The sequence below is a fragment of the Schistocerca americana genome, chromosome X (genome assembly GCF_021461395.2).
Source record: "Schistocerca americana isolate TAMUIC-IGC-003095 chromosome X, iqSchAmer2.1, whole genome shotgun sequence".
Classification (NCBI taxonomy): Eukaryota; Metazoa; Arthropoda; class Insecta; order Orthoptera; family Acrididae; genus Schistocerca; species Schistocerca americana.
In genome coordinates, this window is record NC_060130.1 from 543,456,530 (window position 1) to 543,600,708 (window position 144,179).

A 144,179-nucleotide genomic window follows, 5' to 3' on the forward strand; every position below is an offset into this window, starting at 1 on the left:
GGAAACCTACTGATATGTCTTCAGTTTATGATTAAGATGCTGGGAATACCAGTAATATTCATCGGTTATAAATGGACGCATAACCAAACTGCTTACTTCGTAACATTCACCATTGTTGATTGCGGAACGAGGAAATATGCCAGCGTTTCAGCTGACGGTCGTCAGATAGGTGAAAAGAGAAGCATACAAACCACTGAATTTGAAGAAAGCTTTATGGAACATTTAACTTCCAATCAAGGACGAGCACACGTTATCACATGGATGGTTGACGTATTGAACATGACAAGCACATACATGAAGCAAGATCAGGAAGTCGGCTTCTGAACCGAGGTAATAACTTCCGCAACTATTCCTTGATTAAAGCCGCATGGGGTAGCCGCGCGGTCTCGGGCGCCTCCCACGGTTTGCGCGGCTCCTCCCCGTCGGAGATTCGAGTCCTCCCTCGGGCATGGATGTGTGTGTCTTCCTTAGCGTAAGTTAGTTTAAGTTCGATTAAGTAATGTGTAAGCCTAGGGACCGATGATCTCAGCAGTTTGGTCCCATAAAAACTTACCACAAATTTCCAAAATTTCCTTCATTAAAGAGTGTTGTCCCTTATTTACCGAAAATCATGATGTTTACAAATGAGGCATGTTTCACGAAAGTGGGTGCTGATTAAAATGTTGCCCTTGGAAACTCTTGCAGTGTCCATGAGAGAGATTACTTGGTAAGTTTAAAGGGTCAAAGGATCGCAATTGGCGGAGACCACTTTACTAAACCACACACTTTACGGATCATTTTGACTAACTGTACTTAAACTTCATACTGAATGACATCTCGACGTCTGGAATCCATAGCATTGGAAGCGCTAGCATGTGCTACCAGCATTTCGATGGCTTGCACTGCACATATTCCATAGATATGAAGGAGATGATGTATTTGACCTCGAACGGCACCTGTGCAATGACCTCAGTACGGTGCAAGTGCAGTCGTAGTGAGAAAAGTGTTGTATGTAGTTATGAGTGCCTTCTGTCGGCGTGTGGTAGCGTTCTCGCTTCTCACGCCCGGGTTCCCGGGTTCGATTCCCGCCGGGGTCAGGATTTTCTCTGCCTCGTGATGACTGGGTGTTGTGTGATGTCCTAAGGTTAGTTAGGTTTAAGTATTTCTAAGTTCTAGGGGACTGATGACCGTAGATGTTAAGTCCCATAGTGCTCAGAGCCATTTGAACCATTTGAACCTTCTGTCGGAGCTAAGTGAATTGGAAAGTGGACAAATTGTTGGTCCTCGTAAGGTGGGTGATTCTGTAACCGAGGTAGCCGAAGTGTTTGGTGTTTCAAGTGGCACCGTGTCGAAGATTTATACTGTATACAGGTTTAAATAGTTCAAATGGCTCTGAGCAATAAGGGACTTAACATCTGAGGTCATCAGTCCCCTAGACTTAGAACTACTTAAACATAACTAACCTAAGGACATCACACACACCCATGCCCGACGCAGGATTCGAAACTGCGGCCGTAGCGGTCGCGCGGTTCCAGACTGAAGCGCCTAGAACTGCTCGGCCACACCGGCCGGCCTGTATACAGGGAAAGTAACTAAGCATAATCCGTTAAGTCAAAACGTGGACGAAGTGGATGTTGAGTGATTGTGACAAATAGTCATTGAAGAGGATTGTGACGAGAAATAAGATAATGACAGCTGCAAAAGTCACTGCTGAACTGAATGTCGCAATCGCTAAACATGTTAAGTCACTGCAGAACTGAATGTCGCAATCGCTAAACATGTCAGTACCAAAACAACACGAAGGGAGCTCCATGAACTGGGAACTGCGTGGTGAGTTGGAATACCAAAACCAGTAGTCAGTGATTCAGCTGACATTAACAAGAAAACGTGGTACTGAATCCATAAAATATGAACAATGGAATAATGGAATGAAATAGTTTGGTCAGTTGAGTCTCGTTTCACATTCTTTCATACTTCTGGCCGAGTTTATTTCTCAAATAGTGAAACATGGCGTGGGCTCGATGATGTTTTGGGCAGCCACATCGTGGTGTACAATATGCCCTAAGGTTACTCTGCAATGTCGCATTACTGCCAAAGATTATGTGAACATTTTGGCTGATCATGTCCATCCCACGGTACAATATTTGTTTCCCAATGGTGATGCTGTGTTCCAAGACGACAGAGCCATTGTCCAAACAACTTGCATCGTCCAGAACTTGTTTTGTGAGCACGTGGATAAGTTGTTGCAGCTCCCCTGGCCGCCCTAAACACCAGATCTCAATATTATTGAGACTTCGTGGTCTAGTTTGGAGAGAAGGCTGCGATATTGCTATCCACCTCCATCATCGTTAGCTTAACTTGCCGCTATTTTATACGGTGAATGGTATAAGATTACCTTGAAAATTAAACAGGATCTGTATGTAGCCATTTCGAGGCGACTGGAAGCTGTTTTGAATGCTAGCAGTTTTCCTAGACCGTATTAGCCATGGTAATGTGTTTTCCTTTTGTAGTTTCCATATTTTTGTCCACCTCCTGTGGTACACCATCAGTAGAAGCAGAAAGAGAAACCACTCTATGTCCTGTAGATATTTCATTTCTCATTTTCGGTCCAGGAACCCTTGGTGTAAAGTGTTCAAATTTAAGTCAAAGTTAGTCCTACTTTCGATCGTTAGAGTGTTGGGAACAATGCGGGAGTCCCGAATTACTGCTCAGGGTAATGCCTTACGCGAGATCGTGCCAATTACCATCCTCCGTCCTCTGTCAAGTGAGTATCTATTTCATGTGTGTAATGAGTGCAAAGCAAGGATAAGGGAATCCAGTCGAATTAAATAAGGCTATTCTGAAGGAATTAGATTAGGGAACGAGACACTTAAAATAGTTGATGAGTTTTGTTATTTGGGCAGCAGAATAACTGATGATGGCCGAATTAGAGAGGACATAAAATGTAGACTGGCAATGACAACAGAAGTGTTTCTAAAGAAGAGAAATTTGTCAACATCGAACAGAAATTTAGGTGTTAGAAAGTCTTTTCCTGAAAGTATTTGTGTGGACGATAAACAGTTTGCACAAGAAAAGAACAGAAGCTGTTGAGACGTGGTGCTGCAGAAGAATATTGAAGATTAGATGGGTAGATCACGTAACCAGCGAGGAGCTACTGAATAGAACTGGGGAAAAAAATTTGACGCGTGTAACAATTCGATTGGTAGGACACATTCTGAAACACCAAGGGATCACCAATTTAATATCGAGGGAAGTGCCAGGGACAAAAATCGTAGAGGGAGGTCAAGAGATGAATGCAGTAAGCTGATTCAGAAGGATGTAAGTTGCGTCAGTTATTCATAGATGAAGAGGTTTGCACAGGATAGAGTAACATGGAGAGCTCAACAACAACAAGAGTGCTTATGCACTGTAGTGTTTGTGTAGTTGTGGATGAGTATGTAATGAAAGAACGTATAGAGGTGAAATTCGATGTCAGCAAGTAGCTTACTTCACTCAAATAATGCTTGACGCAAGCTCCCCCTCCATGAGACAATACGCAATTGTTTATAATGTAACTCAGCAAGTCCAGTACTCACAAACATCAAACCACTATCACTCTTCCCGTAGTTAGACAAATATTGTCGATGAAATTTTCTAACACTTCCAGGCTGATTGCCACAGCACTAGAGTGCGTCGGCGACTTCGGAACTGCAGATGAATGACCAACAAACGTCGCTGTGGTTCAAATATTATTTAGAAAACACTTCAGTATTCACCTGTATGGCATCTACATCCATCCTCTGCAAATCGTTATGAACAGGATGGCAGTGGGAACTTTCCATTGTATGACATATTAAGCTTCGCTTGCCCCGAACCGAATGAAGGCGCAGACAAGAGAACAATTCATCAATTTCGCATACAATTCACTTGTATCTGTGGATAGCATCGGTGGAAAAGGAAGAGAATAAGAGAGAACGAGCTAATCGTGCCAACGCTAAGAATGCTGCTATTTTTTTCCGCTAACGTCTTCGGCACCCAGGTTACAGTTGAGACAGTGGTTATTATAGTAGCGATACAAAACTGTCCTGCTTAAATGGATTGTCTTGCAATGGCGAACTCGCTGTTTTGACAAAGCAAGCAAAATGGCACAGGAGAAAAATGTGAATGCCCGAATTTTTATGCAAGCTTGAAACGCATGAAGATGATGCTCATGGCACTAATGTGCAGCTCCAGACTTCCTTAATATTATTCCAAAATTCTACGTATGTCGACTGAAGCTTTTCGCTGGCTTCTCTTTGCAGTTGAGGGGAAGCGTGAAAACAGGATACTAATTACCGACGAGTAGTATAACCCTAGAGAAAGGTGGCATTTACATTCTGGTTCCTGGCAAGTGAAGAGTGTTACATTAGTAATTGTTCCGTATTTCAATAGCTACTCTATCTCAGATAGTTTTAATATGTGCTATGACAAATGCGAAACGTTAAAGTGTTTTATCAAATTACTGATAAGGAGTCCGCCCCCAGTAGCTGAGTGGTGCCGGCACGGTAGCTCAGCGTGTTCGGTCAGAGGGCTGTGTGCTCTCTGTAATAAAAAAAACTGCGTCAAGGCATCAACGATCAACTTGAATGGATGTCTTGTGACGTCCGCCCAGGCCAAACGCAACGAACTATACCGAAAAAATGAGTGGTTAGTGCGACAGAATGTTAATCTTAAGGGCCCGGGTTCGATTCTCGCCTGGGTCGGAGATTTTCTCCGCTCAGGGACTGGGTGTTGTGTTGTCCTAATCATCATCATTTCATCCCCATCGACGTGCAAGTCGCCAAATTGGCGTCAAATCGAAAGACTTGCACCCGGCGAACGGTCTACCCGACGGGAGGCCCTAGTCAAACGACATTTAAATTTATTTTTACGTATAAGGAACATAATTTCAATAAATTACAATTAATGTAATGTGAAATATGCATACGACATACCACGTAGCCTTCTTGATAAAAAGCATGTTTTTTTGTTAGAGCGGAGATAGCGTAAGCGAGGGAAAAACGAGTTTCATTTATACGGTTATTACATCGTAAGTTCCTAAAATAACAGAGATAAATTTGTGATCTAATTACAACTACCTTGAACGTAAGCCGCAATTATGACAAGATGTTTCGTACATTTTTCACTTAACATTTATCAGCATAAGAAATACATATTCGTATTCGTTTACTTTCAAGGAAATTTATTGCACTGTTCCTTTTGAACAGAAAGGAATAAAAAAGGTCGTGCCTGTTCCCTCCGGTTCCAATTCATGGAAGCAGGTCATGAATTTCTCACGTCGCAACAGGACTTTTCAGCTCTATGACAGTTTCCTACCAAGCATCTCTCCTTTTGTTCAGCATTTTGTACTGCGTATATCTTGGATCCCATAAGGACCTGTGATATCTATATTCCTCTATTAACAATATTACAGTCTCTGCTGACCACTACATCGCTCACGCAACTTACTTTCAATAATAAAAACAGTACGCATTAAAAACAGCAGACGAATGCTCAATGTGCTTTGGGCGCCGATGCTAAGAGCACGCGAACTCATATGATGATACGCGGAAATATCAACACCTAGCGCAACACGAGCGAGCACCTGCGAATGCTAACGGAATACGATTGAATGCTGTCTGCTCGCTCTCGCCTATCATTTACACTAAAAAGAATGCCGTTTCGCTGATGCGATTCACAGTGGCTTGCAGAATGTGGATGTAGATGTAAAGGTTATGCCAGTGAATAATGTGGTGCTTCCTAAATAACAGGGAAAGAAATGTTTCCCTTAGTTCGTGCTCTCGATATGAACTACAGCGAAGTTTGCCAGCCATTCAGTTCAGTACTATTATGCCATATTGTGCTTAGACCATTTAGATTTTGTAACAATAGTTCAGTCAGTATAGTAGTTGTCTTCTTAAATATGTGGAAATATTCCAGAAAACACTTAAAATACAGGAAACCTGAAAGAAGATGCTCGTATTGTGATTGTACTGATTATATGTGCGGGTAAAGAAAGCTACTTAGAATATATGGTATACTTATCTCTAATGCCGAAGATTCTTCCATATGGGAAATCTTAGCTTTGTTGTTGCGGTTCTGTGGGGCCTTTGATATTTCAGAAAAATGGTTCAAATGGCTCTGAGCACTATGGGACTCAACTGCTGAGGTCATTAGTCCCCTAGAACTTAGAACTAGTTAAACCTAACTAACCTAAGGACATCACAAACATCCATGCCCGAGGCAGGATTCGAACCTGCGACCGAAGCGGTCTCGCGGTTCCAGACTGCAGCGCCTTTAACCGCACGGCCACTTCGGCCGGCTGATATTTCAGAGCAATTTATTGTGATTTACGTTCTGTATTATGTGGAGTAAACAATAAATGGTATTTTGATTGATAAAGGATATCAGGATGTGTATTGTGATCGAGAAAAACAAATGAAACACGATTTGCATAAATAAATAGTAAATATTTGAATATTTTCACAACAGAATGACATATTACACAATGTTTTGACATGTGCAGTATAAAAGTGATAATCCCAAACGAGCGATAACAGTTCATATCCTTTAAGTCCAAATTTTTAGAAAGGCTTTCTAAAATTTATTTCGAATGAATTCCTGTTAATCGACGCAAATAATTATTTGAAACATATAAAAACTGTAGGGACTAAATGCGTTAATTATACACACATATTTGAGTTAAAATATTGATATGTGTACTCATGATGTTGACTTATCCAATTGAAAACGTTGTTTAACAAAAATACACATACACTCTGAGGTGTAAATCGCGCAGAGCAAACATCCCCTGTGCTCCTAGTTTCTAGTTGTTACGCTCAGATAATATATAGCCATGAGAGAAGAAGCTACACAACTGTTAAAAATACCTTCATTTTGAGGTAATTTTCGTAAATATACTTTCTACATGTTTTTAAAAATAACATCACAGTAGTTTAGTTACAGCTCATTTAAGCAACACAGATTTGCAGGAAAGATTTCCTTCCTTCTAGGGGTCTAGGAAGACACACACACAATGTGCTGTCGTAGCGGCTTTGTGGTGATCTGTTCAGTGACGAGTTGTGTGTCGCAGTCTAAACAGCAGCTGAATATCGAATTCCGTTACAGTGCTCTTAAGCGATTACAAACAATGAATAATGTCACTCATTAGCACAACATTCAACGTGTACACACAATTATTCCGAAGCAAGTTCAGGGCTGACTTCAAGGAATTACAAATATTTTGTACTTGGTATATTGATGGGATTAAACGGCTTTAAATTCTCGGCAAGTGTATGTTGACAGAAGGTAACTTTGTACTAGAAACACGAGGGGCTTTCCTTAAGAGTATATAAGTTGTTTTCATGAGGAAACCTATGGAAGAAATAGCTACGATTACGACATTACGATTTTTAAATCACTGGGATGGCGGTGATCGTCGCGTTGTAAAACAACTGTACGAACATTTCACCCGCGATGTCGATCTAACGAAATCCCTTTATATATTGTGGCAAGTATTCCGACCAGCGATAAGTCACAAAACGCGGCCTGCTGGCCGCATCTGTAGCAGTACTCGACAAGCAATGTCCATTTCCACTCCATCGAATCCAATTACACATTGTAATTATGTGTAACACTTCTGATCTATTCTGCCAGCACAGCCCAACAAACGGAGTTGCCCTACACGAGTGGTGAGGCTACATAGCGTTTCTGATTACTTCAGTTACCACTCTGTAGTTCAGTCTGAATGCCACACGCGCATCGGATGCACTGTGAAAGAGCGAGCGATAACGTTGCCTGCAGCTTCTCAACAAATAATTGTTGTCACTTGAACATGACAGAAAAAGTTGTGAGCGGCTACTTCGTCGCCAGTGTGAGAGTGAGAAGAACTGTCCTGCTGCGGAGTCACAGAGAAGCAGACGTCATTTGTTTGTGAGTTGTCCCACGTATACGGAGGCTCAATGTGAGCGCCTGTCTCTCAGAGCTGGGTAGTCTTCACACGCATCCACCGCGTTCAGACAGCCACACACGCGCAAACAAGTCCGCATTTCTTAGCCGACGGTGTGCAGCCTGAGGCGATGGGAGATTCGGTGGCGTAGGCGCGTTAGCTCTGGTCGATGAAGGCCCTGTTTCGAAGCTCGCTGGTCGTATAGCCCGCCTGCACCGCCGCCTTGGGCTGTTCGTAGAAGCTGTTGCTATTGTTGTTGCTGGAACTGTTGCTGGAACTGTTGCTGTTGCCGTTGCACACGGGTTTTGTATGGTTCGACTCCACCACCTGAAACAATACATACGAAATTTTTACATTATTTGAGAAAGTAATTCGGGTAAAATTAGAAAACACTCCAACGGTCCGTTTGGCTGTGCGACCGACCAGATGCTACAAACGGATGATTCCTCATAAGCGGAACCTACGAAGAAAAAGGCTTGATATCAAAATTGGAAACAGTGGAAATGTTACCTCGTTACACCGCAAGCAACGCATTGCTATCTTCATCAGAAATTCGATATCTACTAGTAGTTAAAGACCTCCTCTAGGCTTTTCATTACATTACAGCCTTCAGCAATACTCATCCATGTTGTTCCTGCTTGTTTTCCAATGTTATCTATCTACCATCAATTATGTAGTAGGCTCAGTCTTTTGTTATCTCTTGGAATCCAGCAACGAACTTACTTCATCCGTTAGACAGACTACAAGTCCCGCCTACGTTCATTTCATTTTCACTGCCTTCACAGTTACATCTAGTCTGTCCCCTGATCAATTTGTTTGTTTCCCGTCTCTCCTGTCTCCCAAGAAGCTACTTTGCACATTAAAAATCCATGTTTCACTGTCTTAAGTCAAAAATGGTAATAAGAGTGGAGTTCAATAAGTAATACTTTTTTCTCGGCCAATTTAGCTTGAAAAAAAAAATGCAAAATTTCTTGTGGGACGTCGTGAATATTCCCGCTTCAGGCCCTACTGTTTCATGAAGTTCGGGCAGGTGGCGTCGGTTTACGTAGCTTCCAAAATGGCATTTGTAACAGAGGTGTTTTCCAATCAGAGAGCTGTCATTTGTGTCTTCTGGCGGAGAACTAGAGCATCGCAGGTATTGATAGGAACTTGCAGAATGTCTACGGAGACCTGGCAGTGAACAAAAGCACTGTGTGTTGTTGTGCCATGGCGTGTGTCGTCATCGCAATGAGGTTGTGCATATCTGTCCAGTCTCCCACTTGCCGGCCGGCTGCGCACACCTGTGACTCCTGCAATGTTGGAACGTGCGGACACACTCATTCGAGATGATCTACAGATCACAGTCAGACACCTCGCTGTTTAACTGGACGTCTCTGTTGGTAGTGCTGACACACTCGTTCACCAGTTGGGATACTCAAACGACTGTGCCCACTGTGTTTGTCGCCGCCTACACACATTTCGACTTCCACCTGTATGGCCCAAAGAAAGATGCACTCCACGGGATGCTGTACGTGGATGATGGGGAGGTTATTGATGCAGCAAGACGTTAGCTCCGACGTCGATCAGTAGAGCGGTACCATGTTGGTAAACAGGTTCTCCCATTAAGGTGACGTAAGGACGTCACATTGAAAAATGGTTCAAATGGCTCTGAGCACTATGGGACTTAACATCTGTGGTCATCAGTCCCCTAGAACTTAGAACTACTTAAACCTAACTAACCTAAGGACATCACATACATCCATGCCCGAGGCAGGATTCGAACCTGCGACCGTAGCAGTCGCGCGGTTCCGGACTGAGCGCCTAGAACCGCGAGACCACCGCGGCCGGCGTCACATTGAACAAAGGTAATGTTGAAAAATGGGGTTTTGTGGCCCAAAGAGTGCGGAATAATATGGTGTGCTGGAATGCTACATAAGACCAACCTAGTTTCAGAACAAAAGTGTTGCATTAGTTATCGAACACCTCTCGTAAAAATAGATCACAAATTTTACTTCTACAGTAGGAGGGATTGCTACGTTAAGCAGGTTAAGCTGTAGTTTAAGACTGATTTGTGACATTTATTTCGTACACTAGATTATGTGGGGAAGTAGCTTCACACGTACTAGAATCTAGTAATATTATATGCTAATACTGTAGAAACCTATAATGAGTGACGGTATAATAATTGAATAAAGTTAAAAATAGTTTTCATTATCATCCTATTTACTTTTGTTTGTATCAGTATATTTTCAAAGACTGTGAAAGTCTTTTAGTTCTACTGGAGTTACAACAAACCGCATATGTTAGAAAGAACAGCGGAACAAAAGAATCTTGTCAGCCTCTCCCAAAAGGTAATATTATGAAGGAAGGGAAAGGATGTCTACTCTTGCCTTCGTTTCTTAGCGCTATCTTGTTACATCTCCGTAAGACACACAAGGGGAGGAAGGAATAGCGAGGTCACGTAGTTCATGATTTCTCACAAACCACAACTTGTGTTTCTGTGTTTACTTTCATGTTCGAGGCCCAAAGAGAGAGCTGTCTCGAGATAGTGTAGATTCAAATTACTGACAGCTAGACTTTATGATAGTGAAGATATGTGTAAAAAAGAACATCGAAACGTTTAAGCATAATTTTTTTATTGAGTCTTGTTTATTCAATCATATGATACTGCTTCGCTTTTATGGTAAAAGCACTCTCAGTATTTGCTAACGAAGATTTTATTTTGCCATGCAGCTTGATATATTTGTAAGCTTATAAGTAAATATGTAAACATTCCCAGTACGATAGAAGGAAGGCTAGAGTTTAACTTCCCGTCGACAGTGAGATCGTCAGAGACGGAGCACAAGCTCTTTTTAGGGAAAGATTGGGATAGAAATAGACCGTGCCCTTTCAAAGTAACCATCCGTAATTTACCTTAAGTGAGTTAAGAAAATCACGGGAAACCTAAATGTGGATGGTCGTACGAGGATTTGTACCGTCGTCCTAATACGTGTACAGTCTGATAACCACTCCTCTACCTCGCTCGGTATTCCACTACTGGGCAGCGGTGGGGGAGGGGGGGGCATGTGAATCAGTCGTGTAGAGACAATAAAGGACGAACATCCTATCGACCAAGAGGTCGTAGAAATGGAAAATGAGAACCCATTTCCTTAGCAAAGATTCAACTTCACACGTAGATGGCGGAGTGAGACAGACAGCCATAAAGCGGCCAAAAGGGAGGGAGGGAGGGAGAGAAGCTCATGTAGGGAAGACAGTGAAAGAACAGTGCTATTGTCATCTGTATTTTGGATTCAAGTAACTGCGTCATTTCGGTGGGAAGTACTCACAAATGAGATATTGTGGAATTAAAGTGTTATTAGTGTCACGTAAAAGTAATTTTTAAAAATATTTTCCTACTGCAAGTAGCGGGTACTTGCGTATACAAACAGGTGTTGCTAATACAGGTAAGGAATGGAACAAAATGGACAGCAGCTGTGCTTTCTACCACATTCTACAAGGAGCCTTGAAGAGCATCGATATTGCCGATAGACAGGAAATTCTGCTGGAGGAATTGCGTTCCGAGCCGTCCTTGTTCTCCAGAGCGCACAAACTCGTTTCGCAACGCGGGCGGCGGGCACGATCCGACCGGTTCCGCTTACCTACGAGCCAAAGCATCTCTAGTCCTGATACAGGTGACTTTTCCACGTGTCCGCGGGAACTTTCCGACGTCGATTTTCTGTTTACGTCGCAGTGCGGAGCGCAGGCTGCCTCTAACCGAACCGCGAGCAGAGTGACGGGTGAACGACACGTCAGCGGCAGGTGTTTACCATCAGCAGTTCACTCCGGTGTCCGCTCTCGCTGCACCCTGAGACGGACTGTAGACAGTATGCTAATCACGAACGAAGAATCCGATTTCATGTTGTTCAGTATGAAATGCAGAACGAGCTGGCGTGCTTCCAAATCATTCCAGATTTTCTTTTCCTTATTCACGATGGAGTAATCAGCATTTAACGTCTACACAGTCCCTACAACACAACAGTATTTGTTGAATAAATGTTATTGTTCCCATTGCAATGAAATTATGATATGTGAAAGTTTCCACTGAGCTAAAAAATCTCAGAATACGATGTCTTGTTCCAAATGCAACTGTCCTAAAAGTTTCTTCGTACAACCATATTCAAACGGTATGAAATGAATAAAAGAACTATTATTGAAAACCCAAGCATTATGCGCTTTTTCGTGATTCCACTATTGAATCGTGTAAGCACGTAAAGTCAGACAGTATGGGACTTAGGCTACACTCCACTTTGTCTCTATGGATTTTAAGGGCATCTAAGGTGCAAAGTTTAAAGTATTTTACACGTATCTTTTCACTACTGTTACTTATAGCTTCATTAGTAAGAAGGTAATTCTGCGAACGCGGCCGCCTCCCTCTATCATTGACAGAGCTGGCATACTCTGTCATTTTTATTTCTCGCATTTTTATCTGTAGCTACAGGAATGGCTGCTCAGTTAACACTCAACTTTGGTAAATATACGTAAATGCCGTCTTCCTGTCAAATAGAAGTTGGTGCATTATGTTGCAATTCATTGCGATATGACAATACGAGAGAAATCGTACCGCATCAGTTAACACCACAACGTATATTACTATCACTTTTAATACTGTCGAGACGAATTGGGTGTAGTTTAATTATGTTCTGTCTTAGATTGCCGTTTACTAAACTGATCGTCGCTGTTCTCGGAAGGTAAAGACAACAATATCATGCATCGTAGTGAGGCTTTTGCGCAGTAATCTTCCCGTAATGAAACAAAATATGGGCAACATTTCGTGAATGACTGGCTCTCGACGTCCTACGGGGCATGTTTGGCAACTCCGGCCAGCGTTGCGTCATTTCTCTGTGATAGCCCTAATTGCTTATGCAAGGATCTACCGGCAGCGACGCCAGAACAACAGAAAGTGGTATGTCGCAAGCACACCGTGACCTCGCCTGCAGAAACTCTCTTCGCCTATGCACCATTGATACTAAGCTCCCATTCGTATTGCGTAACTTATTGTCAACACCGCAAGCGCAGAAACATCAAACATAGTAGATTTATGAAAACTCGTCATACATACAGGTTTGCGGTGGTCATTCTCACAAGAACACGCCGAGTCACTTCTCGCGCTTCCTTTCCAGAGCTATGACGGCTTCACTTCATCTGTGCAGGCGGTAAGAAGACTGGCACATATGTGCACGCCTCGTCTCCTCCCAGCGGCCCACTACTTCAGAGTTCGAAGATAAGCAAACTGGCTTGCCTACTACGTCAAGTTCCTTGACGTTTAACGCAGAGTCAAGTAAAAATATTCAAAACTGTGGTTTTTATTTCCTTATTTATCTTTCCTCAGCTTGACAAATCGAAGGGAAAAGTGCGACAGTGATGCAATCGACAAAATGGATACGTGCTCTGACGTCACGCTCTTAGATGCCAGTTTCACATTCGCCCACATGCGATTTTACCACTCATTTGTTGTGTTACTGATATCACAAAATTTCACACTGGCCACTCCGTTTTCTTGTTCACATCGCGCGTGCCTTAGCCTCACATCAGTCCTTACTTGCTGACTAGTTGCTATGGCACTGTTTAACGGCGGCTTTTCATGCTGTTAACTGGCCGGGGTGTCACATTCATTCTTGTGTCATTTACGCCTTAACAAACAATGATAAAGAGAAATGAACTCCTCAAAAGCAGCAAAGTAGTAACAGAAACAAAAGATATTATACTAAATTAACATGCCAAAGTTATACAATTTTCTCCTTTTATACGACACCCGGAATAATTGGCTGACAGGTTTACCCCTCAGATCGAGACATGTTTTTTCGCCTCTGATGTCACTTCCTTCCCAGCGTATTATTCAAAATGAGATTTATTAATGTTCAGCTGTTCTGAGCGTTGTTACGTATTTCGAGGTCGTCGCTGTTATTTGTTCCTCCGCGGGGCAGCTGTTTTCACTGATGGTCAGTGTCTTGTCTTCACTTCAGGTTACTGGAAGGAGGGGCTAGAAGGAGAGTTATCGTTCATCGTTCCGTCAACGTCTGGCTCAGTTCAACGAAGGTATGGGAGTAATCAGCTGTACCCTTTTTTGAAGGAACCGACATGGTATTCGTCCCATAGGATTTGGGGAATCCACGAATAAACTAAATCTGGACTGTCATACGGATATTCGGGTTTCACTGCTCCAGAATACGATAAATTCTTAGGTAAGAACTTAGGTATATGACAAGTTTCATGACAGTGTAACATAGGAACAAAATTACATTTTACTACCGTTAATGCGTATTGACGTAGGGAAAGTTCTAGATCTTGGTTTCAAAAAGGATGCTAGAAATCCGTTACCCAATAACAGAACTGCACATCTCATTTCTCACTTCTAAAAATTTAAGTACAAAATAGCTGAAATACGACGAGAGACCAGGGATTTTGCTTGGACTCACGTGAAAAATACCTAAAAAATAATTTATTGTGAACAATAAAGTTCAAGGCACAAACTTATTCAGCCCAAACGTCCAGTCACAGATCGAAATCCCCAGCTCAGGCGATGAGGGATTGGTCTAAATAATGCAGCACAAATAGTACATTTAACATTATTCTGGTCAACTGTTTGATTACTGTGGAATAGTCGTCTAATCTTTTTCCCACCCCTCCTTGCACCTCCTCTTCCTCCCCCTCCATAGTCTGCTGAAACACGGAGAAAAGTTTCACCGTTTACTTTTCTTCTAAAATACTAGGAGCCACTAGAAGGCAGTGTTTACTCTGACAACACGACATTATACGACAGTTCAATTTCTCACCTTCTTCAGTGGTTTCCTCTTGTAGGCCTGCTTGTAGAAGTCGGAAAACAGGAAGTAGAACATCACTGCGTGCATTCCGATCCACCAGACGAAGGCGCGTGGATAGTCGCAATCGATGAAGAGCAGCTGGAAGGCATGTACCATGACCAACACGAACTGCACCTGTTAAATTGTCAGAGGCTGTGTTAATGCAAATTCCATCAAGCTGCAAGTTGTGTGTCAGTCTCTTTTATATATGCTAACAGCAACTGTGAAGGCATTTACCTAAGATATACTTCCTGGTGTCTGACTGGATGGAAAATTCCAAATGTTTTCCAGATTATTTTGATAACTGACGTAGTTGTTTTCGTTTGGTGCTATAGACGGTTGTCTTAAAAGAACTAGCTTCCTGGTTACAAATTAAGCAGTGAGCACGGCTAAGATTATTGTCGGCAGCACCTACCGGAAACGACTTCATCAGTTGCCTTGAATAATCTGCAAAAAAAAATGGAATCGCTACCTCGTCTGGACATCTGGAAACTTATCTTCTACCAATTACTCCAAGAAAACCTCTAAAAGCTTTTATATCTATCTTTTACACTGTGTCATTCTTGTTTCGTTGTTCAGCTAACAAATATAGGCCCATTTTAAATGATGTTTGGAGCTCGCTATAAACATTTTAATTTACTGCTTTGTATTATTTAGGAAAATCAACATGGCGATTTGGCGTTTTTAAAACAATAGATATCTAGTGATGTTGTTACAGTTTATTCTTAAAAGTAAATGGAAAATTGTGAAACCATTATTTTTGATCTGTCATTAACCAATTCACCATTATTCAAAGATAAAGAAGCTACTTCGATGCAAAAAGTTTTACTTACTAGTTATCAGATAAGCGACTCATCACCTTGCTAAAATCAGTACCCATACATATTTCAGGATAGGGGTTTCAGAGTGTTCTGTATCTTTTGTCTGTCTGATGACTTCAGCGTTTCTGCATTTAACATAGCAAGAATACTCACTGCATTTCCAATTTAAGGTTGTCAACATGAGGACAGAGAGGAAAGGACCAAACCTTAACGCACGTGCTATAAGAAATATACGTGCTGCGCCAATTGCCACGCGTCAGTGCTCTGTGTGTTCTACTGACGGAGGCCAACAGCTTTTAAGGAATGAAGCGGTGCGTCATTGCTTTTCATTTGTATCACACTGTTTAGGGATGCAACTATCGTAAACAGTTTTGGAAGGCGTTGAATAATGCTTAACTCTGTTACATTTTAAATACAAGCATCTACAACATGTTTAATTAAATACTCTTAAGGGTGTGAGCGTTTCATCATGAAAAATAGAATTCGACGTTTCGGCTGTTGCTTCTGACAGCTGTCATTAGGTTGACTCGCACTCATTAAGGCAGCTTCCAACAAGAGCGAAAATGTTCTTAAATTATTTCATATGGTGATGCGGTCACATGTGCATAAAATTTTGTTGTTAATTTGACATCGACCGCGAAAAGCTACGATTTTTGAGACCTGCTCTCTAATAGGAGGAGAAAGACTGTTAAGAAGGTAACGGTTTGAAACGAAAAAGATACTAAAACGAGTGTCTTGTCTGTGTGAGATACTGTGTTTTTCGATCTTTGCATGCTATGAAAGGAAAAAACTGTTAAAATTCATAGACTTATTTTCCTTTCTCTTACACCAAAGCACTGACTAATAAGTAGTGGAAATTTGCGTATTAATGCATATAAATGTCGCCTAACCCTCTGTTACTTTAGGGAAACAAATTACGTAACATTTTACTCTGATTATTCCATTTCTGCTGACTAAGGGATTAGCAACATTTACATCTGTTCGTTTATGCCACATTCATGTAACACTCTTTTATGAATGATGGACATGGGAAATGATTCGACAATAGTAACTCCTGCACAATATTTTGGACAAGCTTGTATTACAACTGCGTTGCGACACACAAATACGGCATCGTACCTAATGTCTTTCACTCTCTTCAGTGACTATTAAGGTTAGGCGTGCAACATAAATGTATGCCTGTCCTTTACGATTATTACTTACCATCTGTAGGACGGTGAGGTATTTCTTCCACCAGAGGTAACGCTGGAATCGCGGTCCTAAGGCAGCCAGCAGGTAGTACGTGTACATGACGATATGCACAAACGTGTTGAGGAGTCCGAAAAATGTGCTGTGGCCACCTGCAACACAACATAACTTGGTTATTAATATTCTGTCATGAAGCTCGCTTGTGTGTGTGTGTGTGTGTGTGTGTGTGTGTGTGTGTGTGTGTGTGGTGTGGTCCCATAGCTCAGCAACTTTTCAATCTTATTTATGCGCTTAGAGAGAGAGAGAGAGAGAGAGAGAGAGAGAGAGAGAGAGAGAGAGAGAGAGAGACAGGCAGACTTGTATCTTTGGTATCTGATTCGTCTCTAGCACACTAACATGAAATAAACGTAGGCAGAGCAGTACTGGGACCCTTGCCGTTCAAGTCGTATGTTAACGATCTGAGAGACGATGTTGTTGGTAGCCTCAGACTATTTGCAGATGTTGCAGATATATATGATGATGTACTATCTGATAAAAGCTTCATAAATATTCAATTAGATCTTGTTAAGATTTTGAAATTGTGGAAAGCTTTGTAACTTGCTTTAAATTTTCAGAAATTGAAAACTGTGCACTTCACAAAACACGAAACTTATTATCCTATGGGTATAGTATCAACGAGTTTCATTTGGAATCAGTCAACTCATACAAATACCTGGTAGTGGGGGTATGAAATGATATGATGACACTCGGTCAGTCTAGGTTGAGCAGATGACAAACTTCGGCCGGCCGTGGTGGTCGTGCGGTTCTAGGCGCTGCAGTCCGAAACCGCGGGAATGCTACGATCGCAGGTTCGAATCCTGCCTCTGGCATGGATGTGTGTGATGTCCTTAGGTTAGTTAGGTTTAAGTATTTCTAAGTTCTAGGGGACTGATGACCTAAGATGTTAAGTCCCATAGTGCTCAGAGCCATTTTGACAAACTTCGGGTCACTGGTTAGATACTGGGAAGATGCAAACTGTTTATAAGGTTTAAAGAACATTCCTGCTACCTGTCCTGTAGCACAGCTGTAATGTGTGGGATCAATGCCAGGTAGGATATTTAAGTCATACGAAGACGGGCAGTACGAATTTTCGCAGGTAGAGCGTCATGGAAAAGCCGAAAAATCTGAACTGGCACGCGCTAAAGATAGACAGTACCTATCCAGCCAAAGCCTACTTACTCAGCTTCACTGCGAAGACAAGGTTAGACTAAGCACAGAGCTCACAGAGGCATATATGAGAGCGATCATTCTTTCTCCACATCATACGTGATTGGAACGTCAGGAAACCCTAATATGTAGTACTATGAAAAGTACCAGCTGCCAAACATTTCACAGTGGTATGCAGAGTATAGACGTTGATCTTAGGTACTGATATTTTTAAGCGGTGGCACTGACCACAGTTTCGTGGATGGTTCGTTCCTGCAGCAATCTTGAATAATTTTGCTTTGTTGCACATTTAAGATATTTTTCCGCTTCCCCTGTCCGCCGTGGCGTCAGAGATACCGTTTAGAGATTCACCTGTATGATGCAAGGAAACCTTAGTTCCAATTGGCTGAACAGTGTGTACCCAAATGATAAAAAAAAAGATCGTATGGCATTGTTTGCCAGGAGGCCCCATTCGGGGGAGTTCGGCCACCGTATTGCAAATCCTTTTGTAGGTAACACCATATCGGCGACTTGCGAGTCAATGGTTTTATTGTGACAACATCGCTTGGCTGTTGTGTGTAAGAGAAAGAATGAGTAATGAAATTCATTTGTGTATCTTACGGACACTGAGTGTCTTATTTATAGGTTTAGTTTGCCCTCATTCATTTTATACTTTAGATGTGATGTTTCTATTACTAATTGTGCTCTTGTGACTAACCATTTTCACAGTGTATAGTGACGCATTTCGAGTAAACCGTTACAACACGTACATGCTATATAAAGTTCAGACGACTGGGAAAAGAAAACAAATGCGCTTGCAAGATTCCATTCCTCAGACCCATGCTCGCGTTACTTTCATCTCTGACAGTAAACTTTACATTGTTCATCACAGATTATTGGGAAATCTCAACGTCATTTTCTGTGCTAATATTTAAAGCGGCATGGTATGTTCCCTTTAATTGAAATCAAGACTTACGTTTAAGTGTAATAGGCATAAAATTTTTCCTTGAAAATTTTTTCATATTAATAACTTTAAAAAGAAAAATAAATTCTCACCAGGGGTGAATTTGACACCGAACCAGACACTCATGGGCATCACACCGTGATGTACCACGTGCAGCGTCGAAATCTGCTCGTTCTTCTTCCTCAGCACGAAGAAGATCTGAAATACATCATCTGAATGAGCATCTCTCTGAATGGAAAATTTATCTACGATAAACAGATGTGTACCATGAGCCCGTACGAAGAATCTGAAGTTTGTAAACAATAGGATACAATTACAAGTAAATATAGGTACAGTTGCAAGACACTAGTCTGAATAATCAAAGTGTACTCACAGTGTCAAAGAATTCTGTGAACTTGGAGAAGTAGTACCACCAACACCCACGAGCTACCTGCAATTAGAAATTGATCTTGAGGCGAGACGATAAAAGGAAACACACAATTTTCTTTTACAACTGCGTTAATTTGTTAAACGTGTGCATGAACTGTAATAACTGTAAATATCTTGGAGGGATATTTAGCAATACGTTTTTGCTGTCATTAAAGTAATATGAATCAACGATTATTTAACATGATTTTTCTATTGTTACTGCACCTGGAATTGAAGAAAATAAATTCTGCAAGTATTTTGCACAAGGATACTTCATCTCCCTTTTTATGCTGTGCTCGTTTATCTAAGTAAGGAACAGTCTGAGAACTCCAAATTTGTCCAAAGGCTTCATAGACTCAAAGCTCGGGGTCCTGATGTTTGTATAATGCTTTATCAACCACACAATATTTCTGTCTTTCTGCTTCTCGCATTTAAATATCGGGCTAAAATGAGGTCACTATCCGAGATCATAATTGACGCCTGGGAAACTTTTTTAACATTAAATTATGTGGACAAAAAACTTTGATGATGTTTCCTTGAATTTATTCTGGTCACAATATCATTTTATATGGAAAAATGTCAGGACATATAATGATTATTGACCGATACAAAACCCTGATTCGAACATTTTCTTTCCAGTATCACTGAAGTATAAACTATGGTGTCTAGTGCATGGTGTCGCTACTGGGCATTGAAAAACTTAGATTACCAGATATTTAGACTTGCTGTTGTTGTGATCTTCAGTCCAAAGACTGGATTGATGCAGCTCTCCATGCTACTCTGTCCTATGCAAGTCTCTTCATCTCCGAGTAACTACTGCATCCTACATCCTTCTGCATGTGTTTAGGTTTTCCATCTCTTGGTCTCCCTCTACGATTTTTACCCTCCAGGTTTCCCTCCAGTACTAAAGTGGTGATACCTTGATGCCTCAGAATGTGTCCCACCAACCGATCCATTCTTCTAGTCAAGTTGTGCCACAAATTCCTCTTCACTCCAATTATGTTCAGTATCATCTCATTAGCTACGTGATCTAACCATCTAATATTCAGCATTCTTCTGTAGCACCACATTTCAAAAGCTTCTATTCTCTTCGTGTTTAAACTATTTATCGTCCGCACAAATACTATCAGAAAAGACTTCTTGAAATTTAAATCTATACTCAATGTTAACAAGATTCTCTTCTACAGCAACGCTTTCCTTGCCATCGCCAGTCTACATATTATATCCTCTCTACTTCGACCATCCTTAGTTATTTTCCTGCCCAAAAAGCAAAATTCGTATACTACTTTAAGTGCCTCAGTTCCTAATCTAATTCCCTCAGCATCACCTGATTTAATTCGACTACATTCTATTATCCTCGTTTTGCTTTTATTGATGTTCATCTAATAGCCTCCTTTCAAGACACTGTCCATTCCTTTCATCTCGTTCTCCCAAGTCCTTTGCTGTCTCCGACAGAATTACGATGTCTTAGGCAAACCTCAAGGTATTTATTTCTTGTCTCTAGATTTTAATTCCTACTCCAGATTTTTATTTGGTTTCCTTTACTGCTCGTTCAATGTACAAATTGAACATCGGGGATAGACTACAACCCTGTCTCACTCCCTTCTCAACCACTGCAACCTTTTCATGCCCTCGACTCTTATAACTGCCTTCTGGTTTCTGTACAAATTATATATAGCCTTTCGTCCCCGGTATTTTACTCCTGCCACCTTAAAATTTGAAAGAGTTTTCCAGTCAACATTGTCAAAAGCTTTCTCTAAATCTATAAATGCTATCAACTTCTAAGATAAGTCGTAGGGTCAGTACTGCCTCGCTTGTTCCTACATTTCTGTGGAATCCAAACTGATCTTCCCCGAGGTCGGCTTCTGCCAGTTTTTCCAGTCGTCTGTAAAGAATGTGTGTTAGTATTTTGCAACCGTGACTTATTAAACTGATAGTTCTGTAATTTTCACACCTATCGGGCCCTGTTTTCTTCGGAATTGGAATTATTACATCCTTTTTGAATTCTGAGGGTATTTCACCTGTCTCATACATCTTGCCCACCAGATGGAAGAGTTTAATTATGGCTGGCTCTCCCAAGACTATCAGTGGTTCTAACGGAATGTCGTCTACTCCCCGAGCCTTGTTTCTACTTAGGTCTTTCAGTGCTCTGTCAAATTCTTCACGCAGTATCATATTTCACATCTCATCTTCATTTACGTCCTCTTCCATTTCCATAATATTTCCCTCAGGAACATCGCCTTTGCATGGACCCTCTATATACTCCTTCCACCTTTCGGCTTTTCCTTCGTTGCTTAGGACTGGTTTACCGTCTGAGTTCTTGATATTCATACAGATGGTTCTCTTTCCTCCAAAAGGTCCCTCTAATTTTTCTGTAGGTGGCAGTTCCTACATCCTTACATTTGTCGTCCAGCCATTCCCTCTTAGCCGTTTTGCGCTTCCTGTCGATCTCGTTCTTGTGACGTTTGCATTCCTTTTCGCCTGCTTCATTTACTGCATTTTTTATGTTTTATCCTTTCATCAGTTAAATTCAATATTTCTTATGTTACCCAAGGATTTTTACTAGCCCTCGTCTTTTTACCTACTTGATCCTCTACTGCCTTCACTATTCCATCTCTCAAAGCTACCCATTCTTCTTATAATGTATTCCTTTTCCCTGTTATTGTCAATCGTTCGCTAATGCTCTCTCTGAAACTCTCTGCAACCTCTGGTTCTTTCAGTTTATCCAGGTCCCAGTTCCTTAAATTCCTACCGTAGACTTAATTTCTCTTAATTACTAAATATGCTACAATGCAGCACTAAACGTTTTCAGACACCTACCGTTTAACAAGGAACACATGTGACATGGCAACTGTCCGACAATGCTGTTATATCTGGGTTTGAAAAGTCAGGAGATATAAACCTCCACATTCGATAGAATTTCTTCTTTTTGTGAAGTTCGCTGGGAACAGTGCTTGGTGTGAATACCATGCACAGCTATCTCTGCACGTATCGCGCTAGATAACAAGATTGCATCTGCCCTCGTGGGAAAAGTCAAGGCTACGGTCATGGGCCACCTAGAATTATGCGACTATACAACCGTTATGTTTACTATCCAGAGTTACTTGATTCTTTCAGTGATTTAATGACTACCGTGACACTTTAGAAAAGTTATTGTATTTATTCTCTCGTGTTGTAAAATCCTGAGATTCATTACCTTTTTACGATATGTAAAGATGTTATCGACAAATCGCAGTACGGAAATGAACAATAATTTCGGTGTATGATGATTGCACATAATTTTTTATCTCTCGAGATATTAAAGCAAGAATATCCTTTCAATGGAAATAGATTCGTTTGTAAGCCTATTAAATAAAACCTTGTGAATACACTGGCATTTGAAAGACTGGTAAAATATGCTTACCCTGAGGGCCTTCGGTGAGTTGGAGTAGTCGACTGGTTGGCATCTGAAGCTGTAATCTCTGAGCCACCCGCCTTCTAGTGCCTGAAATACAAATAACTCGTGTTGATAATGTGAACTTGATTTCGGCATACGACACTGCTAACGGACAGCTACATAGTTAGCCAAAACTGGATATGTATTAAAAATTATTTTCTCCTTGTTTTTACGGATTGTGCATCGTGATGTCAGTGATTACAGTAATCATTTCGTACAATTTTATAGATAGCGTGGATTGCAGATATGTCACTTATGTTTGGGAGTTACATCTTTCTGGCATTAAAGATTGAATGGAATCATGATAATTACTGCATCGTCTTATTTTTATATGAATGGAGTTCAGATAACATGCATCTAAATGCTATATCTGCTGTCAATGATATTGTTTATAATACCTTAAGGCAAGATTGAAACCATTATGTACATAAATTCAACCACCGTTTTTTGTGATGTTTGTTAAGTTACGTAGTACTCACCTCCTTAAAAAGCCAGGCGCTGAATATGACTTGGAATAGGTTATAGATTATGAGAACTCCTCTGAGCTCGAAAGGTTTTCGATTCTCCATGAGTCTCGGTCCTAGCCTCTTTACCAAATACGCATAAGCTAAACAAATGAAGAGCGTAGGAAAAGGGCTAGACATAAGAAACCAATCCTTGACACGAGGGTCTGCAAAAAGAAACAATGATATTTTTGTTATGTTCATGAAGTAGTTTGTTTTCTTAAAGCTACATAGTATTTATATTACTCAACATAAATTTTATTTTATTTTGATTTGGTGACATCCATATTGGATTTTAAGTTAAGATTGTGAGTGTTACAAGTCAATGACAAATTAAACACACAGCGTGTTGTCGTTAATACTGGTAGTAATATTTTTTTTATTTACGAAGCTGCCTTACATGAAGCTAAAGTTGAGGACTGCATTATGTATAACCCTTATTTATCTGATTCAAAGATTGAATTTACTCGAATAGATAAAATCCACAAAGCTTGTAAGGTACGTAAAATTATATTGGTGTTGCGTTAGCTTTCTTCTTCCATTTGTGAATCTAGTTATGAAAAAATTGACCGACATGCTTCACTGAGCACAGTAGACCATCTTGTTTTGTTCTTGTGGTCCTTATAGGGTATCTCATTTCAGGAGAAGATCTGCTTTACAATCTATCTCTCTCTCCCGAACAGTAGTTCTCTTACGTGCAACAGCACTCTGTGAGAAGGATCCCATCTTACATCTGAATATGACCACATTAAAGTTTCCGAGCATTGGAGTAACACTGCCATGGCGATTAATCGGACAGAGAATGATGCTTTGCAGCTAAAGCAATTTTATCCTTCGTGATGACTTTTTGTGAACATCAAACACTCTAATAGTGCTTAGCATAAGTAAGCAAAGGCCTTGTACATCGCGTGCTTTACAGATACAGCAAGGTTACCGAATCTTTTGGCAATAAAGAGAAGGCATCCAGTTGCCTTCGCTACATCTGATGTTATGTTATCGATTCATTTCGTGTCGCTTCGCAATGTTATTCAAATTTCGCGAGTGAATCTACGGATATAAATTACTTTTTGTCTGCCGTACTTACCGCTCTTGTTCTCCATTAGGTCATAGTACCCATCCACAACCACTCGCACCAGTTGCGCCATTTTTGCAAATCTGAAACAAAAACATTATTTTTAGATAATGAGACAATTTTCGCTATGGTGTTAGTGCAGGATATTAAATTTGTGAAGCTAGTCGCCGACATTAGACAGTGACTGACGTTAATATAGCGGGCTGACATTTCCTCGACTCTTGACGAAGAGGTACATGTTTGCAATTAGTTGTGTGGAGTTCAAGCGGATTTTCCCACTCGTCTAACTGAGCGCCTTGGTAAAATGCTTGCAAGTGTGGAAAGTTCATCATTTCTGTTCTCTGGCTTCTTGTAGTTGCTATTGTGTATACATTTCCTACATAGTTGAATGTTTGTGCGTTTCAGTCATGTGACAGTTTTATATGGATGCCTGTTGACTGAAGAGAAGGAAAAATGTGAATGTGTTGTCGTGTAGCCCTGACTGCTCGTGCAATGCCAATTAGTCCTCCACCTTATCATCTTAAAATGATTCGCGGCTCAAGAACATCGCATTCTATCACACTGCGACAAAGTCTGCGAAGTATCCCGTTTTCTTTCGTACTGTTCGGTAATAAAGAACTGTCCACTTATTCTTCCTTTCTTGGTCAAATTCTGGTGATGACATTTTCATCCATCAGTAATCGATCGCACTACCTGCAGATTGAGGACGACCTCTGTACTGAGAGTTAATGATCTCGGTACAATGAATTCTGTCTTTGATACATTTAGATTCATTAAAACAGATTATCGGTTTCGGCTTAACGGCTTATATCACATCTCGGCCACACAGCTGGGCGATTTCCGTAACATATTAAATATTTCGTCGGAAAGTGACGTAGCATATATGCGATTCCAGTCTTTCTCGGCGTATTCCACTGATGAATTCTTCTCGGGTTATCAACCGAGTGGTGGCGTCGTCTTGTCGCAACGTTTCGATGAGTTTCGTACCCATCATCATCTCCTTGTTGAATAAAGGAGATGTGTTTCACACTAGCGAAGATGAACAAGTGCTCATAGCTTATCTTCTGGCGAAGATGATGGGTACGAAACTCATCGAAACGTTGCGACAAGACGACGCCACCACTCGGCTGATAACCCGAGAATTCAACAAGTGACGTAGCTTTTGTAAATTCCTATGAAAGTACAATGTCAGTAGTTATTGAGACGAATGATTGCGCCGGCCGGAGTGGCCGTGCGGTTCTGGGCGATACAGTCTGGAGCCGAGCGACCGCTACGGTCGCAGGTTCGAATCCTGCCTCGGGCATGGATGTGTGTGACGTCCTTAGGTTAGTTAGGTTTAATTAGTTCTAAGGTCTAGGCGACTGATGACCTTAGAAGTTAAGTCGCATAGTGCTCAGAGCCACGAATGATTGCACAAAAAATTATGCATTGTATGGGAGACGTTTCACAATTCATGTTACATGTTCCTAGAGGTTGTAAGAGGGGACTCAGCAGATTAAGTTTTATGCAAGAACCCATGCCCGGAACCGTCATCCAACGACGCTACAGAGCGTCAAAATTATAGGCGCCAGCGCCTGTAAACGTATCTATACTCAGAGTGATTCCGTGCTGATATTATAAACTTGCAAGGATGATGGATACGGATAAATGTACCAATTTGACGTAAGGGCCCCTGTACCGGAAACGAACGAGTCGAAAGTTATAAGCGAAAACCTATCTGAGACCTCTGGCAATGGAGTACACGTACCGCTACTGTTATTGCTAAGCTTTTAGTGTAACCAGTTTTCAGAGGTGGTAGTATGAACCGAAACAAGAAGAAATGTCTAGTAAACATGAGCTCTAAAATGCATACCTAAGAGCTACGAGCCCTTGTTCAATAAAGGAGATGTGTTTCACACTAGTTAAGATGAACAAGTGTTCATAGCTTATCAGGTATGCATTTTAGAACCCATGTTTACTAGATATTTCTTCTTGTCTTAATCCATTTTACCACCTTTGAAAGTTGAAAATTCTACATTCTTAGCAACAACAGTATCGGTACATGTATTCCATTGTCACAGGTATCAGAATGAGTTTCGCTTGTAATTTTCGACTCGTTCGTTTCCAAAACAGGGACTCTTACCTCAAACTGATACATTTATCCGTCTCCATCGTCCTTGAAAGTTTGTAACGTCATCACGGAATCATCCTGTGTGTATATAGACATTTACAGACTCTGGTGCCTGTAACTTTGATGCTCTGTACGGGCGTTGGATGACGTTGCTGGACATGGGTTCCTGTGTAAAACATCATCTACTAAGTCCCCTCTACAACCTCTAGAAGTGTGCAACATGAATTGTGAAACACTCAGTATGTATAAACCAAGTAGTCGACACAGTATGACTTATCAAGGCCTGATGTTTATACATATTATCCGGAGATTCGCAGTAACTTCTCACTGAGTGCATGACAACGAGCAACAAGGACGAGTCTTGCTGGTACATAGTGTCAGTCTTGCTTTAAATTGCTGGTAGATAGTGTCAGTCTTGCTTTGAATTGATTTGACTTATTTGGGATAACTATATCAACATAGAACACTTATCTTGCAATGAATATTAACTGTCGTTTGCACTTCAGCAACACAAAAACCAAATGTAATCAAAACCGAAATTAAATTTACGGTTCCCACAAAACCTCAAAATCTAATGCAATTCAAGGTTTCTCATAATTTGCTTGATCACAGATTAACCCCAGGGAGCGAATCTACTGTCTCATTTTTACATTCTCTTTTTTGCTTCTTACAATTAAAAACAATAGTCTATAGTACAATATATGTAGTGTGAGAATTAAAAGACCGTTTTCCTACATAAGAGACACACTGAATAGCTTGGTTTGGTCATTATAAGGCGAAAGTATTTCCACGTGTTGGTGTAATTTTTAGATGGTTGGTTGGTTTGGGGAAGGAGACCAGACAGCGTGGTCATCGGTCTCATCGGGTTAGGGAAGGATGGGGAAGGAAGTCGGCCGTGCCCTTTCAGAGGAACCATCCCGGCATTTGCCTGGAGTGAATTAGGGAAATCACGGAAAACCTAAATCAGGATGGCCGGACGCGGGATTGAACCGTCGTCCTTCCGAATGCGAGTCCAGTGTCTAACCACTGCGCCACCTCGCTCGGTGTGTAATTTTTAGAGTCTTCTTCAAAGAAGTCAAAGGAAAGAGAACTTTATTACTAATTCTGTAAACGAAAATCGCTCTTTTTGGTAAGTAATGCGTTTCGCTAGATGCCCGCGTGAACATGATCTAAGTGAGTCAAGCAGTCTAGTCGCACGATTTCAAATTCTAGATTCTCTCTAGAAAACTAGAGGTCGCCCGGAATCGTCTGTAGAAAGCTGGTTGGGAAATTGGTTGGAGCAAGAAGCTTTGTTTCGAACTTTCTCGGTCGCAGCGTAGCGGATCTGTACGCTGTCGACAAACATCAAGAATGAACAATACACAATGAAAGTACCAGTAGAAATGAGTAGTCGCCAATCAGACTTCGGCGTGGAAACATTTCATTTAACGTACACTGTGTTTTTTCTAGGAAATTACTTTCAACTGAAGATTCACTATTTACGCATTTAGAATTTTGTATCTTTCTCTTCAGTGCCCACTCTAAACCCAAAAACAGTTTTTCGATCAAAACAAAACAGACAGCTGATCTACACCGAAAATCTGAGTCTACCACGCGTTCTTTGTGTAGCTGGCGTACGGGACAGAGAGAGAAAAGCCGAGCCCTCGCTGACTGGAACCTGTTGCGGAACACGTGTTGACGAGCGCTGCGTAGGCGCGACGGCGCAGAAGCAGGTGGGAACGAGTATGGGCTGCCTGCCTGTGACACAAACTGCATTTGTCGGGCGCTAGCACCGACGCATTGCGCAGCCCGGGGCCATTACCACGACACACTTTCGCGTCGCGCGCTCGCGCCACATCTCACTGGCCTTCACGCAGCGCAAATCGACCGTTTCCCAAAAGCCACAGCACTCCTATATTTTTCTGCTACCGAAATATTTGGACTTGTTCTCGGCGTACTGCGTGTTATGCAATGCACGCAACTTTCTTTTATGGTCCTTAAACAGGAATGCTGCTGCAAGTAATGAGTCAGAAGTCGTGCCTCAAGTCAGATTTGTAGTCCAATATTACGGAGAAAGGCCACGTTTGGCTCGATCATTGTCGCGCGCAAGGTGCTGTCACAAGCTAATCGAAAAACAATAACTGAAGTTATTATAACAATACAAAGAGAACGTCTTTTCTCGGCTGCTAATGACGTCTCCTTGGCGGCCCTTTAACTGTTCAGTCGTGGATGATGGTAATGACCCTTCGTTTGCAAAAGTGCCGCTGACGTTACGATATTTTCAATTATTTAGACTATCAAAGCACGTGTTGGTCAGTAATCATCTTGCCTTTTTTCTTATACTACGCTTCACTTAAGCTATCAATGTTTGCAGCAATCGGTGCACCTGTCGAATGTAGTTTCTCGCCATCGATTTTAAAAGCCTGTACTTCGAAATAACAACACGCACCACTTTGGAAACTATGGACGTAATACTGCTGTTATTTGTCGTCTGAAAGAGCTTAATTCTTTCAATGGTGACGCTCACACTTGACTCGGTTGCGCAACATGTTAAATTAACGCATAAAAATGTACGATGTTACCATCATTACACATGTCCAAAGTCTATACATGTGGCGATACTACCAGCTCCCCCCTAATTTCTCACTTCCCCCCTAAAAAAGTCAATACAATGAACACTGAACTAATTACTCCAAATATGACATGCATAAGATTTTGATCCTCGTTTTACTTACCATGCTACATTGAAGTTTGACACTATATGATCCATTTTAGGTTACATTTGTGCGGCTACGGATTGATTTCTTGAGATAATCTTTCAGCTTATTTTCTACTATATGTTTAATATAAACTTTTGAAATGTGGTGCTACAGAAAAACGCTGAAGATTAGATGGGTAGGTCGCGTAACTAATAAGGAGGTACTGAAAACAATTGGGGAGAAGCGAAATTTTTGGCACAACCAGACTAGAAGAAGGGATTTGTTGATACAGTACATTCTAGACATCAAAGGCTCACCAATTTAGTACTGGAGGGAAGTGTGTGTGTGGGGGGGTGGGGGGGGGGGGGGGGAGAGATAGTAAAGAGGGACCAGGAGATGAGTACAGTAAGCTGATTCAAAAGGATGTAAGTCGCAGTAGTTATTCGGATATGAAGGTGCTCGCGCGGGATAGAGTAGCATGGAGAGCTACATCAAACCAGTCTTCGGAATGAAGACAACAACAACAACAACAACAACAACATATTTGATATTTTAATGCGAGCACCTGGTGGGGCGACCCATGTCATTCGACATGCTGGGAAGCAATATAAATATCCACTCAGCCACTAAAGGGATTAAGCTAACCAGCGCGTAACATTTATCTTACGCAACGCATGTTACAGGCGCTGGCTAGCTTTCTCCTGTTTCTTACACTCTGCCGTTTTGCCCACATAATTAGTATACCTTTAACAGCAATGATAGATCATGCTTGTCACATATGAAGGTCTATGAAACTTCGAGTAATAGTTCGAAGATTAATTCTTTTGTAGTTTATAACAATGTATTGTCAAGACGTAACATGAACCCCAATAATATTAAAGACAGTACTTTTGTGTTCTGACATTTGTGCCATAGTGGGTTAATAACTTCTCTAGACAAATGTACAGAACATGGATTGAAGACGGCGCTGAACATTCGTGTTAAACAAAATAAGAGCAGTTGTGGGAAGGACGTGAACGTCACAAAAGAAGACAAAGGCGTGATACGGTAGTAGTGTCACATGTTGTTAACGGCGTCTGGGAAACCCCCACGCAGAGATACTCTCGGTTCATTATTTCGCTGGGATGGTAGTTAGTGTAGTTGCTGTAATTACTGGACTGCTTACGACTGGATGATGATTTACAGAGTATTGCGTAAAATATAGGATGAAGAAACGCTGAGACTATTCCTGGTGACGAAAGCTGCAGAAGCCTACGAACGAACGAGCATTGTACTCTTTCGCCGTAGTGAAGCTGCGCGAGTTAGCCAGTCAGACAGGTGCATTAGTTCCTCTGTGACTAGTGCAACATACGTTAGGGATGGCGCAACAAATTTATAACTGTGTTTGCGTAAGCTACGGTTGGCCCTCATATGTGGCCTGATCGAAAGCTGGTAAGGGCTGAAATGTCAACTAGGCTACAACTTTCGATGCGGCCCGCTTTGCCCGACTGTTCTAATTCTCTACAGTCTCGCAATATGCATTTTACGATCATACCAATATTGACTTGTTAGGCACGATGATCTAACAGTAAGGTGCTTCTCGGTAGACTGAACTACTGACGCTCGAGTCTTAGCATTCAATAGGCTCGAAGGTTGTTTTGTGTGTTCTCCTCCGAATATGAAAATATTTTGTTGACGTCGACCTACGTAGGGAGCAAAAATCATCATAATAAAATAAGGGAAATCAGAGCTCGCACGGAAAGATATAGGTGTTCGTTTTATCTGCGAGGTTTTCGAGAGTGGAGTAATAGAGAGTTATTGTGAAGGTGGTTCTATGAACTCTCTGCAGGTACTTAAGTGTGATTTGCAGGGATCCACATAGATGTAGATGTAGAAACGTTACGAATGCTTGTAGCTCGGAATACATAACCCACGTTCAACCCTCGTTCCATCCTTCCGCCACTCCCTCACTACTTATGATGAGCTGAGCGAATGTGAGCTATGTGTGTAGTGGTTGGTCAGGTAACGCAAGTAATGGATCGAACTTTTTTGCACGGGAATCATACAACAACACCAAGTGTGTGGAAACTAAACGACAATATAGTCTGTGTCGTCTGTGAGCGTTTTAATAGTATCTAGTTTGTTCGCAGACATGATTTTTTTTCACAAATTTAGTATCAGTTTTGTCCGATGCATCTTTAATCATGACTATTCTTCAAATGTCCACTGTTCTTTGCACTGTGAATAATATTGTAAACCAATTCTATTTTCTCCTTTTACCATTTCATCCAAAACCGGATCGAGCCAAAAGTCTGTCTAAGTTTCTGTCGAATTTAATTAACTGTGCTCTTTTGAGGAATCTGTTACTGAGTCACAAAATTAGTGATACAATGTGCGCCATCAATTTCACTTTGTAATTGATCTCAATAATTGATCGAAAAAGTTTTCGTTTTCTGCTGTGTAGTAAGGAGTGTAAAGCTAAATACACTGGAAAATTAGCATTTAAAAGGAAAACTATGAAGTTAAAAAATAAACAAATACACATTATAGTTATTGGACATATAAGAAAGATCTTCAGAATAAGTCATTGTGCTTTGCTGATAGGTGTCTGTTCTGATTTTTTATTTAGTTTACGTTTTCTTTCTAAAAAATGGTTCAAATGGCTCTGAGCACTATGGGACTTAACATCTGAGGTCATCAGTCCCCTAGAACTTAGAACTACTTAAACCTAACTAACCTAAGGACAACATACACATCCATGCCCGAGGCAGGATTCGAACCTGCGACCGTAGCGGTCGCGCGGTTCCAGACTGAATCGCCTAGAACCGCTTGGCCACACCGGCCGGCTATTTTTCTAAATCACATCAAAAATATTTCCATCAGGCCCACCATGAAAGCCAGGAAAGGCACAGGAAAAAAACCCCAGCTGTAAAAGTGGCTTATGAAACTATCGCCAATTAGACACAGATGATGTCTTTTCTACATCATCATGATTCAGTTTCATTATTATTTTAGGTTAGATATTCACTTCCCGTTTCTTGAACTCATTCTTTAATACTCTGTCCGTAACTATTTTAGAACTGCTGGAACACTTTCTATGTGCAAGCATAACTGGTAGCCACGTGGTGAATGCCTGGTGACTGATATCGTAAAAAATTTCCCAACCGCGTGCTCCCAACAGCTGGACACGACTAGATGTGGACTGAGGTCGAGCACAAGAAAACACAGTAGTTCTGATCAGCAGTGCGAGCTGTTTGTTTCAAATTACACCTCTCGATTTCTTTTGATACCACAGTACGCGTTGGAATTAAAGTGTTTTTCCTGTAAACGCTCCATTGCATCGGTGCCGATATAAATACCGGAAAACTGTCCTACGCTCTGCAACGCTACCTTATATCAAGGTGTTACTCATGAAATGGTTCACATTGCAGTGATCTGAAAATCAAAATTCAAAGAAACCTAAGACAGACTTCTTCAGCTACAGAATAGGAAGGAAATGGTATTGACATCCATGGCGTGCATCCATGTCAGAGGGAGGACTTAGTATCACTAATTTTGTGACTCAATAACAATTCCCTCAAAAGAGCACAATTTATTTAAATTAGATAGAAACTTCGACAAATTGTTTGCTCGATCCGGTTTTGAATGAAATAGTAAAGGGAGAGAATAATACTGGTTTCCAGTATAATCAACAGTGTAATGAACAGTGGACATGCGGAGAATAGTCATGGATGTAGATGAACTGGACAAAAAAGATACTGGATTTGTTAAAAAAGTCATGTCGGCGAACAAAAATTTATACTATTAAAAGGTGCACAGACGACACAGTCAATATTTTATTTAGTTTCAACATGCTTGGTATCGTTGTGTGATTCCAATACGGAAAAGAACCATCACTTGCATTCCCTTCGACCAACGATTACACACGTAACTCACATTCACTCAGTTTGTTAAAATAGAGAGGGAGGGGCGGGCGAAAGGATGGAACTAAGGATGAACGTGGGTTACATATTCTGATCTACGAGCACCCACATATTAGTTTCCTAAAGACATGGTCACTTTACATACTGTTCCTTCTCAAACAGCCGCACGACAAAGTATTGTAAGAGTATATTATGGAACAGTGGTGCCATATGTAGAGTACAAACAATAAAGAAGGCTTTGTAGAGAATTCTTGACTCACTGAGACTATCTGATGACCGAACAGACATCCCTTATCATATCCAGCTAACACACAACTTTCGCTGATAGTTATTTCCACAGCTTAATTACAAACTTCATTGCTCATCATTCCTTCTCCGCAACAGTTCCTGTCATAATGAAGGAGACTTCCTTGAACATTGTCTCTATTCTATTAGATTCTCTGAATTATGTATGCAAAAAAATGCAGGTGCTTGTGTGGTCTACAGTAGCTCACAGTTTTACAAGGTTCGAGGAAATCTTATCACTTGATCATCTCTCTTTCTCCTCCCCCGACAATGAATTTTTCTTTTTTAACAACATGTCTTTTATTCACTAAAAACGCATGTGTACGTATAGCGCCATCACAGCACTTGGATGACTTCGTAGCAGCCATCATTTGTGGACAAACGGCGTTCAAGTGTAGATAGTATGTGGTTCTTAGTAACCAGATGAAGAAAACAGAGTTGCGAAAACGATGCGCCTCATTAATTCTATGCACAAAGCCACGTAACAGGACCAGCAGCGCAATCAAACCATAAATTGTTCCTGCCATCCACCGAGAAAATCAGTTACCGCGCGCAGCGAATGACTGCATAGTGCTTACAATGTCCGAAGGCTGCTATTATGATGAAGCAGCTATTCCGACATCAGGCTCCGAATTTAGCCACGCACGGTGTCCATTAATAGCCTAACGATTCTCAAATCATACTTGTTTACGGCTTTTTGCTTTATTTTCACACATAAAACGTACAGTGACCTCGAGATCTGCTTATAAGCAGCCGCATCCCACACGAGTAGAAAATAAACAACCACTACTATCCCACAGTTACTCACCGCAGTTTTCTCAAGATCGGTAGTTAGGCTTTCTTATGGCATCAAAGAAATAAGTCGAAGACATTTACCAAATAAAATATGTAGATGGAGCTCTTACTATGTTCAGACAAGAAATTAAAATTAAGAGAAATCGCTATTTTTGTATGTTTACGATGTGCAAGTAGTGACAGAAAATTTTTTCTGGACTATTTCTGGTTCACCTGTACGTAAATAATTACAATAAAGACCTTGTGTATACCCAGCGAAAGGTTGCCGAGAGGGGAGGGATCCCTATTGAGACTTTCGTTTTCTCAAATGACTTTTACAACTCATGGTGGTCATTTGGTTTGGGGCAGCATGCACCACAGTAAGGAAGTTTCTGTCATACATTGACTGTTCACGATCAGAAACTCAATGAGACGAAAATAGCTCACGATGGCAGTCACTATCGCCACAAACTCAACCTGGGAATAAACATTATAGCAGTGCGTTATCTAATCACAACATTAAAATGTACGGGCTAATAATAATAACGACGTGGATAAAATTTGAATTACGGTAACAGAGTAGTTAGTAAAGGCCTACAGTATGTTCTGCGATGCTTGGAGACTGGTCTGGACGTGACCACATATAGCTTATTGTGAATTCTTGTTGACTCTTGGAATTTTGTGCTAACCGCCAACTCAAACAGGAGGAGGACACTGACATGTAGTATCCTAAGCGTCGAGCAGAGTACAAGATGTGACACTCATAACGGCGGCCGCGTAGCAACAGGATTGATTTATTTTCGCTTATATTCTGTGTCACACCAACGTCACCATCAAAAAGTGGATGGTATTACTTCAGAGCAACGTTCAGTAGTTGGACAGTTGCAGTTACTCAAACGTTTCTGAAGTAAACTTGACAGGACAAAACAATTGAGAGGCGGGTCTCCACAATAATGTGAGCGACCTTGAATCATGCAGATAGTTCGCTTAATTTCAATTTCATTTTCATTCGTAATTTTTTCGTACCTGTTATAATTATCACATCGCATATCAACTGTACAATGAAATCTGATGATTCTGCAAAATCAATTTTTACTAGACGTCTAAGGAATTCGGAAGTGCATTATATCGCAATTTCATAACTGGAATCGCTTTTTTAATAATACATTCAAAATCTGTCATACCTGCTTATGAACTAGTTTAGTTATACAATGCGGTGACAAAAGTCATGGGATACCTCCTAGAAATATTCGGCCATACTGCCTCTGTAGCCGTCCATGATTGCGAAAGTGTTGCCGGAGCAGGATTTTCTCCAAGATGTGACCTCCCGATTATGTCCCATAAATGTACAATGGGATTAATGTGGAGCGATCTATGGGTCCAACCATTCGCTCCAGTTATCCAAAATGTTCTTGAGCTATTACAAGCTTACACAGTGCCTTCTTGATAACTTGGGTCCAAGGCTTCGTAGGGTCTGCGCCACCCTCGAACCCTACCATCAGCTCTTACCAACTGAAATCGGGACTCATCTGACCAGGCCACGGTTATCCAGTCGTCTAGTGTACAACCGAAATGGTCTCGAGCCAAGTAGAAGCGCTGCAGGCGATGTCGTGCTTTAGCTTAGGGACTCGCGTCTGTCGTCTGTTGCCGTAGCCCATTAACGCCATATTTCGCTGCACTGTCCTAACGGATACATTCGTCGTACATCCCACACTGATTTCTGCGGTTATTTGACGCAGTGTTGCTTGGCTATTAGTACTGACAACTCTACGCAGCTCTACGTCCACTGGATTGTCCGTGGCGAGAGGTAATGCCTGAAATTTGGTATTCTTGTCATGCTCTTGACACTGTGGATTTCTGAATATCGAACTACCTAAAGTTTTTCGAAGCGGAATGTCCCATGCGTCTAGCTTCAACTACTATTCCGCATTCAAAGCTTGTTAATTCCTGCCGTGCGGCCGTAATCATATCGGAAACCTTTTCACATGAATCGCCTGAGTACAAATGACGTCTCTGCCAATGCACTGCCCTTTTATACTCTCTGTACGCGGTGCTACCGCCATCTGTATGTGTGCATTTCGCTATCCCGTGATTTTTTTCACCTCAGCGTAAATGTGGTTTGAATCAATCTAGTATCTACACCTCTACCTATGTTTGAGCAGTAATAAACAACTAAATATTTTGATTTTGCCATTTTAATTTTGAAATCCGCTTCTGTGGTGTCTGCATACCGTTGTGGAACTAGCTTTTCACCGAATTTTGGCGGTAGTATGCTCGTTGCTACATCGTTATTTGAACCTAAGATTGGAGTGAAAAATCATGAAGTGATATTTCTGTAAATATGGAAGATTTTACTGTACATGTTGTGGTGTCACCGCCAGACACCACACTTGCTAGGTGGTAGCTTTAAATCGGCCGCGGTCCATTAGTACATGTCGGACCCGCGTGTCGCCACTGTGTGATCGCAGACCGAGCGCCACCACAAGGCAGGTCTCGAGATACGGACTAGCACTCGCCCCAGTTGTACGGACGACTTTGCTAGCGACTACACTGACGAAGCCTCGCTCCTTTGCCGAGCAGATAGTTAGAATAACCTTCAGCTAAGTCCATGGCTACGACCTAGCAAGGCGCCATTAGCCTTACATAGCAATTGATACTTATCGTATAAAGCATGTCTCATCAAGAACGATGTATACAACAAGGATGGATTAAAGTTAAGTATTCCAAAAGCTACGTACTTTTCTTTATAGCATTCATTACGTATCCTGTTTCAGACCTCACGCCATCCTTCGTGTGTTTATAGCGTGCATTGCGGTCCCCTCAAATCACACTGTGTCGGCACTTCTGTCGACACATCACATGTTTTCGTATTTTAATTGTTAGAGTGCTGTGTTTCTGACCTGGAGAAGAGGAACACAATCGGCATATATCAAGGTGGCTGTGGTAAACAACCTAAGAACACACACCAGTTGGTACACTAGACCCACGGTCCGGCGGGGTTTGGTTCACCTTACTATAGTTTAACCTATGTTAAACGATTCATACTGTATCAGTTGGTCTTGGGTCGCTGGCAGCTGTGGCCGAGCGGTTCTAGGCGCTTCAGTTCGGAACCACGCCGTTGCTACGGTCGCAGGGTCGAATCCTGCCTCGGGCATGGGTGTGTGTGATGTCCTTAGGTTAGTTAGGTTTAAGTAGTTCTAAGTCTAGGGGACTGATGACCTCAGATGTTAAGTCCCATAGTTCGTAGAGCGATTTGAACCATTTTTGGTCTTGGGTCTGAGGTATTGCATCCTAATCAAAACCAGTGTAGCTAATGTGAGAAAAATGACCTGGAAGAAAAGCTATGGATTACGCCCCGTCGACGCTTAAGTTAGTAGCGGCATAGCACAAACTCTGTTTGGTGCGACAAGACGTCGTTTACACACAGTGCGGAGGAAAGTCCTAAAATTCGACTGAAGTGATTTCGGGAATCTGCGAAGAACGTAAATCTAGATGTCCAAACGGATGTTTAAATTCTACTCCTACCGAATATTTACCCAAATACTTTGGCAATAGTGCTCTCTCGTTGGGCTATTTTCAATCGGCGACTCATCGAAGTATAATGTTTAAATCCGCGATAGAGGAGCTATATTTGACGGTGTCTATACAATAATGTAAAAACGAAGGTGCTTCATTTTTACCTGCGAATACAGTATGTAGACATTGGCACTTCTTAGACGGAACAGACTGTGACGCTGTTTTAAAATTCGGCAGAAGATGAGAAGAAGGAATCTCTGGGAAGTGGGCAAACCGGAGTGGGGATTGCAGCGCACGTGTGATGGAGGTAGCCCGCCGCGGAGAGGTCAGTACTCACGAGCTCTCCTTTGCAGATGTTCAATCCTGCGTGCAGCACCTATCCACAGGTCACAACCATCACACACACCAATGACACGTCTGCAGTCCATCATCTTATTGCCATACTGCTTTACTGTAGCCTTCCACGACTTTCTCTCTTTCTGTCTCCCTGCATATGACTTGTATAGACTGCTTGTAAGAGATCTCATTGCCTTGTTAATTTTCTCGAATCAGTTATGCTTGAATATGTAGTTCATACCTATTTCAGAGACCTTACACAAGCAAAGTTCTCGGTTACGTGTACTGTAACGTTGATAAATTTAGTGTCCTACAAATGAGAATTAAATTTTACACCCCAAAACGAGTTAGCGCTTTAGCTACCAAAAAGCAAATCGTCTGGGAAAGCATGATTACAACACAGGATTATATATTTCAATGTATACACAAAAACGACTTAGAGATTTTGGTTGTTTTATTAATTTCCAGTCCCATAATTGGATCCGTAGAAGAGAGGTAACCATAGGCTCAATATTGACTGATGAAATGGGCACATACAGCTGTGGGTGTCTGATGACAGTACAGGCACTGCGAAAAGTTTACCGATGACGGGGACGTTGATCGATAGATTAAGGTGCTAATATTATTTTAAGACACGTGACGGCAATACCATTAGCACCCGTTGGCTGTTTGAGTGAATGAAGATTTATTGCTCTGCAGATACTAGTTTATGATCAACATTATACCAGTGACGATGGAAGTACGGAATCGATGGTAAACTATAGATAACATTAACTAACTTCTTTATTCCTCTGCCTGTAGTTTAGACTATTATAGACATCAGCCTCATCGTATACAAATTAAAGAAATATTAATCAACTGGTAAGAACTTCTTAAGATTATCGCGAAACATGTAAGTAGTAAAACAGATTCTACCATACACATTTGAGAACAGTCTTCCAGAGACGGTAATAACTGTTCAAACCAATATTCTTTGACATTCACTGTAGTTGCCATTTTCTTGCACTTTGGAGAAAATCGTCAACCAGATGAGCACACAGCTGTCGTTTTGTGCAAAGTGGAAGCAGGCAACGTCGGTGGCAATCCTCTCTAGAAATATGTAAGCCCTGGTAAACATAGAGGGAGGACGCATAGCGCATATATAGCAGCAGGAAATTCGTCGAAAATATAATGTTTCCCCAAGTGTTAGCAGATTTCGTGACTGTGTTTTCGTGCGGTAGTGCTGACAAAAGACACTGCGATTATCTATGTAATTTTAGCGAACAAGGCCTCGCAACTTTTTTGTTTTTCTCTTCCTGGTCAGTCATTGTCTTGTGCGGTCATAAAATATATTTATTAGTTTATGTTACTTAGAGATTTTGTTGTTTGTGCTCATTTTGCCTAATAATACCTATTTAATTTCATTGTGATTATTCTAACGACTAATCATACCTTTTTTCCTCAGCTTTTTTCATGAATTTGATAGTTAAATGTGGCTTACTTTGTGTGGGGATGTCTGTTAGTGAATGATCGCATGTTAACGGCACCAGTCAGTGTAATACGTTTGGTTTGCTTTCAGAGTAGAACCTGCATCTAAAATTTCACTTTTCACAAAACGACGTCCGATAGCTTTTAGGCGTAAATCACGTCCCAAAATTATATTCATCAATAGGCAATCACGGTAGGGGAGCAAGTTAAAACATATGAATCATGATGGTGGTAATTAAATACTAATTTCAATATTTAAAAAATATTTTTAAATGATTTTTCATGTACGTAATTTTTCTTGATTTAATTGAAGACTCAATTAGCCAGAGATAATTTTAATTTGATTCAGACTTGCATTTGAGTTGAAACATTTTAAAAGCCAGAATAATATAAAATTAAATAATAAAAAAATAAAAGCCAAATAATAATAAAAAGCCACCATTAAAAAATCATGGCCCATTTCCAGAAGTGCGTCACACGTTGTTCAAAGAAAGTCGTTACTTAGCTTCCTGGGTTACATCTGTCAGCTTCTTCTTTTCAGCGGACGGAAGACTAAAAAAATGGTTCAAATGGCTCTGAGCACTATGGGACTCAACTGCTGAGGTCATTAGTCCCCTAGAACTTAGAACTAGTTAAACCTAACTAACCTAAGGACATCACACACATCCATGCCCGAGGCAGGATTCGAACCTGCAGTAAAATATCAACGATCGACAAAGTGAATGAAGATTCCAGGTACCCCAGCCGGTAGTGTAGCTAATCTTGGAACGCCAGGTTTAGCAACGGAGTCATAGTTCTATTGACATACACGAGCACCCCTTTATTGCAATTCATAGGTTCACTACAATGAAAACTTCGAACTGCACATATCAGCTTCCTTCTCTTTAGCTAAAACGTGTGCAAATCATTAACACATTTTGTTGCAGCTACGTTATTATGCTTTTTCAGTTTTTCGGCCTTGAGACCTCGGCCGTATCAAAATCATTAGAAACGTAACTCGTGCTGAGTTTTGACATACTATGATAAAAGAAATCAGCTTCAATTTTGATGAAAATAACCATTTTGCTTTTACGTGTAACGTGTCGGAGAATCTATAGGATACCGGAACTGAGATAATTGTATAGGTCCAAGTCCAAATTTAATCAGTATTGCAGCTAGTTAAGATGATAATTTTTGACGTACTTTCTAATAACTTACTTTTTTTAATACCGATATTATCCTTTAAAGAAATGGTTCAAATGGCTCTGAGCACTATGGGACTTAACATCTCAGGTCATCAGTCCCCTAGAACTTACAACTACTTAAACCTAACTAACCTAAGGACATCACACACATCCATGCCCGAGGCAGGATTCGAACCTGCGACCGCTACGGTCGCGCGGTTCCAGACTGAAGCGCCTTGAACCGCTCGGCGACCAGCGGCCGGCTATTATCTTTCCTGTGTGGCATTAACTTAGTATCATATGTTTTATTTCGAAAATATTTTATGTTTGCGGAAGATCTACTTACTGCATGTAAGATGAAAACAAAGCACTATCACCAATGAAAAGTTTAAGGGATGGCAATTTACTGTTAGCCATCCACTCGAGAAATACCGGGCGTGCTGGAGCAGCTGAATTAGGGTTCCACCTTCAATGACCTCGATGGCGACTACACTGTAAGTTACAACGTCCATACCTCTCAGTCACGAATCCTAAAAAAAAACGTATAAAGATACAGATAACCAAACCTATTATTAGTGTCACGCCTTAGTCGTTATTGGAAAGCAGCAAAATAAATATCCGAAAGCTTATGGGCCAGAACGGCAACTGCAAGGACGGACTCACACAGGAAGAAAAAGGCTCTCAATATAGGACCTATATTCGAACGATATTCTGTATGCCGATATGTCGAACATGCGAGAAGTGCGGGACTCAGTTTGCAGCGACGGAGCAACTGGCAGAAGCCACGGCAGCAGGGTAGCGCGACTTGCCTTGGCATTGACCCACAACGTTACGCAAGTCACGCAACTTTCAAGTCTGTGTTCCGATGTCACGTGATTGCTACCTTACCACACGGCATACTTGTGCGTGTTTTAATCTCGTATACGGCACGACAGCAGGCAATTAAATTATTCCTTAATTTGTCTACTGACCGTTTTCCTTAAACAAACCATTATTTCTACGGTGTTATTTAGTCTGTATCTTTATTGTTGAAGTAATAATCAATGTCATCCAGTAATAATAAAACCCGCGTGAGACTTAATATGTTATCCTGAACCCTGACAAGTAAAGATGACGGCTTTACTAGGGTTAATGTTGACACTGATTTGGTAACAGAATTATGTGTAGAAGTGGTTATATTGGTAAAACGGACTTACGCGAAGGATGGCTATTTACATGTCCCTGCCGCTATATGGATTTAAATTTACCCAGGCTCTCGCTAGACTGTTTCAGTCAGTTGCCAGGACGTTCACTTCGGAAGAACACGGCCGATCTCCTCTCTCTTCTGTTAAGAAGTCCAATTTGTCGTCCGTCTCCAGTGAACTCTCATCTTTTTCCCCCCCAAATGTACTTGTTTAGGATGTGATCGAAAGAAGCGGTATTAAAAATCGTCACTAAATGATCGTGATACAGGGTTTACAAGCATTCGTAAATCAGTTCACGGGAGCGCCGATATAGTTCCTCAGACAGTCCACTACCGCTTCCTCCCAGTATACTTGTCCATCTGTGCGTCGCGTCTAATGTACCCGACGTCGCTGTTACGTAAAACTCTCCCTTATACCGTTCTTTTACTATTTACCACTGTAGAAAAATTACAACCAATAACAAATTTCCAGGATACTTGATAATAATCTCTGAACAATGTGAAACATACCATTGAGAGCAGTAGAACCTGGCGGACCAGAGATTCATATGAAAAGGCAACTGGTCACAAACGGTTTTGAATTTCAGTTAACATTTGTGCAATAAGAGTCTGGTTTTGACGACCAGGTTCAAATGAATCATGCAGCTCGCAGAAGTACCATAAAATGAAAAACTGCATTTCATGTTCCAATGCAGAAAATATAAGGCAATTTGACTTAATATAGCTCTCAATTTGTGGTCGCGTAATATTGGAGTGCCAAGCATTTACAGTACTAGTGGTTAATACGATACGGCTCTTACATATAAAGAATAAATTGTTGAAGTCTATGTACAAGAAAATTGTTACCAACGAATTATAGGCGATATAATGGGTACTGTGGCAGATAGTATTCCACAGGGCGCTAACACCACGCAGTTTGACAGCTTGTTTTTCCAACTCTCTATAAGAGACCTACTTCGTCTGCAGCTAAACATTAAACAACAAAAACATACATACAACTGCCAAGTAAAAACTAAACGCATATATATGCTTGTTATTGGCTGTCTACCTCATAATTACAAAATAACAACCACGGCATTATAGTTGGGATGTTGTTGTTGTTGTTGTTGTGGTCTTCAGTCCTGAGACTGGTTTGATGCAGCTCTCCATGCCACTCTATCCTGTGCAAGCTTTTACATCTCCCAGTACCTACTGCAACCTACATCCTTCTGAATCTGCTTAGTGTATTCATCTCTTGGTCTCCCTCTACGATTTTTACCCTCCACGCTGCCCTCCAATACTAAATTGGTAATCCCTTGATGCCTCAGAACATGTCCTACCAACCGATCCCTTCTTCTGGTCAAGTTGTGCCACAAACTTCTCTTCTCCCCAATCCTATTCAATACTTCCTCATTAGTTATGTGATCTACCCATCTAATCTTCAGCATTCTTCTGTAGCACCACATTTCGAAAGCTTCTATTCTCTTCTTGTCCAAACTGTTTATCGTCCATGTTTCACTTCCATACATGGCTACACTCCATACGAATACTTTCAGAAATGACTTCCTGACACTTAAATCAATACTGGATGTTAACAAATTTCTCTTCTTCAGAAACGCTTGCCTTGCCATTGCCAGCCTACATTTTATATCCTCTCTACTTCGACCATCATCAGTTATTTTGCTCCCCAAATAGCAAAACTCCTTTACTACTTTAAGTGCCTCATTTCCTAATCTAATTCCCTCAGCATCACCCGACTTAATTAGACTACATTCCATTATCCTTGTTTTGCTTTTGTTGATGTTCATCTTATATCCTCCTTTCAAGACACTGTCCATTCCATTCAACTGCTCTTCCAAGTCCTTTGCTGTCTCTGACAGAGTTACAATGTCATCGGCGAACCTCAAAGTTTTTATTTCTTCTCCATGAATTTTAATACCTACCCCGAATTTTTCTTTTGTTTCCTTTACTGCTTGCTCAATATACAGATTGAACAACATCGGGGAGAGGCTACAACCCTGTCTTACTCCCTTCTCAACCACTGCTTCCCTTTCATGTCCCTCAACTCTTATAACTGCCATCTGGTTTCTGTACAAATTGTAAATAGCCTTTCGCTCCCTGTATTTTACCCCTGCCACCTTCAGAATTTGAAAGAGAGTATTCCAATCAACATTGTCAAAAGCTTTCTCTAAGTCTACAAATGCTAGAAACGTAGGTTTGCCTTTCCTTAATCTTTCTTCTAAGATAAGTTGTAAGGTCAGTATTGCCTCACGTGTTCCAGTGTTTCTACGGAATCCAAACTGATCTTCCCCGAGGTTGGCTTCTACCAGTCCTTCCACTCGTCTGTAAAGAATTCGTGTTAGTATTTTGCAGCTGTGACTTATTAAGCTGATAGTTCGGTAATTTTCACATCTGTCAACACCTGCTTTCTTTGGGATTGGAATTATTATATTCTTCTTGAAGTCTGAGGGTATTTCGCCTGTTTCATACATCTTGCTCACCAGACGGTAGAGTTTTGTCAGGACTGGCTCTCCCAAGGCCATCAGTAGTTCCAATGGAATATTGTCTACTCCGGGGGCCTTGTTTCGACTCAGGTCTTTCAGTGCTCTGTCAAACTCTTCACGCAGTATCTTATCTCCCATTTCATCTTCATCTACATCCTCTTCCATTTCCATAATATTGTCCTCAAGTACATCGCCCTTGTATAGACCCTCTATATACTCCTTCCACCTTTCTGCTTTCCCTTCTTTGCTTAGAACTGGGTTTCCATCTGAGCTCTTGATATTCATACCAGTCGTTCTCTTATCTCCAAAGGTCTCTTTAATTTTCCTGTAGGCGGTATCTATCTTACCCCTAGTGAGATAGGCCTCTACATCCTTACATTTGTCCTCTAGCCATCCGTGCTTAGCCATTTTGCACTTCCTGTCGATCTCATTTTTGAGACGTTTGTATTCCTTTTTGCCTGCTTCATTTACTGCATTTTTATATTTTCTCCTTTCATCAATTAAATTCAATATTTCTTCTGTTACCCAAGGATTTCTACTAGCCCTCGTCTTTTTACCTACTTGATCCTCTGCTGCCTTCGCTACTTCATCCCTCAAAGCTACCCATTCTTCTTCTACTGTATTTCTTTCCCCCATTCCTGTCAATTGTTCCCTTATGCTCTCCCTGAAACTCTGTACAACCTCTGGTTCTTTCAGTTTATCCAGGTCCCATCTCCTTAAATTCCCACCTTTTTGCAGTTTCTTCAGTTTTAATCTACAGGTCATAACCAATAGATTGTGGTCAGAGTCCACATCTGCCCCTGGAAATGTCTTACAATTTAAAACCTGGTTCCTAAATCTCTGTCTTACCATTACATAATCTATCTGATACCTTTTAGTATCTCCAGGGTTCTTCCATGTATACAACCTTCTTTCATGATTCTTAAACCAAGTGTTAGTTATGATTATGTTGTGCTCTGTGCAAAATTCTACCAGGCGGCTTCCTCTTTCATTTCTGTCCCCCAATCCATATTCACCTACTATGTTTCCTTCTCTCCCTTTTCCTACACTCGAATTCCAGTCACTCATGACTTAAATTTTCGGAACAAGACGCTTAAATTAATCCTTCACTTTCCCTAGAATGAATCTTGTAAAATGCCCAGGCAGTGCTAGAATCTCTTTTCTATTTTTTTCCAAACACTGTGCCAATTTATCTCTTTTTTCCTTTCATTTCCATTATCCCTTTTGCGACAGAGACAGTGTTTTCCCTTAACCAACTTATTGCACTGCGATTCCACCGTATGTAATTCTATCGAATACCGTCAAATTGGTCACTGACCTGAATATTGCAATCCGTATAGCACTAAGTTACAGAAACGTAAATGAAATAGTACTTGTCACGTGCCAATACTTTTGTGGTGAGAAAAATAAGTGGACCTGTACTTAACTGCTGTGGACATTGTTTACCGTCTGGAAAAGACATTTATTCACAAGTAGAGAAAGTGAACCGTACGCGGATTACTTTCCGGGTCTAGCATAACCATTCTGATTAATATATATTTCATCAGATTCGAGAGCTGAAACCATGCGTATGAAGCAGGCTCTTGCATAACGTTTCAGTAAGTTATAGAATGTGATTAACTTCTGCGTCGTGAAATTTAAACAAGAACAAAATTTTCTCTTTTAGAGACGAACATATTACAGGAATTCAGTTACCTGACACGTTCCATTGCATCACTTTCCTTCAGTGTTACGTGAACTAAACCGACTCATTACTTTTAAGCGAAAAGATGAAATTCTTAAAAAACGTATATATCAAATCGCCTGAAAGCATAATTTGCTATCTGTCACGACATCAGCAACGTGATTAAATTCTATGGCTCGCTCGACTCGCCATAACAAGGTTATAAAAGCAAATTGTCCGCTGGTGGAAAAACTTGCTCGAAAAAACCAGTATACATGACCTTGATACCCAGTCTGACTTCTTCCTGTTTAGAGGAAAAATCGTTGCTCCGTAGAACAGACTGCTAAAGTGACTACGCTCGTATTCCCTAGATCGTTCTGTCAAACCTCTGTTAGCAAACAGAAATAGTTTACATACTTGATTATTTTCTCAGAGACACGTTTTTTCCAAGCGCTAAAAGTTTCTAATCACTTTGTAATTATAATATAAGGGAGTAAAACGTATGAAATCATACGAATCTATAATTATTTTCGATGATTATGTTTTTAACAGTCGTAGCGATATGAGTTTCGATCCTCATGTTTTATTTTATTGCATTTAGTGGTGCGGTCTTAAGAAAAGTAGTCATCATTTTCTGCTCCAGATAATGATGAGTCTAACTAAACTGCTGATTATATCTATAAACTTTGCTTATATCCAAGTGTGACTACGTAAAACCGTGTAATGAGGAACTTCTTGCAAACAGTCTTATGTTTCATGATATTTCAGCAGGACAACTGTTGAGGAAGTGAATGGCAAATAATTCGAAGCGCTGAGAGAGGTGGAGTATCTTGAAAAATTCGAAATTTGTGATTTTATTCGGTGGCGCTTATCTAAAACTACTACGTTTCGATTTCGACACATAATAATACATATCTGCAAAGTAGGAACTACATACTAAATTAGTTTTTCGTTTAATGTGTATCTGAAAATATTTTAACCTAACACTGCGTCAATGCCGCAGTATTCATTACAGTAACTGTTGCAGTAGTATACTAGATACTGACACTTGTTACAGTCAGTTCTTGACTACATATTTACTGCAAGGATTCGTTTCGTAACTGTTGTAAACTACTAGTCAATGTCAGCACACGATACATTTTCTAATCCTTAATCTGCGAACTTTGCACTGTTAATACTCTTAGATCACAATTTTCTTTGCAAGATGTTTTTGCCATTACCGTCTCATTTTTGTACCCGAAAGTAATTTGTGATATATTATTCTTGTGAATTAGAAATACCAATAAATCAAGGATCAATTCCCCGTTTTTAATATCTACACACCGTTAATTAGTCCAGTACTCTGTTTTATCCTAATTTCCTTTGATTGTTATTATGTTTAACAGCTGTGATAAAAAAGATTTCAAAGTGGATCGTAATGTACTGAAAAAGGCTACTGAGTAACAACACGGTGATGGGTGGGCATATCTGTTTAATAGAAGAGTGCGGGAGACTTTGAGAAGCAACTTTCCTACTTCTATACAGTGGAGTTCCATCACCAAGAAAATTCATTCTTGGTTCATTAGAACTAAAGTCGCAAATTAGTGGGCAAAAGGAATAATTATGTATTTTTCCTTAAATTTAACCTAATACTTCGAACTAACAATCGTTTTCGCACACGCACAGTGTAACCGTTTAAATTAATAGAGCGATTTCGTGTTTCACTTGACGTAAAATTCTGAAAGCACGTACGGCAGTAATTGGTTGTTTTAGAGTGGTTGTTAGTGCGAATGTTTCAAAACATCTTCATTTCAGAGACATTACCAGGGCATCTTGACAGCAATGGATGCATCGGAGCTCAAAGAATGGCATGCAGAGTACAAGAACCTTCTGGCACGCAGCGAGGCACGTGTTGCGTAAGCTGTCGTCAAATAATTGCGTTGTTACCTAAGCTGGTGTGTTTACGTTCCGTACCGCTATACATACAGAGTTCCTTCATTGCGCTGCTTGTTCACCCATTGAGAGAAATCGCGTGGTTCAAGTAAGTAATGGTGGCACTTTCTTCAGCGTTACGACTCTTGTTATAAGCAAAAAATTTCATTCCTCAAGGGAAGTTCCCACACTTATTCAATGATGTTTGTTGTTACCGAGTTCATAAACAGATCTGTATTTGTAGGAGTCTAAGAAGTACTTGCTTGCTTCATGCGTATCGGTTCCAAGGAACAAAATTAAGCACTCTCTCTGGTCTCCATGTCGTAGTATCTTTGGGGGAAAAAATACGTAGCATAGTTAATTTTTTCCGCCTGCAATATATTAGGCGTTTCTGAGAGTAACCGAAACCAATAAATAAATATGATATATAGCCTCATATAATACTCTATATCCCGGAGTAGCTGCGGAAGAGGGAGTTGGCTATAAACGTTGTAGTGTAAGTACATCTGTTCGGGTCTTCGTATGAGAGTGTTTGCTATAAACGTTCAAAAAGTGGTTCAAATGGCTCTAAACACTATGGGACTTAACCTCTGAGGTCATCAGTCCCCTAGACTTAGAACTACTTAAACCTAACTAACCTAAGGACAACACACACATCCATGCCCGACACAGGATTCGAACCTGCGACCGTAGCAGCAGGGCGGTTCCGGACTGAAGCGCCTAGAACCGCTCGTCTACAGCGGCCGGCTATAAAAGTTGTTGAGGAGTTATAAACGGGAACGAACGCCCTTATTTCGATTCAATTAATGATATTGTCTAGGCCATTAGGCTGTTATCTACACTTTTATGTGCGTAGGATGGGTTGACGGTCACGTCATATAGAACTTCTCTGCTGTTCAAGTACTATACTTTGTATATCCACATCAAATAATCTGAACTCCGATAACGTTCATGAAAGGAGCAAGCGATAATTCGTGTGAGGAACTTAGTTAATACTTGTAAGAACAGCTGAAACCAAGGGAAATCGATTAGCGTAACCAGATAGCGCTGCAAGTTTCATATGTTATCTGTTATACGTCTGTATGTGTAGCAGAAAACAAATTGTCATTAATCATTTAGAGAACGCATTGCATGTGCTAGAAACGAGAAGAATGAGTTGTATTTTAAATATTTCGTTTGGATACGTAATGTAATTGCATGCATATTTCTTCCAAATATAACGTAGTCAGTTTAAGGCGTAATATTGTTGTAATGTCTCAAACATTCTTGAGAAATTCATTGGCTCAAAATACAGCCTTATTTTATTGTATAAAATGAGCATTGAGTGGCGTACCTCCATGTCTGACAGTATCGGGAGGTCTTTGTCTACAACATACGAGCATATATCTTCCAATCCTATTACAGTATAACAAGTTATAGTGAGTTCAAGAGCTCTTAGACTAACATTTCCAGTTTACACTTTTAGTTTGAAAATTATTACTCAGGTATTGTACATTTAATGCCAAAGATCGGCTAAACAGAGTAACTGTGACTTCAGTAAAGTGCTGAGAGAAGTAAAAGTGAATCCGATTCAGTGGCTAAATGTGGTGACAAAGGAAGAACGCACACATTGCTCTTACGATCGGGTTATATTATTGGGGGTGGTGGTGGGGGTGGTGGTGGTGGTGGTGGTGGTCTATCATCGACTTATCCCGTCCTGAATGTATCTGAAGTGAAACTTTACATCTTAGTAACTGTACTGGATACGTCAGAAAACAAATAGAAGAGAAAAGTTAAAGTCCTGTAGCTCATCTACGAGAAAATTCTTGCAAACAGCTCGAAGTACACAATTAGCCAATTATAAGGGTCGTACAATCACTAGACCAAGACAATATCGATCGTGCAGAATCTGGAGTCTTCTAGTCTCATTGCACACACCTTCCTTGTCACACCGTGGACCTATTGAAAGACTACCATCGATAGTGACCATATTCCAACACTAACTGCCCACACTCCATTACTGACCTTATGAATATCACGATTGCTTTGTCTGTCCCCTTTTACTGTAACTCTGTCTTGTAAATCACTGCAAATGCTTGTGAGATAGCATGTCCTCCTGTGTCTAGCTGTCAATTATAATTAACTTGTTCATATTCTCCAGGATCATGAATTTCAAATGAAAGATGATCCGGTGAATATCTGTCACTAGCTTGCTTAGAGCTCGTTTTCAGCGTACCAGAGCGGAGAAAGAGCTGACCCACTCTGAGATGGACAGATCTGGGCTTGCGTCATAAGGTACATGGTGAGAGGGGAGGGGAGGGGAGGGGAGGGGAGGGGAGGGGAGGGGACGATACAGAGGTTGATTTGATGCAGGACTAGAGATCGCTGTCGAAGGGATGGAGGTTGGGCTAGGCTGGGGTCTGACCAAGCCGTTTCGGGTAGCGAACTCACCCACACCATCTGCTGGGGACTCCTCACTATATACAAAACGGCGCGAAGGACATTTGATTCGTTGGAATTCTGCAAACCAATAATATCAATAGATCCACTGATGCCTGATCTCAAAAACAGGGCTCAATCTATCTCAGAAAAGTTGTTTTTCAAGCTTGAATTGCGGCTTGTAAAGTAACGAGTAAAATACATGACAGTGTATAGTTGAGGCGAAGGAGGTATAGCTTCCTTATTTCTTCGCCAGATTACTTTTTGCAATAACTGAAGGCAGGTCGTCGCTCATTTGAAACCTCGAGTGCGGTGCAAGAAGTCTTCCGGACGTTATGCAACTCTCATTGCTTTGTAGGCAGCAGCGTGAACTGTGGTAGAAGTCCCTTCGTCTAATGTGATTATGAAAGATTTGCATTCTTTCTTGATCGAGAGCAAGGTCGAATACCCTGAAAAACAGCAGACTCTGCTGATTTACCCCAGCCTGGTAGAACATTTCCTTTCACTTTTCACTTCTTTCACATCTGACAATGATTTGAATATGTGAAAAATACCGTGATTTATAGCTCACTTTGAAATGGAGGTCCTATAATTACAGGGGGCAGACAAATGAAAACGAGAGTGATGGAAAGAAAGTAAGTGAACTGTTCATTATTTCGAAAGCAAAGCGAATCGACAGCCACGAATATCTTTCTTCAAGACTCTAAAAACATGGGGTTGGCCCACACATTGCCAACGTTGTTTCGAGTACGCCGTAGAATTTTCGCTGGAGACTTCTTAAACATCCTCCATACAGTCCTGGTCTCTCCCCATACGAAGTCAGGTCAGGGGTCTGAGGAAGGCAAGGATATACGACCCCCAACAGGACCATGTCTAGTAAAGCGCAATGGTGTTCAAATCAGCTTTCTGATTGAGCAAAGCAAACAGTAAATGTGAATTAATACACAAGCAGCCGTACGCTTTCCGACGGTTGTGGTGGGATATTCAAGGCTGTAATCCCATAATCTAGAGACAGACTCCAGTCCCATATCGAATGTTCTGATTTAACTTCCTCAAAACCTGTTTAAGCTAACTCAAACTAATGTCAAAAATGTTCGAATGTGTGTGAATTCCTAAGGGACCAAACTGCTGAGGTCATCGGTCCGTAGACTTACACACTACTTAAACTAACTTATGCTAAGAACAACACACGGCCATGCCCGAGGGAGGACACGAATCTCCGGCGGGAGGGGCCGCGCAATCCGTGACACGGCGGCGCTTCAAACTGCGAGGCAGCGAATGTCAGTACGGTCTTTGTAATAATATTGCCGCTATCGATTTTTAAATAAAAAAAGTAAAATTTTTATGTAAATTATTGCATTAAATCCCTTCTCTCGCTAATAACGAATCGAGATAAGTGCGTAACTCAGAAATGATTGGCTTGGATCTAATTTATATCAAATAATCTCAAAGAATGGTTTCTGACATTTTATCAACTAGCAGCGTCTTTCTCCGCATTCTGACGCGAAACTCCGATTCCAATTCTCCTCTAACGCGGGCGTGCCACGCAGTGACGCAAGCTCTCAGACGAATAACCCGTTTGTCAGACGAAACGGATTCGATTATTTGTGTCTCAGAATAATGATTTCGATTTCTTGGAGAGTATTTATCAATCCGAGGACGACAACTAAGTGTGCGCGAATCCGTGCTAGAGAAGAGAAAAGAAAGAGGAAGTGGAAAACTTAACTTTACATCGACACTGCAGGCTTTAGAGACGGAGCATTAGCTCTACTTGGCACGGCTGTAGCCTTTTTCGAGGAAACGTCATGATGTTTACCTTAGCAGTTTAGGGAAACCACACAAAACATCAGTCATAATAGTCGGAGTGCGGTTCGAACAACTAGCTTCTCTCGAATATAGGTTATGTGCCTTCAGTCCGCGACGAAGCTAAAAAAGGAAACATTCAATGAAAATAGTAGTAGAGATTCAGGTTTAATCTATGACGTGAGTGCTACCGCAGAAATATTTAAACTAGTCGTCGTTAAAACTATTGATATGTGACTAATGGACTTTAAAGAAGCTTTTACAGTAGTCCCTTTAAAACGGCATTTTCGTACCGCAGTGACCCATATTCCTTGTCGCAGAGACTTTTCGCCTTATGGATAATGGTGTCTAGTAGATGTGATGCGAATTTTTTTTCACAAAGCACGCTAATAGTAGCACCAAGGAAAACCTGAGATAGGATTCATCCCGCCAATAACTATGAGCAAGTTATGACTTCATCATAGCGATAATTGTGTTTGATGCTGCACGAAGAGTCTTCCGTATCACAAAAATTATAAAAATTATTTTCTTTGGCGTGGTAGTATCTCTGTAGTATATTATGTTATAACTCAATAACGATGAAGAATGTTGTTCAATGTAATTCTGGTTTCTCGTTCCTAGTTACCATCTCCATTTTCACCTGTTTAACTATCCATTATCTAAAAACTCAGTAAAAAACACGGCTTGCTTCAGATTAGATATAATCTTTTCCTCATTTCAGTTTCTCTATCTCACGTTCCAGCCGCAGAAACGAGTGGCGTTACACACAGTCTAGCAGCCATATCAGGACGTCGTGCCGCATTACGCAACGGAAGTTGTAAAATAGTTGTTAGAAATGTTGCGCCAGAGAGACGAGTGACAAAATCAGAAGAATGACTACATTTAACCACATTTGTAACCACCTGCTGTAGTGCAGGAAAAGTTTACTAACATGGGACTGCCATGCATAGCCCAGCGAGCGCATGGGTTAACGGCCTTGGTCTCATTTACTGCACGTGAGAATGCCCGCTGCTTCGGAACAGGTGGTTGTAGGCCATCGCTTGTCAACTTTTACGGAACGGCTAGGCTTAGAAAGCTCGATTCTTGAGCAATACGACTGGGACACCGGCACACGTCCCAGGCACAAACGACAGCTAGGCTCGCTTAATCTTAGTATTTTTCTGTTCTCTTCCAGAATATAGTTTGCCGCAGTCTGAAAATTGCTTGAGTCTTTCCATTGTTCGTACAGAATGTGAAAATCCTCATTATAAGAAAATTAAACAGCCAGGTGAAAATAACACCATGCGAACCACACTTTTGATTCTAAAATGACTTAGCTACATAACAGTTCCCTTCAAACCCATTTTTATACGCCATTTGGAGGAAAGGTTATAATCACGCGACTGCTTAGAGGTACTACGCAGTTAACTGCTTGAGAATTTCTCAGTGGCAATAAGATGCAGCTTAGAAGCACGAGAGACAACATTAAATAGAATAATATCTTCACGCAATGAATAAAAATGATTTTATGGATAGTTATTTATTCTATGTGAAATGGAAGAGGTAACGCGATGTACTAATATACCTTTAGAATCTATTTCAAATCAAGGTTCGTCTATCTCTATGTAAATTTTCCGCGGTTAAAACAAACCATTCCAGGTAGACACCCTTATTGTCTCTTCAAGACGTACCCAGCAGTCTTCTGCTCCAGTCCGTGTCGGACTCAAGTCTCCGTTTCTAACGACTTTGCTGTTGACGAAATGTTGAGCGCAAAGGCATCTATATACGGGATTCCCAAATGTGTTCGCGACAAGCCTTGAATACCTTTAGCGACTGACGACTGCTGTTGTAATCCATTATCTGGTAACAAAACGTGCTATGGCTGGTGGATAGACTCACATTTTAACCCATTGAAGGGTGTTCAGCAAGTGTAAAAAGTATACATGAAAAGAAGCACTTGGAACGAAAACAATAGGGTAAACGTCACTCGTTAGGTATCTAATATTGAATAGGGCTACTTTATTTCGACAAAGCTCAGTAACGAACTGGCAACTAGAAAGAAGTCTTTCGAGATTATCATTTCGCTAGCACCCACAAATGCAGATGGGAACTGTGAGTTCTAAAAAACCTTATGACTTACCACGAATGTCGTATAAGAGTCATGCGAAAATAATATTGAGACAAAGTCTTTCTTAGAAATTTTGTGGAATGCTTGGTATCTCAAATTTGGTCTTCCTATGAGAAGAATAATTTCGTGCTGTAATATACCATCAATCAAAGAGCACGTTCGGTAAATTCCCTAAGTGACCTTTTACTGCAGGTACTATTGTCATAACTATTCATAACCAAATTTGAAGCCTTCGTGTCTCTTAACCGTATTCGAATACTAGCTGGAATTAGTAGGTATCATAAACCAGCTGTCTGATGCAGGCGTTTATAGTCTAACAAGTCATCCACGGTACTCCATTGAGACTACACGCTAGACAAAACAGTCTGGCGATTGCTACTGATAGTTATCACAAGTCGGCGACGTTTACTTTCTTGAAGTGGCCGTTGTTAACTACTACAATGGACGCGCCGGCTAGTAGTTCAAATGGCTCTGAGCACTATGGGACTCAACTGCTGAGGTCATTAGTCCCCTAGAACTTAGAACTAGTTAAACCTAACTAACCTAAGGACATCACAAACATCCATGCCCGAGGCAGGATTCGAACCTGCGACCGTAGCGGTCTTGCGGTTCCAGACTGCAGCGCCTTTAACCGCACGGCCACTTCAGCCGGCACCGGCTAGTAGTCCTTCCACACACAGTGCTTCTGGTATCTACACGATTCAGTAAATTGAGGAATGCTGAGTGTCCATACAGGTGTGGTGTTTAAATTTTGCATTAGTTTTACGCGGCGATCCAAGTGCAGATGTGTTCTCATAAATAGCCTAACCTTATTTTCAAGTAAAGAAAAGAAGCGCATGGTAGCGATTCCTGCTTTCGCTGACATTTAAGTGATATATAAATTCAGTGATGTAAGACACAAAGGAGTTACAGCCGTTTTACCGTTTTTAAAAAAAAAACGCAATAATACTCTTTCTCTGCTGACGAAGGGTAAGATTTTCATCCCTCCTCCTCCATTAATATGCGCGTATTCCACATAACACTCTCTTCTGGACAGCTGTTGCTTCAGAAGGTTAGGGGTATGATATCGAGCGGTTGCCGTGTCAAAGGAGCTCGTAAATCAATTCGTTCTCGAGTTTTTCGGTGGTCAGGTAAGTGCAGACCAGTGCCTGAAATTGCAGCGTCGAAATCGGCGGTGACCCACTTGTGGCTAATAGTGTTTCACTGTCCGGGCCGCGAAGCTCACCCAGCGCCCGTTACGACACGGTCGCTGCCGCTGCCGTCGCCTGATGTAACCGTGGCCCACACTAACCAGACCCTCCTGATGGACAAGTCGCGTCCTGTCCACTGCTTCACCGTCGCACAAGTACTATAAGTGTAGCAGTTGGGTGGTGCAACTGTTATATCGTCTCTGTTTCTTCATAGTCGAGTTTTGGCATTTCAAATGGCAACTAACAAATCGTACGTTCCACGGACGACTGATAGGAGTGGGAGTACCAGAGTAAGGTTCTAATTAGCTGTCTTAGGCATTTGGAACTCCAGGAAACAATCAGCTACTGGAGGAACCTGGTGAAAGTTCCACAAAGCCAACAACGGTTAAGACAGAAGATCGACAGCGTTCACGACCGACTCATTGCAGGGCCATGGAATTCTTTAGTAATATTGGTCGTGCTCTTCCAACAACTCTTGGAAGGTCCTAGGGGTGTAAAATTTAACGTATTCTTAGTCAAAAGCCGTGCTTCCATAACGAGCAAAATCGTGTGTGTGGATGAATGAAATTTATATGTTGGTCTGGTATCCCTATCGCTAGAGAGTGCTATTTAAATGGGCGACTGGTCGCACAGAACGTTACGAAAACGTTCGCAGCACTCTGGCCCTGTATAATCTTTTTATCATCTGAGTCACTGCTTCAATAATTTTATGAAACGCGACTTTGTTTGGAAAAATCGTACATCCTTCTTTCATCTACGGCATTATACGTTTCGTGACGCTTTTCACATGTTTTATTTTGCTCACATGATGTAGAGCAAATCTACTGAAATACACTTCAGCTGCGATGTTGCTTAGTTTCCCTCCACTGTATTTTCCTATATGTGAAGAAAGCAAACAACATGTTATCTCTGTTTTATGCAACATAAGACATCAGCTTGGCTTCCACTACGATACGATATTTACTCAGACTCATAAAATGCGGTAAATGGAAATGCCGTGTGGCTAGTGCCTCCCGTCGGGTAGACCGTTCGCCTGGTGCCAGGCTTTCAAGTTCACGCCACTTCAGCGACTTGCGTGTCGATGGGGATGAAATGAAGATGATGATGATGATGGATGATGATGATAAGGACAACACAACTCAGTTCTGAGCGGAGAAAATCTCCGACCCAGCCGGGAATCGAACCCGGGCCGTTAGGTACGACATTCCGTCACGCTGACCACTCAGCGACCAGGGGCGGACATAAAATGCGGTTAATTGCTATGATAGTTAACAGCTTTATGAATTTCTCTGTGTAAATATTAGTGTGTCTTCGCAGGAACATATTTCACGAAGCTAATTCGATGAACTTTTGAATTAAAAAAAAAAAAAAAAAAAAAAAAAAAAAAAAAAAAAAAAAAAAAAAGAAAAAAAGGCTCTGAGCACTATGGCACTTAACTTCTGAGGTCATCAGTCCCCTAGAACTTATAACTACTTAAACCTAACTAACCTAAGGACATCACACACATCAATGCCGGAGGCAGGATTCGAACCTGCGACCGTAGCGGTCGCGCTGTTCCAGACTGTAGCGCCTAGAACCGCTCGGCCACTCCGGCCGGCCAACTTTTGAATCGTTTAGTAATAAAGGCCACACATTCTTCTTTATAATGCTGTGTTCTGTGTGTTTGGGTCAATATAACATCAATGTCAATATAAAAGTGGCATTTACAGGAGTTTACTGACGAGGGAAGGGGAGGAGATGGAGGGGCGAGACAAGTGGATGGCGATGGGGGGGAGGTGGAATGGGGTAGGGGACAGGGGAAGGGAGGGGAGAGAGAGAGAGAGAGAGAGAGAGAGAGAGAGAGAGAGAGAGAGAGAGAGAGCTATTGTAGCAAAGAAGAATAATCCAGCCAGTTGTTTTTGTAGATAGATTACCTTGTTACCATAGGTGAACGTGATTTCATGAGTATCTACCAAGCACATCTTTGCTATAAAAATCTTAATGGATGCGATGTCTATGAACCTGGTGACCTGAATAAAGCTAGAAAATATTTGCAAAAGATAATCTATTCGTATACCGGTGTTAAAAATATGATATGAGAACTGAAAATTAAAAACATGATATACAAAAAGAGCCAGGATAATTGAAAAATGCAGTTCGATATCAACAAAAGTAACAAAACAGGAGAAGAAAATTTAACTAATATTCCTAAAAAGTGAAGAAGGCAAGAACTTTAAAATATGTTTCTTAAGCTTCGACGTAATCAGACTCTTTTTTCCTACAGAATTCGCGAAGACCATTTTAATGGCAGTATTGGATTATTTTCTAGTCCGTTATTATTTTAACGTTGACTAACATAAATAGTGTTGAACAAATGTGCGCAGAAAGCTTGAATTTTTTCGTTACTTGTTATCTAAATTGTAACTCGGGCCCAGCGTCATCCTTAAATGAATGTGGGAAGGTCTCCGGAAACTACACACTAATAGTCCAGTAAAACAAAGGCTTACGAGCCTAAGATCTTAATTTACCTCATATGCATAGTTTAGCATGTTATCGTGCAGAAATCGTTACCCTGTATCTAAATACTGCCAATTCGTCCTGATCGAGAACCAACTCCGGGGCACGAACTTGACGAAAATTTCACATTTTTTACCCCATCAAGTGCAGAGAAACGCACTTTGTCTTTTCGAGTGTTGCATATAGACCCCTAATAGTCGTAGATTTCTGATGAGATGCATCTCTTTTCCAGTATTTCAGTTTTTGTTTTTCGAATGACGTATATTTATTAACGTACACGCCAATGTCAAAACTTTGCGTTACTGTTTGCTGTGATACGCAAGTGGTTGCAGAGGACGGATTAGGAGTCTTTATTCTACTTTCTTAGACTTGAACACGACAGTGGCCTCGCATTGGTGCAGACAAGACAAGCCTATGTTATGCAACGATCGTTAAAATAACAGTATTTCCTGTCACAGTCGGCCTCATAATACCAAAAAAGGCTAAACTTCCCGTTTATCAGAAACAATCATTTCTAAAAGTACCCGAGAATTCTTTTACGAATAAAATTTCAGTGCTCTAGATTCCTCTTTTCCTGCAGACATCTACTAGAGCTTGCTAAGTGCTCTGCTCGTTTATTGACTATTCCAGCGGCGTGAGTAAACTAATGAACCATCAAAGAAAGCATAACCCATGAAATGAAAAAGTTTCAGTTTATTGCTGCACCGTCTCAGTGGAGTGACTGGGAAACAGCGATCTTCCTTCCATCACGCTACTGGCTGAAACTTTTTCTTTTTGTACGTATGCAAATACAATCATCATGACAACGAAAAGTCACAGATATAACCATTTTATATTCAGTTTTGTAAACCACTCTAACAGATATGTACATATCACCAAACAAAAAGCTGCTCACTGATCTAAGTTATCAGTATCTTGTCCCACATTGCATGTCTTGTCAAGTTAATTGTTTGACCTGGATATAATGATAGCTGAATCTAACTGCGAGTTCTTACGTTCTAAGCTAACGACAGCGTTGCTGCTTGCGAGCGATCGAAATGCAGCGGTTGCTTCCGTCTTTTCTTTTGTATTCCGCCGCTCAGTTGTCATCTAGCATTAACCTTCAGTTCTTTACGATTGTTCTTCACGACAAATGACATGGACACGATCTGCGTTCCTTCACACTCCACTGCTTTGCAGCTTCCTCATGGCTTTGTGACTCACCACGGGAGCGGGCCTGTTTGTAAGAAAACTTCACCCTGCTCGTCGTATTTCATAGAAACTTGGTAAGTGTAGATTATCGACATGTGTTTACCATAATGTAAACGCTCAAAGTTCTTCACTCTCAGCTAAGAATGCTTCTGTCCTACAAACAAGCAGAAAGGGAAAGGTTCTTGGGAGAAAGTTGTTAGTTCTGAACTTCGAATTTCTACACGGCGTCGAGCCTCTGAATACTGAGCGCGTTTTCTGCGATGGTTTGGAATAGGCGTTTATTCAAAAACTTCGCAAGATTATCAAGTTTATTACCTTGAATCCACAAGTATATGGTTTAAATTGCAACTCGGTTGGTGCATAGCACAGCAAAACTTATAGATGCAGCATATTTGTCTAGCATCTACTGTATTCTCTCGAGCGATAACTGAGTTAATCCGCTGTGTCAGTTACCCGTTATTGACGTATTCACATGTCTTGCTCCCACTACGTACAGGTTGAACATGCAAGTCAAACAAACAGTGGGCCTTGTGGCACAACATACAACAGGTTACCTGCGTATGCTGTCGCTCTGCTTCCAAATTTGGACTTTTATTTTGTAGGAACTCTGTTCTTCGCCTTTGCTGTTTTACACACATTTCATCTAAGGCCATGTCATATAGACTCCTTCCGCACACCAAGCAATAGGGCTCTTCTCTTGACGTTTGTTTCCCCTACAAACTGGTAGTCAGATTGCTACGCTCGATTATACTGAGATGTCATATCTACTGCTGTGTTTTTGTTCCCGATGTCATAGCTTGCATATAGCTTTGTTTAGGAACATTTACACTCTTTTCGAAAGTTTTATGTGTCTGACTGGGCGAATGTTTAGCCATTTCGTCTTCTTGTGATCACATTATTATTTCAAACAGTAAGTTGTATGACGAGACAGAGTAAGCGACAGAAACAATAGTCATATACATATATCTACCATTTTCTTCATTTCATTATAGGTACACTGTTATATGTCGGCGCAGGTTGAGGTAATCTTACAAAATCAGAAAACTTCTTGAAACACATCGTAGCAGATAATTCGGTTCCTACACGATTCGTTGTCAGTGTTAAAGTGCTGCGTACCGAGGGAATGAATCTGTGCTGCGGAGTGTTTTATTCGACGCATTTCTGTCACAGATACGCAGAGAGTACTTCGCGTGAACTTAATCACCGAGTGTCGCACAAAGAGATACACTTCCACCCGTATGAGATCGTAAATATGCAACGTCTCATGAATGAAGAAGGTCACAGCACACGAGACAATAGCTCACAAGGACTCCAGGTGCACCTGCAGCCAACAGGGAATGTTTGGTGCCTAGTATCCGAACAACTGTACGTTGGTAATCCTCTTCATGCTGAGAAAGTCATTATGCGATTCCACATCTTCAATAATAACGTACAGCGTTTCTTTCGGGACATCTAGCGCTAGAGGCCAAAGTGGTGGTGGAGCTGAAACAACTATGCGCGAAGCAACAAATGGGGTGCCACAGACACATTACGCGCGTCATGGCTTCCTTCAAGCAACCCATGTACGAAACAGTGTATTCTTATTAGGGGACTGTGTGGTTTCCAAAATTTTAATATCATAAGTCTCTCGAAAGTATGCACCATGGTGTGGTGCGCTTCGAATGAAATCTTTGCTGCACAATTACAACATGTTCTTCTCTGAAATATACTTTTATACTTTTCTGCTTATATCCATATTTGGGTTATATCAAAAAATGAGGTCTCGGCTTGTATTTCCCTTCGCGGTGCAAATTTACAGATGCCGTCGAGATCGATCGGCAAACCGTCTTTTATTAGATTTTCGTGATGGTAGCAGAGCTGGGGTCGCACAAACCCAGTCACTGACAACGAAAGGCTTCTTTTCTTTATGTTGTCTAATAATTTCAGCTACAGGGTTCGAGGAATCCTTTTTCCTTCTCTGAACAGCGATAGATAATGTAACAGAGATTATGTCTCACATCCATCAACAGTGTTCACATGTTCCGCAGATTATCTACCCAATCGTAGTACAGTGACGAGAATCACTGTAAATATTGATAAACGAACATAATACGAAGAAAAAACACAACTGGTTAGTAACAACTGACTCTCTTGAGAATGCTGGAAAACTTGACATTAAATCGTCTGCGGCGCACAAATGAAGCCAAAACTTTCCCACTGGGCGCTAATGAGCCGTGGTAGAAGCAAATGGCGCCATTCACTTTGGAAGACATCTAGCTATCAAACGCATATATCTATGATTCTCATATTTCTTTCATCTACACCTTGAAGGGGGAATGTTCAATAATGTCATCGGTTTAAAGAGTATAGATTGCGTTCGCTCCCCTTGCGCTTCGTTATATCGTTTCTGCAACATCTCTGCTGAAGTTACAGAGAATAAGCACTGTCATTAGACGTATTATAAAAATACATTATACTGAATCGTTTCTCCTAACCTAAAGAATTAAAATAAATTCGAATATTTGCTAAGAAATCTCTGAAGAACATTATGTATTTTTAACTTTAAACCTAACTGTAATCAAGAGTGCTCAAACGAATTAATCTGAGAGGAACATGTATGCCGAAATGAATTCAGTCATTATTAAGACAAAATATGCCTACTATTCTTGTGTCAGAGATAAAACTGTGGCGGTTCAAATTGATGGGCTTAGGGGAAGATGTGATTGTTTTGAACTGGGCTCTTTAGTGCATTTTAACTGTCCTAAAGTCGTTGCACGCGACTGGTAAAAATCTCTATTTTGATAGATCTTCGGACTAATGTATGGGGAAACCTTCACGTATCTAACATAGTTCGTAGTTACCTTGACTTTTGAAGCTTCTGGCAGATTAAAACTGTGTGGCGGACCGAGACTCGAACTTGGGACCTTTGGCGAGGCCGAGTTCGAGTCTCGGTAACGCACACAGTTTTTATCAGACAGGAAGTTTTATATGAGCGCACACCCCGCTGCAGAGCAAAAATTTCGTCTGGAAACCTTGACTTTTTGTTGTACATATGCAGATCCAAACTAGCTGAGAAATCATAATAAACGGGAAATAAAAGGGACAAATACAGAGAATAACCGCAATTTCTCTTTGCTTGCGACACAGGATCAACACACAGCAGCAATTTCTTGTGTCTTTTTGGAATAACCTAGAGTTCTTATTGCATATCTATATTCACATGAACATGATTACTCTGCAATTCACACGTAAATGTTTACCAAAAGGCTCATAAACCACTTTCAGATCATTTTTCTGGCGTTCTACTTTCGAGTAGCACGTGTGTGAAGTAAACACCTAAATATTTCTGCGTGAGGGCTGATTTCTCTTATTTTATCACGATGGTGTTAATATTTCTTCCTGCGTATGTGAGAAACGACAAAATATTTTGGAATTTGGGTGAGAAAGTTGCCGATCGTAATTACGTAAAAAGATCTCGACACAACGAAAGACGAGGATGACTGTGCTGTGAATATGCCAATAAACAGTAAATAAGCTGGTAAATTTCGAAATTAATTCACGTGTTTTTTTCGTTTCTGACAGATGGACGAGACACGGGAAATTTGCACCTGCCTAGCGTAGTTCAAACTGGACCAGATTCTCGAGTCCAAATTCACGAGCCGATACCTAATGCCACTATCCATATTTTTCACATGTGAAGAAAAAAAATGATGGGGGAAAAAACTCACCAAGAGCCGGCTGGAGTGATGTGAGGTTGTGGTGCCGGCACCAGCGGCCGAACGCGGGCAGCTGCAGCTAGGCGAGTGGCAGCGCAGCGCGTTTCGGGGTAGCATCTAGCGGCGCTGCCAAATGACGCCGTTAACAGGCGCGCGGCGCGCCGACATCAGCTTTCGCTAGCCGTCTTACCCGTTTCTATCAGCTCGTCTTCCCCTCTGCCACGTCCTTATGTAAGGACTTCGCTTTGTGTGTGCGTGTTCGTGTTGGGAAACGAGCTTTCCTTTGTAGCGGCAGGCCGTATTATACGCACATCGATCCAGGTCAGTAAGGTAAATCTATGTAGAACGCACTGCGACAGAGCTTAAGCTGTCCTTTTACGGGGTCGAGGGGGCGTTATCATCCTGGAGGTAGTGGAGTTATTACCATCGCTTTAAATTACCCTTGAACATTCGTGGCGAGTGTTGCCTTACGAAAGCTGATGGAGATGCTATTTGTGAAGTGTGTAATTTTAGTGAAACCTGAAGTCTTGAACACTTTTGGGAGTCGACCAAGGCGGGTGAAACTTCTGTATTGATTGGCAGAGTGGGTAAAAATGCATAATATGCACAATGAATCTGGCCATAACCTTAGAACTGAAAAGATCCCTACGACACATCCTATAAAATACAGAACAGCGCTTCGAGATAGAGGTAGAAATTGTCCGAGAATATTGTTCGCGCTGTCCCCCTGTGAAATGTGAAGAGCTTACACTGAACGAAGACGAGTGTGCCAGTTCATCCAAATAAGACCATTCTTACTTAGTCCCTTGTTCTCTAACTCTTAGATTTGACTAATTTTTGAAATGTTACCAGTAAAATTGCTGCTTTTTGTCTCAGTATAACTGTCTTTAATGCTTTACTATCATTTATGTGGCTATATTTTAATAAACAAGTGTCTATTGTAACTGAAAATTTTCATCTTCTTTATTACCCAAACATGCTTCATCTAGACCGATCATAGGTATTAAATTCTACTATGCCGGCCTTAGTGGCCGAGCGGTTCTAGGCGCTACAGTCTGGAGCCGCGCGACCGCTACGGTCGCAGGTTCGAATCCTGCCTCGGGCATGGATGTGTGTGTTGTCCTTTGGTTAGTTAGGTTTAAGTAGTTCTAAGTTCTAGGGGACTGATGACCACAGTAGTTAAGTCCCATAGTGCTCAGAGCCATTTGAGCCCAGTAAATTCTACAAACGTATTTTAAAAGTATATATTGTAAAAAGCAGTAATAATGGCATAGAGCTTCCATACGTTCAGAACAGATATTTCTGAGCATAATCATACCCATACCCACTGAAGTCTGCAGTATTAAAAAATTGCCATAGTTTAACAGACGCACAAATATGTATATTTTTCCAATTGGATATTTCTATATCCGTTTTTTGTAGAGCCCACTGAAGATACCTGATATGACCAGAGTTAATATTAACAAGTAAAAATAAATTTATCTGTTGCGAAATACGACTGTTTATTAAAAGACATCCTTGCGCTCTCGGTGGCTTCTTGTTGCATTTGGGTACGCTATGTTATATTTCTTGAATGCGTATCATTACAGCTGTTCACATCTCTTAGATGATGCAGATTTTCACGCCAACATTGACACTTCAGTATGCTTATGGCTTTATAAGCGGTATGTGACCAACAAGACCGTCCTGATAAAATTATAGACTCGGCGTAACAATGATATCTTCATTAAAAATTGCTCATCTGTCCGGTAAAAAGAAAATACCTTTAATACCTTAGTGTTGACAGGGTCTTTGACGTTAGACTATCTCCAGCACCTACTGTATTACCATTATCACTAGTGCCACTATGCAATTTGCGAAGCACATTTACCTTAATTATGATGAATGCGTTTTTCGCTTTCATCCACGTGGTCGTGGTGGTCGTCAAGATTCGGAGCTTGTTTTTCAAACGGCTACTCAACATCCTGCCGACAGTGAGTTCGTTAGAAGTGGAAAAGTCGTTATGTCTCCGTCTAATGGCTATCGCCGTGGAGGTCCTGCGCTCGATTACCACGCCAGAGTTTTCCGCGGGGAACTGCCAGGGATGGGCTATTTTAGATTCGTGAGACGAACTGAATCACTGTTTTAAATAAACAGTCACACTGATCGGAATATCTCCCAACTGGCGACGGTTCACAAGGTTGTTTCGGGGAGTGAACCTCACGATCCCACTTTTTTCTCTCTGTAATAGCTGGCTTTGTGCAGAAAAAAATGATATTTGCTACGAAGAAATCAATGGTATTCCTCGGTTTGTTTACACGTTTCATACGTTAATCTAAAAAGAGCAGGTCTGTCAAGTCTAATAAAAAATAAACAATATGCAACTTCAGTTGCAACAAAAATGAACTCTAAAGCTGAAATGCTATGTTGCGTGCGAAACACGAGGTTCCCAGGCAGAATTCACAAAGCATGGGATGAACTGTGCAAGCACAAATGAGCCGTGCGACGGTTGTGTGTAGTGACCGCACAGCTGTCCTCGTAGTTTTTTCCGCGTGTACTCATGTTCGTGGCGATATCATGCGTTCGCTGAATCCGGCGCACCAGACGGACGGCCAGAGACGCTCTACGTGTACTGACTGAAGAAAAAGAATTATTTCTATTGAGACAGGATCGTGCAGTGATAATATTAAGGCATGAATTGAAACCTGGAGTTCTCAGCAAGATGTAACTTACGATACGTAGATACTACGGTACCTACTAATTTTAAATCTTGTAGCTTTTTTTAAAGTCATGGCTAGGTATTTCATCAGAAGGCAAAAAACCATTTCCTAGATGATAAATTTTCGGCCGTACAGTCATGCTGATCACTAAATTGTTCTGCTCAGTATTTAGTCGATTGGCCAAGTCACCTTCATTAGGTGATGCTAGCAAAAGCCCTTCAGATTTGTCTCAGACTGATCAAATGTTTGCTATTAGGGCAGCTGACGAGAAGTGAAAGCAACATCAGTGACACTCTCTACTGAAGCAACAAATTAAATCAGTTGTCGCCGAACTCCGTCAGGAGAATAATAGTGAAATGTGATACGACAAGGCTATCACTGAGGCGCAGACTCCTAAGTTTCTGAGATGTCGGTGTAAAGGATGTATAAGACACAACAGAGATGAAGGCCTCAATTTGTATTAAAATCAAATAGTTCAAATGGCTCTGAGCACTATGGGACTTAACATCTGAGGTCATCAGTCCCCTAGAACTTAGAACTACTTAAACCTAACTAACCTAAGGACATCACACGCATCCATGCCCGAGGCAGGATTCGAACCTGCGACCGTAGCAGCCGCGTGGTTCTGGACTGAAGCGCCTAGAACCGCCCGGCCACAGCGGCCGGCCCAATTTGTATTAGACTTAGTATCAAGTATCGAATTTGTGGATTCACTTAGGTCGTCTGATCAATCAGCATTGAAAAACCAAGGGAATGGATTTTCTGAGAAAAACCGTGGAAGACAGACATACATGCAACAGTCAACAGTGGAAGTAGTCGGCATCGGGAATAGTTCTGAATTATCACCTGATATTTGTTTCTAATAGTATGTCCGTCCGTTTGGTGATAAGTCACAGAGCACGGACATAGCTTGCAACACGTAATGAAGACCACTAGGTTCGTTGTGGTGAAAAAAAGGCTGAGTCTGGCCGCGGAAGCACACGTAAATATAACGACTCTGTTGGCCGTTGAAAAGTTGTTGTACTGAAGAGTAGACAGTCGTAAATATATGTTATTTTAATTATAACGGAAGAATCTCAGAAAGATAACTATTGCTTAGAGTTATTACTTCCTTCCTTCTATGACACTGTATCGGACGCTGTATTGAAAAACAAACCAGATGCTGTCCAGTCACGGACAAGCCAGGAGATCGGTCTTCTCAAAGGTCTGATGCACGCCTTGGAGAAGCAAGGGGTAGTATGTAAGCAACAACTACAGTATAGGAGAGTGTTCGCACGGCATTTGAAATGAGCATTGTATTGTCCATTGCTCTCTAAGTGAGCAAGGTTATTACAGGCGGCAATGTTGTAGTACTCAAAGCAACTTTGGTGCTGAACCATTTTCTTCTACACATTATATTCTTTCTCTTATCTGTATAGAAGGAGTAGTAGGGATGGTAGTGGTGTCACTAGAGTTGTCAGATGATCCATTCTGTAAATATCATCACTTTGAGATTGTCGATGTACTACTAATGGGATTGACAAGCGTTGACACGAAACTTAAGTGTTTTGGCACACTATGCTAATGGCAGTGTTATCCAAATTATTCAATTTTGAGCTTTCCTTGTTAATGTTTCGTCACCGAACGCATTCTGATGTATGCTAACAACGCCGGCCGGAGTGGCCGTGCGGTTATAGGCGCTACAGTCTGGAACCGCGTGACCGCTACGATCGCAGGTTCGAATCCTGCCTCGGGCGTGGATGTGTGTGCTGTCCTTAGGTTAGTTAGGTTTAAGTAGTTCTAAGTTCTAGGGACTGATGACCACAGCAGTTAAGTCCCATAGTGCTCAGAGCCATTTGAACCATATGCTAACAACTTTTACGTGTGTGTTTGTCGCCTCCATTAAAGGCGTTTATTCCCGTCTTACGTTTGAAATCATAAACATCATACTGTGCACATTAAGCACTGCAAGGAGCGAAATGACTCCTCGTCGAAAGATCGTACCTCTGCCCCTCATCTCGCAAGACAGACCGATTCTGTTGGCAAGTTGTTGATTTGGGGAGCAAGAGCACACACGAGAATCTAGAGAAGGGTGCTCCGGCAGAGCCCGCGGGCGGTCTCATAGGGAAAACAAATGCGGTACGCGGAGCGGCTGCTGAGTGGGCCTGCGCGCTGTGTTTAGCCCGTCGCGTGGCGAGGCTCGCTAATGCCGCAGTACGCATTGTCGGCACGCACGAGGCCGCTGCCGCTGCCGCCCACGGCGCTTATCGTACGCTGGCCGCTCTTGTTTCTGTGCCGTACACGCGTACCTACACCGTTTGGCAGCGTGCCTGGCCCAGTCCCGGGAATTGTAAACACACTAAAGAGTTTGCTCTTGGAATCCCACCCGTGAGAACCACTTGCAATGGATGCTACTACTGACTGCTAACGTATAGCTGGAATTTGTTCGCCTCGATGATTCACTGAAACTCGTCTTTAACCTCTAGATTCCCCTTCTCAGGTTGAGCCTCAGTTGACACTAGCTGCAACAATCTGTAGGTCCCTTGGTGTGGCTGAAGGGCACACTCGCGGAGACAATGAAAGATTGGAGGTTGGAATTTCGTGACAAAAAATCGAAATTGCTGGAGATGGAAAACGAGCACATCTTGACAACGATGTGAGCCACCAGTTGTCCGCAGACTTGTTGGACAAGCCATCCGGCGTCGTGTTTAACTAAGGAAAAATTACACTGAGGTGACAAAAGTCACGGGATAGCGATATGGCGGTAGCATCGCGTACAAAAGGTGTAAAAGGTCAGTGCATTGGCGGATCTGTCATTTGTACTCAGGCAGTCATGTGAAAAGTTTTCCGACATGATTATGACTGCACGGCGGGAATTAAATAGATTTTGAACGCGGAATGGTAGTTGGGACTATACGAATAGGACATTTCATTTCGGAAATCTTTAGGGGATTTAATATTCCGAGAGCCGCAGCATCAAGAATGTGCCGAGAATACCAGATTTCAGGCATTACCTCTCACCACGGACAACGCAGTAGCCGACGGCCTTCACGTAGTGACAGAGAGCAGCAGTGTTTGCGTAATGTTGTCACTGCTAAGAGACAAGTAACACTGCGTGAGACAACCGCAGAAATCGATGTGGGACGTATGATGAACGTATCTGTTAGGACTGTTTGGCGAAATCTGACGTTACTGGGCTATGGCAGCAGTGTGGCGCAGATTCCACGAAGCTATGGACGCAAGTTGTCAGCAGGGCACTGTGCAAACTGGTGGTGACTCCATAAGGGTGTGGACTGGTTCACATGGAATGCAAAGGGTCCTTTGGATTTTCGGCTATTTGGAGACAATCTGCAGCCATTCGGCGATGCAACAACGATGGAATTTTTATGGGTGACAATTACCCATGTCACCGGGCCACAATTGTTCGCGATTGGTTCGAAGAGCATTCTGGACAATTCGATCGAATCATTTGGCCACCCAGATCGCCAGACATTAGTCCCATCGAACATTTATGAGACATAATGGAGAGGTCGGTTCGTGCACAAAATCCTGCACTGGCAACACTTTCACGTTATGGACTGCTATAGAGGCAACACGGCTCAGTATTTCTGCAGGGGTTTTCCAATGACTTGCTGAGTCCTTGCCACGACGAATTGCAGAAATCCGCTAGGCAAACGAAGGTCCGACACAATATTAGGAGGTATCCCATGGCTTCGGTCACATCCGTGTAGATCGAGATGTCCGAACAGGAAATTGAGCTCCTGCTATACTGGGCCGTCAGTGACAGTAGTTCCCTGATACAGTTAATTGACCACAATATAAACTATTGAAATTATTATGAGTCTAAGTTCCGAGACGACATTGTCATCGACAACATCCTGAGTCATGACAACGACGGTAAAATATGAGATATGCGGATCTATACGGACAGGTAGACAGGGTGAACCCAAACTACACCGACTTAACTTTGGAGTTTGTTCAGGAATATTTTGTGAGTATTTTGGCACAAGAAACCCCTAGTTTTCGGCGGCTTGTTGCAGAATATTTACATATCGTTTTATTTCTTAACGCTGTGTATCTATGTGTCTGTGATGCACTAAAAATAGCTAGACATAAGTGAAAATGCCGAGGGTGTGCACTGTATGTCTTGTTTGGAAATGAATTTGTGCCATGCACCACTCTATTTGCTGTTGACAAGGGTAATGCCTATATTACTCATTGCCATCCAGACTGGATTCAGTACTACTTGGTTCTGTCTCGGGTTTCTTTTTCCGACAGTGGTAGCTGTACGATAACTGTCATACACAGCAATATGGATAGGTTAACAGATGTGGAGTTGGGCGATGTGCACCTTGTGTATGGGTTCGCTGAATACAGTATAAGCCACACAACAACGCTACAACCAATCAGAGCACTTGTTGCATTATTCTGCGTTTTGTGTTGAACGATTTGATGATGTCATATTACATACCCTTCCACTGTTCTGAAGGTATTTTCACAGAAATAAGGGCAATCAGGTCAACAAACCGAATAAATCATACTTGCATTATTAATCTGTCTGCCCGCATCTCGTGGTCGTGCGGTAGCGTTCTCGCTTCCCACGCCCGGGTTCCCGGGTTCGATTCCCGGCGGGTTCAGGGATTTTCTCTGCCTCGTGATGGCTGGGTGTTGTGTGCTGTCCTTAGGTTAGTTAGGTTTAAGTAGTTCTAAGTTCTAGGGGACTTATGACCACAGCAGTTGACTCCCATAGTGCTCAGAGCCATTTGAACCATTTTAATCTGTCTGTGGAGTTTGGGATAACTCTGCATAGTTGGAGCCAGAGGTAGAAACCAGTCAGCGGCACCAACTACACGAAGATCTACACTGAGATGACAAAAGTCATGGGATACCTCCTAATATCGTGTCGAAACCTTCTTTACCCACAGCAGTACAGCAACTCGACGTGGGTGGACTCCACAAGTTGTACGAAGTCCTCTGCAGAAATCCTGAGCCATGGTGGCTCTATAGCTGTCCCTAATTGCGAAAATGTTACTGGTGTAGGATTTTGTGCGGGAATTGACCCCTCGATTATGTCCCATAAATGTTCGATGAGATTCATGTCTGGCGATCTGGGTGGCCAAATCATTCGCTCGAACTGTCCAGAATGTTCTTCAAACCAATCCCGATCAACTATGGCCCGGTGACATGGTGCACTCTCAACCATAAAAATTCCATTGTTTGGGAACATGACGTCCATAAATGGCTGCAAATAGTCACCAAGTATCCGAACATAACCGTTTACAGTCAATGATCGGTTCAGTTGGACCGGACGACCCAGTCAGTTCCATGTAAACACTACCCACACCATTATGGAGCCTGCACCAGCTTGCACAGTGCCTTGTTAACAACCTGTGTCCATGGCTTCGTGGACTCTGCACCGCACTCAAACTCTATTACCTGCCCTTACCAACTGAAATCGTGACTCGTATTTCCAGGCTACGGTTTTCCAATCGTCTAGTATCCAACAAATATGTTGACGAGCCCAGGAGAGGGGCTGCTGGCGATGTGTGCTGATAGAAAAGGCACTCGCATCAGTAGCCTGCTGCCGTAGCCCATTAACGTTAAATTTCGCAAACTGTCCTTACGGATACATTCATTGTATGTCCCACATTGATTTCTGCTGTTATTTCACGCAGTGTTGCTTATCTGTAAGCACAGAGAACTGTACGCAAACGGCACTGCTCTCCGTCGTCAAGTGAAGGCCGTTGGCCACTGCGTTGTCCCTGGTGAGAGGTAATGCCTGGAATTTGGTATTCTCGGCATTCTCTTGACACTGTGGATCGCAAAATATTGAATTCTCTGATGATTTCCGAAATGGGATATCCAACTCCGTGATGAAAGACTTAATCCCCGTCGTGCGGCCATAACCAAGTCGGAAACCTTTTCACATAAATCATCTGAGTTCAAATGACAGCTCCGCCAATGCACTGCCCTTTTATACCTTGTGTACGCGATACTACCGCCATCTGTATGTGTGCTTATCACTATCCCGTCACTTTTGTGACCTCATTGTATAGGGGAAACAGAATTACGATGAAGCTGCAGATGCATTATGCCTTCCTGTTTTGGAGTCCGACCCTTCTATGTGTAGCTAATCTTCTTTCTCGAAGACTTGGTGAAAGACTGTGTCTGTTAAATACTGTGTGTTCGACAGCTCACGGACTTTCAACACTGCTTCCCCAGCCGGCCAATCTTCTCATTTACACGCTCTCACTAGAAACAAACAAGCAAAATAAAAAAAAACTTGAATAAATATTTGCATTCTTCGTAGTTTTATTGGATATGTGTTGGGTTTCCGGAATCGGAATTTCATTGTTTTGTAAGGATACGACTGTAGGATTCGCTACGAGATTATCATGTTCACCAAACTGAAGGCAAACTTGAAACAGCAAATTTGTGTGTGTGAGAGAGAGAGGGAGAGAGAGAGAGAGAGAGAGAGAGAGGGAGAGGGAGAGATTACGCTCATAACTCGTCTCATAAACAGAAATAAAATTTTTATTCTCCACGAGTGGCTGAGGCGAGATCATCACACTTCTAGGACTCTGTTTGGTTTAAGCAATCTGTAACCATCGAAGTTCCTGTAGAGAAATAACCCCATTATTCATAAAATTATGAGAAAGTGAATTACGAGGGTCGAACCTGGAGGCTATTAGCAAAGAGCTTGCGCTTTCACGTGACTTCTTCCTGTAGCCAGGGTTTCATGCAACAGACTTTATAGGATGCAGAAACGGCATAGTGTTACAGAGCCAGCGACGGTGGATCTGGAACATGGTCGCGTACTCGCCTGATGGTCGTTGCAGCACGCTCCCTTTGTGTTCGTCAGTACCCAGGGTCGGGAGTATATCGGCAGTTCAGCTCCTTGTAAACACTAACGTACTCTAACCCAACAGCCCATCTGTTGCTGGAATTGCAAAAAGATTAAAGACAATGAGGCAGAGCGAGAGGAGGACTGCGATTGAAACAGGCAAACTCTTCCTTCATAGGAACCATCTTTTCTTCTAAAATTTAAACTCTACCTTGTCTTTTACTTTCCGAAGGAGTTTGCTCTGATAACGATCTGCCGTATATTTTTGGGCAACAATGAGAGGGATGTGGAATACCTGTCCAAATTACTGGGCGGGGTATGTCAGTGTGTCAGTGAACAACGAGCTTCGTTTATATGAAAAACTATTTTACTACTTTGATTCTTTAACCTCCCTTGTTTTTATATAAGTTTTTAACAAAATCTTAGGGTTTAATAAGGAAGTTGGGTTGTCATTTACACTCTTTTAAGATCTACATACAGAAATGTAGGTGTTTGTGTATTGAGCAATTTTTTCTGTTTCATTTAAATTTTGGTTCTTTTAACTATACGCGCCTCAAGTGAAGACATCATGAGTGCAAACTACCAAGATTTGTGCCTCCTTAACTCAAAATCAACATAATCTTCAGTGTCATGCGGTTTTCTCAGGCTTGGCTGTGGGTTACACATCATCTTTTACCAAAAGTTTTATCCCCCGCTGTGAAAGTCACTGTCAGAGACTATAAAGATAGATATTTAAATTCGATGGGAAAAATAGGAATAACAGTTAAGCCTCTTCCTCCTGTATTTTACGTAAGCATTGTGCTAATTGCCTTAAAATGTTTTGAAGTTATGACGTTTAGATACGTATTTTTTCTGTCATGGCAATCAATCCCTGCTAAAACAGACGTACAGAGAGTGTTATGAAGTAAATTATTTCACTAACAGTAAGTCTTATTTGGTGAAGCTATTTTCGGTGGCACTATAGGTGACAGTGATAGGTATTGACCGGAATAAATGGAAAATAGGCGATGCAAAGTAACACTCGTCTTTTAAATCTGAAAATCAATAGCTTCACACGTTAGAGAAATATTCTGTTACAAAATAATTGTATCCCCATAGTGTCAGGTGTTTATGTACTGACATAGGCCTTGATGAGATTCATTTGTAGTCTGACTATGTAACACTGAGCACTTGAAACGTTCAATATCTTACGAAATTGACTGGAATTTTCAATACAGAATGACACATAAGTCACTAGCTTTTTCAGTTTGAGTGCCGTATTGTAGAATTCAACAGTGTCTGGGAAAATTGTTGCGTCCTCGGTTTAGCCTACATTCCGTGAAATGAGAGAAAAATGCATTGCATTAGATGTCACAGAACTGCTTTACTGGCACACATCCCTCTAACCTACTTCTTACTGAAAAGTTTGAAAAATTTGTAGCAACCTCATTCAGTGCACATAGTTAAAGCTAGGTTAAGGCGAAACTAACGTCTTGTCTGTCCATGGGAATCCAAATTTCAGACAAGTAACAGGAACTAAGCGTAAATGAAATACAGAAAAGAGTAGCGTGAACAGACGACTTCTTTAGTATATATGCAATTTCGTTGGCATGCTATGAGACAAGGTTGTGACAGTGACGGACTGACCATGCAGACAAGGTACCATCAGCATGCCGAGGGCAAAACGGTCAACAAGACACTACAAACAGACACAAAGGCGGCCACCAAGTCCCGAAAGCTCCGTAGTCGTCGGGGATCGCACTCAACGGATTTATGCCTGACAGTTGCTTGGCAGCGAATCGGCGAGTCGCAAGGACGCGGTTCCTCCGTTTCCTTCGTCCAACGCAAAAACTTACGGGTAGAATAGTCTGGAACTACCCACGAAATGTCCACAGCTTTTACCTTTCTGTAGCAGGTCTACGTGTAAAACTGGTTTTATTCCCTTTGTAAATCCCCGGTAACACCTAGGACTTTTACTTGTCACTTATCACTTATTTTACCTCTGGCAATGTTTTTTAATGTGAAAATTGTCGAGTTACAGCACGTCTCGGTGTCCCCGTTGAAATATAGGTCCCCGTATAACTGGCAGGGTAATTCGGTTCATGTCCACGAAGACCATGCCTAGGAAACCACTGTGGAGTTCGAATTAACCTTCGGGTCGATGACAGCTTTAATTTTACTAAACTGCACTATCAGTTCCTGTTTGGAGAATCGAACGGTACCATAGTTCTAACGAATTCCGTATACTTTTTTGTCAACTAATCATCAAACATGCTTCATGCAGTTTCTTTTAGTTCTTTTAGACACAATCGTAGCATGTATTTATCGTGACCAGATTCAGCAACTCATCATCCATCTGCAGAACCCCAATTCCTACGCAGAATACTGCAAATTAAAAGTCCGCGACATTCGATGTCAAATTCAAAAATATCCTTAATTTATAATAAACACTGATTTCTGGTGCTAGTTTCTAAGACACAATATTACCAATTTTATGTTTCCCTCTTTGCTGATACGAACTGTTTAATGGACACTCAGACAGAAGACGGAGAATAACCAGCCAGTGTAGAAAACAGATAATCTGCTTCTAAATCGTAAATGTCTAGTGATTGCGATATGCACTAAAATAAAATTGAATTTAGCGTAGTACTACACTCTAGGTAGTGTGTGAATTTCAGATTTTTCGATATGAAATGGATAAAAATATGGCTTGAAAAGGATATAAAATATTTTGGATAGGAAACTGTGACAATACTTACGTTACAGATAAGCATGATGTAAACTGAAGTCTGAGAGGGATATCTCTTCGCCTCTAGCGAAGCTTGTGCGACAAGCAGCAGGCAATAAATTTTTGATATCTTTCTGAAACACCATAGATTCTTCAAGAGATATATTTTTCAGAACTAAGCCCAACGAAAAATGTAGCGGGTGAAAAAAAGCTTCTCAGTCTAGTACTCAGCGTCTATAACGACGTTTAGCCTTTGTCACTATTATGCACTGAGCAAGACAGTACACAGAACTTGCAATCAGGGGGAATCCCCTACTATCGTATACATTTAGATTTTTAGTGAAACACACAGGAGATTGCCAGAAAAATCGTTCCAAGCGTCCACGATCTATTCCTGCAGTTATCGTTATCCAACTGAGCTATCACTCCGTGCTTACTAACCTAATTGTTGACGGCGCGCTTTACGGCAACTTTCCTATCGTAATTTTCGAATCGTTAAGCGGCAAGGACACATCTCTCTCTCTTTTCTTTCCATCCCTCCTGAGGAACAAGTGGTCTTAGGGTAACTTCTGCAGTGTGGCCTACATCTCATTGTACAAAACTGTTTCGGACAGTGAGAGTAATCAACCTTGGCAGATGGACAGAACGGGAAGCTGTAGGGAAAGGGGCAAGGACAGCTACAGCGGCTGCTGGTGAAGTGGTCGGCGCACCTCTGGCCTTGCGACCTCCGGGGCCTACAAGGAAGGATAGCTACAGCCACCACCCAAGGTGTTCCGGTGCGGTTTTCTTCCGGCTCTGCAGCTCACTTGCCTTCGCCATGTCAGAGAAAAGCCACAGCAGCTAATATGCAAGGTGTTTTTTTTCGTGTATTTAACATATTATTGTTTGCACGGCAGCTATTTCCACATTCCATGAGGGGATGAAGTTCATTACAAATAAAATAATTCTGATGAGTTACTCATTTAAAGTCTGTAACTGATTAAGGGGACAAACAGAGATCAGATATTCTTTTGCTCAGGGAGTTTACCATTTATAGTGTAAACTTTATTGAGGACAAATCTGTGCGAGTTTACAGCATGTAAGTTACAAGCTGCATTCGTTTCCTATTAAACTGTCTGTATATTATATGCCCTATGCGGAAATGAGACCGAGACACAAACTAGAGAGGACCTGTGTGACAGACCATCCATTGTCAATTCAGCGTGCCGTATCTGCGCATTTACGTCATTCTAGAAAGATGCGTTTAGCGTAATACGCTTCTCGGCTTGCTGTTACACTATACCGCGAAACTCTCTGAATTTATTACACGCCTGACATACGTTAGAGATTTGATTACGTTATACACATACAAACACATCTCTCTTCACTTAACTCCTCGAAGACTGAATTTCATGTTTAGAACTTTTACAGATACGGTCTACTTATTAAAGTGATCGAAGGCCTAGAGGACATTCCTACACTCTTCTTGTTCGGGGGGGAGGGTGGGTGTTCATCGGTTTTCTGAGTGGTTTAATGCAGTCTTCAAGACTTTCTTTCCTGTGCCAGTCTCTTCATCTAAGAGTAGCTGTTCACCAAACCTCCTAAATTATTCGTTCTATGTGTTTTAGTCACTATCTTCCAGTACAGTACTACTCCCACTAGTACCGTGGCAGTTATTCCCTGATGCATAACAGATGTCTCATAATTTTGTCCCTTGTTCTAGTCATTATTTTCAGCGTACTCTTGTCCTCACTGGTTCTGAGGACAACATCCTCATTTCTCACTTTATAAGGCTATCTATTTTTCAATAGATATTTTACTAGCACTACAACTCAAAACTCTTCGCTTGTCTTCGTTTTGGTTTCCCACAGTCTATGATCCACTTCCATACAACGCTGTGCTCCAAACGTACAGTCTCATAAATTGGTCCCTCAAATTAAGGCCTATGCTGGACACTGGTAGACTTACACTGACAGAAAAAAATCACAACACCAAGATGGAGATGTACGACATAACAGAAAGTTGGTAGGCGTGTTTCTACATCTGAAAGGTGACGTCTGTTCAGTCGCGCAAGAGAGGCGCTAGTAGCGCCACTATGAGCATGCAAATCAGGTTTGCTTTAAATACACGTTGTAACAAATGTGAGTGGTTGTTACCTTTGAGACTGGACGCGGTGAGTTGAAGCTGGTCAAGAATGTGTTTAAGGGGAGAAAGACGCCATTATAAACACCTCACTGGGTTTGAACGAGATCGTGTAAGGCGGCTACGAGAAGTTGGATCTTCCATTTGCGATATTGCAGAAAGACTTGGCAGGAATGTAGTCACTGTACATGCACGGTCGCAAGAAGACCGGGCTCCGGATGGCCACGTGGCACTACCGAGAAGGAAGACCATCTTGTTCGGCGTATGGCCCTCGCGTATTTTACTGCATCTGCACCAGCAATGTGAACAGCTGCTGTCATCACAGTGACATAACGAGTGACACAACGAACTGTCATAAATCGGTTAAAGGACAGCTCCGAGCCAGACGCCCTATAGCGTGCATTCCAGTGACCCCAAACCACGGCCATTTGCGACTTCAGTGGTGTCAAGCGAGAGTTCATTGGAGGGCAGCATGGAGGTCTGTTGTGTTTTCTGATGAAAGCTGGTTCTGCCTCGGTGCCAGTGATGGCCGTGTGTGTTGGAAGGAGGCCAGTTGAGGGCCTGCAAGCAACCTGTCCACATGCTAGACACACTGCACCTACACCTAGAGCTATGGTCTGGTATGCGATTTCGTATGACGGCAGGAGCACTCTCATGTTTATCTCACGCACCCTGACTGCAAATTTGTACGTCAGCCTGGTGATTCGACGTGTTATGCTGCCAATCATAAACATGGTTCCAGATGGTGTTTTCCAACAAGATAACGCTCCTCGATATACCGCTGTTGTAACTCTATGTGCCGGCCACTTGGGCCGAGCGGTTCTAGGCGCTTCAGTCCGGAACCGCGCTGCTGCTACTGTCGCAGGCTCGAATCCTGCCTCGGGCATGGATGTGTGTAATGTCCCTAGGTTAGTTAGGTTTAAGTAGTTCTAAGTCTAGGGGACTGATGACGTCAGATGTTAAGTCCCATAGTGCTTAGAGCCATTTGAACCATAACTCAATATGCTCGACTGAGTGCTGACATGTAGCCTTGGCCTGCTCGATCACTAGATCTGTCTCCAGTTGCGCACATATGGGACATCTTCGGACGACAGCTCCAGCGTCATCCACAAAAAGCACCGACCGTACCTGCATTGGCCGACCGAGTGCAACGGGCGTGGAACTCCATCCCACAAATTGATATCCGGCACGCGTACAACATGTCCGTGGACGTTTGCATGCTTGCATTCAACATTTTAGCTGTTACACTGGTTGTTAATGTACCAGCATTTCACATTTGCACTGCCATATCTCGTGCTTCCATCAAGCTGTCATCTTTAAATGTTAATCACTTAAATATGCTACCTAGACAAATGCGCTCCAGAAATTTCATTCCCCTAAATTAATAATTTTTTGGCATTGCGATTTTTTTCGTCAGTGTGTTTTACTGTGGGATGCTCTCTTTGCTTTCGCCAGTGTACTTCTTATATCCTCCGTGATGCGTAATTTTGCTTGCAAGGTAGCAAAGTTTCTTCACTTTGTCTACTTCATGGTCCTCAATGTTAATCTTAAAACCATCGCTAATCTCATTTCTGCTACTCTTCATTAGTTTCATCTACCTATAACGGCTAACAGAACTGAAATAAATCGGACTACGCTGATCAGTGTAGTCCTCGATTATTCATAATAAGCGCTTTATACGTAGAACGTCAGTCCTTCATATCTTATCCCACTTCTTATAACGATGGTTTTTGAAAGCAGCTGTCAAGATTTTTCTAAAGTACTGTACCGAAACCATTGTATAGATGTTAAACTCAGAACACTCGTCGATAGGCGACGGTGTGTTCTCCTTCTTTGTGTCGGGCAAGGAGCTCGTGATACAATGCGGGTGGTCTGTGAACCCTGGAAGCGTAGGCTGGGTATGTCCTTGGCCCCATACTGTGCGAGGTGCGAGAGAGCGGTCGTCGCCGCCCACTGCTAAACAATCTGGCCATCACCTCCGCAGGGAAACATGATGCCACGATTCGCTCACCACGTCGGTCGGTTCCAGCCGCAAAGGGGTGGTTCACCGGCACCATATCTCTAGACGTGTTCGATAAGTGAGGTGTTGCTTCCCAAAACCGGTCTGCAACCTTTACTTTCCCTTCTGACGGATGCCCCCGTAACTCTCGGTTTCTGCTCGGCGACCTCAGAGGCTGCGACGCGTTGTCGTAATCCTGGACCGCAGCCCTGAGCTCCAGCGCGTTGCCAACCTTGGCTGCCATTATGCCGCTTTCTCATAGAACATTCGATGTTGAAATCCTGATGGTGGGCTTATTCAGTTTGTACTTGGTATAAACGTCTATAAAACACTGAACGTAAATATTCCGGCAATAGCACGTCAATAATCGGTGACGTAATATTGAGTCTACGTTCTTACCTACGAATTACTTTAAAGTGAGTGACAGTGTGTACTTCTTCCTGTTCCACATGCCGGTACCGGTATGAACATTTCTTCCTGTGCCTATCGTGGATATAGCGTAGGAACAAGATTGCATATATGTCTGTGAACTGTTGTTATCCAAATATTATTTTTAGGATCTCTACAGATGCAATATGTAGTGGTTGAAGAGTACTGACAGATTCTGTCCTGAAACCTGGTCCTTGCAACATTTTACGAGATAAGAGACGTCTTCCTTCAAGTGGCCGACACGATTTCTGTCGCAGTATCCCGGGAGGCAAATAATCCAGTGACCATTCGCGTTCTCCTCCTTTATATAAAGTCTGAATCAGTGGTAATCCAGTCTGCTATGGATACTACACACTTGAGCCTTTTGTAAGAGCCAAATCAAAATCGGTTTCTTTTTTGCCTCCGAGGTGCTAAACATTGAGTTAATATCAAGTTTTTAATATTCTTTGCAATAAATGCAACCCCTAGAGGAAATTATTCTCACTTAACCTCAGCGCAAACATTTTTTGTAATCGCCTGTGTTTCAAAATACATATTTGCCACACTTAGTACGTTTACGTTTCGCGTGAAATAGAGTTCTCCGCAGGTCATTCGACGCTCCAATAAGTCGAGAATAATTGTGTATCAAATTTTTAAGAAATAAATTTAAAAAATAGGAGTGAAGACGTAAATCAACACTCTGGTTGAGTGCTGGCACAAAGAACGCAAGGATGATGAATTTAATTCCATCAACTAGAACGCAATGCTTAAAAGTTCCTGCGTTGAATATACAGGTAAACTGCCATATTGTTAGGTTTTACTCCAGCGAAGGAGAGTACTGTTTTCGATTTGCACGACTATTGCTTGTGTAATTAATCATGTAATTTTGGTAGTAGGTGACAATCATAAGCAGAAGAAAAGCTGCACATTTTTCATGGGATAACAAGAAGAATATTGCCACTTTTCTCGTCCGAGGTAATGGAAAATACATTTGACTACTTTAGCACAGTTAGGTGTTACCCAGTGTCATGCACTAATGCCAATCCTAACGTGTATTATCTGTATCAAGGAGTATTCAGCTTATGTTACCGTAATGTCTGATGTAGTTTCTGTTTTAGTTAATATTTTCTGAAATTGTGAACAGATGAATATCGTATAACTTTGTGGAAAACTGTGGATCGTAGCACTAATGTTCAGCGGCTTAACTTCTTGTAAGTCAGCACTAAGTGTTCTGCCAACAATAGCGATAGTGAGCAACAGTACTAGTCGATATCGGACAAAAGTATGGAGGTAAGCACTTACACTGGCACAAGATGTAAAAATTCAGAAGTCGCTCATTTTGTTAATCGGAAATAACAGAAAACCTAAAATAACATGAGTGGCCCAAGATTCAGTCAAGAACTCGACCTTTTACAACAGATGTTCTGGCCTGGTTACCATTTCTCACTACTGTTGTTCCCAGTCAGGAATGGATAACACGAATCTGTATTTTCTAAACAATGGCTTAATAAATATTTCCGTTTATATATTAAGATATTGGATAGGGACTGAGACAAGACCATCCACACAGACCAGTATTCTGTTGACTGTTGGTCAAATTGTGTTGATCACAATGTGTCATTGCACGACGTCCCTCAGAAATGCGCAAGTCAGTCGACTGCAGACAGGGCAAGGGTGATCACGTCTAATGTATGTGATAAGGTACGCTGTGGTTTTGCAGCTGGAATCGACGCGGAGCTAAAAGCCTTGGGATTTGCCTGTGCGGTTAAGTGAAAGACAGATTCATTCCTTTATTTATCCCATAATGTCATAGAGAAAGGAAAAAGTAAAAGAAAAATATTAAAGAAAATAATCATCGTTTGGTAAACTTGCTGCTAATGCCTCACTGTGTATGATCGTTTTCTCATTCAGTGAGGACATTGTCATGAATGTTCTACATATAGCGCAACTCTGTTGTCTCCTGGACTACTGAGTTTGCTTTCGTATTTTTTATGTTTTTCGAACGATAAGGAAGTGTCTGAAGTCCTGCATAAAGAGTAATGTTAAAAGAGACGTAACACTAGTCGATATTTGACAAAGAGCAGAGAAGAAACTAGATGTGTCGTACTGAAGAACCATTCACCCAAAATGAATTAATGTAATCAAGAAAAATAAAAATAAATATAAATTATCCTAAAAGTTAACTTAGCCAGATGGAGGTCAGAATCACGTTTCTTTAGATTAGAGTTAGATTGTCTCTGAGTGAATAGTCTCGATTATGAGGAAGTACACAGCATCAATGTTCTGGTTTAAGAGATGTAGTCCCGAATATTGAGATCTACCAGCTGAAACCGTTCGATGCTAGTCGAGAGACCACTGTAGTGAGAAAATCACTCGTATATGTGTAACGAAGGATTCTTGAGAATGCAACCGAACGTGGCGAGGCTATGTTCATGAGGACCGATATTCAACCACTCGTACGTCCTTTTTATTTGGACCTTTTCCATTTTTGCCAATGACTTCAGGCACATGTCAGACTGGATCCTCCAATGAAGCTACAATAATTGTGTTGCAGTTCTCCGACCACGTGAGTCTAGGGTCCATCTTCAATGATTACGACATGGGTTGCAAATTAAGAACGTCCTTATCTTCTCCCTTGGTCTGCTGAGCTATTTTTCTGCCTCTAATGATGTGGTTGTCAAAGGTGCGACGAAGTCTTACAAAACGCATATTAACGTTCCATAAATATTTCTACCCATTTTTACTGATGAAAAAAAAACGTCGTTATACATAAAAGCGTATCTCTTACATGATTTTTCACGTAAAAAGTCTAGCAATCGTGTTGCATTCCCACTATAATTTAACATATTCATCACTGTCCTCATATTGCCCAATTTGAACGTTCTATATTTCCTCTTACCACTAAAAATGGTTCAAATGGCTCTGAGCACTATGGGACTTAACTGCTGGGGTCATCAGTCCCCTAGAACGTAGAACTACTTAAACCCAACTAACCTAAGGACATCACACACATCCATGCCCGAGGCAGGATTCGAACCTGCGACCGTAGTGGTCTCGCGGTTCCAGACTGCAGCGCCTAGAACCGCACAGCCACTACGGCCGGCTTTTTATATCCTTTTAATTTCATTTATCTACCCTTACTGCCAGGTTGTATTTTATTCTCTCTTCATGCCAGCTTATCACAGTTTGGAAAATCAGATACATAGATCTATGTCTTTCATAATTCGAGATTAGACAGTTGTTTCATTTACCACCAAGAACGTATATTCGGAGTTGTAACCCTGCAGTGTAGTTGTTTCAGAGAGCTTCAATAGCTACGAATTCTGTCGACAATGAATGTGCATATTCCAGAACTAGGCGCAGAGTTTCTCCGACTGCGTCCTGAGTCGGTGAAACACTACGTTTCGTGCTGGGAACATATGTTACGAAACGGGAAGCTCCGTTCTATGGCTATTCTAGAAGCGGTATGGCCAGCCGTTAGATTCTTGATCGCAGTTAACAGTTCTCTGATTAGTGCGCTACCCCGCTACACACGTTTTTAGTTCAATACTTCAGTTATGCACCCCTGAGACCACACAGAGCTATAGATTTATAAGGATTGATTCCGTGCATAGGAAGCGCACAAATTCATTTGAATCGATGTTGAAGGAGTTTTGCTGTTCGAGAAAGTTCAATTTATGTAACAGGGGATATGATAGTGTGAGTATATTTTTTCCATGATTTCACTAAATCAATTAAGGACAAGAATGAGCTCTTAAAAGGCAATTCCTTTCTCCCTATTTGTTCCTTCTGGGTTGCTGTTCCACCGTTAATGATTGAGATACTGACGCGACGTTAAATTATTATCTTCCTTTTTTGACATTTAAATACAGTTTCTTCATATCTGCACTAGGAAATGTTTATTTATCGCATTGGTGAATAATACCTTTCGCGTTTCCAATACGTCGCATAAAGTCCAAGTATATATGGATAGAACCTCTGAAACAGCTGGAACATAAATATTTCACAAGGTAATAACGTGTACATATTTACGATGTTCAGAAAGTTGTTACTCAACGGTTTTGGAACCGAGAAAGTTATATATGAAGCTATTCATACTAAAATTATTAGCTGTACAAAGTATATTCCGTCAACTACACATTTGGAAGATCTAATGTTACATGTGGTACTTTAAGTAAGGTGTTGTTTAGTGCCGCGCGGGATTAGCCGCGCGCTCTAAGGCGCTGCAGTCATGGACTGTGCGGCTGGTCCCGGCGGAGGTTCGAGTCCTCCCTCGGGCATGGGTGTGTGTGTTTGTCCTTAGGATAATTTGGATTAAGTAGTGTGTAAGCTTAGGGACTGATGACCTTAGCAGTTAAGTCCCATAAGATTTCACACACATTTGAACATTTTTTTGTTGTTGTTTAGTTATGTTACTCAGTGGCCTGTGACGAGTAGTACATCGGGAAGACGAGGTTCTGCTTAATCATTATTCACCAAAGATAATTATTTCGGTGTTCGAACGCTTAAATGAAGAGAAGACTTACAAATCCGATGGTAATTCAATATCTAGTGACGTAGTCAGTAGCTCGTTTGGCACAGATGCAGACATCTTAACAATTCTATGTTGATATAGGTTACATGTATGTGCTGGGAACGACCTGCTGAATTGATCAAAAGAAATATCCATTGAAGCCAAGATCGCTGGATCGCTGAACGAGGCGCAGTAGCTTGGAGCGTATTTCATAATACGTAAACTTCGGTCCAGACTAATGCTAATCGAGGGGGGCGGAGGGGAGGGGGTGGCATTGAATAAAGTCTTTGGATCCTATTGAGAGCTCTCTAGCTCGCGTAACTATCTGAGTAACTTTTTTTTTCCTGCTAAAAATCAGGCTATCTAAATTCAGAAGTGTGCTTCTGTTTTCGTAACCCGAAAAAAATTTCAGAACCCTTTAAGTCTCGCTAGAAACACTTTGAAACGTAGAGGAAGCTTTTCGGCATTACACGCATGAGCTATATAGAATTGATAAAAATAAATTTCTTTTGAAGCCAAGATCGCTGACTAATACTTTCATTTCGCGATGATCGGTTTCGACAGAAGCTTGCTGTCATCATCTGATCTTCGGAAATTTAAAGCCCGTACATATCATTCACACAGCGGGAATCACATTAGTGGAATGTCTTCCCGCTATGTGACTGATATGTAAGCACTTTACATTTCCGAAGATCAGATGATGACAGCAAGCTTCTGTCGAAACCGATCATCGCGAAATGAAAGTATTAGTCAGCGATCTTGGCTTCAAAAGAAATTTATTTTTATCACTTCTATATAGCTCATGCGTGTAAAGCCGAAAAGCTTCCTCTACGTTTCAAAGTGTTTCTAGCGAGACTTAAAGGGTTCTGAAATTTTTTCGGGTTACGAAAACAGAAGCACACTTCTGAATTTAGCTAGCCTGATTTATAGCAGGAAAAAAAAGTTACTCAGATAGTTATGCGAGCTAGAGAGCCCTCAATAGGATCCAAAGACTTTATTCAATGCCACCCCCTCCCCTCCGCCCCCCTCGATTAGCATTAGTCTGGAACGAAGTTTACGTATTATGAAATACGCTCCAAGCTACTGCGCCTCGTTCATTTCAGGACTGTGACATATTTGTGTGCTCGCTATGATAAGACAAAATTTGCGTAAAAAACAGGAAAAGAAATATGGCCGAAGAGTTGGTGACCAGGGGAACTCTGAGGTCAAGCCGCTCGCCCAAGGCTAGTGTGCTTCGCGGGTGCGGCAAACATGTGCTTGGAACGGACCGTGACCAATGTAAACATTTCAGCCGCAGGTGCTTCAGCCTCTCTCAAGCTGATGAACTAATGATTTTTACTGAGTGGAAACTTGGGCGAGTGAAGGAAAATTCCGTTCAAGTTTCCTTTGTGTTCCTAGTTGAAAGTCATACTACAGAAATAGGCGATCGAGGCTTATTACGCTAGATTTAAGGGACTTACACAGAGCTTTTAATTGCTTAAATTTCCAGGAAACATTCATATTAATTGCGATTAATAGTTGTTCATGAGGTGTTTGAGCTCACTTTACGTACAGTAATATAATGTGAACTTTCCATGATGGTAAACAGTAGCTGACATGCCATTAGAATATGGTGAAAATGTATTTCCGCAACACTGTTTATAGCATGCTATTAAATTTCTTAAGTCTGAGAGGAAACTTCTTATCATTGCAGCTCCCTTTCTTTCTGCTGCGATTATGGACCATTTTCACATTTACGGCGTAGTTTATACGCGGACGAAGTTACGCAGCCATTCTTTATGTCAAAGAACATTAGCAATTATACTCAGTGCTTCCTGGACTGCCTGTGAAGAGAAGCCAGCAAACCACAAACGATGAGCTTCCAGCATTGATAATACACTTCCAAAGCTAGGGTTGTGTGATTGTCTTACCTGTTGTGACGTAGGAACTCACTGGCCGATGGAGTAGTACATTTCCGAAACTTCACATTACGTATCTTCTTAACGTAGATCGTTGTGATAACAAATGAACGTGAGAGAAGTGAATATTTCAGAAAAAATGAGGAGCATGTGGCGCAGCAAGAAGGGGCAGAATGTAAGTGTCGCCGAAACCGTACAAGGTAATCCCAGTTGCCCGAACAGCTGTAACACGTGCAGAACAAGGCTTCTCAGTTACGGCGGGGAAGCATTAATGACCCTATCCTCTGCTCTCATGCCGAACTTCTCTTGTTTCGAAACACGTTCCAGGCTCACGTATGAAATGGAAATTTTAAGAGGTCACACGCCTCGAAACATGAAGAGTAAAGCAAAAGCGGACACATGCTGGTATGTATTGGTGGCTAGAAGAGAGACATACACAAACACACGCTCGCAGAGGCTGGTACCTATTCCGTTAGGCTCCGTTAGCGATGTTCTCCCTGTGGGCAGCACGGAACTGCTCCGGGTAGATTGACCTTCGGGCACTCATTGTAATCGTCTCTCGTGGAATACCTGATGTAAATCTAAATCAACACAGAGATGCTGGTGCCGAGGTATGTTACATTCCAGGCAAAATTGCTGGGTAGCTATTTAAAAAAATTGCTTCTAAGCACGCTGTGTTTTAAAGTTCATATTTTGTGTGGATACTGTTGTTTCCTATCAATATTGTTACTTACTATAATATTTGTGAGTATTCCTCAGAAAAAGCCCTGTCCAATACACTTCAATTTGCAGTCCATGAAGCCTTCCGGCGGTATATGTTTTTATTTATAACGAATACCACAAGGTTAGGTTTAGCTAATATGCATACCAGAATGTCTTAGAGAACAAAATCACGGACATCTGAACATGGAGATTCTGTAAAGACGCTTAGATAGTTGCATGGCACTTATATAAAGCAATGGGAAATGCCAATAAAGAAAACTAAACAATATTTATGAGATGCATTTATTTGATGTAGCGCATAGCTTTCTTTTGTTCAGTTCTTTACTTTGTACTAGGAAAGCATTGAGAAAGATATATTGGGTCGCATAAAATTACCAGACTATCTTCTGACTGCAGCTCTAAGCTCTAGCGCACTTTTTATTGGCGTCGTTAGACATGGCACAGGTATCACGCAATACTTTGTTTCCACTGCTGGGATTACTAGTCTTACAGAATATCGACAGAGTACCTGTAGAGTCTCTTCAATTGTATTTAATGAAGTAAGGAAAAGCACTGATTTGACAGATATAGCTTAAAAAACTCTACCATCGAACTAGGTATTTGTTAAAGTGCTGACAAAGAACGAAATAAAATTAATAACTTCCACAAACCAATGTCTGTTGGGACCCTTCCCTCTTGTTCAATGGCCGGCCGAAGTGGCCGTGCGGTTAAAGGCGCTGCAGTCTGGAACCGCAAGACCGCTACGGTCGCAGGTTCGAATCCTGCCTCGGGCATGGATGTTTGTGATGTCCTTAGGTTAGTTAGGTTTAACTAGTTCTAAGTTCTCGGGGACTAATGACCTCAGCAGTTGAGTCCCATAGTGCTCAGAGCCATTTGAACCATTTGAACCCTTGTTCAATGGCGCCTTCAAGAAGAATAAAGCGATTCATCATCTTTGTAATTTCTTTTTACACTAAACAGTTGATTCCGTTCCTCTCCGACAAATAATAATAGCAAGTGAAACAAAGGAAGCTGTCCCTGCGTGGATAAGAGTTCTTTTTTTAAATTTTTTAAGGCAAATGTATACAGGGCAACGAGAAATTACCAGTCTTCTGGCTCGAATCGCAAGCACTAGCGTTGTATCAAGTACGGAAAAGTACGATTCCATTAAGATTTTTCGAGTAATATTTTCCGTTTCCACAGTTAGCATTGTTAACTTGACAGAATACCTGTATACTGTTTGTAGAGTCTTTACAGCTAGAATGGATGAGGCATTGTAAAGTGTAGATCCATAGGCTTAACCACTGGGAGTTACCTAAATCACAACCACAGGATAAAGAAATTGATTAACTGGAGACACGTACTGACACTTGGGACATTGTCACTGTATTCAGTGTGTCATCATCGCCTACAATTCACCACATGATCTTCGTAACTCTGCTGTTGTAATGAACACTTTAGAATCCATTTCCATACAGAAAACTAAAACACGTCATTGCGAGAGAGGACCGGTAGCGCGCCTTACCTGCGTGCCTGGTGAGTGCTTGGTGGCTGGCGGCAGACGGCAGGCGGACTGAGCGGCGCGCAGCCAGCGCTCGCTATATAGGCGCCCCTGCCGGCTGCCGGCTGGCGGGGAGTGACTCGCTGACGTAAATCCGCTGCACCAACCAGCTGGAAATGCCCATGCCGGCCGCACACTCCGCCTTCCGACCGTTCTGGAAAAAAAGATGCGCTCCTCTGTTAGTCTTAACTTGTGGTACATACTGGCACCGAGTACTGAACACTAAAATTCCATCTCTTTATCAAGAGAACTCTTGTTCCTTCCCTACTTCATACATGTCTCCTTATTGTTACGTTCGTACTGCTGTAGGACCAAGAGAAGACCCACAATGGGCAGCGTTTTCCTTTTCTTCTACCAAAACCTCTTCATCCTTTGTTCTTCTTCTCTTCCGCTCTTCTTCTGGCATCTTCAGTACTCTCTTCTCTTATTCGCTCCACTGATGACTCTCTACCCTTTTTATATACCCTTTTCTGTTGGCGATCCCTGTCAGATTGATCAGTTTGTACTTGCTTCTCCAACCATCCTTTCCTTCCATACAGATCTCCAATTCCAACCAATCCTTCATGCCGGCCGAAGTGGCCGTGCGGTTCTAGGCGCTGCAGTCTGGAGCCGAGCGACCGCTACGGTCGCAGGTTCGAATCCTGCCTCGGGCATGGATGTGTGTGATGTCCTTAGGTTAGTTAGGTTTAAGTAGTTCTAAGTGAGTTTTGACCTTAGAAGTTAAGTCGCATAGTGCTCAGGCAAATAAATAAATAAAAAAATCCTTCATGAGTTCAACAACTAACTTGGTTCCTGTCTTTCCTCTTGTACTGCCCATTGTTCCCGATGCCCTTTTGATCATTCTATACCTATTTATCTGGATTACCTACCTCGAAAATCTTGCACTTTTCTGTCTGATTTCGCCAGATACTGATCTGATGCTCCTGATCAGTTCAAATGCTTCAAATGGCTCTGAGCACTATGGTACTCAACTTCTGAGGTCATCAGTCCCCTAGAACTCAGAACTACTTAAACCTAACTAATCTAAGGACATCACACACATACATGCCCGAGGCTGGATTCGATCGTGCTGGATTCGTAGCGGTCGTGCGGTTCCAGACTGTAGCGCCTAAAACCGCTCGGCCACCACGGCTGGCCCTGATCAGTTCTTCCCTGGATCTTCATATCAATGTCATCACCTTTTTTTGGACACAAAAGAATTAAAGCCATTAGCTGCCAGTGGGCACTGATTTATATCGATGGGGCAAGCTGAAAATTTGTGCTGACTCGGATTCAAACCCCGGTCTCCTGCTTACTAGGCAGACGCGCTGACCACTACGCCACCTGGACACAGTGGTCAGAGCAACTGCGCGGACTACGCTAGCACTCCTCCCGTCAGACCCAAATTCTCTTTCGGTCATGTCCGAAGGAATAGATGCTACGTATATATATATTTCAGGCGATGGTAGTCAATGAGCCTTTCAGTGTAGATGCACACCTAGCACGAACTCTTACGGGAATCGGCGAGATGCTGCGAGTAATGAGGCTAATGTGCAGAGGCGCTATATCACTAGTGTGTGGTATAAGTTGAGAATTTCGGCCTCACGAGAGTCTTGCTAGGGTAATCCGTGCAGTTGCACTGAACAGTGTGTCCGGAAGGCGTAGTGGTCAGCGCATCTGCCTAGTAAGCACAAATTTTCAACTCTCCCCATTGATATAAATCAGTGACCACTGGCACCTAATGTTTTAATTCCTATGTGTCTTGATTCCTGGTATTTTCCTTACTATGTTTATCTCTGTTTTCTCTAGCTATTCTACACGGTGCCCCCTGGTATTTGCGAGTCCCCAGTGATTTCGGTGTCTTTGTCTTGTCGCAGGTGATCCTCAGTCACATGCTTCTGACTACCTTGCTTAGGTTGCCGAGTTGCGTCTTTTGCATCTTCTTCTATCTGACTTAGTATCGTTATGTCGTCGGCAAATGCTAGGCAGCCGACTTGAGCCCTGTTGTTCTCTTTGTCCACCAGGTGCATCATTAGTATCCCTATTTCCTCATTTATTGTTGTTCATTCCCTCATAACGTCGTACAGAGATATGTTAAACAAAACTGGTGACAATCCGTCTCCCAGTATGACACAAATCTTGATGTCAAACCCATCCGATAGTATTCCCCTGAATCTTACCCTTGGGTTCGTGTCAGTCAGAATTTAAGAATTTCCGTTATTAATTCTTCTATACTGGCACCTACGCCTGTGATTTCAGGATATTTTTGTATTTTAAGTGCCCACGCTTTGCTTAAACACAATGAAAGTGACCGTTTCCGCAAGATGAGGAGCAGGTAGTACAGCAAAAAAGGGGTAGAATGGTATCGGAATAGAATCACTGTCTCCTAAAGTAGCGGTTACTGGTTCGACTCTCGCCTCGAAATGGGTATGGGTTTACATTTGCCTTAGATGTGTGTGTTCATGTATGAGTGAGATGGGGGAGAGAGAGAGAGAGAGAGAGAGAGAGAGAGAGAGAGAGAGAGAGAGAGAGAGAAATACGACATCATATACGTCTGAGAAGAACAGATACAGGGTGTAGAGGACCTCTAGAGAAACACTGGGCCCGCCCCGCATGTTGTCGAGATTGTTTCGAGTACGTTACAGAAGTTTCGCTGGGCAGTCCTTACACATCCTCCATACAGTATACAGTCCGGATCTCTCCCTATGCGATCGCCATCTTTTTGAAGCCCTGAAGAAAGACATTCGTGGCCGTTGATGCGCTTCGCCCGAAGGGGTGCAAACCTGGGTACAATCGTGGTCCCGTAGACAACCGAAAATATTTTTCTATGAAGACAGCGACCGTCTTGCCTCCCGGTGAGACAAATGTATTAACAATTACAGCGATTACTTTTGAAATTATAAACAGCTTAATAACCTTTATTCCATCTGTCTCGTTTTCATTTGATCGCACCTTGTATGTAGATTATGTGTAGTATTCCAGTACTAATATTAGAACGTGCGCGCGTGCGCTCACTCCCCCCCCCCCCCCCCCCCCCCCACACACACACACGGAGACAGTAAACTAAGTACTAACATGCGTAGATGACCTAAATTCCTATGGATTTTTGGTATAGAATAGGTTTTTAGGTACAAGCCTATGTAAATCTCTTAAGAGTTGTTTATTGTACATTACTAAGAATGTTGAAGAGCCAATTACAATCAGTAATGGAAGTGCTTCATCGTTTTTTGTCCGTTAATCTTTGCGGGATAAGAGGACTAAAGAAATCAATTAAATGGATCCTTTTCCTGTTAACAAATGGAACCTTGTGCGTTTTATTCAGAAGTACTTTGAGTCGTATCAGAGAGTAGTATCGGAGAGCAGTACATCTTAGATAGCATGTACGATCTTAGACATTCTTATTGGGCGCAAGATGTTGTCCATAGGTAAAATATGACATCTAAGTCATGTCAGGTATGTACGTTATAATTCCATTTGTATGGAGGTACTAATAACGACATGCCATTATATATGTGCAGATTTTAAAATATATATATATATTCCACATCTCCTCCTAAACCACTAGCCTATCAGAGATGTCGATGTGGGGGTGAAAAAGCAGTGTACCCCACTTCATGAGAATACCCATACATCAGTCATCCAGTATTTGACAATGAGAGAACTCAGAGACTTGCAACAAACTTTTTGTCGCTGACGACCCCCACAAAGTGATGAAACGATAAAACTTGTCGCTTACTAAATTTTCGCTGTTCATGTAATAGAACTGTCACATGAAGCATGGCGTTTTAATTCATTACTTTTTGACTACTTACAGCATTCGTGACACATTTTTCAGACAGTATTCACATATACCACTTACCGTACCAGAAAAATTACATCATTGTATTGCACTTAGTGCAGAAGATACGACGTTATAAACACTGACTGCGTGAAAAACTACCGCATCATGCATACATTTAAATTTATTACTTCGTTGCTACTAAATCAATTCGCAACACTTTTCGCAGACAGTGTCCACATTTGTCCCTGACTGTGCCAACAAAAGTATATACATCATTGTATGATACGTTGTTGAGGAGATACAACATCATAAACACTGATATGCATGAGTAACTGGAGCATTATGCATGACGTTTTAATTTATTACTTCTTTACTACTTACTCTATTCGCAACACATTTCGCAGACAGTGTGCATATATCCCGCTGAATGTACCCGGAGAAATATATCATTGTACGACACATAGTTCAGGAGATATGACGTCATAAACAAAGAGATACATGAGAAAATATCACATCATGCATGACGTTTTAATTTTTAATTCAGTTCACTACTAACTCTATTCACAACACATTTCGCAGACAGTAGGCGCTGGATGTACCTGCAAAATTACATCACTGTACAGCACATGCATCAGGATATACATTATAAACATTACGCTGCGTGAAAATAAAACTGCAGGGCGAAATTCGCTAGACGTACAGGTGAAATATAGATACAAATATGCATGAAATATGTTAAACATGTGTGAAATATATGTGTAAGCGAGCAAAACCACGGGTAAAAAATTCATTCTACAACCATGGAACTATTTCAGTTAAGTTTGGTATACATATTAGTTACAATCTAGAAAAAAATACTATAGGTGTAAGAACCACCAACTTACTGTTGGAGTGAGTGTGCTAAGTTGGAGAGAGAAGGGAGGACGAGGAGATGGACAGAAAGCGAGGGGGAAGGAGAAGATAAGGGTAGACAGAAGGAGGAGGAGATGGCCAGTGATAGGGAAGGGGAAAATGGACAGGGAGGGGGAACGCGGAGGTGGACAGAGAATGGAAAGAGGAGAAGAGGGAGAGAAGCAGGGGGAGGAAGAGACAGGAAAAGAGATGAGGGAGGCGGAGATGAACAGACAGAGAGGGAGGAGGAAGTGGACAGAAAAAGGGAAGAAGAGGGTATGGACAGGGAGAGGGGAGAGGATAAGATGGGTAGAGAAAGGAAGCTTCTCAGCACTAAACATGTGACGAGCAGTATTTCTTATATATGCATATAACGAAAGCTCGTCACATGTTTCATGCGACTCCCAATGTCAACGAGAAGCTTCATAGCGATATAGCAAGAAAGTATCAAAGAGATACTGCTCGTCACATGTTTCATGCGACTTCTAATGCCAACAGGAAGCTTCTGTTTGAGTCCAGTTACAAAAAAAGTTATTTTTAAAACTAAATTTTACATGCCAGTTCTACTGAGAGAGAGCAAGAAAGAGAGAGAGAGAGAGAGATAGTGTGAGAGAGATTGCGTAATTTGTACGATTTAGGTCACTCATGTGTTAAACACATCCACTTACTCTGTCTGTTTAGCTGATCTCTGGAGCCAAGTTATTTTTTAAGTTCTCAAGTATATTATAAAACGAAGTGCATAACTTTCTTATTCTCTGGTGATGTTCATTAGTCAATTGGAATATCGTTAGCTGAGTGTTCTAGTCCAAATACGGGCGCTAAAGACCTCGATGTTGTGCGCCCACATAATTCTATCGTCGTCGGTTAAAATCATTTCTAGTCATCTCTTATATTAAGCTGTGTAGGGGAATGATCGAACAAATACCCTGACTCGACAAAAGCACAAAAACTGAGTGGTATTACCAAAACCAGTAAAACTATTACAACCAGAATTCAAGGCCGAGTGTAGTCCTACCTGAAGCAGTTCTAAACAATTTACATGATCACTCAACAGGTCAAAAGACACATGACGAGCACCTATAGTACGATGTGCGCTATCTTACTGCCATCTGATTCGCGATTCAGAGTCTCTTGCTTGACTAAATGAAAGAAGCTATGCCTTTTAGGAGCCTAACGTCTTGTAGTTGTAGAGATAATTTCGAACGGAGAGCAAGTAACTCCGTTAGACAAGGATGTGTGTAAAAATAGGTTGTTGCCGTCTAGAGAAAACATCCTGGCATTAGTCTCAACTAATGTAGGGAAGAGATGCGAGACATAGGTTCTGTTGGCCTCATGGTTAGTGGAACCCTCTTCTTCCCCAGTGTCTTCAGCACTGCAGTTAGTTGTCGAATTTCCGTTACTTTTTAATCATCGAGTGCCGTCCATGGGGAGGGGAAATCACCTAAATACGAGTTTCGCATTATATCTTGTCCCTGTGGAATGGTGAATGATGACTGTCGACAAAAATAATAGGCAGAATGTTTTCATCTGCATCTGAGTTTATATCATGCCCCTATAAAACAGTTCATGGTGTCTTCTCATAAGCAGACTGGCCCTACACTTTTTGAGTGACAATCTCATGACTTTTGTTAGCATTAAAATGATCTGTAAAACCTTGGAAAGAAAGCTTAAACTTTAAGCCTAATTAAATAGGAAATATTCTTTCTCGTTTCATAGAGTCAGGTTTACTGTAAATCTATACTGATTTGGAAACAAAATAGGATTTACAAAAATTGAGATTTCAAGCAACTGGAATGTTTTTGTTGTTAGACCACGTAAGTAATTACTTGAGTTTCTGGGCCTTCTATAAACTTAATTGAATAAGACATATTCAAGTTGCGTTTTGACAATAATTTGGGATTCGGTATTGGAAATCAACTAGATACTTGCGTAAATTGGAGAGGGAAGATAACGAAAGTACGTCGATGGCTAGACCAGCTGTCTGTCGTTAAAACTGACGACTGATCCGCTTCCTGTGTTGTTCATTTCCTTGTCACGGAAACAGGCGCGTAAGACGTTACGCATATTGAGCAGGCCATTAAATAAGAATTTAAATGCCATTTCTTTCTCTTCTTCCTTCCTGGAGTTATTCCCGTCTCCCCCTCCCCCTCCACCTCCTCTTTTTTCTTTTTTTTTTTTTCATGCCCTGAACTTTTAAAAGTTTTAGCTCGTCTGGAATCAGTGATTCGTTTCTCTGAGCAGGCATCTTTCCTGGCGCCTCAATTTCAATCTGATCGAAGGAGAGGTATGTCGTGTACTTCTGCGAATTTAGTAAGTTCTGTCTGTATACACGGTGCAGTCACATCAATGGGACAACTGGCTATATTCAATGTCTAGGTGCAATAATCACTCATAGACGGCACGTAGCAGCGCTGGTACTGGAAAGTATAAAAAGGGCGCCAGGGGAACGCGGAAAATAGTGCAGTCGTTGTTCAAAATGGTTCAAATGGCTCTGAGCACTATGGGACTTAACTTCTGAGGTCACCAGTCCCCTAGAACTTAGAACTATTTAAGCCTAACTAACCTAAAGACATCACACACGTCCATGCCCGAGGCAGGATTCGAACCTGCGACCGTAGCGGCCTCGCGGTTCCAGACTGTAGCGCCTAGAACCGCTCGGCCACTTTGGACGGCGCAGTCGTTGTCGTAATTTTTTTAAATATTTTTTTTAGGAGGTGGAGCCCTTTCACGCCCACACCGGCATGGTGGCCAACACAATAGGTCTACTGCCATATCTGCATAAGGGTTAGTGTCGCAGGATGTGGGTACTGCGATGTTTGTCCGCAGCTCGTGGTCGTGCGGTAGCGTTCTCGCTTCCCTCGCCCGGGTTCCCGGGTTCGATTCCCGGCGGGGTTAGGGATTTTCTCTGCCTCGTGATGACTGGGTGTTGTGTGCTGTCCTTAGGTTAGTTAGGTTTAAGTAGTTCTAAGTTCTAGGGGACTGATGACCATAGATGTTAAGTCCCATAGTGCTCAGAGCCATTTAACTGCGATGTTTGCGTACGTCTGGTTAGAGTTAACCATTAATACGCGCTCATCTGGAGATAGATTGGGTCGAAATCGAACGTAGGGTAGCGGTTTGAAGGGCAGAGGAAAAAAAGTGCCAAGGCAAGAGCCAAGGGAAAAAACCTCTGCGATAGTTAGGTCGGATGGTAAGAGCAGTAGCGGCTGTCTTGCTGCCTGCGATAGGTCGTGCAAGGATAGGCTTTGTTAGTAGTGTTAGTAGTGGGTATCATGCATGTCGATACCTTGACGTTGTGCGGTTGTGCTGCTCGGCGGCTGGCGCTGGTGCAGAGTCCTCGTTCAGCGTCAGCAACCTGCAACAGTTAGGTTTATTATCGATCTTGTGTCCGATAGGTCATATACCGTAAGCACAGTGTGAGGAAATGTTGGCGGATTGTTTGTGCGTCTGTGGGTGAGCTCGTCGGTGTCCCTGCTGTGGCCTGTTGGTCGGCTCTAATAGCAGTTGGTAGTTACCAGTCAGTGTTGCTGATATGCAGGGGATAATAATTGTCGTAATGCGCGCATTAAAGCTATTTATCTGACGTGAAAAAGAGAGTGGTTATTGGTTTTCGGGCCAAAGGTGGAAGCATTTCCGAAACGCCCAAGTTTTCGAGTTTCGGTGTTGTTAATGTACACCGTGCTTGGCAAAATAGCGCTACCCAAAATCAGTGCCGTGGCAACAGTGGTGCACCGCGGGTCATAGATGACAAGGGTGAACGACAGCTGCGGAGATGTGTACAGGCGAATAAACGTGCAGCTGATGAGCAACTGAGCCCCCAGATGGACCGAGGGGCTACCAACAGTGTCTCCTCAACGACCATACCGCGAAAGTTGCTGTGTATGAGCCTCGGGAGCAGGCTGACTGCTCTTCATCGAAGACGCAGGCTGGAATTTTCACGCCAATACCGCAACTGGACGTCCACTGAGTGGCGACAGGTGGCCTTTTCAGATGAATCGCGTTTTGTGCTGCATCGGACAGGTGTCGTTGTCGTCTACGGCGTGCAACGTCTGAAAGCAAACACCCTGCAACAATCGTCGGAAGGAGGAGGGTGCGCTATGGCCTGAGGAATTTTTCCCGTGGCACCCCTGGATAATCTTGTCATTCTGGAAGGCACAATGGAGTAACACAAGTATGAATATATCCTGCAACGTGCCATACAGCTTGCAGTCTACGTGCGTGGTTTTCCTGGCCGCCAAACTCCTCGGATTAAAACCCAGACGAGAACCTGTGGGACCACTTTGATCGGGCTGTACGCGCCATGGATCCTCAACCAGCCGGCCGCTGTGGGCGAGCGGTTCTGGGCGTTTCAGTCTGGAACCGTGCTGCTGCTACGGTCGCATGTTCGAATCCTGCCTCGGGCATGGATGTGTGTGATGTCCTTAGGTTAGTTAGGTTTAAGTAGTTCTACGTCTAGGGGACTGATGACCTCAGATTTTAAGTCCCATAGTGCTTAAAGCCATTTGAACCATGTTTTTGATCCTCTACCGCAGCTGGCCACAGGTTTGGAGTTGGCACGGCTCCACATCCCTGTCAGTACTTTCCAGAACCTCATGGTCTCTCTTCCTGCCCGTATCGCAGTCGTCCGCGCTGCAGAAAGAGTATATTCGTATTTTACTCTGGTTGTTGAACTTATGATGAGGAGACCGGGAACCATTCCAGCCATCGTCTTAATGTGTGTGAGAAACAGCTCAACTACCACACACAGGCTGACCGAACAGTCATCCTACAGCCGTTGATACGGTTTGATACTTCGATTCGAACTACATCAGCTCTCTGTATTCCAAGCCAGTACCCTATATGTCACTTGATGTCGTTTTGCATTTCTTTGAGGTATCACAAATAATATAAATGTAGTAGTTTCGCAAAAAATCTGTTGATGTGATAATGTAGCAAAGAATTTGCAAACACTATTTGTCCAAAGCAAGTACCGACTTTAATGAAAACTGCAGTCACTGTCCATATACTTCTCACTTGTTATTTTAATAGTCGACGACAACGTACTCTTATAAATACAGTATTTGGTGATCTAATCATTCCACACAGAGAAAGTGATGGTTGGATCTAGGATCTCATCACGCAAAAGTAAGATAATACTATGTGAAGACATGGATATTAACACATGTATCAATGGTGAAATTTGTAATAACTCTCTAAACATTCTGAGCACATTTTCATGGTACAAATGGTAAACACTGCTACTAGGGTATCAGAAAGTTCAGATCAGTCTTAGACCATATAGTTACAGATATCGACAGGGAAAGTAGTGAAGTATTTGTAATAGATCTTGGCCTTTCTCATCATTACTGTCAGACAATAAAGCTAAAGAGAGGCTTGTAAAACTTTCAAAGCCGCTGGCTACAGAAGGATCTATTCGGAACGCAAAATATACAATTTTTCTTGGACATCGGCAAATCAAACCTGCGATTAAGTTTATATGGGAAAAAACGTGGACGCTAAGTTCTCTAAATTCTGTACATTGTTTAAATTAATTTTTGAGGAGGTATTTCGTAAAAAATCTGTTGATGTGATAATGTAGCAAAGAATTTGCAAACACTATTTGTCCAAAGCAAGTACCGACTTTAATGAAAACTGCAGTCACTGTCCATATACTTCTCACTTGTTATTTTAATAGTCGACGACAACGTACTCTTATAAATACAGTATTTGGTGATCTAATCATTCCACACAGAGAAAGTGATGGTTGGATCTAGGATCTCATCACGCAAAAGTAAGATAATACTATGTGAAGACATGGATATTAACACATGTATCAATGGTGAAATTTGTAATAACTCTCTAAACATTCTGAGCACATTTTCATGGTACAAATGGTAAACACTGCTACTAGGGTATCAGAAAGTTCAGATCAGTCTTAGACCATATAGTTACAGATATCGACAGGGAAAGTAGTGAAGTATTTGTAATAGATCTTGGCCTTTCTCATCATTACTGTCAGACAATAAAGCTAAAGAGAGGCTTGTAAAACTTTCAAAGCCGCTGGCTACAGAAGGATCTATTCGGAACGCAAAATATACTATTTTTCTTGGACATCGGCAAATCAAACCTGCGATTAAGTTTATATGGGAAAAAACGTGGACGCTAAGTTCTCTAAATTCTGTACATTGTTTAAATTAATTTTTGAGGAGGTATTTCAAAAGGTTACAACTTCTACAGCAGTAGCTAAGGAAAACAGATGGGTAACTGGTTGCATTAGGAAGTCCTTCCAGACAATAAAATTTCTCCGTTCTTTACAAAAACACGACATGAATCTACAGTTCTTAGATTACTGTCACAAATAAGCTAAACTCCGTCCGAACAGGCCTTGGAACGGCCAGCGGTACCGATCGGCCGTCGTGTAATCCTCATCCCACAGGCGTCACTGGATGCGAATATGTAGGGTCATGTGGGCAGCACATCGCTCTCCCGTTCGTATGTCAGTTTACGAGACCGGAGCCACTACTTCTCAATCAAGTAGCTCCTCAGTTTTCCTCACAAGGGCAGATTACAATCACAGGCATAAGAAAATTCAGGAGGGTGCTGCTTGCTAACGAGTTACATGAATAAACTCACTCTGTTTTACAAAGACAAAGCACAGTTTGGTTTCCGAAGTGGGAGGAATATAGCATATGTAATTATAGAGTCCACAAAAGTGCTACTTGAAGCTCTTGACAAGGATAAGTGTGTCACAGGCATATTTTTAAACTTTCCCAAAACTTTGATACTGTTGACCATAAAATACCACTAAACAAGCTATAAGCAGTAGGTGTAAGAGGGAAAAAAAACGAGTGGTTTCAGTCTTACATGGAAAGTAGGCTGCAGAAAGTAGTGACAGTTGATCCATCTGCTGACTATAAATTTGTAATAGAACAACTGTCAGACAAGAAACACATAAACATAGGTGTTCCTCAGGGTAGTGCATTGAGTCAAATTCTGTTCTTAATATACATCAACGACTTTCCTGACAGTATAAGACAAGGAGAATGCGTTCTCTTGGCTGATGTCAGCAACATCACAGTCACTGATAAAACACCTGAACTCCTATTCGAGAAAGCAAGTGAAACTCTCAAGTATGCTTACAACTGGGCAATATGTAATAGATTAACATTGAACCTAAAGAAAACGAACAGTATGTACTTAAGTATAATGAAGGAACACAATTCTGTTGCAATACTAATTTAAAGGTGGTATAAAAAGCACAAGGTTTTTAGGGATGAATGTTGATTTCAGTTGACATAGAATGAAAACACAAAGATGCTGATAAAAAGAATGTCATATGCGCGTTTTGTTCTCAGGATTCTATCATCTATTTTAAAAGCTGCTATCTTGTGGTGACATACGGTTCTTACATACACTCAGTTATTAGCTATTGGATTCTTTTCTGGGGACCGAAGACACAGAATTTGGATACAATTTTTAAACTACACAAAAGGACCGTAAGAATATTAACTGGAAATAGTAACTGGCCTCATTGGAAAGAACTTTTTAAAAAACCGGTTTCCTTACTGCACCAAGTGAGTACATCTATCAGTCTATTGTGCGTATCAGGAGAAACATTACTAAGTATTTCACTAATTATACTACATATAAACATGAAAAAGAGCCATTTTGGGCTTACATTTACCAAAGAAAAACAAAGATCACACTCAAAACAGCATGTTCTATTAGGGACTAAAATTGTGTAACAATTTCCCAAGGAGATGAAAAAGATTACTAGAATACATCTGTTTAAAAACACAGCTAAAACGTTTTTCATAATTAACGCATACTACACAAACAAAGATTGCTTCGAGAATACAGAGCAGTGATTATTAATGAAAATTGATAACTGCATCACCTTGTCTCATTACAATATTGTAATGCCTTTGCAAGAAAATCATGTTCCAAAATCTATTGTGCATGATATTAATGTCCTGAGTTGAACATCTCTCTCATTAGCAGGGATGGTGACGCAGTTTTTCAGATGGACTGAGGGAAAGACGTGAAGACGGACATGTGGCATATTTACCGGCCTGGAGTCAGTTTTCTGAATGGACCGGAGTTAGCGGAGGGGGTACAGCAGCAGCATCTTCGTGGTTCCAGAGTCATCAGCGGAATGGAGGGAGGGTGTGCCCTTCATGTGTACAGCGGCGAAGAGTAAACGTGTGTTTATATCAAAGAACATCGTACAATAGGGACCATCTGAGTGAGGCAGTGTAGCTGTTAAGACGCTGATCTCATATTAGGGAGGAAGGAGATTGCTGTATCCGGCGATCTTGATTTAGTTATTCCGTAGTTTTCTAAGTCACTTCAGGCAAATTCCGCGATAATTTCTTTATCAAGGCCACGGTTGACCTCCTGTCCTATCCTGTTAAAGCATACTGATATAGTCTGTGTATATGTGTATTTTTTGAGTTATTTATTTTCATTGTATTATTATGACAAATCGTATACCATTGTAATACGATCATTGGATGAATGAATGAATAAATAAACAAATTTCCTGAACACTTAATAATTCGTGAAGAGTGATAACAACAGTCAGTGACATTATCATAAATGCCTTGATAAAGGGAGATATGAAGTGTTCGTTGCAGCAACAAGATTTCACTAGAGTAACAATTGTTGAGGATTTCAGTACCGAAAAATGGTTTGTAATAAAGGAGACGAATGATATGTGACAGATCGCAGAAACGTGCTTCATCCAATATCACACTGAAGAAGTTCGCAACTTGTCCCAGTAGATGAACACAATTCCCCAGTCTGGTATTCCGAGTGGATGATGAAGACACTAATTCAAACATTGCGGAAAAAGGAAGGAAAAACAGAGCCTAACGTCGCGGTTACTGAAGACTGATCAATAGCTCAAAAATAGTCAGATGGGCTCTATTGAAGGAAGCAATCCAGCATTCGCCTGATGCGATATAGGACATCACGGAAGCCCATACAATAATGAAGAGGTTGAGGTTATAAACTTTACTGTTATCAAAACATCTCTGGTGTGGAGGGTGGCACGGAAGCGAAAACAGCTTAAGGTGAGAGTATGCTTAACTGACCCTGCGACACTGTCGGCGGAACACCATCGCTATCAGTTTTGCGCATACACATTTATAGCTAGTTGCATTTTCTTATAGAAATATGAGATTTTTATTTTGTAGTCAGACCTTTTGTAACGTAGTTTTCCATCATTTGGTATAGAAGAAATTTGTACCAAGGCCGAGATTCGAACCTGGGTCTCCTGCTCCCTAGGCAGATGCGCTAACCACTACGCCACCCTAACATATCTGCCTAGTGAGCAGAAGACACAGGTTCGAACCCTGGCCTTGGTAAAAATTTTCATTCGTCGCTTCAGTCTGCCGTTATACATCATAGACGTTTCAGACTTGAAAATATCTCTGGAACTATATATTTGTAGTTTCATTTGAATAAAAAGACCTCCAGGAAACGATGACCGTAAACTTTTCGGAAAGAGAAATCGACTTCGTCATTTTTGGGACAATGCTACCAGTTTCCACACATTGCTGTTTTTGACATGAAGTGGTGCACCAAACCAAACCAGTTGAATTGTTGTTAAAGAAATTTACAAGTTTGGCGCCTAAATTCCACAAAGATGTAGCGCAGTTCATTTTTGGAAATTTGTGGTAAGTTCCAATGTGACCAAACTGCTGATGTCATCGGTCTCTAGGCTTATACACTACTTAAACTATCTTACGCTAACGACAGCACACACACCCATTCACGAGAGTGGACTCTAACCTCCGACGGAGGAGCCTCGCGAATCATGGCAAGGCCCCCTAGCCCCCGCGGCTACCTCGCGTGGCGTGCAGTTAGTTCTTTATGTAAAATGTACCATACTGTTTATTTTGATACGTCTGTGGCGTCAGATGATTGACAGAATTTTGATCGTCGATCGTCAAAAATAATATTGCACTAACTGAAAAATAATGATTTCATTGATGTCAACGTCATCACAGGTCGAGAAATTTTCTCCTTGTCTTCGTAACAGTAAAATGTTATTATAAAACACTGATCTGTATTTGTTGGCTGTCTCATTGAGCACCTTCCCATGTGAGGCATAGGGGAAAGCCTCCCAGTGGTTCTCTGGAAATGAAATATCGATAACAGTGGTTCTCTGGAAATGAAATATCGAGGGTGGACCAAATACTAACTTAGGCCTAAACCCATTAAGGTCAGTTCCGGCATCCAGCGGACCACGTTGTCTTGATCTCAACAGTGAAGTCTTTAACATTTGTGTTCTCCAACAGAGATTACAACAGAGATCACCACAACCACCTTCAACTTGAAAAAATCATGAAGGAAGAACAGGAAAAGTATCCACTACCCCAGGCCCCAGTAAATACACTGGACTTCCCTGGTCGTTGGATTCTGGGGGACCAGGAACATCACTAGAAGGAGTTGAGTCGGAGCATCTCCAAACCTCTTCGCAAACACTATATTGACACGCTCAACACAAGTACGCTGGTGAAGATAAGCAAGCTCAAACAGCTTACGGATGTTCTGGAAAAAATTCACATCGAAATAGTCGCAATACAAGAGATGCGTTTCACAGACGAAAACCACTTCAACACAGAAAACTACAGGATATTCAAAGGAAACCTTCTGTTAAAAGAGGAACACAGACAACTTTTGGCACCGGATTTGTGGTTCACAAATCAATCATAGACAACATCCTAGATTTCAATTCAGTATTAGAAAGAATCTCTACAAAAACATTCAAATCAGGAAACAGAAGATACACAACCATCGATGCACGTGCAGCGACAAACGATCATAACGGAAAGAAACTTCGAGAAGTCGAAGACTTCTGGGAAGCCGTGGAAGAAATATCACATAAAATACAGAAAGACATGTTAAAATTGTATTAAGAGACTTCAGTGCAAAACTAAGCAAGAAGAAGAAGAAGAAGTACACCCAAATGTCAGGCCCATACACAGCACACAAACGCACCAACAAGAATGGCGAGCGCCTCATACTTTACTGTCAAAATTTTAACTTAAAAATTATCGTCAAAGCAATTTCAAAAAACCAAAACGAAAACCCACAAAATGGAAAGTGCCCAGAAACATTTGGGGAGAATTTCAAATAGACCACGTAGCCGTAACAAGCAAAAATACAAGCGAAATTGTGAATGTGAGAACACGGAAAGTATTCTTCGATTCCGACCACCACTTGCTACAAGTAAAAGTTAGCCCAATCCCAAGAAACAGAAAGACCGGGCACAGAACACCTTAAGATAAATAAAGACAAATTTATTGAAGGGATTAATCAAAATTCAACAGAAAACTGAACAGACCTAGGGAAGAAAATTCAGAATGCAATGCTTTGGGGTCAACCTCTTAGGGAACGAAAACATAGATGGTGGAACGCTACTTGTGACCACGCCATTAAACGTAGAATGCAGGCTTGGAAGAAGTTGAGCAGTAACAGAGCAAAAGAGACATGGCAAGATTTCCACAAAGTCCAGAAACATTCCTCGAAAGATATTAGAAGAGTGAAAAGAACACAGCACGAAAACAGACTAAATGAAATCGGGGAAGATTTCAAGAGAAATAACACGAGAAATTTCTACGTAATTTTCAGGGAAAATATAAAGTAAAATATAAAGTGTTAGCAGCTTCCAAATATTTGCTGAAAAAAAAGGATGGACCTCTGAAAACAAATACTAAATAAAACTGCAACATTTAAAAAAAAATATTTTGATAAACGCCTTAACTGCGAGAAACATAAAGAAAAATTATATTTCACGAAAACAGTGCCAAACCCAGTTTCAAAGCCGCCTTCAATAACAGCGGTAGAAAAGATTATAAAACAACAAAAAACAACAGAGCCATAGGAGAAAACTGCATTATCTCCGAGATCTGGAAACTCAAAGAGCAAACCATCACAAAGAAAATTCATGAAATTCTTACAAAAATATGGAATATAGAGAAAATTTCACAGGAATGGAGACGTGCGCTGATTCACCCACTCAACAAATAGGGCGACAAGACAGACACTAGTAACTACAGAGGTATCTCATTATTATCGGCCAATTACAAAATCCTCTCCAAGGCATTACTCAATAGACTAGAGCCGGAAGCTGATGCAGAGATAGGTGAATACCAAGCAGATTTCAGAAAAGAAAGGTCCAGTATTGAACAGATTTGTAACCTGTGAACGCTACTGAAGGTCAGACAGACGAACAACACTGTAGTGACATTCGTAGACTTCAAGAAGGCCTACGACTCCATAGACAGGCAGATTCTCTTTGACACATTAGAAGAATATGGAACAGACAGGAAAACTAGGACATTCATACAACATACACTTACAGATACCACATTCAGAATAAAATTTATGGTAGAAATCTCAGGCCCATGCGAGATACATACAGGGTCAGACTAGGAGACGGTCACTCACCGCATTTATTCAACATTGTGTTGAACAAAATTATCAAACAATGGGAAGAAAAAGTAAAAGGAAGTCAGTTAGGAAAAACGTGTGCAAACAAGACGATCATAAAATGCCTGGTGTTTGCAAGTGACCTGCCAATACTCAGCAGCTATAGACAAGAAGAACAAGAAGCACTGGAATATTTACGTGAAGTCTCTGCGAAAACTGGTCTACAGATATCGTACGAGAAAACGCAATACATAGAAAGAAAGAACAACTACGACCACACAAAATACGCAAAGAGTAACAGAGTGGAAAAATTCAAATATCTCGGGGGATATATACAAATAAGAGGATCGAACAAGGCATTCAACATACAAAGAAAATAAAAACTCCAGAAGGCATACAAACTCACATGGGCGCACTACAGTAAAAAAGATATTTCAAGAAAGACTAAACTCAGCCACTACAGTACAGTTGCACCACCAGAAGCACTCTACGCATGAGAAACGACCACACTCGGAGCATCAGATATCACAGAGACAGAAAGAATAGAACGTAAAATCCCCAGAAAAAGTTTTGGAGCAGTACACAGAGTTGGTATATGGATGAAGAGACCAACCAAAGAATTATATGAAGACACTGACAGGTGCACAGTCATTATCAGACAACGCCGAATAACATTCTATGGACACATACATAGAATGAACAACAGACTCACAAAGAGGATTTTTTTTCTGTACTAAACAGTTCAATCAAAAAAGCCACTTGGTTTCAAGAAATAGAAGAAGATCTAAAACAAGCAGGTATCAGTATTGAAATGATAAATGAAAGAGGTAATTCAGAAACCAGATTATGAACACAAAATCTGAAGTAAAAGAAAAGAAGGAAAAAGCAAACTATGTACAGAGCAAAGGAAACAGTAACGCAGCCAAAGAATGAAGAGGGTTTCAGAAGAGAAAAAGAAGAAGGAAGCAAGAAAAAAGTGAATAATCATGCAACATTCAAGTTAACCACTCTCTTGGAAGCAAAAATGTAAAACTACTGCTACTACTACTACTACTACTACTACTGATTTGTAATAAATTTCAAGACTGGAGTTCCTTTAAAACAGAAGAAATAAAAGGCAGTAACACAATAAAGTTATTAAAGATGTAGTCCAACATTTAATTGAACAAGGATAGGGATGAAATTCGGTGGTCACCTTTCAAAGGAACTGTTCCGTCATTCTTCTTAATTTTTTTAAGGAAATCACTGAAAACCCAAGTGAGTGACCTGGCGGGTATTTGAACCATTTATTACCGAGTGAGGGCGCAGCGCCGCTGTATCACCTCGCTCACTTCCAAAGATGCGATACGAAACTCATGAACCGAAACCAGTGCTATTCTGTTCGATGTCTGTATAAAAATCCGAGTGTTTCTACACAAAATGTTAGAGCATCACATAACCGTATTACGGTCCTCGTGACTAAGTAGCAGAGGCAGGGAAAGCGTAAAAATTACTGCACATCATACTTCTTCGAGCAAATAAGTGGGGAAAGGTAATGTATGGCATTCACACTAAGTATTTTTGACCATATAGTGAGGGAGCTCTAGACACAAATATCGTCTTAAACTTAAAGAGACCACTTGGGGCATTAACTTCACTTGGAAGAATTAATTTTTCGCCGCTTGTACCTACAGGATGCCCCAGGAAGAATGGTCAATATTCAGGGATACAGTAAGCTCTTTGCTAATGTGGGCAATGAGCTTTAAAATGCGTGCCTTAAGAGCTATGAGCAGTTGATCAGTAGAAGAGATGTGTTTCACAGTAGCGAAGATGAACAACTGCTCATAGCTCTTAAGATATGCACTTTAGAACCACTGTTTACTGGAAAGTTTTTGCTTCTTTGGATCGATACTACCACCTGCGAAAATATAGAAAGCAAAGAACTTGTAACGAAACAGATTTCTTTCACGGTATTGAGGATGAAATAGTGTTCAATGCTCTTAAGGTATGCATCTTAGAGCCCATGCTTACGAGACTGTTTTGTTTCTAATGGCTGTTCCTCTCATATCCCTGAATATTGACCATTCCTCCTGGGCCACTGTGTATACAATAAATTTCCTAATTCGCTCTTTACATTTGACGACGGAGTTGTTTTATTCCGTAGATAAATTATTTTTTCTTTTTACACTCATGACCGTCAGATAAGAAAGTCTTCACCAGTGTCGTTTTGATGTGGAATAATCCGTTTTGTATTTATCACGATGGATAAAAAATTATTGGAAAAAAAATTAGTAAATTCCCATATTTAGTAACAACTTTACGAGAAAGCACTAGTCACAGTCTGGCGGACGTATAGCTGTTTGCATTCATGCTCTCCGCATAGAAATATGTTCATAAGGTAGTCTAACCATGCATTGTGTGTATGAGCTTGTAAAGGACGAGACTGCTGAGGACATCGGTCCCTAAGCTCAAACACTCCTTAATCTAACGTCAACTAACTTATGCTGAGGACAACACACACACCCATGACCCAGGGAGGACTCGAACCTCCGACGAGGGAGCCGCACGGACCGTGACGAGGCTCCTGAGACCGAGTGGCTACCCCGCACGGCCCTAACCATGGAGTTCATTATTTCATCGAGGAGCAGAAATTACCCTCCCATCTCCAAAAGGTCCCATTTATTGCCGTTTATACTTCTTGTAGCGAGGCTGTAAGGAAGGTGGAGATAGTTATTTGCTAACGAAGAGAGTACAAAATTTTAGCGGTTACCCCTGCGCCACCATTTTACAACTGCAAGACAATAAAAAATAAGCCGCCCGGCATCTTAACAGAATTATGATTCCGCAGAACTGTTTTGAATCTACCAGAGAAAAACGGAACCATACTTTGCTACAACAAATTCACACATTCTATCATGGTTACATCCACTTGACAATATATTATCACAAATTGTGTAGACCGTTGGTCGTTGAACCAAGAGAAACGAAGGACTCTTACTCTTCTCTACGGGGATGTCAACTCCATTGGTTACTGCTGCTGTATGTAATGCTCCTAAGCAATTGTGTGATTTAAACTCTTCGTATTTACTACGCACGATGTAGATTTAAGATGCTGCTTCCTGGTTGCTATTTCAAGCTGCAATCATAAGTGCATGGACTGAGTGTGAGCCTGCAGTTATAAAACTAGTCTTTTAACCATACTCAGTGATCTTATCTCAATCTCAGTTCCCAGCCAGAAAGTTCTGTGAGTGTGTTTCACCTCTGTAACAATTTTAGTCAAATATCATGTTTTATTGAGAATTAATTAGTCGTTTTCGCATGGCTGCTACATGAAAAGGTCTTTGCTCTTGCTCACATTCCTTGTAATAGAATCATACTCTTACCTTGAATTTTTTTGTCCACATTAATATTTCAGTACGTTTACTTCCTCTGTGACGTAAAGACTGATGTTAAAGACGTTTTAGAATATTTTGTCAGTGGTCCTTCTTGTTGACGCACATAAATGTTTATGTACAACTCTTCATGAATAACAACGCCCTCTCGTCGTCCAATTAGGTTTTCATTCATATTTCAGCATTTTCTGTTTGATTCTATACCTGTTTTCCAAATGGTATAGAGTTCACTGGAAAAGAATAAATGTTGCCATCATTACGTAACTGCTTCATTATTCGAATCGATTGATTGACTGGGTGATTAGTTGAGGGGAGTTATGGGAATTATTCGAATCATGTATTTAGGGTTAACGATGGGACTCGCCATTCATGGAGACAGCGCAGGTTAGTATATATTGTGTCTAGCCCCTTTGACGGTTTCCTTGCTCACTCGAAACGATTCCCTGAACTGTTCTAGAACGATGACACTGACCAATGACTCATCTCCACAACATCGTCATAGCCTGAGCTCAATAGCTTCCTATGTCATGATGTAGAGTAGATGTGACGTCAAGCAAAAAAAAAAAAAAAAAAAATCTTCATGCGCACGAGCATTTATACATCGCATCACACATATGCACCGGTGTGTTTACGATTGCGTGCCATTGCGTGCATATAACATGAATACATGTACACACACGCACCCACCATGTACACTACTGGCCATTAAAATTGCTACACCACGAAGATGACGTGCCACAGACGCGAAATTTAACCGACAGGATGAAGATGCTCTGATATGCAAATGATTAGCTTTTCAGAGCATTCACACAAGGTTGGCGCTGGTGGCGACACCTACAACGTGCTGAGCCCGCATCTCGTGGTCGTGCGGTAGCGTTCTCGCTTCCCACGCCCGGGTTCCCGGGTTCGATTCCCGGCGGGGTCAGGGATTTTCTCTGCCTCGTGATGGCTGGGTGTTGTGTGCTGTCCTTAGGTTAGTTAGGTTTAAGTAGTTCTAAGTTCTAGGGGACTGATGACCATAGATGTTAAGTCCCATAGTGCTCAGAGCCATTTGAACCATTTTTTACAACGTGCTGACATGAGGAAAGTTTCCAACCGATTTCTCATACACAACCAGCAGTTGACCGGCGTTGTCTGGTGAAACGTTGTTGTGATGCCTCGTGTAAGGAGGAGAAATGGATACCATCACGTTTCCCACTTTGATAAAGGTCAGATTGTAGCCTATCACGATTGCGGTTTATCGTATCGCGACATTGCTGCTCGCGTTGGTCGAGATCCAATTACTGTTAGCAGAATATGGAATCGGTGGGTTCAGGAGGATAATACGGAACGCCGTGCTGGATCCCAACGGCCTCGTATCACTAGCAGTCGAGATGACAGGCATCTTATCCACATGGCTGTAACGGGTCGTGCAGCCACGTCTCGATCCGTGAGTCAACAGATGGGGACGTTTTCAAGACAACAACCATCTGCACGAGCAATTCGACGACGTTTGCAGCAACATGGACTATCAGCTCGGAGACCATGGTTGCGGTTACCCTTGACGCTGCATCACAAACAGGAGCGCCTGCGATGGTGTACTCAATGACGAACCTGGGTGCACGAATGGCAAAACATCATTTTTTCGGATGAATCGAGGTTCTGTTTACAGCGTCATGATGGTCGCATCCGTGTTTGGCGACATCGCGGTGAACGCACATTGGAAGCCTGTATTCGTCATTGCCATACTGGCGTATCACCCGGCGTGATGGTGTGGGGTACCATTGATTACACGTCTCGGTCACCTCTTGTTCACATTGACAGCACTTTGAACAGTGGACGTTACATTTCAGATGTGTTATGACCCTTGGCTCTACCCTTCATTCGATCCCTGCGAAACCCTACATTTCAGCAGGATAATGCACGACCGCATGTTGCAGGTCCTGTACGGGCCTTTCTGGATACAGAAAATGTTCGACTGCTGCCCTGGCCAGCACATTCTCCAGATCTCTCACCAATTGAATACGTCTGGTCAATGGTGGCCGAGCAACTGGCTCGTCACAATACGCCAGTCACTACTCTTGATGAACTGTGGTATCGTGTTGAAGCTGCATGGTCAGCTGTACCTGTACAGGCCATCCAAGCTCTGTTTGACTCAATGCCCAGGCGTATCAAGGCCGTTATTACGGCCAGAGGTGGTTGTTCTGGGTACTGATTTCTCAGGATCTATGCACCCAAATTGCGTGAAAATGTAATCACATGCCAGTTCTAGTATAATATATGTGTCCAATGAATACCCGTTTATCATCTGCATTTCTTCTTGGTGTAGCAATTTTAATGGCCAGTAGTGTATATTCTTACATCAGGTGCCCTTTCAAGAAGGGAGATTATACTTGCAGTACGGTAATCTACCTCTACTTTTTATTGCTTCCGAAAGTTGTTCTACAGTGTTTACTATGTCTATGAAACTTTTTGGGGACTTTAAGAAACAATTCTTGATTGCAGAGTATCTACAGTGAAACAAAAAAGTTTTTTGGTACTATTTACCTAAACAATCTAAACTAAATCAGGATTTGTTTGCGAACGCAAATTTACCAATAGACCACATTTCTCTGCCTATGAATCCAAATATTTGATTACCTCTTCCCCACTCTGACAAGGACGATTGTTCTTACATTTCTGACATTTATTCGGGAGGAGTGGGGTTCATATTCTCGTCCGATGGTCCCGATTTACGTTTTCTTTTGTTTGCCTAAATCTTTTCAAGTGAATGCTGAAATAGTTTCTTCAAGAATGTCTTGGCAGATTTATAGATTCTCGGCAGGACGATAAACTCTAACATCCCTGTTTCGTTCTTTAAAAGTTGTGGGGTATGCATTCAGAGTATCAATAAATGGGATGTAGCGCTATATATTGTTCGGATGACTTCAGAATTCTGTGGTGCTTGCGTGTCCAACACTGTCGTTGAACACGGATGTTCCGAATATTAATACTTTGTGGCTAATTTTGTTTACACACTAATTTCAACACGAGAATAACAATTCATTAAGTTTTGTACCGGTGCTATGATAGACTGAATTACAACCAAAATTAGTGGCGATAACTGGTGCATTGTGTATGAGAAAATTCATTCACTACAATAGCAGCACAATTCAGTACTGTAGCCCGCATCTCGTGGTCGTGCGGTAGCGTTCTCGCTTGCCACGCCCGGGTTCCCGGGTTCGATTCCCGGCGGGGTCAGGGATTTTCTCAGCCTCGTGATGGCTGGGTGTTGTGTGCTGTCCTTAGGTTAGTTAGGTTTAAGTAGTTCTAAGTTCTAGGGGACTGATGACCATAGATGTTAAGTCCCATAGTGCTCAGAGCCATTTGAACAATTCAGTACGGAAATACAAAGTCAGTTTTGCACCACAGATAATAGCTGGTAGCATGTTATGACACCTTGAAAACATCCTTTAGTTTTCTCCTTCAGTGCTTCCACATAATGATTTGTGATATATAGCATCCCACGCCGCAACTGATGAGAAGGAGAATAAATTTGAGAAACAAGAATTTTCCGACGGAATGGGAAATGTATTGCGTCAAGGGAGGGACAGCAGTCGCTTGCAAAATATAATCCAAGACAGGGAGACGCAAGAGCGTCCACTGGTGGACGTGGTGGACCACTTGATGACTTTCCTGTTTTGGCGTCCTGTTGGTGACGTATGCGCTGCCGGACTTTGGACCGTGACATCGCTGGACCACTCACTGCGCCCATTTCCCTGTGGCGATAACACTAGTCAACGGCAGTCTGAGAAAGATCTTTAGTTGCCCTTACACAACAAGTGAAACGTGCAAAATCATTTTGCAATATGTAAACAAACGACCGATTTGTCCCTTGTCCTTTGTAGTCACAATTTTAATGCGAACATTCTTAGTCTCGTGTTTAAGTACTATCTTCCGGACAAAGTAGTGCAGTGGTTAAAGCAACAGAGTTGCATGAGAGAGAAGCAGGGTTGAAATCTCCAGCCCATCAATCCATATTTATGCAGTAAATGCACTCCCAGTTGCGAATATGAATCACCGTCGGCTGTAATTGGAATGACGACAGTGAAAATTTGTGCAGAACCGGGACTCCAACCCAGACTCCCAGATTTTCGCGAGCGGTCACCTTAATAACTTCGACCATCCGGGCACGAATCAGGGCCAAACTCAAGCTTCCACATGTCGTCGTCCATTTGTCACAACCTGCACTCGACCGTTACACAATCCCCATCCAGAAAGGACGTATTTATTGCGAGTCGAGGGCCTGGTATTGGCGAATAAATACGAGATATTAGTACTGTGTCATTAAGAAGCACGGTGCAGTTCCTCCGGACGTTCATGCATGGAACATTAGAGCGTTCTTCTTAATAACACAAGCACTGCTATTTCGCATCCGTATCTGGGTTCAGGTGAATAACTGGATGTTTCCTTTGACAGGGACCCATCCAATTTCCTTCTCGTTCTGTGTTCAACTGATCAAGTGCTCCGTCTTTACTGACCACAGTATCAACGGGTGTTAAACTGTTTCCTTCTTTCTTCTGATTCTAACAGTGTATACCTTGCTGTATTTTGATCTTGATCTCTAATAGATTTCAACAATTAAGATTCTGTAGAGTAAAACTTTCTTAAACGTGTATTTTATAGATCTTGTTTTTGTCGATTATTTCGTGTTTAATTAGTTTTCCCTCGGTGACTCTTATCATAATGCGTTTAACATTTTCCATCTTGTATCCAAAACAGAATATACTCTCAGTTTACATATGAACCGTGTAGCTTGTTCTGCGAATGATGTCAGACAGAATTATAATTTTAAAGACAAATACACTTCGCGTTTGTTTAATATGACGTCTGTACACTGTTTATGAACTCCACATTCTCAGTGTTTTTCAAACTCGTTGCAGGAGGGCATGCTGAAATGTAATGCCTTCGAATTTTTTATGCGAATACTCTTAAAGCTTTTTCAATAAAACAAACTTTATTAGAGCAAATTTTGTCATATGATGACATGGTTGTTAGCATTCTATGTTTTTAGTCTTCATGCTACATAATTATTTCTCAACATAGACATTCTGACGACGAACACATTTCTCCAAACGAGAGAACAGTTTACCGTCACTGTAGACTGTTTGACATTGTTGCCTCACCTCTGCTTGCACCTCGAAAGTGTTCTTTAATTTTGGGATACAGAAGAAAATTGGATGGGGCCAAACTGGGACTGTATAAAGGGTGATCGATTGATCGATGTCAGTGAACCAAAGGTATCGAATTGCTGCAGATGTCGCAGCGCTCGTGTGTCGCCTGCCACTGTTGTGCTGAGTGAGAGGGCGCTCCACGTGTGTGCGAACTCTTCAAACTGGAATCTCGATTACAGCTCGCTATTTCTCAGCCACCGATATGCTTACTTTCCGCACCGTCATACACTCCTGGAAATTGAAATAAGAACACCGTGAATTCATTGTCCCAGGAAGGGGAAACTTTATTGACACATTCCTGGGGCCAGATACATCACATGATCACATTGACAGAACCACAGGCACATAGACACAGGCAACAGAGCATGCACAATGTCGGCACTAGTACAGTGTATATCCACCTTTCGCAGCAATGCAGGCTGCTATTCTCCCATGGAGACGATCGTAGAGATGCTGGATGTAGTCCTGTGGAACGGCTTGCCATGCCATTTCCACCTGGCGCCTCAGTTGGAGCAGCGTTCGTGCTGGACGTGCAGACCGCGTGAGACGACGCTTCATCCAGTCCCAAACATGCTCAATGGGAGACAGATCCGGAGATCTTGCTGGCCAGGGTAGTTGACTTACACCTTCTAGAGCACGTTGGGTGGCACGGGATACATGCGGACGTGCATTGTCCTGTTGGAACAGCAAGTTCCCTTGCCGGTCTAGGAATGGTAGAACGATGGGTTCGATGACGGTTTGGATGTACCGTGCACTATTCAGTGTCCCCTCGACGATCACCAGTGGTGTACGGCCAGTGTAGGAGATCGCTCCCCACACCATGATGCCGGGTGTTGGCCCTGTGTGCCTCGGTCGTATGCAGTCCTGATTGTGGCGCTCACCTGCACGGCGCCAAACACGCATACGACCATCATTGGCACCAAGGCAGAAGCGACTCTCATCGCTGAAGACGACACGTCTCCATTCGTCCCTCCATTCACGCCTGTCGCGACACCACTGGAGGCGGGCTGCACGATGTTGGGGCGTGAGCGGAAGACGGCCTAACGGTGTGCGGGACCGTAGCCCAGCTTCATGGAGACGGTTGCGAATGGTCCTCGCCGATACCCCAGGAGCAACAGTGTCCCTAATTTGCTGGGAAGTGGCGGTGAGGTCCCCTACGGCACTGCGTAGGATCCTACGGTCTTGGCGTGCATCCGTGCGTCGCTGCGGTCCGGTGCCAGGTCGACGGGCACGTGCACCTTCCGCCGACCACTGGCGACAACATCGATGTACTGTGGAGACCTCACGCCCCACGTGTTGAGCAATTCGGCGGTACGTCCACCCGGCCTCCCGCATGCCCACTATACGCCCTCGCTCAAAGTCCGTCAACTGCACATACGGTTCACGTCCACGCTGTCGCGGCATGCTACCAGTGTTAAAGACTGCGATGGAGCTCCGTATGCCACGGCAAACTGGCTGACACTGACGGCGGCGGTGCACAAATGCTGCGCAGCTAGCGCCATTCGACGGCCAACACCGCGGTTCCTGGTGTGTCCGCTGTGCCGTGCGTGTGATCATTGCTTGTACAGCCCTCTCGCAGTGTCCGGAGCAAGTATGGTGGGTCTGATACACCGGTGTCAATGTGTTCTTTTTTCCATTTCCAGGAGTGTATTATCCGCTACAATTCGGAGCCCTCTAGCGGTAGGCGGCTGCAAATATGTGGACATAAAGCATAAAGACGTAGAATTTTAATAATATTGGTTTTACTTATAAAACGTTAAAAGCTTTCACGTAAAAATTCGGTGGAATTACCTTTTTACCTTATTTTTGTGGTTTCACAGCGACAAGTTTCAGTATATTTAACATAAATCCATCATCTGGCATTTTAACAATAACATGAGGCCAAAATGAGATGTGTTCTTTTATTGGTCAATCCAACGGTGTGAAATGAAAGCACGATAGAAGCTTTTATCCCTGGTTTGTGGTATGAAACAGTTGGTGCAGAGAATTCAAGTTAACCTTATTTTTGACTCTTCTCTCCCTGTGTAACAAATTCTTTGTTGATGCAGCTGTGATAAGACGCGAATATCGTTATCCACAAACTTCAATATCGTTTTACGGAGTTAAATTTCCAACGAAAGAAAATACAAGTCTTCATCCTCAGCACCTAAGCGTGGTGACAATGTGGGATCCATTTCATATTTTGTACTCGGAGGTGTTAGAGGATGTAGTTTGCTGTCGATAGTAATATGAATACTTATAAAATCTGGCTTTAACACTTTGTTGCTACGGATAAAAATGACACTTGGGGATCAAAGCCACTATCAACACATAGACAACTTTACAACAATTTGAGGGTAACACTTCACTTAGCCGTCATATGCTGATCAGATTTCAGGCATCAGAGCTTTACGCCCTCAGCATGTAATAAACTGCCTTCAATTTGTAGTTTATTTCAGGACATCGGCCTCTAAAATCCCCTACGCGACATATCCTTCTCTTCCCTAGCTGCCCGCATCTCGTGGTCGTGCGGTAGCGTTCTCGCTTCCCACACCCGGGTTCCCTGGTTCGATTCCCGGCGGGGTCGGGGATTTTCTCTGCCTCGTGATGGCTGGGTGTTGTGTGATGTCCTTAGGTTAGTTAGGTTTAAGTAGTTCTAAGTTCTAGGGAACTGATGACCTAAGCTGTTAAGTCCCATAGTGCTCAGAGCCTCGAGCCTTCCCTAGCTAGTGGAAGTTCAAGAATTACAAATTTCGTCCAGCGCCTGATTTCGAACCAGCTACTTTCGGGTTGAACACCACTGAATTATCGCGTTTAGTGCCGTTTAACATGGGGGCAAGTTATAGAGCAGTAGGCTTGTAGCTGTAGGTGTAGAAAATATGCAGCACACATCGACACTTAAACCTAAGTCAGTTGTAAATTCAAACAGGAGATTCTGCTGTTAGGTAGTTCTCGTGCCAGAGGTGTAGGCCAAACAGTAAGTGTTGGGGAGCGAGAACCAGGCCAACAGCGCTGTGATTCCTAGAACAGGTTTGACTCGTATGGCGGATAACATAGCGCAGTTAAGAAGAATTTTGCAAAAGAGATTTAGACAGTGATTATGAGTGGTGCAGGGAATAGTCTTCATACGGACAAGGAGAATGACGTACATGACGATCTGGAAAAGATAGCTACTGAAACTGGTGGCAAAAATGTGCACCTTGCGAAGGTGAACCATTTTCATGGTCGGCCTCATCTTAATATATCTGTTCGGTGCAATAACGTAATGTTTGAGAGGACACTAATGACAGAGGATATATCTCATACTGCAGTATTCCCAGCATTGTCGAAGCTCTTCAAAGGCTTTCGAGGCTTAGCCTACCGAAAATTTTGAAGACAACCTACAGTTAGAGCTAGAATATAACAATGTTTGAAAAAGTAAATTTATTTTGTATGTTACTACAGTTACAGTCGACCCATCCAGGAGTTAAGAGTTCACTGATTATGCATGTTGTCCAATTAAACAATTCACTGGAGGCTTCTACGACGAGAGTTCAATAAGTAATGCAACAATTTTTTTCTGAAATCGGGTTGGTTTTATTCAGGACTCTAGTACACAATATCATTCACCACTCATTTGGCTACAAAACCCAATTTTTCAACATAATCTCCATTCTTTGTTGATCCATTATGAACTGTGGGACAACGCTGGAATGTATTTCTTCATGCAATAATTTACCAACAGCCGTATGTATTGTAGAAATTTATTTTATGAGCTTCTTATATGCTACCAGTTTCGGCATTACATTGATGCCATCTTCAGGCCCCACAACACGTCATAGCCGGAAAATCGCTATACATGGAAGGAGCCATGTAACTGGATCCGTGAACCAAATCACTATGCAACAGTTCTTGGTGGCCAGGCGACACAGACTGGGGCGGTTTGCAAACCAAACAGGTAGAAATCGGAAGGAGCGAGATCCTGGCTGTAGGGTGGATGAGAAAGAAGAGTCCAATGAAGTTTTGTGAGCTCCTCTCGGGTCCGTAGACCTGTGCGAGGTGCTGCGTTGTCATGGAGAAGTTCGTTTGCAGTTTTGTGGCTACGAACACGCTGAAGTAGTTTCTTCAGTTTCCTGAGGGTCGAACAATACACTTGAGAGTTAATCGTTGCATCATTAGAGGGAACATCAAACAGAATAAACTCTTCAGAGTCTCAGAAGACTGTCGCCATGAATTTATCCGCTGAGGTTGCTGTTTTGATCTTTTTATCGGAGGAGAGGTGGTATGGCGCCACCCCATGCATGGCCGTTTTTCTCCAATTCGAAGTGATCAACCCATGCTTATTCGCCTGTAACTCCGTTCGACAAAAAATTGTTATGATCAGCCTCGTAAGGCGCAAGCAATTCCGCACAGATGGTAATTCGTTGTTTATGGTTTTCTGTTAGACGACGAAGAACTCAGCTGGCACACACCTTAGAGTACCTCAGCTGGTGGACGAGTGTGTCAGTAATAGCAACAGTGATGTCCAGCTGTGTAGTGAGGTGCTTGATTGTGATCCGTCGATCAAATTGAATGAGAGTGTCCGCACGTTCCAACATTGCACGGGTCATAGCTATGTGCGGCCGGCCGGCAAGGTTTGCGCGACCTTCTTGCGATGGCGACTCACGCATCACCCAACAACTCATTGTGTTTTTGTTCGCTTTCAGGTCCCCTTACACATTCTGCAAGCACCTTTGAATATCTGCGATGCTCTGGTTTTCCGCCAAAGCAAACTCAGTGACAACTCTCTGCTTGGAATGCATCTCCGTTACAGATGCCATTTTGAAGGTCGCGTATAGCGCTACCTCTTATCGGAACTTCACGAAACTGTAGGGGCTGAACTCTGAATATTCCACGATGTCCCAAAACAAATTCTGCACTTTTTCAACCGAAACTGGCCGAGAAAAAAAAAGAGCTACATTTCTTATTGAACACCCTTCTAGAAGTAGTTTCTTCTTTCCACTTGGCAGCCGGCAGGGCGGCAGGCAGTGACGCGTGTCATAGGAGCAATGAGGTTGCCTCGGCCGTGAAACTGTGTGATATTTTGCGCGCTGCTCACCGCAGGATTAACAAAACTTATTTTAGTAGTGTAATTCGTGAGTGTAGGTGACTGATTATATTATGACTCGTGTAGAGGGAACACTTGTGTCTTTATTTCGCGAGTTACAATTACCAACCATTTTCAAGCTGGGCGCTTATGAAGGTAAGTGTTTCACGCCACACTTAGACATTGATATAGCTGATAGCACGCATTCAGAAAATTTCAATTTTCTTGGTATAAAAAATATCCTTGACTTACAGGTTGCTATGTAACAAATAAACTGTATTGTTACACATGTTAGATGGGGTCGGGATCGAAAAAGAATGGACGTCAGCTTTTTTCGGAGTACGCGTGACAAAAAATTTTGACGGAGAAGCCGAGAAACACCAGAACAGAAGGAGATACCTTCAGAAGCAAGAGCGTTTTCAGTTGTTGGGTCATAGATGAACTGAACAATCAGTGTCGGAAGGAGCCAAACTTCTAGCCATAAAACGTAAAGAGACTTATTGATGTAGTTCGATTCTTGGGCAAGTAAGAGCGCCGGCCGGTGTGGCCGAGTGGTTCTAGGCGCTTCAGTCTGGAACCGCGCGACCGCTACGGTCGCAGGTTTGAATCCTGCCTCGGGCGTGGGTGTGTGATGTCCTTAGGTTAGTTAGGTTTAAGTAGTTCTACGTTCTAGGGGACTGATGACCTCAGATGTTAAGTTCCATAGTGCTCAGAGCCATTTGAACCAATCTGAACCCAGCAACATCTTGCATTCGAGGAAGCTTTGAAGATGAAAGTTCAAACAACAAAGGCAATTACCTTGAATTATTGGAACTTTTCTCTGGGCAGGAACTGTTCATTTCTGATCACTTGCAGAGCACTTACGGGTTTAGAGGAACATCAAGCACAATTCAAAACGAATTAATTGAATCGGTTACCAATGTCGTTTATGATCAATGTAAAGAAGAGTTACAGTCACGTGAATTTGTTGGAGTGCAAGTAGATGAAACGCTGGATGTTTCTTGTAAGTTACCAGTGAGTATTATTCTCAAGTTTTGCACACAAGTCAGCTGCATACAAAAACGTATTAGTTTCACAATGTTTCTAGTGCCAAAACTGCTCACGTTTATCAGAAATTGACTCAACGCACTTCATGTTTGGAGAGTTACTGACAATAGTGAGACAAATGTATGAATAGCTTCATTAACGGCAGGTAAACGTGAAGGTGTCTAAATTTTGTTAAACAAGAAGTCTGCCACAGCGGCCGGCACGCATGGGTTTCCTATATAGAAAGTTATAAGGTAATCCTACCTACAATTAACCCATTAGCTTCGCCACTGGTTACCAGTTGAGTCCATCGCTAGATTAGGTATCCTATGTATGGCACGCATCGCAGTAGATATGGGAAGGGGAAGTTGTCAAATTTTATAAGTGATAATGTAGTTGGAGGGGGGGGATGGGGTCACTCATGAGAAAATTCCTGCAGCAATTGATGTTAGAACTGCACTTTTTTTGACTGAAGTCAGCTGATCGGTATCCCTGCTTAAGGGACATCTAACAAAGGGACAACTTTCAAAAAAGGTCAGGTATCAAAGTAATGAAGGAATTAGCATATTTCACCAAAATGTATGGGATGTTGGAGATAAAGTTTGGGAACTGCTAATAGATTTTGACTCTGACATTACTGGTGTATCAGAGCACCACTTAAAAAAAAAGTGACGGTTCAGAAGCTTCCTAAAACACGATACAGATTCGCTTGCTGTTTTTCAAGGAGCTCCTTGCAAAGTGTGTGTGTGTGTGTGTGTGTGTGTGTGTGTGTGTGTGTGTGTGTGTGTGTGTGTGTGTGCGCGAGGAGGGGGTGGGGGGGGGGGGGGGGAGTGGTCACCTACGCGAAAAGTGGTATTCCATTTGAATCTATGGACGTCTCAAAGCAATGCTCTGTACAGGTTACTGAATGTTGTGCGGAAACAGTTGAATTTGGTGAAACTAAACATTTAACTACAGTTAGCTACATTTCCCCTGATTAGGATTTCAGGACATTTGTATTCAAGCTAGAGAGAGCTCTTAATTCACTTTATAACAGGGGCACGCAAGAATTCGGCATACGAGCCGTGCCATGGCACAAGTGCCATAGTGCTTACTTAGCTTGCCTGCACATTTTCCCACCGTCATGGCATGGCGTCTGAGCATGAGGAGGGGGAAACTGTAAACGTGCAGCCTTTAAATGGCAATGCTGTCGCACTGCAAAAATCTTGTTTTTATATTCCACATTTCTGAACAACATAAACAAAGAAACACCGTCCGACCAGGTCTTGAAGTCCCTATGGTACTGACCAGCCATTGTGTCATCCTCGCCGCGCGGGATTAGCCGAGCGGTCGATGGCGCTGCAGTCATAAGCTGTGCGGCTGGTCCCCTGGAGGTTCGAGTCCTCCGTCGGGCGTGGGTGTGTGTGTTTGTCCTTAGGATAATTTAGGTTAAGTAGTGTGTAAGCTTAGGGACTGATGACCTTAGCAGTTAGGTCCCGTAAGATTTCACACACATTTGAACATTTTTTTGTCATCCTCGCCTTTTTGGTGTCACCGGATGTGGATACGAAGGGGGATGTGGTCAGCACGTTGTTCTCCCGGCTGTTGTCTGTTGTGGTGACCGGTGTCGCTACTTCTCAATCAAGTAGCTCCTCAATCGGCCTCACAAGGGCTGAGTGTAGCCTGCTTACCGTCAGCACTCGGCAGACCCAGACGGTGACCCATTGCAATGGTGCATGCGACTTCAGAAATTTCGCTGTTCATACCACCAGTTTCTTCACGTGTTCCATACCTGAAAATTTAGCACAAATTTCTGCTTGATGTACGGAACAATGAATCCCATCAGTTGCTCAAAAAAAATGGTTCAAATGGCTCTGAGCACTATGGGACTCAACTGCTGTGGTCATAAGTCCCCTAGAACTTAGAACTACTTAAACCTAACTAACCTAAGGACAGCACACAACACCCAGCCATCACGAGGCAGAGAAAATCCCTGACCCCGCCGGGAATCGAACCCGGGAACCCGGGCGTGGGAAGCGAGAACGCTACCGCACGACCACGAGATGCGGGCCCATCAGTTGCTCATTGTAATTTTTGCCCTGTTATTGTCAAATAAATCTTTCAATGGTTTTTGTACGGTATTGCAATGTAATTTCGTAGCAAATTAGCAGTATCCGTCGATTATGCGACTGCATAATGGATGTTGAGAATTCTCATCTCTCTCTTCCGTCATCATCGCTCAGTTTTCAAAGGCTTGACGATAGATTCTGAGACTGCCTCATTTTGTGCAAACATCCACTGACCTGTGAACGTCCTTCATAGCGTGAACTAACAGGGAAGTGTAAACAACGATTACATCACGATTCTCCCGTGCTGAAGAGAGTTGTGGCGACCGAAAAATTCCATACCGCAATATGAAATGAAATGTCTCGCTGTACCGAATACTACAGACAAGAACCGAACAAAGTCGAGACAGACAATGCCTTGGCTCGCACGCAGCCTACACACCCGGCACGTGCATGATTTGGCGTGTTGTGGTTCGCGTGCTTTATAGAAAGTATCAAAAATTAGTTATAGGAGGTGACATTAATGTTTATTTTATAAGTCACTGTACATTGAAAAGAATCCTACAAGATCTGCTAAGTTCATATCGTATGATGAAGACTGTTCTTTCCAGCCAGAGAGCGGGGGAACAGTAGCACAATTAAAGACAACCCGTTTGTTCATTCTACATTACTAGAGGGACATTCCGTTAATAAAGGAGTACATAGCCTTTCAGAGCATTACGCACAAATTTGAACACTGTAACGAACTTCTGCATACCCTTATGTAAATATAATCACAAACTATTTAGAAATGTTAATACAGCACAGCAGCAATAGAGACTTTTATAAACCTCCATAAAGGAAAAGAGTGACAGGAACTTCATAAAGCTGATACAATAGACGATAAATATATTGCTTTCCACATCACATTTCTCATGCTCTTGAAAGTTACTTTCCATTACTACGTTTAAAACAGGGCACTAGCACCCAACAATTAACCTGGTTGGCTGACTAATAGGATAAGGGTATCACGTAGAACAAATTAGGAATTATATTGAAACGTTAGAAATAGTATAATCGACCTGCAGATTGCCTGAAATGCCAGTTTTCTATGTTTCCACGATAGTACCTCGCGAAAAGAGCGTCGTCTTCTTTTCGGGAATTCCCATTTGAGTTCATGAAGAATCTCCGCAATACTTCCAAGCTGATCGAACCTACCGGTAAAAAATCTAGCAGCACCCTTGTGAATTGTTTCTATGTCTGTCTTTAATTCTACCTGATGGGGATCCCAAAACTCGAGCGGTACTCAAGAATGGATCGCATTGTCCTTTATAGATGAGGTACACTTTCCCGAAGTTCTCCCAATAAAAGAAGCCGAGCATTCGCCTTCGCTACTACCAGCCTGATGTGCTCGTTCCCTTTCATATCGTTTTGCAACGATAGGCCTAGATATTTAATCCATGTGACTATCTCATTCTAACACCACAGGGTTCATCTTACTCACGCGCATTAACTAACATTTTTCTGCCGGCCGAAGTGGCCGCGCGGTTCTGGCGCTGCAGTCTGGAACCGCGAGACCCCTGCGGTCGCAGGTTCGAATTCTGCCTCGGGCATGGATGTGTGTGATGTCCTTGGGTTAGTTAGGTTTAACTAGTTCTAAGTTCTAGGGGACTAATGACCTCAGCAGTTGAGTCCCATAGTGCTCAGAGCCATTTGAACCATAACATTTTTCTATACTTAAAGCAAGGGGCCATTCATCACACCAACTAGAAATTCTGTCTAAGTCATCTTGTATCCTCCACCAGTCACTCAACGACATCTTCACGTACACCACAGCGTCATCACCAAACAACCGTAAATTACTGACCACCCTGTCCGCCAGATCATTTATGTATATAGAAAATAAGAGGGGTCCTATCACACTTCCGTCGGGCACCCCTGACGGTATACTTGTCTCTGATGAACACTCACTGTCGAGAACAACGTACTGGGTTCTATTCCGTAAAAAGTTTTCGAACCACTCACATACCTGTGGACCTACTCCGTATACTCGGACCTTCGTCAACAGTCTGCAGAGGGGCACCGTGTCAAATGTTTTCGAAAATCTGGGAATATGGAATCTGCCTGTTGCCCTCTATTCATGGTTTGTATAATATCATGTGAGAAAAGCGCAAGCTGTGTTTTGCATGGGCGATGGTTTCTAAATCCGTGCTAGTTTCTGGACAGAAGCTTTCCTGTCTCAACGAAATTTATTATATTCGAACTCACAATGAATTCAACAATTCTGCAGCAAGTCTATGTTTAGGACACTGGCCAGTAATTATGCCGATCCGTTCTTTTTACCTTTCTTATACACAGGTGTCACCTGTGCTTTATTCCAGTCGTTTGGGATTTTGCTCTGGGAGAGTAAGTCGCGATAAATGTAAGCTAAGTAAGGAGCCAATGCCACAGAGTGTTCCCTGAAAAAACAGAATTGGGATCCTATCTGAACCTGGCGAATTATTTGTTTTCAACTATTTTAGTTGCTTCTCTACTCCAGGAATGCCCATTTCTTTGGTGTCAATGCGGGAGTCTGTGGGACAGTCGAACGACGGTTTGTTAATACGATCCTCCTACGTGAATGATTTCTTACAAGCGAAATTTGAAATTTCATACTCCCTTTTGTTGTCTTCCACTGCTACCCCAGACTGGTCAACGAGTGAATGGATAAAAGTCTTCTACCCGCTTAGTGATTTTACGTATGACCAGCAATTGCTCGCGTTCTCGGCAAGATCTTTCGCTAAGGTATGATAGTGGAAGCTGGTATATGCTTCACGCATTGATCTTCTTACGGGCGCCGGCCGGTGTGGCCGTGCGGTTAAAGGCGCTTCAGTCTGGAACCGCGTGACCGCTACGGTCGCAGGTTCGAATCCTGCCTCGGGCATGGATGTGTGTGATGTCCTTAGGTTAGTTAGGTTTAATTAGTTCTAAGTTCTAGGCGACTCATGACCTCAGCAGTTAAGTCGCATAGTGCTCAGAGCCTTCTTACGGGCGCGCTAGTTTCTACTACATTTTGCCTGTCGATATTTACGCATTAGTTTTCGAACCGAGTGCAACATTCTCTCTCCTCAGTATTTTCCGAATTTGATTATTAAACCACGGAGAGTCCTTTCATCCTTAATCCACTTACTTATTACAGACGTGTCCACAGCACTATTTATAATCTGTTTAAACTTTCCACATAATTTCTCTACATCTATCTTATTGGATCTAATTGATCCCATTCATTGTCTAAGTGGGATACTAACAACTGATTATCTGCTTTTTCTAGCATAAATACTCTCCAAGCCTTCTTGAAGGATTTACTGACTTCAGTAACCATCGTCGGTATGACCACTAACCGTTGTCTCTATACTGACAGTCTCAATGGTCGGGTCTGTTTATATCTACAAGGTCTAAAGCATTTCCACTGCGTGTCACTTGTCTTGTTAGTTCTTCAAGGAAGTTTTAGGGAAAACGTGTTTAAAAGTACCTCACAAGTCTGTCTGTCTGGAGTACCTGCAGTGTATCCATAGAAGCCGCAGTCTGCGCACTCACCATCCTATGGAATATAATCTGTCTTTTCGATAAACATTCCATGCCACGCTAAATATTTCCTAGCTTTCAGCCAGCTCTCGGTTCTGAGAATAATGTGCGACAACTTTCCTGGAGCTACCACCTATCCCAAAAAAAATCCATGTGCTGAGTAGTCTGCTACAGGAGTAGTTGATTCCTTTGTGTGGTGCATCCCTGACCTACCAAGGGGAGTCCTGCAGCTCTCCACCCCATAGCGCAGGTCCAGAAATGCGCAACTATGAGTGTCACAGAATCAACGGAGCTTTTGGCTGAGACCTTCCACCAGGATCCAAACCAAAGGACCCCAGTCGACTCTGGGCACGATGCTGCAAACTGCGGGCTCTGCTTGCACCCCATGAGTGAGGCCAGTCGTCTTCACCAATTCTACCAACCGCCTGTAGGAACTGAGGATGACTTCAGAACCGACGAAGACGTCATCACTGCCGATATGAGGAGCAACTTGCGGACTACTGGGCCCTGAACTTTCGATAGCCGCAAGCAGGACCTCCTCCACATCTTGGATGAGCTCTGGACGCAGTTTCCTTAATGGGCTCCAGAACGCGCCTAACTTTGGAGCTCCTGATAACTAGTAAACTACCGAGTGCATGCTCAGACCACGCTGAAGGAGCGGCCACATATCCACTCACAGAGTGAATGGGCGAGACCAAACTGCAGCGTCTATGACCCTCCGCCTTGGACTGCGCGACCGTGTAACAACCTGCCACTCACCCTGCAGTGAGCGTGGATCCCCCCGCGTGGGGTACGCTGGAAGTTGCCCCGACAGCAGAGCCTGTGGTCTAAACAAGCGACGTCTGAGGTGTCTCATACGTTGCGCCACTTTCCTCGCTGCCGCCACACCCTGAGGCAGCAGCCTGATGGCGGCTGACCGCGACCATGAGCGTCTACAGCTGTAGCGAACTGCGACCAGCTCCTCTTGTATACTCAACCAGCACGCACACGCCCAATGTATCAAATAGAGTAGTTCAAGACACAAGTTCGTGGCTTGTAAATAATAGATTGATGCTAAATCACAATAGCACTTAGTGTTTAGAATTTCTAATACACAAATTTGATTAGACGGAATGGATATATGATTAGTAGATCTGAACAACTCACATTTACAGATGTTTAGATAGACGATTAGCCAAAATGGAAAGCCCGTCTTATGGGCTTTCTAAAACTGAATGCATCTATATTTATCATTAAAACACTAACTGCAATAAGTGATAGCGCAACAAGGAAATTAGTTAATTTTACTTATTTTCATTTCCTTGCGACCTATGGCGTTATGTTCTGAGATAACTGTTCACATTCACAAAGGGTATTTTTGACTCAGAACGGAAAGGTGGAGCAGTATATGTTGTAAGTTACGAACTGCTTTTCGACCCCTTAAGACAGAAATAATTTTTATCAACTTTACCACTGAGAATAACAATACAGACGTAAGGACAAAAAATGACACTGAAGAACTTAAGAAAGAATATTGAGAAGATAAGAACCAAAACCAGATACATGGAATGTACAAGCATCTAGAGGACAGAATAAGGTTAGTTCGAGTAGAGGAGACCAATGTATTCGTTATTGCCCTGCAACAGGGATGCTCAGACCGCGATTGATCCGATGGCGGTCCGCATCTCACCGTTCGTTCTTGTAATTTCGTTCGCTTTGACTCATCTTTTCTCCCTTCCCGAAAAGGAGAGGGCGGTTCCTTGTAGAACGTAAACCTTGGAGCCACGCCAGCCTAGCAGGCACGGGGGCAGGGGGATCCCAGTTCGGAATAATAACTTCTCTCGCGGCACGTTAATTTACAACTATAGTTCTTAACAACAATGCAATCTCAGCATCAAGAGCTGCTCTTTGGCCTGCAAGAAACGACATTTAGTCGTCAGTGCTACAATTTTGCCGAGCCGAACATCAAAGCAACTGTGAAATCAATGGAGTGTCACGTTTAAAATTAAATTGTGTGAATAATGTTTCTGTGAAAATACGTTGTTGTAATTATATTTGTTAAATAAAGTAAATGTTTGTGAGACAAATGACGTGAATTAATTATGTGTATGGTTTTGTTTTTCTACTTGCGGCCCTTACGTACTCACAGTAAGGAGTTTACGGGCTGCTTTACCAGCAAGCCTGTATCTCACTGCTCTACAATATATACTCAGATTGAAGCATCCATAAAGTCGCACTGTTATCTTTCCGACCCCAGAAGCAGCTGATGGAACCAGAATACGAACAAGTAATTTTCCTACCGATACGAAGGGCCTCTGCGATCTGCTGCGGAAACTTTTCACGCGAAGACAAGAAATATTGAATCTGAAACAGGTTTATCGCGACTTGGCGAGATCTCACGGGAAAACAGTTATCTATACTGCGCAGTCACTTCCAAGGCATCACATTCATGTTAATTGCCCACAAAAGATTACAGAGTAGCCTAGACAGAAATAGGACAAATTGATGTTATCAGATGTTTTGGTATGATAACAGAGATCAGGAAGCTAGCTGACTTTTAGGAATGGATATATTGTGCATACAGCGACCATATACAATATGCAGGAAAATTCTGTATTTGCCATCCACAGCTGAGATGATATTAACAGGGAAGAACCCGATGACAGTCGCAATTGTGCTACGCAAGAAGATCGTTGTAACATAAACAATTATATAATGAGTACGCGATAAATGTGGAGATCACAAAGGATACTGAACTTTTACTTAGTGAAGAAGGACATTTCGGTCGTACTACAAGCGTCAGAGACTGTTCAAATGCTTGTTTTGGAGGGTAGTTTAGTTTCCAGCACAATCATACAGTGTGGTTTTCTCGGTGGTAGGTGGGAACTACTGCATTCGTCGTATGATCTGAAGATGGATGGTGACGGGTGATCCCGGTAATCACTTACTGAATCCGGTGTGAATGTGAATGTTGTTGTTGTTGTTGTGGTCTTCAGTCGTGAGACTGGTTTGATGCAGCTCTCCATGCTACTCTATCCTGTGCAAGCTTCTTCATCTCCCAGTACCTACTGCAGCCTACATCCTTCAGAATCTGTTTAGTGTATTCATCTCTTGGTCTCCCTCTACGATTTTTACCCTCCACGCTGCCCTCCATTACTAAATTGGTGATCCCTTGATGCCTCAGAACATGTCCTACCAACCGATCCCTTCTTCTAGTTAAGTTGTGCCACAAACTTCTCTGCCGGCCGGAGTGGCCGAGCGGTTAAAGGCGCTACAGTCTGGAACCGCACGACCGCTACGGTCGCAGGTTCGAATCCTGCCTCGGGCATGGATGTGTGTGATGTCCTTAGGTTAGTTAGGTTTAAGTAGCTCTAAGTTCTAGGGGACTTATGACCACAGCAGTTGAGTCCCATAGTGCTCAGAGCCATTTGACCCATTTGAACCACAAACTTCTCTTCTCCCCAATCCTATTCAGTACCTCCTCATTAGTTATATGATCTACCCATCTAACCTTCAGCATTCTTCTGTAGCAATGTGAATGTAAAATACACTGTTTCCGAGACGAACATTTATTTTCCATATGGGCACGAAATTCGTCCTTGCCTGAATCTGTTACATGTCGCTACTACTCCTGTGTTGGGAAGAAACGCCGGCCGGGGTGGCCGAGCGGTTCTAGGCGCTACAGTCTGGAACCGCGTGACTGCTACGGTCGCAGGTTCGAATCCTGCCTCGGGCATGGGTGTGTGTGATGTCCTTAGGTTAGTTAAGATTAAGTAGTTCTAAGTTCTAGGGGACTGCTGACCTCAGAAGTTAAGTCCCATAGTGCTCAGAGCCATTTGAACAATTTTTTTGGGAAGAAACTGAAAACACGTATTCGAATTAGATGCTAAAGCCAAATCTGTACTCTGACAGAGCCTTGCAACGGATGAGAGAAGTACAGACCTGGGAGACGCTATTGCTGCATCGGATCTCCTAGCTCTAAAGAAGTAAGGTCCGACATCAATTTGCTACAGGAGAGCAGTTACAGATAGAGGCATACACGGTCCGATCAAAAGTATTCGGACATCCCTATGTAATGCGGAAATGACCAGTACATGTCAGATGAGGCGGACCCGCAAGTTTAGAAGGACGCTGGGAGAATTGTGTTGTCAGTAGACGAGCAAAAACAGCAGAATGGCAGAAGAGCTCAGTGACTTTTAACATGGACTAGCCATTGGATACCACCTGAGGAACAGATCCATTAGGCAGATTTCAAATCTTCTAAAGATGCCCAAGCTGACAGTTGATAATGTGATTGTCAAGCAGAGTCGCGAAGTAATAATCATAACTTAGACAAAACCAGGCACTCATCTACTGACGTGCAGGAATAGTCGAGCGTTTCGGAGGGGGGTGCATGCGCATGAAATCAGTGAAAGGAACCACTAGCCAGTTACAAAGTGTTACCAGCAGTCCAGCAGCTCAATGATTGTACTTTGGTAGTTAGAAGAATGGGGTACACTGGTCGAGCAGCTCCTTGTAAGCCTTACATTTCTTTCGTCAGTGGTAACTGATGCTTGAGGCGGTGTATAGAACTGTCACTAAACGGTGGATGACCGGAAACGAGTAATTTGGAATGAAGAATCTCGCTATACGCTTCAGCTTTTCGATGGAAAGATTTGGGTTTAGCGAATGCCTCTGGAACGTTACCTGCTGCCATGTGAAACGCCAAAATTGAAGTACAGAGGGGGTGGTATTATGGTAAAGAACGATGGAGGGTATGAACGTACTTTATAACGTTGTGTACTGCGCACAGCAGAGGAACAGTTGGGAGACAATGATTGTATCAATATGACAATTCTCCCTGGCGTAAACCAGCGTCTGTGAGGCAATGGTTTGTGGACAATAACACTCCTGAAATGCACTGGCCAGCCCAGAGTCGAAACCTGAACTCGACGAAGCACCTTTTGGATGAGTGAAAAAGTCGACTTCTTTCCAGACCTCAGCATTCAGCTTCACTACCTTCTCTCGTTTCGGCTATTGAGGAAGAACGGGCTGGCATTCCTCCACAGAGATTCAGACACCTCATTGAAAGTGTCCTCAGCAGATTTCAGGCCATCATACAGGCGAAGGTGTCCGAATAGTTTTGATCAGATAATGTAGATGTGACTTTGGCGAATCATCATGCTGTTAACGACGTGTCGTCGTGGATTAAACGTACACTGTATGGCAACACGCAGCCACAACATGGCAGTCTGCTTCCTGAAGGCCGACAGTACAGGAACGAGTGAACCCTTCTTGCAGAAACTGATCTAAGACATCGAGATAACGGTTGAAACCTATTCAGAGTGAATTTCGACAGACAGTTAACTGAACGTACGGGTTATGACACAGACGGAAAAGCTATTCAGCTTCGGAAAACCATTTGAGACACCGAGGAAAAATCTATGCCCATTAAAGTCTGCGGTCCTAGATTACCTGGAGAAGGACTCTCAGAAAAAAACTTAAGGCGAATGCCGGAATGGTTCCTGTGAAAGGACACTGTCGATTTACGTCCTTATCCTCCCCCAATCCCTTCTTATGCTCCATTTTTAATGAATTAGTCGTCGACGCCACGTTTAAACATAATATTTAAACCTTCCTTCAATTCGACATACGAAAATTAAGGTAGACATCGCATCAAATCAGTACTACACACCCATTACAGGCCTACAAAAATCAACATAGTTGGATAAAATCAGCGTCCTCCATGGCTTAACACCATTTGAAAAACACGGATAAGTTTAGTAACGTCAGAAATGGAAATACGCTCAGCTGGAATAAAGGAGAAACAAGACGCACTGCAGTTTGATGATGCAGCTGATTAGCGACTGACATCTAAGGAGAGTTTTTCTCTGATTCACAGCACCGTCAGCTAATGGTCCGGGAATGAAAGAATGGTGTTATAAACGAACAATACTTCTCAGCGACAACTCGTCATTACAGCAGTTACTTATCTCAACGGATACTGAACGTCTTGATATTAGATAAATTACACTTTGGACTTCCGTCGTTCCCATTCCAGATTTCTGTACTAGAGATTATTGCAACTAGTTGACGAGTTACTGTGCTATTGTGCAAGGGCTGTGGCTTTCATTCAGTTGTTTCGGTTGTTTCCTTCTTTCTGGCTACCCAAATGCAATGTAACTGTGCAGATGCAGACATACACACGTTGAACACGAACTTCGGACGACTGCCCATGACAGATAAAAGAACAAAATGTTCATACTGCACTTTCTGTTAAAGTGGTGTCATTCTCTACTTTGCTATATGTTTTTGTTGTACATTAGATTTGAAATTAATGTAGTCAAATATAGCTACATAATGATCCTTTACTCATACTGCGACCGGCCACCGTGTAATCCTCAGCTCACAGGCGTCACTGGATTCGGATATGGAGGGGCATGTGGTCAGCACACCGCTCTCCTGGCCGTATGTCAGTTTACGAGACCGGAGCCGCTACTTCTCAGTCAAGCAGCTCCTCAGTTTGCCTCACAAGAGATGAGTACACCCCTCTGGTCAACAGCGCTGTGCAGACCGGTGGTCACCCACCCAAGCGCTAGCTCAGCCCGACAGCGCTTAACTTCGGTGATCCGACGGGAAACGGTGTTACCACTGTGGCACGGTTGTTGGAAGATGGCACTGACGTACTATCAGGTAAATGTGGAAGATTGGGAAGTGACACATATGTATACCAACGATGTCCTCTCAAGTCGATAGATATGACAAGTAAAAAATGTTCAAATGTGTGTGAAATCTTATGGGACTTAACTGCTAAGGTCATCAGTCCCTAAGCTTACACACTACTTAATCCAAATTATCCTAAGGACAAACACACACACCCATGCCCGAGGGAGGACTCGAACCTCCGCCGGGACCAGCCGCACAGTCCATGACTGCAGCGCCTTAGAGCGCGCGGCTAATCCCGCGCGGCTATGACAAGTACATCTTGGTTTATTGCCCGCTTGAACACCAGATGTAAGTCCCCTCCACTGAACAGCGTACTTGAATAACACAAGTCTCGTACACTGATTAACCTGAGAATTATGACTACCGACCTCTCGGGTGATCAAAAAGTCAGTATAAATTTGAAAACTCAATAAACCACGGAATAATGTAGATAGAGAGGTAAAAATTGACACACATGCTTGGAATGGCACGGGGTTTTATTAGAACAAAAAAAAAACCGAAATTCACAAAATGTCCGACAGATGGCGCTGGACAGCAAAACGTCAGTGACTGCGCATGACAATTGTCTATAAAAGGAGCTGTAATAAGAGAGAGAATCAGATGCGCCAGCAGTCGCAGCATGTTGACGTTACCTGAAAAAGCGCTTTTAGTGAAGCTGTGTTATCAGAATGGGGAATGTGCTAGTTCAGCGTTACGATCCTATCGCCATAGGAAGGGGATTCGAACGGGTAAAGGTCCGTTGACGAATGCAGCTGTGGCGAGAATGATTTCGAAGTTCGAAGCCACGGGTTGTTTAGACGATAGACCCCGTAGTGGCCGACCGAGCACAAGGCGTAATGCTGCTGAGACAGTTCAGGAAGAAATGGAGACTGTAGCGGGTTCGTCTATGCACGGGGAAGTCAGCGCTCGTGCAGTCGCACGTCGCACCGGCATTCCATACACTACTCTTTGGTTGGCACTGAGGCGTACCCTCCGATGCAATCCGTACAAAATCCATCGGCATCATGAACTGTTACCTGGCGATTTAGTGAAGCGGAGGGCATTTGGGGTGTGGGCGTTTCAAAAGATGGCGGAAGATGACGATTGGTTGAGTAACGTGTTGTGGATCGACGAAGCTCATTTCACGCTCCGAGGGTCTGTCAACGCCCACAACTGCAGAATTTGGGCTACCGAAAATCCTAGAACTGTCGTGGAAACTCCATTGCACGACGAGAAAGTCACGGTATGGGTTGGATTTACCACATCTACCGTTATCGGGCCTTTTTTCTTCGAGGAAATGCGTGATTCTGGTTTTGTAACTGCTACCGTGACGGGTGAGACGTACGCCGGTATGTTGCAGAATCGCATCATCCCCAGCCTGGCTGATAAACACCTGCTGGAACGTACGATGTTTATGCAGGATGGCGCTCCACCCCATATTGCTAGACGCTTGAAAGATCTCTTGCGCGCGTCTTTTGGTGATGATCGTGTGCTCAGCCGCCACTTTCGTCATGCTTGGCCTCACAGGTCCCCAAACCTCAGTCCGTGCGATTATTGGCTTTGGGGTTACCTGAAGTCGCAAGTGTATCGTCATCGACCGACATCTCTAGGGATGCTGAAAGACAACATCCGACGCCAATGCCTCACCATAACTCCGGACATGCTTTACAGTGCAGTTCACAACATTAGTCCTCGACTACAGCTATTGTTGAGGAATGATGATGGACATATTGAGCATATCCTGTAAAGAACATCATCTTTGCTTTGTCTTACTTTGTAATGCAAATTATTGCTATTCTGATCAGATGAAGCGCCAATTGTTGGACATTTTTTGAACTTTTGTATTTTTTTGGTTCTAATAAAACCCCATGTCATTCCAAGCATGTGTGTCAATTTGTACCTCTCTATCTACATTATTCCGTGATTTATTCAGTTTTCAAATTTATACTGACTTTTTGATCACCCGGTATTATCGATACAAACCCGTCCGGCTGAGAGCAGCGTCACCTGAGGAGGAATAGTTGCTAGTCAGATATACGCATGATGCATGTAGTATCAGTGAGCGTGCTGTCCGTGTTTAGAATGAGGAAGGCGCGTAATCTATCTGAGTTTGACCGAGGGCAGATTGTGATGGCCCGGAGGCTCGACACGAGCATTTCGGAAACTGCAAGACTTGTCGAGTGTTCGAGGAGCGCTGTGGCGAGTGTCTTCAACATGTGGCGAACTCAAGGTGAGACCACGTCCAGACGTGTAAGGTTGGACGGCCACTTCTCATTACAGATGTCGGACGTCATAGGCTGGGCACAGTGGACAGGCGGCGAACAGTGGTGGAACTAACATCAGATTTTAATGCTGGGTAGAGCACAGGTGTGTCTGAACACACAGTGCACCGAACATACCTAACCATGGGCCTCGGTAACCGATGATCCATGCCTGTGGCAACGTTAACACTACGACATTAGGAGCTACGACTGAAATGGGCGTGTGATCATCGGCACGGGACGTTGGCGCAGTGGCAGAGCGTTGCAATGTATAATGTATCCCGATACCTTTTTTTTCATGCCGATCGGAGGGCGCGAATCCGTCGTCTTCCAGAGGAACAGCTCTTTGACGCCTTCACTGAGGAACGGAGACAAGCTGGTGGCGGCCACATTATGCTCTGGTGAACATTCACGTGGGAATCCATGGGTCCAGTGGAGTTCGTACAAGCCACCATGACTGCGATGGAGTATCGTACACTGGCTGCAGACCAAGTCCACCCCTTCATGATGACCCTGTACCCGGTGGCAGTGGCATTTTTCAACAAGATAATGCGCCATGTGAGAAGGCCAGGAGTGTGATGGAGTGGTTCAAGAAACTCTGATGTGTTGGCCCCCCAACTCGCCAGATCTGAACCCATTCTAACACATCTGGGACGTGATTGAACGTGGCATCAGAGCTCATCGCCCTCGCTCCCGGTATTTATGGGAATTAGGTGACTTGTGTGTGCAGATGAGGTGGCAACTCCCTCCAGCGACTTCCCCAAGGCCTCATTGCTTCTATACCAGGACGCATCACCGCTGTTATCGATGACAGAGGTGGACATACCAGCTATTAGGTAGGTGGTCTTAATTTTTTGGCTGATCAGTGTATATGCTGCGCCAATAGTTCCTGGAATGCAAACATTTACCAACGTAACGCATTTCGGGACCAGGGCTGAATGTTTGAAGGAATAAGACAGTCAACGACGCAGCATGTAAATGTTTCGCGTGGAGGCAATTTCGCACATCTGTTACAGACTAACAGCACAAATTCCGCCGAAAATTATCCCCCGCCCCTAGTTCCTACTTACCTCGTACGACGACATTACATAATGCGTGTAAACGATAAATGTTTACAATATACCATAGTGTTGTAGATGAAGTCGAGGCGAACAATTTGATATAGGACACTTTGGCGTATAACGTCGGGAAACTACCACATATTGGTCTACATAAGCCATCTAAGCTACAGCGCATGCGCTGCAACAGGTTTTGAATACCCCCTCGCCCTCTTACGCCCCCGATTCAATCGGTCAGAATATGAAATGTTTTCGTTTCGTTAAAATTAAAAACTTGAACTTTCCCGAGGGGGTGGTGAAAGAAGAAAAGGCTTTTGTAAATGTTATGGTAAAAGTAATTACGCTTGCCGTTCGATCTAAACTTAACCTTCAAAAGCACAGTAGTCTCATAGCAAGAACGCCAGAGAAACAAAACTATGTAATTGTTAATTTTGCGCAGTTTAATGTCCAAGTAAAATTTTCACACATGTTCATTTTACAGTTTTTAAATGGAAGAACAAGGAATGTTTAATACTCAAGGCCGATTTTATCGAGATAAAGAATGACCTTCAGACGGTTAAGACCGAGTAAGCCGGTGGTGTAATCGGCCGAGAGACTAAACGTCGCACTGTGTGCACGCACAGCAGCTTAGGTGGCTTTTGTAGGCCAGTTTGGGGTATTTTCTGGACTTGATAGGCCACGTGTCCTATGGCAAAATTTTTCGTCTCGACTTCCTCTACACGAATGAGATACGTAGTATACATTTATTGGTTACATCCTATACATGACAGAAAAAAACCTACAGTAAGAGTGCAGTGTCATTCCTGTCTCATGATAAGGCATCGATGTCCAAGTAATTGTATGCCTCTTAATTGTTTCCTTTGTGATACGCCTTTTTGACGTCCTTCAGAGGTAACATAATGGCGGTAGTACGGTAGGATGACGACCTACCTTGCATCCACTCTGATATTTTTTCTTCTTTGGGGGGGAGGGGAGAGTGATCGACAAAACATGAACCAAAAAATAGCAAATCTGTCAGCCACGGTGACAGTTTGCTAACACCCAAATCAAAGTTATTACGTCATAATCCAACTACAATATATTTCTGCACAACGTCAAAATTTCACTTCTGTTGTATAAAGGGTGGTTACACTTAAACTTCTGATTCTTGAGTGAGTCTCCGTGGAAAAAAAGTGGTCGTAGGACAATTAAACTTTGTGGAAAAATTTGTAAGGACATGCAGAAGAGAAACAGCGAATAAGCCATTGAATGAAACACACCATAATTTTCATATAGAAATTAACGTTTGTTAATTGCGTACCATGTTTACGTTCCAGATTACAAACGTTGCTTAGTGTGACGACCATCCGCACCCACGTCAGCATGGAGTCGCACTAGAGATACCAATTCACAACTGCTTGCAGCACTTTTCGAAAGGTAACCATGAAATGTTTAGCTGAGACACAGCTCGTGCACTGCTTGAAGATAGGACATTGCGTCCAGCATTCTCAGCTATGGCAGTAGTTACTGCTTCAACAACTTGTAGCGCAGTTGGCCGTCAGCATTTTCCAGGAGCAATTCCCAGATCTGAAGTTAATTCGAACTTCCGAAGCATAATCATCAACGCCGGTGCGGGAAGAGGATCTCTTCGTACTCCTTTAATGCGTCGATACTCGCGAAGAGCAGTAGCACTGTTGCTGCTGTTCTGATAAAACAGCTTTACCAGTAAAGTCCTGCTCACCCTGTCCAGACTCATGTTGACTGTAGTCAACTGTAATGCGCACTAATGCTTGTGGTTCAGCCCTACGTTGCCGTACCAGTACCGGCGCCTAACGGCGAGTCATGACACTAACACCACTGACAACGCAAATCCTGCCGCGCAGTCATCATCGTCCCTATAAAGTTTGGCACCCATGCGGTAAAAAGTTTTCTGTCAATACTGGCTCAAGCAGCGGAAGTTGAATTATAACCACTCTGTACTTTAAATTACGATAAGCATGACTGTAAAATTTGTGTCAGCTGCTGCAACTCTTTCTGCCTGTGATGGATCGTTACGGGGCTATAGGTCCATCGCAATAAAACAACATTTTAGACTGACATCACCTTGGGAACGTCCACTATGAGCGAAGAATGCCGGGGCCTGGCGCACCGGAAATAACAGCGAAGGTGATGCGACCTTGTGCCATCTAAGCTGCTGAAGGCCAGCAGAGGTTTCGCGGGCGCTCGTCTCGCGACTGGAGGCCACAGGCGAGCCGGCGCACTGGGGAACTACAGCGCACACCGACACGCCTCGCCCCGCCCACCTGCCGTTGAGCAATCCCGCCACTCCTTCACCTCAAACGGGACCGGTCTCTTGTTTACGCTGTGTTACACTCTCCACTGACGCAGCTGCTTGGATGAATGTGTGTCTACTAACTGCTGCTCACGCCCCCCGCCACCCCCTCCCCAATTCCCCCCCCTTCCCCTCACCCCACCATTGTTGATCAGACAAGGAAACTTCCATTGAGTTGCAGATTTCGCCTGTATGCTGGTTAAGCTGTTATATCCTTTATACAGGGTGTCCCAGGAAAGTGGCGACAGACTTCTAGGGAAGGTTGAGAATTGCATAGGAAACCGTGGTCGCAAACGTCAAGGGAAAGTGGTAGCAGTGGTCGAAGATCGGAAAGTAAAAATGAGAGCGTTTCATTTAAAACATCTAGTGAACATAATGAGCACACATGGTGTACGACGTGAATATAGCTCTAATGTTGCAACATATTCTCGATGTTTGTACCATTAGACGCCGAGCGTACCTGAGACCTACCGAACATTAACTGCTGGACACGCTCAAACTCACTGGGACTTTCTTTGATTGTAGCAGCGCACAGACGATTCTTGCGATGGGATCCATTTCCGACTCCGCAGGCTCGCGATACATGAGAGATTTCATGTTTTTACAGAAAGAAATCAAGGTTCGATAAATGCTGTAAGCGTGTGTGCCAGGGAACGCGTCCACCAAGCCCTATCTATCGAAGTGGTGTACTGGTCCGTGACTGGCAGTACCCAAGATCGATTGACAACTACAAGGGATCGTACTGTACCAACGTCTCTGTGCTGTTACTGCAGAGTATCCTTAGACCACCAGTCGACCACCACACCTTTAATACACCTTTAATTAGGTACAGTTTCTTATTTTTAAATAGATGTTAAGACTGCAGAATGCTATCTAATTGCAGAAGATTCCAGTTGGAGAGGTGCCTCTGATAACACAAGAATCTAGCCCGCGCCACAATCACACTGGCAATGAACTAATCGGACACGAAATCAGCCTTAGTGCAATTAATATTGCAGCCACGTCAACCGCTGACCATGCAGACAGCCTGTCTGCCAAATAATGGGAACAACACCCTGCCTAGACACGACGCTGAAATCGTACCAAGCCACGATAGAACAGCGAATAATCACTTAACAATATTCACACACCAATGATTACTGAAGTTAAGCAGTAGTGAATAAATGGGCCTATTTAATGAACCACTCTTGTTGTCTACGATACTGATCTCGTCAGAGCAACAAATTACTTTAATTTCAGTACCTGATTATCTTGCGTGATGATAAAAGCGACATCCAACTAGCAATTGTCATCTTTCGCAACGAGCTTTCCACAACGCAGTACGTACTCTCTGACATAAACTCGGAACTATTTTATTACTTGCACTAAAATACCAATCTGTCTACCGTCTTGAAACGATTATTCTGTTTATGGACACTTCCATCACTACTGTTAGGAATTAAAACATTTTTAATTCTCCCTTAAATATTTTTCCAACTCGACGCAGCGATAATATGTAAGTGATGAGACTTCGCATGCGTCACAGAATAACGAATCTTTGTTAGTAGCAAAATCTTTGGCCTTTCCATAAATAATTCAATTACTACAATTAAACTTATTCATCATCTAGAAAACTTTTTCCCTTGATTGAAATCTTTTCTTTAATATTGATAAGATCTACTTTCAGCAGATTATTTATAATTTCATTCGTTCAAGAACCTTTTACCAAGCACATTTAAAAACACCACATTATACGTGATATCGACTCCACTGTATCAATATCTCTGAATTACACTCTTTTATACTTCGTAAAATGACATAGATATATTCACACTAGGTACCAATTAAATAGACTGGAAGGTTTCCTTTAACCCCAACAAAATTGGATTTATTTTCCTTCTAGGTATCTCAAACACGTTGGTTATCACCAGTGAACGAGTGCCAGCAAATATATTATCATTCCCCACAATACGGAAACAAGTAATAGAAAAATCAAACAAAAATCCTAAATGTCACCGCCACTTTTCAACTAACCTTAAGTTACAATTTAAAAGCAAATCTTGACCTCTACAGGCGTTGACCACACGCGACCCGCCAAGTTCCCTAGCATTTAAATCGGCCACTCGTCACCTTGATGAATCAAGTTTTGGTTTAGTTACGTGTAGCTCGTTAAATGGTTCCTTCAATTTACTATCGCTTGTCTACTCAGTGATACGTGCACACTTCACCGTATAGTGGAACAGTTCGTCGTTCTATGAGCCAATTCGCTGTCTGCTGCAAGCTAGTGGTCTTGAAAATACAACTACCAACACATGTTCGAGGCTTTCCCTTCTCGATACACACATGCACAATACCCAAACCACCTCAATAAAAACGACAAGCAATCCAATTAACTCTAGGCGCGTCGCGACCACTCAACATACAATGCAGACGGGATATCGGTCACACCGATTCCACAAAACTCAGCACCTAACAAATCAATCTCTCAATTAAATTAGGCTCACGCGGGACTCACCCCAGCAAATTTTACGAACGAAACTGTTCCCACAACTATAATCAACAAAATTCCGTGCACTCTCCCAAGATTTAGGTGTCAACTGAGTAGCCTCACTACACCACGCAGTGAAACGCTATAAGATCAGACCTGATATACACCACTACCACCACTTGGTCGGTGAGAGGTCTATCGGGGAACTAACTAACCCGTTTCGTTGTACAATAGGAACCATTTAAAACGAACAAACACGCAACGCCACGCCAACTTTTAACAATTAATGTAATAATCATCGATGCTGTCGATTCTTCGCAATAGCGGCCGGCTGCTGCGCGTCGCTCAGGCGGCATCTCTGGACGCAGCGAGTGCGACATGGTATATCGCTGCAGTCGCGCATGCTCGCCACATGCTATTCATCTACAATACAATTTGATTTTGGTTTTACCACGTCATACACGTATATTATCGTGACCACCAGGTGTTATCATTGATTTATCACGCAGTACGCTCAGCACCAGTAAGGGCGAACGTTCCCCGTGCGTTTTGACACAGCACAGTGGGAATGACCTGTTCAAATGTCTACGAACAGCCAGTCCAAAGCGAGCAGGTGCCCCATCATGGTGAAAAGACATGCTGCACCTAACGTTTGCTGGAACTTCTTCAAGCAATCCGGGAGGGAACTGTTCCAGAAAGATCTGATAGTTCGCGGTGGTCAAGCGGGATGGTAGAAGAAGGTACGGCTCAACTAAACAGTCGCTGACCAAACCCGCCCACACATTAACTATGAAGCAATGTTGTGCCACATGGTGCCGCCCACCGTGGGAGTTTTATGGTGCCCACAAATTTCATTGTTGTGATTTGCATAGTGAAGTGTGGCCTTATCAGTGAACAACACGGGCTGGGAAATGCACATCTCGGCCACTTTGTTGCAGAAACCACCGTGCGAAACGCATACGTAAATCATGATTATAGGAATGCAATACGTGCACTCATTGGAGATGAAAGGCGTGTAAGGACTCGGCGTTCAAAACACATTGGACTCTGCTATGAGACATCCTTATGTCAGAGGCAATGGCACATATGCTGGTGCTTGATTTAGTCTCTACGACATCCAACACACTTTTTTAACCTAACGACAGAAAGCGCTGATCGTGACCTTTCCCTCATTAAGCCTGCCACTTCTTTATGTCCCGTACTTGCAATATTTCTACACAGACGTACATAGAAAACTGTGGCACGGTTGATGTCTGTCTGGGAAGCGTTCTCTATAAATGCGTCCAGCGGCTCGTCCATTGCACTCAGCTGTTCCATACATTAAGTGCAGGTATGCAAGCTCACCGTTTGTACACTGTTCCATGCTCCTTGTATGCTTGCTGGAACTCGAATGAGGAAATCCTCACGGTTCTCCGTTAGTACTCTCGTGTACAGCACCACCTAGTGACGTTCCCCTCCAGTACTCTTGAGTGCTGTACTAACTAGCGGTATAGCACGATGTTTGCGGTCACGGGTTGCTATGTAATTTGGAATCCTTATGAAGTGCACCACTTACCCTTGAATTTTACCGCAACATTTTGTACATATGTAGAGAATCAGCGATTGCTGCCGTGACGGACAAACCTCAGTAACGGCTATTAGGTTGCGGAGAACCAAACTTCCGGTTATGGTCATTCTCCTGGAGATATTAACCGCATACTATCGCAATAGAGCCTACGCGGAGATTCGAACAAATGGGCTCAAGAACGGGTGCACATTTGGAGGGGGGGGGGGGGGGTGGTAAATACAACTGAAACTTGTCACACATAGTCAACACAAACGTCTAAAAATTCAACATTAGATGTAGAAGATAGTTTTGAAAAGTATCTCTCACGATGTTAGATTGTTAGGCCACAGAAGACGGTTTCATAGGAAATCGGCTGATATTCCAGGTTGCCTGTCCTGACTGGGATTCCTGTGTTACAATTGCATTTTCAGGTATAAATTCTGTGATATTATTCTGAACAAGGACATGATTAGTGGATTGACAGCAATAAAGGACTTGAAAAACCGGTAGAAATTAATTTGTTAGACAACTAAACCTTCAATGCCAGTCACGTTTGTATTTGGTTTGTTTGTTACAACTGATTGAGGAGATTGTTCTCATTAATGAAACGGCTAATGAGCATTTTGTTTCTGGTTCACACGCGTTTTCTTGAATCGTCTTTTAGTCGGAGGCAGTTGGAGTACACTCATATTCAAAAGTTAAGCGATCTTCGAGATCGTTCGAACAGCATTGCAACGTGGCAGCACCTTGCATACCAAATTGTGACGCGCCAAGTATGAACATGTGATGCACATCGCATGTTCATATGAGACTACTTAGGCAGAAACAATCCGAGACAACTGAGGTCTTACGTGTAATGGCTCTCATTACATATTGTTTGTATTAACTACATAGTATTAGACTCCTTAGGGAATAAAAAAAAACAATGTACACATCTGAATGCCAATACACATGACTGGATACAATCAGCGTAAGTTATGCTGTTAGTTGCTTGTAGTATTATTTTACGATGCATAGCAAATTCGAGGACGCAGGAAACGTTCAGCGACAATATGTGCAAGGCCTACCAGCTGTTCAAACGCTGTACTAGGATTCATATCTTGTCTTAAATGCCCACAGACGTCCATCTGCTCTAGTAACAAACTTCACAGCAGCATCTCGGACACACATCCTATCAGACTTAGTTCGTCGGCTTCTGTAGTTTGGAGCTATACCAAGTATATTCTCCTTACGCAAAGCTATCATGTGACTCGGAGAATGTGAAGTCCTGCCCACAATGGATGAACTCAGCAATGGTTGCGCTGTGGATAGGTCGGGCTGGAACGCCTCTAAATGACAGTACTATGCAGCCAGTATCGTGGAATAGGAGCGATATGATGATACAAGAGTTTTCGTCTGAGTCGGGGTCATGCTGGGAGCACGCACTATACACTGAGGTGAGAAAAGTCATGGGATATATCCTAACATCGTGTCAGACCTCATTTTGCCCGACGTAGCGGAGCAACTCGACGTGCCAAGGATTTAAGAAGTAGTTGGAAGTCCTCTGCAGAAATACTGAGATATGCTGCCTCTATAGCCGTCCATAATAGTGAAAGTGTCGCTGATGCAGGATTTTGTGCACGAACTGATCTCCCTATTACATCCCATAAATGTTCGATGGGAGTCGTGTCGTATGATCTAGGTGGCAAAATCATCCTCTCGAAATGTCCAGACTGTTCTTCAGAACTATGTCGAACAACTGTAGCCCGCTGACATGCCGCACTGTCACCCATAAAAATTCCATCGTTGTTTGGGAACATGAAGTCCATGAATGGCTGCTAATGGTCTCCGAGTATTCGAATGTAATCATTTCCAGTCAATGATCGGTTCAGTTGGACCAGAGGGCCCAGTCAATTCCATGTAAACATAGCCCGCACCCTTGTGGAGCCACCACCAGCTTGCACAGTGCCTTGTTGACAACTCGTGTGTATTGCTTGGTGGGGTCTGCACCAAACTCGAACCCTACCATCAGCTCTTAACAACAGAAATCGGGACTCACCTCACCAGGTCACGGTTTTCTAATCTTTAGGGTCCAATTGATATGGTCACGGGCATGGGAGAGGTGCTGCAGGCGATGTCGTGCTGTTAACAAAGGCGCTCGCGTCGGTAGCCTGCTGCCGTAGCCCATTAACGCCAGATTTCGTTGCACTGTCGTAAAGAATACGTTCGTCGTACGTCCCACATTGATTTCTGTTGATTTCTGCGATTATTTCACGCAGTGTTGCTTGTCTTTTAGGATTCTGTTTTCGCCACTGAGTAGCGGGGAAGGCTGTGGTAAAACCTAACCAATTGCTGTGACACATATATGTCTAGTCGCCATCCTGTCTTAGTTCTATATCTGGCTTTCTGTTTCAGGTTCTTCACGCTTTCTCCAAAACAAGACAGATCACTCCTTGATCTTGTTGTGAGCCATTATAAACT

At 42.4% G+C, this 144,179-nt stretch overlaps 1 protein-coding gene across 1 annotated transcript; it reads right to left on the reverse strand.

Moving 5' to 3' along the window:
• Window positions 1-6,425: 6,425 nt before the first annotated feature.
• Window positions 6,426-88,122, reverse strand: LOC124555058 (elongation of very long chain fatty acids protein AAEL008004-like). Its single transcript, XM_047128833.1, has 9 exons — window positions 88,086-88,122; window positions 24,332-24,402; window positions 23,224-23,414; window positions 22,712-22,792; window positions 19,274-19,330; window positions 18,993-19,098; window positions 16,767-16,903; window positions 14,716-14,877; window positions 6,426-8,251 (listed from the first exon to the last, which is right to left on the reverse strand). Exons 2-9 carry the CDS (start codon window positions 24,390-24,392, stop codon window positions 8,081-8,083), a joined length of 966 nt encoding a protein of 321 aa, XP_046984789.1. The 5' UTR covers window positions 24,393-24,402; window positions 88,086-88,122; the 3' UTR covers window positions 6,426-8,080.
• Between the last annotated feature and the right edge of the window lie 56,057 nt (window positions 88,123-144,179).

Coding starts and splice junctions, on each gene's coding strand:
- LOC124555058 (XM_047128833.1), bottom strand. CDS start 24,392: ATGGCGCAACTGGTGCGAGTGGTTGTGGATGGGTACTATGACCTAATG. Junction 23,415..24,331: donor CCTAATGGAGAACAAGAGCG/GTAAGTACGGCA, acceptor TTCTTTTTGCAG/ACCCTCGTGTCAAGGATTGG. Junction 8,252..14,715: donor AGAGGAAACCACTGAAGAAG/GTGAGAAATTGA, acceptor GTATTGTTTCAG/GTGGTGGAGTCGAACCATAC.